Below are 129104 nucleotides of genomic sequence, written 5' to 3'. Positions count from 1 at the left end.
GAGAATTATCAAGCGACAGATCCCATCATTTATATTGGAAAGGTAGAGTACCTAAATATTCCCGAAATTGAATTTAATTTATCGAGATAATTGTAAGTCAACATTTTCGAGAGTCTCAAAAATTTTATCAACATTCTAAAGATTCCCGGAGCACCGAAACATAATATATTTAGGAACTTAGTGAACACGAAAACCAAGGGTAAGCCTCGAGTGGATTTTCAATAATTTGTATTAAAAACACCGTGATATTCGATGAGCTTTTAGTCAACAGAATACATCATACGAACTTCAGTTTAAAATATTCAAGCTGGTGTTAGTTTCCAGTAGAATGTGTTTTACCTTGAACCGGGTTGTGATCTCGTGTTAGTATTGTTGACTAACGGACCAAAGATCCGAGGTTCTAATCGCACTCTACTACAACTCGATTTCCGTTTTTCCAGCGCGAGTTATTTACGACATTTAAGAAATGGTCTGAACATTGAAATATTTGACTAAATTATAAGAACTCAAGTATTTATCTTTTATAATAAAAAAACAGCTCATTGGTTTGGGCAGCAACTTTTCTGAGGGTGTATGGTGGGATGCATGTTAGTGTAATTAGTGTCCCGATAAAGAAACGCATTCGTCTCAAAACCGGTAGATATAGAAAGTCGATTAGTGGCCATGTACAAATATTTACTAGCATTTATTGAAAAAATCAATCTCCGTTTTTGTGATAGGTAACTAAAATGAAATCTTAAAAGACCTATATCTAAATAGAGACGACGAAAATGACTTTTTATGTACTCTTTTGTTTCATATACATATATATATATATATATACGTTTAGTGTTATTCAAAATTGTTTTAATTTTTTTATTAATATGTGTTGCTTTCTTACTTTTTGTTCTTCTTTTTTTACAGGTTCAAAACATTTCTATGACTAAACTAATTTTTAAACTTCGTATCTTTTTTTTTGACTCCTTAATTTGTAAATAACTGTTTAGTGATAATTTGTTTACTTTGTTTTAAATACTATATTTTACTTATTCCACTTACATGTATGTATTTTATTGTATATTCAACTTATATGTAAAAGGCACTAAGTGCCGTTTATTTCAATAAAATAAATAAAAATATAAATATTTGAGAATTCCAGAATTTTTTAATACACTTATGCAATTTCTGAAACAATGTGGAAATATGGAAATCACAAATATTAGGCAGAATTTTATGAGTATTACGCCGGGTGTAAAATAATTAACAATAGCTTTTATTTATGTTTTTTTTTTGTATACACGAACCGGATTCAACCCCATTCAATATGTTATGACAGAGATGAAAAACATTTTATGCAGGGGAATGTGGAATTCTGGGCATTTACTTTAATTTAAATAACTTCTTTATTTCCTTCTATAAAATGTTCTTCATATCTGTTGCAATATATATAATGTAAAATGATCACGCAAATCAGCCGATGATAGGTCATGAGCCATGATTACATTCATATCGCATTTACTGTATAAAAACTGGCCTCCGATTACAATAGGAAGGTAAGAGATTTACCGACGTTTGTCGGCCTCGTGGTGTAATGGTCAGCGTGTTAGCCTGCCATGCAGGAGGTCTCGGGTTTGATTTTCGACATGGTTGACATGAAATATTTATTTAAAAGGGTGTTTTCACACTAGAATATTCCATAGTCCCTGTACTAGTATCTGAAGCGTAAGACTGATCATCTTACCTTCATGTAACAAAAATGATTAAGATACGCTGCGATTGGTGTATGAATGCAGTTCCTTATGCACCATTAGATGTGGAAATGGAATGATGATGCTGATTGTCGACATAGCAAGCTCATGTTTTCCACAAACAAACATGTTTGGATACAATTACATCAGTAACATGTTTGGAACTGTACAACCCTATCTTAGAAGGGTAAATTAAAATGTTTACAAGTATTGAATTTGTGATATTGAAAATTCGAGTTAACCTTTCCCTTACTGTCCCAAATCATGCGCGCGTTACGGTACTGTGTGGTCATTACACATGCGAAAAAGATCGGAAAATTGTTTATGAAAAGTCGGGAAGCTAAAAACGGGCGCCTGGAAGTAGTATTAGAAACATTACTGTTCGCGCGTGTGACGCATGAAATTGTCTCTCTCGCTCCCGAATGTACCCGACCTGTATTATCGAGAGTGAGACGTGAAGAGTGTGTGAGACAATTATATATTAAGATTACTCTTTTACTACGTACGCAATATGCGACATATTAGTAAATTTTCTATTGTATTCATGATTTATCTCCGATTTTTGATAAACATGCTTTTTTGCTCCTAACATTTATCTTCTTTTGCTCTTCATTTTGCTCTTAATCATTTTTTTTAAATAAAATTATATGTGATACGTAAATGTATAACGGAGGAATACCGAAAATATTAAATCATAATGTATAATATTATATTTATGGAGATATTACAGTTATTAGATGCAATGTGTACTAGCTACACACCACCGGGAAGCTTTAGCTCTATTCCATAGAGTAGAAGCGTTCCAATTTTTTGGTTTGGTTCTAGTTAAGTTTTTAGTTTAACAACAAATGTGTAATGAACGGTTTCATTTAGTGCTCGCAATTCTTAATCCAAGTACCGACGGCCCGTAGTACTATTGTAATATGTAGCTAAGTTCATGGCCAATAGTCATAAATCAAAGAATTGTTTTTCTCCGTATGGGCGACTTTATAAGTTTATTACTTGAAGGGGAAGGGATTGTTTTATAAACCGATCAACACCGGAAATTCGGAATTACACTGTTTTCATATTTATTTTTTTCTATTGGCGTACTATTAACTAAGCAAATATATATATATATATATATATATATATATATATATATATATTTGTGCGTTATTTACAAAGATATGATTTTTTAAAGTTACATTTATCAAAAACCACGCCAAATAACTGTAATCTATGTGTCACTTTTCAGTAGTGACGTCATGAAACGGTTGGCATTCTTGCTTTCACTGGCCGCGGTAAGTTGTATTTCTCCAGCCAATAACAAACCTGACAAGAATATATGGAATATTGCTTTGATTACTTTGTTTAGTTGATCGTAATTTGCTCATTTCTATGTTATGGTTGTTTTTATGAACGTTTCGATTTAGAAAAACCTATAAAGTTGACATAATCTCTGGTTGAAATGTCAAATTATACAAATTTTACTCTTTTTTTCCTATGGTCAAAACGTTCCTTACAAGGTGCGGGGGCTTTAAAGCGGAAACCGGAAATACTATAGTGACGTCATTATTTATGGTTTTAAAATGAATTCTATTTTTATCATTTTTTATTTGTTTTTGCGTGCGTTTTTGAGATATTTCATCCTACTCCAAAATTTTTAAATATTCACGTGTACACGGAAACATTTTTAAAATTTAATTCCGGGTTGGGCTGGAATCCCTCATTTTCCCGAGAGCGGAGACTACGCTTCGGAGATATGGAGTCAATATTAAAAATTATAAGTCTACACAGACTTAGGAATGACATTGACCCATTTACATTTTTAGTTTATTAAATAGCTGGATTAATGTACCATCATTGCTGGAACAACTGACATCCAATGTACCGGTTAGCCGGTTGCGAAATATTCATATGCTGTTCCTCGATCAGCCCGGTACAAACTGTGACTTGGATGCACAAATGTCCCAATTGTGTCGTATTGTAAACTCGAAACAGAATCTTGACTTTTTGGTGCGTTGGTGAGATTCAAATAATCACTAAAATAGACCAGGAGAAAGATTTTAAACGGAATATCACGGTTTTACTATGGTTTTTATATTTTTCAATTTATTAAAGATATGCTTTAAGTTTACTGTACATAAATTGAAAGTTTAATAAATATAGGATGTATATTTAAATATCAAATAAAATTTTAATGTGACATTTGCTGTTTTTAGACAATATTTGGATTTTTGTGGTTTTTAGTGCAAACTAAACAAAACCAATTTAAAATTTGTATGAAAATTGAAATTAAAATAGCGGATTTTCAACAAATTGTATAGAAATTAAACTCTCCATATTTAGATTCGTAAAATTACTCAGTAAACACTGCTAAAAATCCATACAAAATAATATCCGGAACACCATTGAACTGTCAAACAATGCGTGATAATCCGACATAGTGGTAGAAAAGCTAATTAAAGTTTATTTTTGGTTTATTTATACGAATTGACGTGGACAATTGCTGTTTTTTTTTAAAAAAAAACACTGTATTGTACTGTAAAATCGTGAATTTGAGGTAACTATGTTTTTTTACGATTGAATAGATGCATAGACAGAATAATAAAATCCAATAATATGGTTTTGGAAAGTTTTTGACATTTGAGGTGTTCAAATGTAATGACCTGTAATAAAATCCCTCTCATTCTAGGGTGCGGGTCTGGTCTCAATATTGTGACGAATGCGCCACGAAGTCAACAGAGGGGTCGTATTAATGTCGTTAGGCAGCAACTCTGAGAATAAAAATACTAGCATAGCCTTTGTCTTACAAAGAAGTTGTATACTTTCAGTAAAGAAGAAATTTCTAGAAAAAGTCCGCAACTCTGAAGTATTTTATACGAAATTTTCTTCAGAACATTCTTCGTGAACTGTTTTATTTTGATCATTTTTATTTTTATTTTCCCATGAAAAACAAAACACAATCAATATTTTTTACAAGCGTTGTCTACAATGTATCGATAATTATATTATATATATATATACATATATATTTAAAATACGCTTTTAACAAAATAAAATTCTCAGACTAACATACAACCTATCCTACCTGACCTCAACGACTGAACTGTACAAAAAAACACACCAGTTTTTTTAAAATTATTTTATTATTTAAATCTTAAAGTAGGGCACACATATCAAACATATTGTTATGTGTGTTCTAATAATAACATTGCAAATATATTTAATATTTAATTTATAAATTGTTTATCACATATGTCTTGACCATTATTTTAAATTTTGATATGTTTTTTTCTTCATAAATATTTTTTTCCATTTCGGTAATACTTTTTAATTGCTTTAAATAAAATTGAATTTTGTGACTTTGCCTTTTTCCTAAATGGAAGTCTAATTTTGTTATTTTCTCTAGTATTGTGATCGTGTTCATGCTGGTTCCGATCAATTTTTTTCCAAAATTCTGTTTTTTTATTAGGGTTTATAATTTTATGAACAAATATCATTGTATTGTAAAATATTCTTTGTTTATATGTTAATAATTTCATTTCTTTTACCATCGACTTTACCCTCGTGTATCTGTTTTTTTTCAAAATGATTCTAAAGGCTTTATTTTGTAATACAGTTAGTTTATCTATGTTTTCTTTCTTTGATAAAAATAAAATGCTACTACAGTAGTTAACGTGTGGTTCAATAATTGCTTTGTAAATAGTTTTGCAAGAGTCCTAAACTACTGACATAAACTACTTGACTAAAATTGAGACCTTAAAAATTGTGCACAAAATAATACTGGGAAACATACAAGACGATGACATAATATTAGTCAAAAATGCTGACATACACAAATATAACACCAGACAACAACAACACTATCATATTGAAAAAGCAAAGACAAACACAGGATAGTCAAAAATACTACATAATGGAGTTAAACACTACAACGACTTACCTTACTACTTGAAAACTTTTACTGGAGACAAATTTAAAATCAATCTGAAAAAGCACATGATGACTGAACTAACAAGACTAGACGAGACATAAAATGACTAGACAATAAAAAATTTCTAATGTAACCCAAACGGGTTTTTTAAAATGGTAAATAAATAAAAAAAACATTTTATGAGGTATAACTTTTAGAACAACATAATATCAAGAGCATGATTAAACCCTTATCTGCACACAATGGTGCATAGGGCACTGCTTTGGTATCTAAAATTCAGCATATATCGATCATCTGTCACAGGAAGGTAACGTGATCAGTTTTAGGCTTAAGGTGTCAGTTTAAGGAAAATAAATTAGTTCCGTGCGATACTACCTTTACAAACAAATATTTCAGGTCGACTTTCCCAGGAATCGAAACCGGGACTTCAAGTAAGTGGATGCGCTAGCAATTACTACGAGGGGGACTTTTCTCCACTAGATATTCTTTATCAGTATTTTAAATTAAATTATAGTTCACTCAGATAAAGATAAAAAAATATGAGTGTACAATATTACTACTAAATACATTTTTTTATATAAATTTAATACATACAAGTATATTTGCATTAACTTTTCCCATTACGTTAAAGAAAAAAACCAATTCTTGTGTACATAATAGGGAGTGACGTCTTACAGTAATTTGTTTATTTTATTTTTATTTAATAATATTTTTTAGTAAAACATATAAATAAAAAAAAGCAAATAAACAGATTTTTCAATCAGTGCTACACAAAAAATAATATAGGAAACTGTTAACCCATTCTGCCCTAATACCTTTTACAGTTTTGATTTTTATTAAGAGTAGTTATCGAGCCGAAAACATTTGTTCAGGATTCTGGTTCTATTTCACACATAGAATTGTATTCTACATCAGCCCTTAGATAGAAAAGTCACTTTTCTGCCTGGTGTTTGTGATTTCAACATCTGGTGAATGTCACAGGTGTGTGAAGTGATCCCCCCCGGCTCTTTAGCCAAAGAGACAATTATTAAAAAAAGGAAATCCAAATTAGTTTAGATTTAATAAAAAAACATATAAAATATTAAATTTAGGATAATCAAACAGAACAATCTCGACTGCTAAGCAACGGACTGAAAATGCACAATGACCTACCGCATAGACTGAAATTCAAGACTGAAATCAGACACATTTTGAAACCTTTCTGAATCACTTGAACGGATTTACAATGTTATTTTTTTATAATTCATGTAAATTTTAACAAGTTTTTCAATAAAAAAACATCTAGTTCATTATAGAAGTTCATATTTATCTTTTCTGGGTAAATCTAAATCTAAGACGGTGAATTTACTTACCGTATCTGGATATTGTGTTACGTTTAAATTTCTCGTGAATTCAGTAAGTAACAGAACTAAGACTTGTCATCGCCATTAAGTTAGTATTCATTAGTCGAACTTGAGCGTGATTTCCATTATTCTCCCATCTCCCCTCTGTCTCGGAACCACTGTTTAGTTAATTTACTCAGACACTTCCAGTCCCGAAGAAATTTAGTTTACTCTTCTAAATATTTGTTGTATCTGGGATTTCATTTAAGTGTGTTTCGGGACTCGGTTCGTTAAGGAGCTGTTGCGTCATCGCGTGAGAGGTGGGAATTAACGAAAAGCCGAGGAATTATCGTACCGAAATAAAATAGTAAATGATAAAGTAGTGATGTAAACAATCAGTGAAATTTATTTCATTTTTAAAAACCGAATTAATATCCGATTAGGTTATGGGTTTTTTAATAGACGTAGGGGATGATAAAATGTTTTAATGTTTTTTATTCATTGATTGATATATTTAACACGCCCCTTAATTTATTAAAAAATAATTTAAGACTCTTTCTATCTGGCCGCAATACACTCCCACTTGGTTTTAAATGATGCACTCGCTTACACAAACCTAAACACTTGCTCTCGTATAAATACACACAACCTAACCTGTACATTAACTCTCATATAAATACAAACAAACATACCCTATTACATATATATCAGGATGGTATTGTAATAATGCTGTATTTTGTACGGACTGGAGCCTGGCTAAAAGATATGCGAAGTGAAATGCTTTAAACACGTTTTGGAAACAAATTGGAACATGATTTGACCCACTTTCAAGATAGATTATGTTCGTACGTGTAAATTTACATACACAATATTATATTGTTTATAAAAGGTGTTTATTTATCTATGATACGTAAATTTATAACCTAACAATGCATAGGGTACTTCATAAATATACATAATTAAGTGTATCTCCATCTTCTGTTACATGAAGAAAGGTGATCAGTCTTATACTTGAGGTGCCAGTCCAGAAACAATTAAATTTTTTTGTCGAAAATCACTTTACACACAATTATTTCGCATCGAAATAGCCAAAAATCGAATCCGGGACCTCAAAATGGTAAGTGAACGTACTTACCACTACACTACGAGGCAAACTTATCTTCACTTGATTTGTTTTTGACGATTTTTACCTGAAAATAGTCGTCGAGTCGAAAACACGTCCCCTCACCTGTCTAGAATACTAATTCTATTTCACATTCGGACACGCAATCTTATGTAAAAAACAATTAAATAAATATTTTGACAACGTTTTGGTGTCGTGCCTATGTCATATTGTGAAAATACTAAATAGCAATACTAAAGATCTCAGTCAGTCGGTTCCGATAAACAGGTCGTAATTCAGCTAATGCATTTTTTAAAAATAATTATTTATTGCCCTTGCATGGGAATACATGACTTGATCAGTTTTACGTTACAGAAAGTATCTTTACAATAAATAATACACCGGATAAATATTTTAATATTAGAAACAAAAAATAAACTTAAAAGTACAAATGAAAACTCAATGTTTCCCAAAAAACAATTCCATGGTTTATTTGAATAAATAAAAATATTCAGGTTTGCTTTTGGTATCTAAATGTTTTTTTAAATTTAATTTGCTTCTGACTGGTTGAGAAATTTACATTTTTCTTTTTGGAGACACCTCGGAAAGGCTTCAACATGTTCGGACTGCTACCGCAACATTTAGCGCTGGTGGACTACCAAATTGCAGATTGTGGTCGTAAAATCAGATAGTCGCCGCAATTCGCATAGCTCATAAGTCGACAACTACTTCTAATATTGCGTATTTTTTTATATATAATCTTTTAAAGAAGCTAGGACCATCCAATAACTCATAAAAGCCCCTAGTTTTATCTTCTATCTGTGGACCTACAGTACAAAAATATGATAACTATTTTAGAAAAAACAAAACTTGCTGATAGAAAAATTCATTCTTGTACTCTATCTTAAAACTAAAAAAAACGGATTAGTTTTGTGTTGTGGAAATTGTGAATACGAGACCTCGATTTGGTTAGTTTTAGTAAGGCATAATCAGTCCGACGTGCAATTGTCTTTTTAACACAGTACTCGGGGAGGCACCTGCGAGGGAGCTACGGAAATACGTTATTTAAATTCCTATTTATCTGACCACTCTTCGACGAATATCTTCTAAATCTTTTGTGCTGTATTTTCTTGTATTTTTCATGAATGCGCTGTGAATGTACAACCGTATTTGATTGATCACAAATCGACAAGGTTTATACTACGTTAGGGTTAAAATGAATGCCTTTAAAATTAATTTTAAAAAATTCGTGCAATTTTTTTGAAAAATTAAAAGTAGTATTAAAAAAATTGATTCGGTAATAGTCGGGCGCTTTTACTGTATTTAATTTATGGTATTTTGTTTATGTACCATACAAAATCCCTATAGGTGCAAAAATTGAATTAACAAGTGTTTATCTTTGTTGCAGGAAACCCTCGTAATAAATGTGCTCTGCAGCCTGGCCACAGCCTCATGGACTGGATCCGCCTTGGGAACTCAGGGCGAGACTTGACGGGTACAGGAGGGCGGATGAGAGCTATCACTCAGAAGGAACTAGCCGCCCACAATCAGCAAGGTACTTTTTTTTTGAAGAACTACTGAACTTCCTTATTGGGTTTTGTAAATTTAAGGGCCTTACTCATATGCTTGGTATAAAGTTACGCCTAGAAATAGTGGTAGAATACGGATGGGAATATCATACTTATAACAGTGGTTTAATAAGTATGGTTTTCCCGTCCTTATTCTACTACTATACTTAAGCGTTAAGCCTCATAATGTTCTTCATGCATATTTAGTAGTAAGATTTTTTTTTGATGTGAACGTGTTTTAAGACTTTTTGTTATTGTGCATACAGCTAAGGTATTTTTTGGCGTCTTCGCCCATATTTAGGTATGATTATCTGTATTTACGAATTACATATAGAAATAATAGGTTGTTTACAATAAACATCAGTTTTTTTTCTTAGCGTACATGTTCAAAAAAATATTTTAATACATTACTACGGTATACAGGCATACATGCTAGTAGTTACGCCCACAGTTTTACGTCCACCTTGTGTACCTATTCCGCGCCCTTAATCAACAAATTAACACAATTTGACAAAACATTTTTTTTCTTTACATTTATTCAGTAATTCAAGTTTAAATAACAAAAAGTACTCTGACCATACTTCAATAGTACTAATATTAAATAAATTAAAGTTCTGCTAATTTATGGAAGTTGCAAACTCGCTAGTTTTTGCTAAAACTTTCATGGAATATGTTGGATATGCATGTTAATTAGGTTTTGCTAATTTCTATTTGCACAACTCTTGATTCTAGATTGTTCTACAGTTAGTTTGCGTGTTTGTGACATCCCTATGGGGTGACTCAGGATGCTAAAATAATTAAAACTTTTGAATAAAATTAAAACCTTTTATTCGTCAAACCTGCTCTCATCTATTAATACATACGTTCCAATAATTCTTTAAATATACATTTTTTAATTTATTTTTTATTATTGTTTACGGGTATGTATGTTTTTCATTACATTCATTATTTAGTTTTAAATTTAAATTACAAAGGCTTAAAAAAAACTTCACAGACGACGTTTTCCAAAGAAGATGTTTTTGTTTAGAAATGCCGTAACCACAAATTGGAACAATTATTTCGTTCTCTATGCTCTATAGTAAACTAGTTCGCGTGAGAATGTAATATTCAAACCAAGCATATATAGGGAAACGATATATTTCATACGTGAATATGAAAGTCGACTCCCTAAAGATAGAATGGTGGATGTTACACATTGGGTAAAGTGTTCACCTATCCCATAAAAATGAGCTCTGTAAATTTGCCTAGACTTCTTACTGCCATCATAAGAAAGAAGGACGTTTCTGAATAAAACAAAAAACGGAGAAAATAAATATTTTTTAACTCGAAAATTGAAAAGTTTGCTGTGTGAAAAATACTACGAAATTAAGTATATGATTATGCGACAGTATGTATTATGGTTTGCCCTAACGAAATATATACATTAATTGTTTCTGGCTAGAAACACCCTTTTTATTTAGTAATTAAGTAAATGTCTTTTTTTCTTAGTGTTAATATGCCAATAGATTCTACTCAACTAAATAAAATAGACGTTACTGGCCATTTACTGCTTTTCAAACCAGTAATGCCGACCCAATAATCAATTAACTTCAAAATTACCAGCAGATCTTAAATTTAATTGAATACGAGTAAGTACATTCATTTCAGATGTTTTTAAAAACGGAATAGAAGAAAAAATAAGTATTTTCATCAGTCTTTTATAATCATATAGGTCAGAACAGCCTTTTATATTTAGTAATCTTCAAGACTTTTTACAGTTAAGTCTCATTTATTAGTGAAAATAATAGGGTTGTGGTTATTTTATGAAGACAATTTAAGTACCAGTCGATGCGTATTTTTTTCCTGATTCCTTATGTATTTAACTCATTTTTTAAAAAAATATTAGAAGCGTAATTTTTTCTTATGACGGCAGTATACAATCAGCAACTTCATTTTTATTGAAAAAACATCTAATAAAAAAAACATTATTTCTGATGGTTACTTGTAAGATTTCTGTTTAATAAAAAATATGGCGTGTATTTTACATTCAGTCAAATATTCATTTAATTTAATTCTTGTATTGTTTCCAATAACGTAGCAGCTTATTATGTTAAAATTGATTTCTATCTTTTGTATACCTGTAGCTTTTGAACTTAAATCAATTGTTCAAAATATTTCTTTGAAGCAGAGAAAATTTTATTTTGTACCTCAGCAGGGATTCGCTTTTATGTATTATTTTATTGTTGTGAAAATTATATTTTTTGAAATTAATGTTTAATCAAAGTATAATTCATGAATTTTATTTAATACTAGTTAACTAAAACTGTACACAATATTTTAAGTTTGTCCAAAAGTTTGTTGACAAAATACTGAATTTCACCCCCTCGGGAAGTCATTATGATTAATGTAAGTTTAATTGTTTAAACTGTATAGTTTAAAATACGGACTTAAAATTGTGTAATATGTGCTACGTGAAATTTATAGTATTTTTGCGTTTTTTTGTGATTTGAATATTCAGTTTTAAAAAACTTTTTAATAAATTCAATAATTACCAATGTAACGTTATTATTCCAATATTATTCTGATGGTGAAATAATAAAGTTTAAACAATACACTTGCGGAGCTTAAAAACTACGTGCTAATGAAATTATTAATTCGTCAATATGTCGAAAAAATGAATTATTAATAACAATATTTTGAGTTTGTCCAAATTTTTTTAGACAGGTACTGGTTTCAACATCCTGAAAGGCTGTAAATATTAACATATTACAACAGAGATAAAGAACATTTTAGATAAGGTAATATAGAAGTCTAGGCATCTACAGGGCTTATGACCTGTCATTGGCTGGTTTAAGTGTGGTTATTACCTTCTCTAAAGTGTTCTTCATCTCTGTTGTAATATGCTAAAAATTTTAATAATATTTTCGTAATTTAATTTGAAAATCTTATTAATTTCCCTTTCAAAGAAGTTATCTGTATCTTGAAAAATAGGCATTAATTACATAGCTAATACTGATAAAGTAAATAATACTAAAGTGATAAACCAAAAACATGTGTTTTGCTTTTTCAATGATTATTATTATTGAAATTGATACAGCTTGTACTTGTGGACAAAAAAGGAATGTCACTTAAACTAAGCATTCAAAACACTAAATATAAATTTAGGATGCTTCCTAAATGACCTGTCGGATTACTATTAGGAGATGAATGTTAGGGTAGATATGGCAAAAACGGCTTTTTCCTCAACCTCAATCTGCTTATGCGATGGTACATCTTTTCAGTAGTATCTATGGCGCGTCGAATGCTGGACTCCAAGCTATCAAAAAGAAGATTGAAACATTCAAAGAATGCTTAGAATATCATTCGGAAACAAGGCTAGCAAAGAAAAAGCATTAAGGCGCAAGAAAAAACATAAAAAGCTGGTTTGTACAATCAAGAAACGAAAGTCAGGGTACTTTTTTAAAAAGTCTGAATATTTTATGCGAGGAGAGAAGTACAAAATACTATCTTCGAATCATATTACAAAGAACAATTCAAGGATAACGCAGTGTAGGAAGAAAGTCGTATTTCTTGACTTGGAAACTTAAGAAAATGATTCAATGTAGCTCCAAATCTTGATTCAGAACGGCTGGCTGCATATTGCCATGATAAAAGCCAACCTCCACTGCAGACTGCAGAATGGCACCTTAAAAAGAAAATTGTGTATCGATATTTCAATAAAGTTAAAGAAGCCCTATAGTTTCATTGTTTTCTAAAATTCCTTCTCAGAACATGTATCCGCCTCTGTTAAAATATTTGTCTTTTTAAGTTCCGGCGCGGCGTGGGTGAATTCCAATGTCTATTTAGCTACAAAAATATACACACACCTAATTAGAATATTATTAAATATTTTTGCTGCAAAGAAAAATGATTCATTGTATTTGATTAGAATGGATGATCAATCTTCTTTGATTTTCACGGCATTACAATATCCTAGACTGGAAGAGTTTTTTTGATAATGTTCTAAACACTTAAATCATGGCTATCACTAGCAGCCTGTGGAGTTATGTTTTATTTAAAAAATATTTTATTGTGCACAAAACTACCAAACAAATGTTCCATCATATAAAGTTTAGGACCTTTTGCATCTATAGGAGATTGTCAATTTTTTTAATTTTTTTTTTATTTATTTATTATAAAAAATAATAACGTATCCCTAGCTTTATGACACCAAGAGCCCCGTGTTGAGTTAGGATACGGTGAAAGTGGGAGCATGGATATTATTAAACAATAGGAAAAATAAAAAATATAAATTATTATCAATTATTAATTTGTATTTCAATAAATATCTGGACAACACGCTTAATAGTATATAATGCGATATGCAATAACTCACAGCAGTCTCCACCAATGGTATTCGTTTTGGAGAACTTAATATGTTCATTCATTGACTCAACTTAAGTGACAATTTCTTGAGCTTATGTATGGATTGGCGTCTAACTGTTAAGTTTATATTAAAGTGCGCCGGTGTCCTTTTCATTACTTTAGAAACGCTTTTCTTCGTAGTCGAGAATTCGTTACCAGGAAGTTTTCAAATGAAAATTCCGAAAATTGCTGTAATACGCAGTTAAAGGAAAAATTCCATTGGGTTGGCTTAGAAGAGTTTTATAAAACATATTGAACTAGGAGATTCTGCGTTTCACACACATACTTTTTTGATGATTTTGCTATTTGGAAACATTTATTAAAATTATTTTTAAAGTGTCTTAACAACTCTCATCTTGTAAATTTGTTTGAGTCTTAGTTTTGTTTTATTTTCTTATAAATATTTAGCTAGCAAAAAAAAGTTTTACTATTTTTTTTAAAATATGGCCTGGCTGCTGAAGGGATGGCGATCCATGTTCAACAAGCGCAAAATTTAAAAACCTGAATAATTTTCCCACTTGCCTTAATTCTAAAGAAAAACAGAAAAAAATAACTAAAGGAATATATATGATACGTATAATCTATATCTTCCTTTTACACGTGTTCGTAATAAATATAAAGCCTAAGATAACATAAGCGCTATAAATAGATTATTGTGTGCTATTCAATATTTTGATTCCCCTATCAATTTGAATTGAGGGTAGCAGGAAAATAATATGCTAATTTATTTATTCATTTTTTGGTTGTTATGGGTTAATAGGTGCCTATCAAACATGTTTTAACCACTTTTTCGCCTGAGAGATCTCATTTCGACAGCATTCAGCCTATTTTAGCCCTTGTTTGTCATTCTAAATTATCATTAATAAATCAATAACGTAATTAGCATTTACAAAGTTATTCTTTATTTAAGGAATTTTTAGTGCTTGACAGCAATATTTACTGAAGGCAGGAGGGCTCACACACGAACAGAGATATACACCCATCAGTCACTTATCATTATGAGCCTTGGAATTCCTATGGAGATCTGATGTCCTGAAAAATGGTTAGAACGTCTTTAAAAATACGAGTACTGCTACATGTAACAAAAAAGAACTTTGGAAATTTTGTTAGAGCTATAAGCTAAAGATGTAAGTTATTTATTTCCTTTGTGAAATTGGTCGCGGAGTCTGAGGTGCTGATGATGACTGTAAGATGACCAACGCGTGTTTATATTTGAATTGTTTTTTTTTTAGACAGTCAAAGCAAAATCATATTAATTTTTAATTTCATGTGTATGAAACGATAAAAAAATGAATCAATATATAAAATAAAAGAGTAATGTTTTTCTACTTTAAGTACCGCCTATGCCTCAATTTCTACCCTCATTTTGAGTTTTTTAAATGCTTTGTACCAACCTTTAACGTATTTATTACCTGCTGGTCAAGGACTCTCCTCCCCTATCGTATCTTCTGCACCTTTGGCGATTCTTGTTAGCTTTTGTAGTTTGAACAGTGACCCAATTGTTTCGCTCCATATATTAAGAGGTTTACCCCGTAAACAAACTAAAACTCTTCTACAATAGATCGTATATGTGTACCACAAATTCTATGTAAATATCGTGATGTATAGTCTATGGCTGTATCTTTTTTAGTTCTGTGTGTAAAATTGAACAGAACCCTGAACAAGCATTTTTTTAGAAAAATACTGTGAAAGAAAATCGAGATAAATCCACGCTTGAGGTCCCGGGTTCGATTCTTGGCAAAGTGGATGTGAAATACTGATTTTAATTGTGGTTTTACATTGCAATATTCAATTATTATTCGTATAATGAATCAGTAAGTGTTTTTAATTAATTCAAAATGCGATTTTTAGCATTAGTTCTAAGTGATCTAGAATATAATTCCGCGATTTAGTCTCTATTTTAGTCTCACCAGTATGAATAATTATGTACCTCAGAGGCAGACGGATGCAAATCCAAACGTCAAATGTTCAACAATAGCTTAAAGAATTTTCTTTCTCTAAGTGATTTCTTATAATTCAAAACATTAATTTGTATTTTCAGTGTCTTAATACTTTGGTTCTTTCATTATAAGACTTACATTTCTTCAAAATCAATGGACATGATCATAAACTGTATGCGAAAATCGAAATGTCATTTAATCAAATTCTGGATTTGCATCCGTCTGCCACTGAGGTACAGAATTTATACTGGTGAGACTTATAATTATTAGTAAAAGTTCAGCATAAATTCTAAAGACTAATAAATTTTAAACAAGCGATTTCCCTTGAACAAATTTATTATATTTCATTAATGTGTAAAGTTAATTAATTAATTTTTAAACATTTATAGTAGGACAATCAACTGGTTGGAAATTGTTGATTTAACGAATCTCATAACATTTAATGTTCCTAAAACTAGTACACGACTAATACAGACAGGGCTATTTTGTACCAACTAATCTTGTACTAATTATTATATTCACTGTCTATTCACACACCACATTAACTTGGCAAAGAATTTAGCTCTATTGGTATATTTTGCTATTCAATATCAAAATTTAAAGAAATAAATTGTGTGTTCGAGTTCCATTATTGTTTTGGTGGTTTTATTTATATAATTTACCGGATCAGGTGTCAAAGGAGTCGGAGTCATTTTCAAAATTTTTATTTGGTTTGAGTCATTGGTTTTCTCGAACGGGAATGGATTACTTAATTAATTATGGATAACTTATATAGCGCCATTTTCGTAATAAAATACCTCAAGAGCGCTTTACATGGTGATTCTATTGTTAAGTTAATTTAATTGAAGCTTTTAAATTTGTAATTTAATTAAAATAATTTATTTTGCTGTCACGTGCTACGGATTTATTCAAATGATTTAGAGAACAAGTGGGTTTTAAGTTTTTTCCGAAACATCACTTCACTTTCACAGCCTCGCACCTCTGCTGGGAGAGCATTCCATGCCATAGGGCCTGCGACCGCAAATGCGCGTTCACCAAATTTAGTGCGCTGTTTGCGTAGAGGTATAATAACTTTTCCTCTCGCCGTAGACGTAGCTGATCTAAACGTGAGACGCCTGGTCAGCTAGTTCATCTGGAATGCATAGTTCCCTTAGATATTCCGGAGCCGAGTTGTGCAGTGACTTATACATAAGCCAACAGAGTTTGTATTCGACCCTCTGTGGAAAACGTAGCCAGTGTAGTTCCCGAAGTAGTGGAGTGATATGACTGAACTTAGAGATTCCGAAAATAAGTCTGTGATAGAATGTGGAATAACTGGTGAACGACCAATTTGTATATATAAACGTAAAGTGTAATAAAAATGTAATAGGTAATATAATACATAGTATATTAATATGTATGATATGTAGCATGATATGTGTAAATGTATAAAATACAATATGAATATGTACTTATGTGCGAATATATATGTATGTGTATTTAAAAAAAAAGGATTAACCCGCTCAGCCTCTATTAAGAGGCTTGTCAGCAGGTGGGAAAGATGGGATATGAAAGGAGGTTATTAAAAATACACCTCAACACCAAGACCAATTGAAAAAAAAATATTTCTTGAATTTTTCTCTTGCTGGCGGGAATCGAATCTGCGACGCCAGTTTCACCGTCTAACCAACTGCACCACGGCGCCTGTCATATGTGTATGTATATGAATGTATATTAATGAATGCATTACAAGTGCCCCGACTCAACACGGATTTTCTAGCGAGTCAGTGCAATTTTACAGGCATGGGTCTTTCCTGATTGTGTCAATATAAACTGTGTCTCTGTCCCTAATACATGTTTGTACAATGTTAATAAGTTTGTTGCAATAAATTTAGATATGAATCACTCCCTTATGAGAAAATCCAGCCTGTCTGCAAACATTTAGACATACTAAAAACATTATTGAATTAACTAATTGGTAAAAAAAGAAGTGTAAAAGTAGGGAAAATTGTTTTTAGGCGTTGCCTAGTAGGTGAATTGGTTCAGCCGGATAAATCTCACCCACATGATAAAGGTTTCAGTCCTTTTACTTCACAAATGTTAACAGTGGAAGAGTCTAGTAAATGTGGATGTTTAAACATAGGCATACTAGTGAATGTTACACAGCGTGTAAAGTGGCCAATTAAACCAGACAATGACAGGTTATTAGCCCTGTAAATGCCTAGACTTCCATATTCCCTCATCAAAAATGTTTTTCCTCACTGTGGTCACAAATTAAGAACTGTTTAATAGAAGCCTAGAGGCATTTTAGCTTATCTTTTATAGAAGATTTATACGTCGTTTATTGGGGTCAAAATGGGGTATTTGGACCCAGCTTGGTGATGTCATGCATAGATTTTTTTGGGATTAATCTTAATTCCCGATCCGTTTTGATCTGTCAAGCTTGTATTATTTATATAATATTTTTCTTTACGTTATGTAAGTTACATTTGCTCTCCTTCGATAATCAGCCATTTCTTTTGTAATATTATAAAAAGTGATATTAATTCATAATAACAAAAGGGTCTTTTTGTTTTGTTTTTTTTTCTGTTTATTTTTTGTAACGTTGCATTATACGCATACTTGCTGAATTTACTACTAACTCCTCTATGTAAGTATTTTATTTTTTGTAAACTTTTTAAAATGTTTTTTTTGTAGCTAGAATTCCATTCGTCCATGCGCTTTGTAGCTTCAAGATGTTTGATAGTACTAGCTTTCGTACCATGTATATTAAATTTATTTTTACCTTAATCTTTAACTATAAACTGGGTCTAAATTTCTTACTGTCAATGCGCTCTGTAGCTGCAGGATATGTTGGGATACTTATTGAACGGCGCCCCTGAAGTGATTTTCCACAAAAATGACGCTTTAAAGATTATCGGAAAAAATAAATAGCTAAAGTTTATGTTTTACTTATTGTAGGTAGTTTATAAGTAATTTCGTAATAGTATTTCTCAAACTTTTCTTACTAATTACGTAAACAGACTTTCTGAAACTCGCATAAACTTGCGGATTATTTATCAAGCAAACTTCGCTCTCCGTTCCTCGAATTATACATACTTTTGTATCATTATTCTATTTTGAATTGGACGTTCAACAAATACCTATTATTTTCTAAAATATAAGTCGATTTATTTAAATTACTCATAACTTGATAATTAATACATTTGCTGTTTTTTTTTTTAAATTATTAAATTGCCTTTTTTTTAACAGTGCTAATGCCAAGGTAGAGAGCATTTTGTCACCATGATTTGGGAATATTTTCTTCTTTCTTTTTTTTCATCTTTTCATCATCGTTACATAATACTAGTTGTTATGCTGAGATGATGAGGTCCCACTGTTCCTCCATCTCTTGGGTGTTCTTCCAGGTGGACGTTGTCCAGATGGGATTTCGTTAGCCGCAGTGTACACAAGTCTGTCGCTGCTCATTTTGTCCATATGGTCCCTCCAGTATCTTCTTCTAGATCTGCTACATCGTACGATATCCTCTGTTGGACACGTATCTCTAATTATAGTAAATATAGTATAGCGTTTTTCCAGTAATGAACCTTAACACCGTCATTTCAGTAATGCTAAGTAGCCCTTTGGTACCAACCGTGTCAGCCCGCGCTTCTACAGCATACATCATGATGGGTCTCACTGATGTCTTGCATATTCTGACCTTCCTGTCGGTACGCATATCCTTATTTCTCCATATTATATTCCTTAGATACCCTGACCCAGTTAATGCTTTGTTGACCTGTTCTCGGACTTGAGTGTACAAATCAATATGATTTGAGATTTCTATTTCCAGATATCTGAAACTCATGACGTGTTCCAATGGCTTTTTGTCAATAGTCAACATACACCCTATATTTTTATTTTTATTTTATTTATTCCAGTAAAATGGCTATATAGAGCAGAGCCAATTCTACATGAACATAATTATAAATATAAACAAAAATATAACAATAAACATAAATATAACAATAAACAAAAATATAAACATAAAATACAATTTTATATTTGCAGCACTTATGGTGGTCTTAGCATATAGCGCCATCGCTCGAACAACGGTTAATAGATCCACACTGCAGTGGCTTGGAGAATTTCGTTATTAGAGTTTTTCAGGCGTTCCCATAGGCTCCAGGCTCTTTGGCGAAGTAGGGCAGCGAAGGTGTTTATTCGTCCAGCTGTAAACATTTCAGAGGCACTGCAGTACCTAGGCAATCCAAATAATTGTCTGTATGAATCGTTATACGTGACCCTTAATTTATTCCATGCTCTTTGCTTATAGTTGTTCCATAGTTCTGCTGTATACATGGACGTCAAATACGAAGTAAATATAAATTTCTTCACTTTGTTACTGCATTGAAAGAAGCGTCTCGCTAGCATAGAGGCCCTGACATTGATGGCTCTTCTCTGTCTCTCTATGTCCTGAGAGACAGAGCTATAAGTTGTCTATAAGTTGTCTGGATGTTGTCTGATAATATTTTATTTATAAATCATATTTGACTTCCTTCTGTGTCCAGGTGGATAAAGAAAACCGCTGTGTGTTTTAAATAGAACTAGACCACATGACGAATATTTTTGACTCAAAGGCTATTCTCAGGCAAAAATCCTGATGATGGAAATCGAGTGAAAAAAATCAGCCTCGTAGTGTAGTAGTAGGCGCATTCGCCAACCGCCCTTAATATTATTATACTAGATTCAATTCCTGGCAGAGTGAATATGAAATATTGGTTTTAAAAGCTGGCTACACTGAAATATATCTGTAAGAATAGGTTGTTGAGGGTTAGAGTTCTTACCCCACTTAGAGATTGACAGAAAAGAGACGAGGTTGCTGTTTAATGCGTATTTATAACATGGCAAATGAGATACAGCACTTGGTTGTGTAGCGCGAGCGTAGCGGCGATGATGGGTTAAAGAGACTGCACTTGAACTACATTCTGGAACTGTGCGACGTCGTCGAGCTGGACTGACTGACTGAACTGAACTTGTTGGATCGACTGACTGGCGTTGCCACGCCCTGAGGTCTCTTTATAGGCGACGTTCCTTTTTAGTTCATTTCTTCATGGTAGGTACGATGTGAATGTACTGCAGAACGATGATCCCGATTTCATGTCCTATACTGATAGAGTTGCATTTAATGTGATATTGGATTCTACAGAAAACGATGACATTGCTTTCTTCGGTCATCACACTATTTCAGGTGAAACGTCAAAACGCCAAAGCATGCGTGCGTCATCGATTATGGACTATGAACCCCACAGTACCCCCTTCCAGTGAGGTGATCTCACGAGATATGAAGTTTTCTCTTGATAAACTGGTAAAGATAGTTCCCTTTTTGTAGGACACTTGTATCTTGGTGCGAAGTACTGCTGATGTAAATTATTCAGGTAATGTGATGACAAAGCGATTGTTGAATTTGTTTCTGTAGTGAAGCCTAGGACTGGTCACATTACACAGTGCCATACATATATGAAACCAAAGATTAAAAATATATGACTTTAAATTAGGGAAAAATAGTAATAAAACTCATTGAGAGGTTTAAAATTGTACAGTGAGCTACCCAAAGAAATAAAAAAAAAGAAAGCCTTAAAATATTTTGAATCAATTCTAAAAATATCTACTTTGTTTGGGACAAAGGTTTCAACCCACAATTATGAAAAAAGTGGTTCCATTATTTTTACTTGCTTTTACCCAATTACGTGGGTCTTTTTACTTATTGAAACAAAATTGCTTGAACTGCAATCATCTATTGGCGCAACCCTATGGCCAGAATGTGTCTAAGACCCATTTGGATAAACAACTTTGGCCGAAAGTGTGCCTTTGGCCTGAACACGGTCGACATGTTCTCGATAAATTTTGATATTATATTTTATGCCAATTAAATGTTTATGGTTTTAAAGATCTTCTAAATCAACCTTAAAAGCACAGATAATAAAAAATAAAATTTAAACAAAAGCAAACAATACAAAACCTGAATTTTAAAATATATTGCCAATGAAATATTATATAAATCAAAATTGGTTTGGCTGTATGTAACAATCTTTTTTTTACCTGCTGGTTTGCCTTTTTTTTAATTACTAAAATAATAACCATAAACCAATCCCTGAATAGCCTGATTCAGTTAACTTATTGTAGGGAAAATTCACATTGAAGAGCATATTATTAATTTCATGCACTGTGCAGCACATTTCATTTTGTTTTAATCAAAACTATGCTCAGTTATTAGTTTTACGTCTACGTTTATTACTGTGGGAATTGGGAATAAAAGTCGGCATTGCGATCTAATCATTCCATGAAATAGACGAACATGGGTCACTGTAATCTCAGTTTATTATATTTTTCCATTAAAATGTTGTGTTCCAATCATGTTTAATAAAAAATAATAATTTATTTTAAAAACCGTATATCGTCGTCTTCATTTGAATACACCGCGAGTCATATTTTTAGTATTTGAAAATACGATTTTACATTGTTTACCGCACAAAATAGCATATATCTTTGTCATTTTAACGAAGAAATTGTTGACAGAAAAGAGACAAAACACATTTTTTGAATAACTCTTATTTCAAAAAAGATGTAAAGCTGATAGCTTTTTATTTCCAACCCTTCACACTTGTTTTAACCTACGTACTATAGCAGTGTTTAGTGTCTAGTTTTTTAGACATTAATAGTTCACTCTTTTATTTTTTCTTATTCATTTCATATGTACTTTATTTAGATGTTTTACAATATTTTTGTATATTATTATTATTATAATTTTTTTGGATTTTTTACAATTCCATGTTCACTTTGCCCAGCTAACAAGGGTACATACCCCGTTCCAAGCTAGGTAATTACATTTTAATATATTATAAAAGTTAACAAATTTATATAGAGCACAGACAAATAAAATAAAAACTTATTCGGATACACATTTTGATTTTCCACGATTCTGGCAAAAGGTTATGGACCTTTTTGCCCACGTAATAGTGTTGTCTCGATGCCAGAACAGTGTTGACCCCTTCACTTGGTATCAGATCCCTATTAGAGTATCTTGTATTATGGTTGTGGTTGATGCTTGGATAAATGTCTCTATTTATGTGTGTAACCACTACCGTTCTCAATATATACTGTTAAATAATATTCAGTACTCTGAATTCTTTGAAGAGCAAGTCACTTGGATAACGAAATGTTTTATGCAATCTTTACTCCAACACCAAGTCTTTTTTTTACACAGGTCTGTAATACGCATTCTTATTCGTATGGGTACCAAAATTTTATCTTTTGTTACTTTTTTATGTGTTTCAAATTTTAAAATGCTGTTGCTGTTGTTGATTATTTAAAATAGATACCTAAATCTAGTTTTTTTTTTCTTAAGTTTTGCTTACTTCTTTTATACAGATGCGAAGCATGTTAATAATTTGTTTATAATTTTCTTTTTTACCCGCTCACAACTGTCTATTAGTAAAGCCATACTTTTATTGTTTTTCTATTAACGTACCGTAAAAAAAAAAATAAAAAAATATTTTCAAAAATATTTTCAAAATAGTCTTAAATTAAAGTCCTGCTGAGTTGCATACATACAACTCGTCAGCAGGTTCTTATAAATTGCATAGATTATTTACACTTAACCTTCATTAACAATAATTTTACTTGAAAAACAATACATATTATTACATTATCAAAAATTAAAAACTATCACTAATACAAAAAACTTTTTTCTATTAACCATAATTTGAGCAAACGCCTCACTCCTGTATTTAACTCAGTATTTTTAATATTGTTTGGTAACATGTAAAATATTTTAGGTATACTGTACTGCAGTGTCCTTTTTTTTTTTTTTTTTAAAAAAGAAATATTTGCGTTCTTATGATTTACCCAAATATTTAATTTTGAGGGCCATTTTCAACGAGTTGTAAATAACTCACTATTAGAAAATGGAATCGAGTTGGGGTAGAGTGGAATTCGAACCACGGACCTTCGGTCCGTGAGTCCGAGACACTAGCCACAGGACCACAACCCGATTTAAATGTCATATTTATTGCAATATCTAGAAACAACTAGCCCTTCCATACTAGTAAACCTGGTGTTGTAATCATGTACCAACTTGTGTTTATACTCGGAGTGCGACGCATGCTGACAAATTAATGTGTACCAAATTAGAGCCCTGACAGATATTTTTATTTACAGATTTATACATCAATGATATTGAAATATTGTGTCTCTGGCGGTATACTTCTTTATGTAGTAGCAATTTGATCATATAATTTTGCAAAGTTTGAATAAAATTAATATTAGTTTCACTTGATAGCCCCCAGGAAGTTATAGCGTATCGTATAATTGATTCAGAAAGATATAAATAAATAATTCGTAAAGTATTAGCAGGGACATAATATTTTAATATATGCATTCTATTACTAATTGCTCTTAATCGCTCACACAGTTTTCTAATATGTACATCCCGTTTAAAATTACAATCTATAGTTAAACCTATATAAACACACTGCTAAATATTTTCAATATTTTCATATACTGGGTATATTGATAAATTTAAATGTTTTACAATATTTATGTAAATCAAGTCTTCTTTAAATTATATGTAAGAATAGTTATATGTAGGAATATGTATTTGAATGTACCAAATCCTTTATTTTATTTCATACTTTTTATATTTTATCCATGTACCATACTTGTTAAAGCCCTCCGGGCGATTATGTGAATTAAATAAATAAATAAATGACTTTTATCGACAAAATCAAGCAAGGAACTCTGCGTTGGTTTGGACATGCAGAGCGAATGGACAGCGAAAAAATGGCTAAAAATATATATGATGCGAACGATGATGGATGCAGAAAGGGAGGAAAACCGAGAAAGACATGACCGAATCCAACAAATACTTGAAGATGGACATGTCAAAAGTCGGAATAATTGGCGCGCGTGCATGAGAAGATCTATGAATGCATAGGAAGCTAGATCTGAATGCAAATATATAGTGATATGCTGTTCTATCCTCTCTGCTGGCCTTACGATGAAATGGCGTGATGGTTTGTTGTTGTTGTTGTCAAAGAATATATTTATTCCTTGGAATGCATCGTAAGTCAGTAGGTGGTCAGTAGTTTACACTTTTTTCGATAAAACACTTAAAAATCACGTAAACCTTAAAAACAAAAAAAATGTTCAAAAAAACCTCGAATGTTTCATTCGAAATTTCTGATTTATGATGTTTTTCCTGTCCCATGAAAAGTTATCATTTCATGATTAACGTTGTATTCAAATTAAAGCGACAATATATATTAGGAGTGTTGATTTTAAGACTATTATGATAAAATAATATGATTTATATATGTTTTAGACATTTCGCAGGAGACTCGATTAGGTTTATGTGATTTTTACCGTAAATTAGATTTTTTTATCAGTAACTTAGATTTTATGAAAGTAAGTTAGATTTTTCTACATGAAATTATATTTTTTGATAGTAAGTTAGATTTAATAAGAGTAAGTTATATTTTTTGACAGCAAGTTAGATTTTATGAAAGCAAGTTCGATTTATTTACTACAAGTTATATTCTTTGACAGTAAGTTAGATTTTATGGGAACAAGCTCGATTTTTTGAGAGTAAGCTAGATTCATTTTAAAATTAGGTGAGAGTTGATAAAAAAATGTTTATTTCGCGCACAGAACCGTATTTTTTAGCCGCCCGGACACATAAACATATCAATAAATATCACCTAAAAAGAACACGGTCATATGTCTGAATTTGGCCGTTTTGAGTTATGAATGCAGTTTCATTTCTGGGACTGAAAATGTTTTTAATGTTTTAAAATTCCAACATCGGATGTTTGTGGTCTCATACAAAATAACTGATTTGCTGTTATTATTCTTAGAACAATCGAATTGATTGAGCGAGATTGTGAAATTTAAATTAATTCAATCACCATATTGAGTGCTGGTCCACAAGCCGGGGGGAAAATCTCCCCTCGACCTATGCCAGCCCCCCATAGCCCCCATAATTGGCAATTTTGAATTATTGCATCCATTAACGTACCATCGCGTCGCAAGTAATAACTGTAATTTCATATCTTCTTCTGTTTCATTTCTTCTGAGCACGAAGGAACACTGGGGTTACTCGTATTAGCTATTCAACTCGATTCGAATAATTCTTTGAAATGGAAATTCTCTCCTGCAATTTTTGCTCTTCTCTTTTTTTCTCGATCTTTTTTCCTTTTTTCTCCACCCTGCTTCAGTTTGATTTACATACTTGTGGCGCCAAGAACTTTGTTAAGATTTCCTGTTTGGAGCCGATGTGAGTGATATATTCAACGCTCAGAGTAATAATTTTCTAGAGAAGCCCAAGGTGATTCTAAACTAAATATGTAACTTATTATTCATAGATGGCGCTTTTATTATTTTGTATAGAAAATGACACTTGGACGTTTATTTTCAATGGAAATTTTACAAAACTTGGTTTGTGGAAACTTTGATTGAACTTTGAAATTGATTGTAACAAATACCATAACAATATAATTTGGGTCCTTTTCACAAAATGGTGTACAAAACAAAAAATAAGATATTTTTTTATGTAATAAGTGTGTAAAGTGGCCACTTAAACCAGCCAATGACAGATCATAAGCCCCGTGGATGCCATGACTTCTTTATTCCCTTTTTTAAAGTGTTCTCCATCTCTGTTGTATTATGCTAACTTATTTACTATTTTTTCTACCATCCGGATTCTAAGCTACAAAAGCCTCTTTACCGAGGTATAATTTACTAATGAATCTTATCCTCTTTTATTTATAAATGAGTGTTTACTAAATATTAAATCTTGATATGTTTAGATTAAAATAATTTGTTAAAAACAAAGTGGTTTTATGTTTATTTTATTACAATATTTTTTTTGACTATTTGACCAATGTGTCATGTAACTGGATTCTTCCTCAACTTGCAAACTTCCTTCACAGTTTCCTATTTGTTATTTTAACGAGACAAGTTCTGAAGAGTTCTTTTCCACACCTGAAACTGACAAATGTATGGAAATATGAGAGCACTTGAAAGCTTTCGGTATCCTTGATAACGGAGATACGATATAATGACCGTCCTTTAAGTGAGCTTTAAGGAAAAGCAGGGCGGGCAACGGGAGCAGGCGAACAATATGGCAACATGAAATATAGAATGTGTGTACATTTCCTACAATAAGTGTGTTGTGATGTCGGTTATGATATTTTTTATAAGTGCAAATAATTGTCGCAAGAGGCAAAATTAGCAGTTCACAACGGAGTCCTGGTCCCGGCCCTGATGTATGGGAGCGAAGTATGGACTTGGAAAAACAGGGATGAAAGTAAGCTGAATGCTGTCGAAATGCGATCTCTCGGGTGAATGTGTAGTAAAACTATGTACGATAGATGCCCAAATGTTGAGATCCGTACCTTATGTAAGGCTGAGACAAGCATTATCGACAAAATCAAGAATGGAGCTCTGCGCTGGTTTAGACATGTAGAACGAATGGACAGCGAAAGAACGGCTAAGAATATTTACAATGCGAATGTTGATGGATGCAGAAATGGAGGTAGACCGAGAAAGACATGGCATGACCGAAGCCAACAAATACTTGAAGATGGATATGTCAAAAGTCGGAATAATCGGCGCGCGTGCATGAGAAGATGTATGAATACACATAGAAGAAGCGAGATCTGAGTGCAAAGATAGAGTGATGTGGCGTTTTATCCTCTCTGCCTACCCTTACTGGGAAACGGCATTATGGTTTGTTGTTGTTGTTGTTTTTTTACAATAGGCAATCCATCCAAAAAATATTATTTATTTATTTTTTAAGTCCCAACTTCCTGGCACTAGGGTCCTGCATTGAGTTGGGACAGATTAAGTAGATACTTGTACAAAAAATGAATGAAAAATAAATATAATGTGGTTATAATATTAACATCATCATCATTCCTCTTTCCTAGTGGTGCATAGAGCACTGAATTTTTATGTGTTTATTATTTTTAAAACCCGTTAGGGTTAGATAAACTGGCAGTACACAAAAGTGTTTTAGTTTCAACACTTATGTATGGAAGTAAAATATGGAACTAGCGGAGGAAGGATGATAGCAGTCGAAATGCGACCTTTTCAGCTTCACAAAGATCAACAGATGGAAGAATTGAAGGAATATAGATGTTCAAACGTAGACAGAATGGTGAATGTACAGGGGAATAAAGTTATTTTAAGAAATGCCAGAAAACATATAAAACTAGAAAAGTGCAAATATATTTCAAATCAAATCTGTACCTTAAAGGATAAACCACGGAAGTCACGCTGAACAAAATGTTCAGGTCGCCAATTACAATGGGAAATTAACGGAGTTATCTTCGACTATCTGTAAAGAAAAACCGATATTTTTGTACGAAAATGAGTATATTTGCATGAACGTTGGAAGTATCTTCGTCGGTAACCTATAGTTGAACTGCATAACTAACAGTATTGCCCATAAAATGTCCGTCTATATAAGAGTAACATCCTGCAGTACATTCACGCCATGGAGATATGAATAACAAAGGAACGTGGCCTATAAGTGTATTTTATTAATTTTTTTCATATTTATGTTCAATATATGTTAAAAGCAATTTATGCAGTTTATGTAAAATAAATAAATAAAGAAACCACAGGGCGTAGTAACGTCCAGTCGGCCCTACCAGTCAGCCCAACCAAGTCAGCTCAACGCGGTCACTCAGTTCCAGCATATAGTCTAAGCCAGTTCAACTTCTCATCGCCGTTACTCTCGTGCTCCACAGCAAAGTTCCGTATATTTATTCAACATGTAATAAATACACCTTGGAACCTCAACCAAATATGTCCTACATATGAAACAACCGCATCACCAATTGAAATCATTGACTAATCGTCTAGTAGTTTATAACTCAAATCTCCTCTCTCCCAGCTTTATTTTAATCCTCTAATCTAGTGATTTTATACTAGTCTTTTACTCTCTATAATGGATAACAATGAGTTCTGCGAAGAACTTTAACTAATGAATTTAAACACCATTGCTTCGTTACTTCCACGCCAGATTGTGTTGTTATTTGAAGTTTTTATCTTCAAAGAACAGTAATTAGGATGATGTTAGTTTGTCCATCCGAAATTCAACATATGTCAAAAATTACTGGGAACTTTTCATAGCAAAAAGTTACGAAGTTCCGCTACTCTCCCTGGTTTTATACGGGATTTGTGTGTATTTGTACAGCCACCCGACAACATTTCATTCAAATATATTATCAGGCAAAGGAAACCATCACATACAGCATACACTTTGTTAAACCATTTATATCGTCTTTGGTTCATATTTACCAAACCGTGACTAAATGTTATAACTTACTTAAATAGAAACATGCAATAAACAATATTTTGAGCACATCCAAATATGTGTAGATTTAATGGCTGGATTTTACCCTTTGGGGAACATAATAAGATTGCTAGATATGACAAAAAAATCATTTTTGATAAGGGTATATGAAAGTCTAGGCGTTCAGGCTTATTGACTTGTCACTGGTCCCGTTTAGACCTGTCATCTCGGGTGTTTATTAATATATACTCGAATATTTTTTATTCTCGTATCTCCTGAAATTCAAAAGCCTCGAGTATATTTTGTATTTATTGGAACCCCTAAGTACATCGCAATTTCTTATGGTATGCGTCGGTAATCAGCATTACACAGAAAATTTCGTTTTAAACTTTTATGGCTGGCTTCTGGCTGGTTTGTTTTGGAGCGAATTCCTGTCGTCCTTATAAATGATATGTAAGGCTTTTTTAAAAACAAATTGCTTGAAAATTTGATTTGATCGAATAAACATATGTTTATTGCAAGATAATATCACATTTAAAATATATTTTGTAAATTTATCATCAATAAACAATAAAATATAATAAAACTTTTTTTTAAATATTATTTATTGAATCGGCATTCACTTCGTAACATTTCATTATAAATAAATTATTATGAAAATAAAACTTTATTATTAGTATTACACAAGTGTTATTCTTTAACAAATATCCACGGGGATTAATTTAGGTCTGAAAGAATTAGGTAAACATTAACTTCTGAAAGAATCCAAAAATTATGAATGTTCAAACACAGACAGAATAGTAAACGTTACATATTAAATAATGATGTATTTTGATTTATCCAAGTATTAAATTTTGGGGCTATTTTCTTTTAGTCGTAAATATACGTGTTGGGCAAATGGGAAACGAGTTGTGGTAAGGTCTTATTCGAACCTCAGACCTCTGGATATGGAGTCTTCCCCTCGGGACCAGAATCCGTCTTAATGTATCACCATTATGAAAGGTGACCTTAACCAGCCTGCATCAACAAAGGTTTTATCTCTTTAACTTCACAAACATCAACAGATGGAAGAATCGAAGGAATGGTTTAAGTGGTAAAGTAGCCACTTAAACCAGCCAATGACAGGCTCTTAAGTTCTGCAATGCCTAAATAAATTATCCCTTCCCAAAAATGTTCTTAATCTCTGTTGTAATATATGTTGATGAAATAAAAATTCAGCCGAATGAAAATACTTTTTAAAGAAAACGTGTTGTTGTAAAGCCGAGCCCATTCGGCTGAAAACAGGCAGCCGACTTATGTACACAAAGTATGTAAGATAAGGTTGTCCACTCATGGGGATAATTTTCTATGTGATATAGTTTATACAATACGCTCTTCGTAAGGGAGCGGCATCAATTTTCCGCGCACTTCGACGCGACGCCGGCTTCAGCGTCGGCGTCGGGACGCTATGTATATCGCTCAGTTTACAGACAATGGGCGGGACACGAGACATTCACACAACGATGCCTTCCGTCGTCCTTTACAAAACGATCATTTGTACTGTCTACAGACTGACATGACGTGAAACTCACTGGGCGTATCATGCAATCCTTCCGCGTAACATATTTATGCATTATACCTGTGTAGGTGAAGAAAATACACCCGTGTCACTGCAGGCTCTCACTAGAGCCTAATAATGAGCTCATACTATAAGGCTTAAAGGAGAAGATTTAGCAATAGATATGAGAGTAGTCGCCTTCCACTCGGTATCCCGGCTCTTTAAAGTCTCGGGGGGCGAGAATTAATTACTGGGACCCGTCAGAATAGATCTACCCAGGTCGTAGCGACGCCGACGCTAGGAACATATTAAGCTATGCCCCCCAAGAATATAAAAGAATAGTGCACCATGATATTTTTTTATTAAAAAGTTAATTTTAAATATTTAAAACAATAAATTATTACAGATTTTTATTTATTTATTTATTTGGTAATAACATTGAACATACATTTTTTGGAGACAGAGACACATTTTAAAGCGATATAATCAGAAATGACCCATGCCTCTGAACTTGCCCTGACTCGCTAGAAAATATGCGTTGAGTCGGGGCACTTGTAATGATAATTTAATTCAGTTAGTTATCAGATATCAGTTATCAGTTAGTCATCGTCAGACTAGGTATGGTTTTGAGAAGTTTATGCTAGATTATATATTTATATGGCAAATGTATTGTCTATGCATTAAGGCTGTAATTTGATGAAAAGTACGAAAATCATACGATTTTGCCGTTTTAAAACGCCGTTTTTCTAAATCGCGCAATTAAAAAAACTCTATTGATAAGAACAAGTCGCTAGTTTCAAATATTTGGAAATTGATAAAAAAAAAAGCTAGATACCTAAAGTAATTTGTAAATATCTTATTCGTTGTCAGAAACAAAAATATTACTATTATTTAAACATTATTCAAAGTTATCAATTGTATCGTATCAATACATTTGCACATTTGTTTTAATTTAGGTGCTTGGTAAGTTGAGTTGAAATATTGAATTTTGTTATCAAAAATCATTGGTAGAATTTAATTGTAGTAGATATTTTATTTTACCAATTTAAATGCATATAAAAAGATGGTGAGAGCACGTGGATAAAAAACAAACCTCTTTATGTCCTGTAAATCTTTGACTAAATATTGTGTCTGTTTCAATTTTCAAATATCTCTTTATTTTTTTATATCATTGTTTTTTAAATTTTGTATTTTTTATTTGTTTAAATTTTTATTTTATTATTGGAATGTTTTCTAATTTATACTTATAATTCATCTTTTAATATTATTGTTGTTGATTTGAAATATTTATGAATCATTTAATGAACAAAAAACACCAACAATATTTTGAGTTTGTCCAAATTTTTGTAGACAAGGACTGGATTCAACTCCCTGGGGAGCAGTTAACATTTACATATTACAACAGAAATGAAGAACATTTTAGGGAAGGTAATATAGAAGTTTAGGCATCTACAGGGCTTATGACCTGCCATTGGCTCTCTGTAGTATCATCATTTCAATCATTTAAAATTATATTTACTCTTGTGGTGATGTCACATTAGGCTACATAGAATACAAGACTCGATGTATCTCTCTTATTTTTTTTAAATGATGAAATAGTATTTTTTGTAATCTTCAAATTGGCATTTTTTCACCGGATCTTGAAAGTAAAGTTTGTTGACTATGTTGTAATACGTTAATGTTAACTGCTCCCCAGGGAGTTGAATACAGTCCTTGTCTACAAAAATTTGGACAAACTCAAAATATTGTTGATAAATCCACCTGGTCCATGAAGAAGTATAGAAATTGAACAAAATAATAATTTTCAGGCGTTGCCTAGTGTGTAGGTGAAATAATTCAATTAGATGAATCTCACCCGCATAAATAAAGGTTTCAGCTCTTTAACTTCACAAACATTGACAGATGAAAGAATTGAAGAAATATAGATGTTCAAATATGGGCAGAATGGTGAATGTTACACAGTGTCTAAAGTGGCCACTTAAACCAGCCATTGACAGGTCATAAGCCCTGTAGATACCTAGACTTCTATATTACCTTCTCTTAAATGTTCTTCATCTCTGTGGTGTTCATACATATAATAAATATGTAAAATAAACCGTTTTTTTATCAGTGTGCTCGTTGCAGACCTAGGAAATATCATATTTTATAACTTAGAAATAGAAATTAATTGAACAAACTCAAGCGCAACCTTCACATTAAAATGAACGAAGATAAGCAAGCACAGGTTAATCATTTTCTATTTAAACACATTTTTAATATTTTTTTTTTTTGTAATAACATGTTTTGAACTAGCATTTTTCTTACTTGTATGATTGATTATAGGGAAATTTTGTTAAATATAATAATTTTAACTCTTATCGACTTTTTATTTAAGTCTTACAAATTATATGTTGTATAAAAAAACTGAAGTTTTCTCGACCTCTCTCGACCCCCCTACAGAGGCTCCGCGTCCCCCAGGGGTCGCGACCCACAGGTTGAAAAACAATGCTTTATACGATAGTAGGTCAACTGACAGTGGGCATTCATTTCCGGGTGAACTTAACGTTCTTTTCCCTCTCTTTCTTTCTTTCTTATTTTTTTGCACCACAACAGGCCAGGAGGCCCAATTACAGTGGTGAATTACATCACAAAACACCCAGGCTTGAGAAAAATCACATTTTTTAATTTTTGTGCTCTCACCGGGAATCGAACCCGGAACCTTCCGTGTGTGAGTCAAGCGTCTTGACCACTGCACCACGGAGGCCGCCAGAAGTGAAGTCCCCAAAAATTCATAATTTGTTTAGTTAAATAATAATCAGTCTTAAAGATATCCCGAAAATGATAAAACCTGTTAGTTGCGGATTATATATATATCACTCGTCATTTATTTCTATAAAAAATTCTTTACTGTATTCATAAATTGGTACTCTAGTCTGCTTAAGCTTATCTTTGCCCTAAAACGAAATAAAAAGTATCCTTGTAATCACAGAGAAATTTCTCTTTTTTATTTTCACGGTTGTTAAGCGATCCTAATTGCGCTTGGGAAAAGTCTAAATTTCCTTATTCTGCTCCTACTTGACTTATATTAACATAAAAGGATGATCGGTAGTAAAAATGAAGATTTTTTGAGTTACCCGAAACAAGAGAATTGTCAGAAATATTCCACTGGGAAATAAATTTGTTAATTTGATCAATATTCTTGGAGCGTTCGTTTGGTATTCCATTGAGAATTTTTCTATACGTGTCTAAAGAACTTTTCGGATTCATCAATCATTTTTTTTTCTTTTAAAAAACTGCCAAAATATTATCTTTTTTTTAAATTTTTTGGAGCATAACTACTTTGATTACTCTCGGTATATAAAAATCAATCAGCTGATAGTATTTATTTTATTAACCCTTCTCTTACTGTGCCAAAAATATCCTCGCGTCTCGGTGATGCGTAGTCGATACACATGCAACAAATGAGAGATTTTAAATCGGATAAATTAAATATTCATGGAAAATTGTTTAAATTATATTTAGTTGAAGTCAAAAGCGATATTTTTTTTTTATCTAATTACAAAACAGATGAAAAATAAAATTCCGTGGCCCGTGACAGAATTTGCATATCTTGCTATGAATGTATAAGCTAATGTTTCCGTCCTAAAACTTCTACTGGGGTTTTAAAAAAATATTTTTTAGCATGCGTTCGGAATTATTAAAATGCGTCAGGAGATACAAATCCTTTTTCTCGAGAGCTTTCGCAAACGTATTTCCCATTCTTTGGCTTTGAATTTTCTTTCATCTGCATATTTTATAACTGAAAATCGTGTTACATCGCAGATTTTCATTTTCCTTTCTATAACACATAAGGCGAAGTCGACATTAATATTCTCCCGACAAAAGTTGCGTGAGGCACTTTTAAGCAAGAAAAGAATACTTCTTTAGCGAATAAATAATTGTAAATATAGAAAAAGATCAACATGAATATTATCAAAAACCTAGAATAATAATGAAAATATTAATTTATTAACAAAATTAAAATTTCTATATCTACAATATTTTTCAATGGATAGATTTCTCTGGATTATGTGTAGTCTGCCTAACTAAATACAACCTGTTTTAAGGCGGACATTTTTTTGTGTGGATCTAAATAAACAAAAACATAATATTGTTAATTGAATCGGCATTCACTTCGTAACACTTCATCATAAATTATTATGAAAATAAAACTTTGTTATTAGTGTTGCACACCTTTTATTTGTGCTAAATTTTAAGAAATAAATTCTACTTAACGTCCTTTCGCTCATTGAACATGTTTTCATATCGGTATTTTAGACAATTATCCATTTATATGCTTACACCTTAGATAAGTGGAAAAAAAACCCCTTATGTTTCACTGATTTATTTGTTTATTTTTTGTTTAAATTCTATGACATTGTAAACAATATTCTGTGTTTACTATATTAGTATTATATCACCCGTCGATGGGAGGAGTGCTCTCCCAAAACTGTAGTAGTGTTCTTGTAAATTGTGTAACACAAATAACGAAGTTTTATTTTCATAATAATTTAAACAAAAACATAACTGACTACCTACTAGTGAATTTAGTATGTAATTTTACAGTATTAAATATTCTCTTTAAATGTTTTGATTTTTATCTGCTTAAACTATTTTTTAATTCATTAAATTGGATCCGGGCCATTAATGTATCCATATTATTAGTTATTTAAAGGATTTTGCGAAAATACAAAATACATTCTTTTGAATATCGAATATATTTAAAAGAAACGCCTATAATACGTTTTTTACATTTTACTAAATTTCAGAAAAACTAAGTAGATTTTCTTATTATTTTAATGTGCTGTATTAAACCATTATTCCCTCACGGAAAACATATTTCAATAAATTTTCTTCTGGATAAAATACAATGAAAAATCGTTTTATATGTTTTCAAAATAACACATTCCAACAATCAAATTGTTTTTATTTAAACATTCATTTAACGATGCATAACTGTAAAATAACTCATATGGTGATATACTCGTATGTCTGAGTCAACTAATTGCTCGTCCCATCTCAACACATGATTTTTAGACCCATGAAGTTGGGGCTTATGTCTCAAATAATGTACAATGAACTTATGTATGTAAATAAATAAATAACCACATTATTCGTTATTTTATTTATTTATTATCATATATTTATCATCATATAAATAAAATTATACATTTATGCAAAGTCGCTTTGACTATCTAACTAGGGTTATTTACTCCGTTCTAAGCCAGCCCGAAAAAAATATATATTGGAATGCTCTTTTACTTATTTGAAGTATAATATATAATAGTTATAGTAAATCTTTGTTTTGATTTTTGCTGAATAAAAAAATTAAGGTACAGTTAAACATTTATTTTTTTAAATCGCGAATTATTTTATACAAGAAAACCTACCCAGCGTTATTCATTTTTTAATAACCCGCTAAGCCTCTATTGTAGGGACTTGTCAGCAGGTAGGAAAGAAAGGATGGAAGGAAGTTATAAATAATACACCACAACACCTAGACCAATTGAGCAAAAATCTTTGCTGGATTTTTCCTTGCAACTGGCGAGAATCGAACCCGCGACGCCAGTTTCACAGTTGGCCGTCGAACCAACTGCGCCACAACGCCTGTGTTATATCCAGTGTACATTGAAAATGTAAGAGATCTTAAAGCCAAACTAAAGAAATATGTGAAATATATTCCATCCTTCCAATGTGTATTCGTTGATTCTTGTAATAAAATATATTATTTTTTCTTTAATTTCAGGTAATTCAAAATATGCGTAGTTTAAACCGTTTTATAAAATTTATTCGAAACTTAAATTTTATAAAAATTAAAATTTAAAACTTAAAATTTATTAAACCATTTTAGAAAATTTATTCGAAAAAAAATGTAATACCGTTACCATCGCATTGTTTTGCTTATTTAAAAAATTATAATAAAAAACCGTGTAAAGCCCGTATTGTCATTGTTGGGAAGAAGGAATATTCATTTGGGTATTTACTTTTTTCAACTCATTGGTGGTCGCATACATAATTCTGAAATTCTGAATGAATTCGATCTATTTGTTCCTGATAATTATCTTCGACAAAGGCAAGACAGGTTGTTCTATCTACCACGATGCAGAACCAACCTGCCAATGGTTATGCCGGTAGGAAGAGCAATCGTGTTATTTAATCGTATCGCCTCGGATGTCAATATATTTCATGACAGTGGGATTACTCTTAGAAGGGCAATTTCCAAATTGTAATATGTATGTCAATTTTACATGACAATTTACATTTTTTTTCTCTTTTCTATTTAATAAATCTGAAATATATATTTTGTAATGTGTTGAGAATGTATCTAATGTAACTTAAAATAAATAAATTGTTTCAAAAATATTTGTGATTATTCAATAGCATTGAACCGGGTGTAAATACACTCCGATTTAAATTAAGATAATTTAAATGGGATAGACAGACGTTTCAATTCTCTCGGGAAATTGAAACACAGATGTCACACATTATTTACATACAAGAGAAAATAGGGTATACTGCGCTGTACACATTACACATGCCATACATAGTATGATGCAGTGTTTTTCAACTTGCGGGTCGCGACTTCCAGGGGATTCGTGGGCTTGCTTGGAAGGTCGCGGTTGCATGCAAGGTAAAAGCAAAAATCATCGGCTCTGGGTTCTACATTACCGGAAAAATATAATTATTGCAGTGACATCAACCGTTTATTCTTAACAAATTTGTCGAATCGTGGTTCCATTTTTGAGTTGTAAGAACGTTAGTTCACAAACGTAGGGTGTGGCGAATTGCACTAATAATTAAAAGCTTTCCTTGCCAGCTCTGGACATTTTCATTTACTCTTCATCCAAAAGATGCCCATCTTATGCTTATCAAATTCCATTTTAAGTATGCCGTCTAAATAAACTTTATAGATATTTGTGCTTACGGTCCGCTGCGCCCGCTCGCGCTCCTTTCTTGTACTTGATTTCTCGGTTATTATTTTTTAAAGGAATAACCAGCCAAGCCTCTATTTTAGAGTCTTGTCATAGGTGGGAAAGAGGGGCCATGGAAGGAAGTTATGAAAAATACACCACAACGCCTGACCAGTTTAGAAACAAAATCTTTCTCGGATTTCTTTCTTGCAACTGACGTTATCGAACCCGTGACGCCAGTTTCACAGTTGACCGTCTAACCAACTGTCAAATATGCTTTATTGTACAGTACAGGGTAAAGTGTAGCCGACTGAGTAGGTTTGAAGGGTCACTGCTCGAACTGTAGAACTCGAACGTGTCGAGTTGGGCAAATGCTAGTATTTCTACTATCATCGTGTTTTTAGTCATTACCGAGATATGGATATGGAGCATTGAGGTTTTGTCGTGCGCGCGTTATACGAAAATGATCAACGATTGCCACGCGAATGGCTTTTTTCAACACTTCGGCATTCCGCGCGCCATTTCCGCCTCTTTTGCTAACACGATCAAATTTTGGGTTCAACAATAATTGGAAGAAACTGAAAGTAGCCTTAGAGAAGGTGGACATTTGGCACCCAGAATAGTTAAAACCTCTGAAAATGTGCCGTTGGTTAGAGCAGCATTTGAGCGGTGACCAAAACGATCAGCTCGAAAGCAAGCGTTTGCATACGGATTTCACACCGCTCTTTGAGGAGAACTTTTTATGAAAATTTGTCTTTTCATTCATATAAACTAATTCTTGTGAGTGTTATTGACTACGCATACCACTAGAATCGCTGTCGGGAAATTCTTCAGTAAATTCCTCCAAGAGCAACTTTTTTCTGTAGCGACGATGCCCATTTTCATCTCTCTGAAGCTGTCAATTATTGTCTATAATGAACAAAATTTTCTGAAAATAACCTACAGCAACTCCAAAAAAATTGCGGTCATACCCTTCGAAATGTGTCGAAAAGTTCAGAAATCGCCTTTATCAATATATTGCTGATGACGGCCGCCTAAGTTGTACCGTTCTTTAAGTAAAGAATAACAGTTCTTTAAATAAACAATATCCGACTGAACAGTTTTGAGGGGCTATAAATATAGCCCCTCAAAACTGTTTAGTCGGCTCCGTTCTACACTGTATAGTTAGATTAAGGTTCCGGGGAATCGCCAGATTTTTTTACTCGTAAAGAGGTCGCGTACTCAAAAAGGTTGAAAAACACTGTCTAAATGCATCGTTTCTCAAAGGCCCATTTCAGACCTTCGTACATTTCCACACGGCACGATCAAATTACATAGGGTGGATTGATTAATATTGTTTGTTACGATTTACTTTGGACGAGTGTTTTCGACATCGCTGCTCTCAGGTAAAAATCCTGAATAGGGAAATCGAATGGAAATAAGTCCGCCTCTTTTTGTAGTGGTTGGCGTATTCGCCTACCATTCTTGAGGTCCTATTTTCGATTCCTAGCAGGCTCGACGTAAAATACTGAATTCAAAGGTTTTTTGAATTGCATCATTTCATTGTTCCTGGACTGGCATCTGAAGCGTAAGACTGATCGCCTTACTTTCATGTAACAGATGATCAAAATACGCTGCATTTGGGTTACTAACGCATTATCCTACGCAGCACTGGATGTGAAAAGGGAAATGACAATAATCATTATTTTTATTTATTTTACGACGGGAAAACTCATTAACCAGTTCACCACGAGGCCGACTAATTTTCTCTTGATTTTTTTTGCTGGATGTTTACCTGAGAGAAACCACTAATAAATAAAAATGATGAATGACACGCAGGTGTCATAAAAAAATTGAATTAGGATGTGTTGATCTTAGAGTAGTTATTGAAGTAACAGTATAATATATCTAGGCTTTACTGACATAGTGCATTGAGTCAACAGTCTTTATTTATTTAAAATACTTTTAAATAAAGGTTTAAGTTATGGATTTCAAATTTTAAGACATGCCTAGAATAAAGATTTTTCTTTAAAAGCTTTTAAAAAATTAAAATAAAAGAAAATTGTGGGAGAAATAATGCGTTAAAAGAATGAAAAAAGCTTTAAATACGATTATATCGAAACTCGTTTTAATGACTTAATGCATTCTGTCAGTAAAGCTTAGATGTATACTTTAACAGAGATAGCGATCCTTTTTAAGAAAAGGAAATGAATGTATAAGAATTTATAAAGTTAATGATATATCTTTCGCTGGTTTAATCAAACTTTTGTTTTTAATTCTAGGCAATGCATGGATTGCAATTCGGGGGAGAGTTTACAACATTACCGAGTACATGGATTACCACCCAGGAGGTTAGTTTCATTCTTAATGTAAATATATATTTATTTTAATTACTCATTGAGAGATATTTTTTATTACAGCGCGATTAAATCAGTATACAGTGGTGCCTCGCATAACGAACGCCTCGCACAGCGAACGCTGCACACAACGAACTTCCTTTTTGTTCATATCACGATTCATACAACGAACTTCGCTTCACACAACGAACTTCGCTTCACACAACGAAGTCGCCCACTTCACACGATCACTGCCGATTTATTGCATCCTTCCGCGCAGGCAGTCGTTAGTCACTGAGCAGTACGCTTAACTTACGCACGTGTCGCAGCAATCGTTGAAGAGGATGTAGAGGAGCTTATTGAGGAACACAAAGAAGAGCTGACAACTGAAGAGCTCCAAACACTTCTGGCCCAACAACAGGACAATGCTCAAAGGGAAGCGTCATCTGATAACGAGGAGCAACAATCAAACAATCAACCAATTCCAACTGCTGACATCAAGAACATCCTGGTCAAATGGAAAGCAGTTCAGGAGTTTACCAATGCCCACTATCCGGATTCCGCTGAAGCAAACAGGATCAACGACCTGTACTCCGATACTCTTGTCCGTTATTTGCGGCAGATGTTGAAGAAAAGAGAGAAACAAACGACTTTGGACAGGTTTTTCACTGCACCATCGGCCAAAAAGCGGAAAATGGATGAAGATGTGCAAGATTCGATTATTTCTTAAAATTAAAAAATGTGTGTTTTTTTCATTATGTTTTTAGATGTATCTAAATAAAAATAATAACAAAAAATTTATCTTTTTTTTATGTCATCTTACCATATTTTATGCTACAGAACGAATTTTTTTTTTTAACATGTATTGTTATGGGAAAACGCGTTTCACTTAACGAACTTTTCGCATAACGAACTTGCTCCTGGAACGAATTAAGTTCGTTGTGTGAGGCACCACTGTATTTTGGACTGTTTCAATCGGTTGGGTCACATGGAATAATTGGATGGGGTGTTTGTTTACAGTTAATTTTTAGACCATTGGCTATTCTCCAAAAAATAATGCTAAAACTTTCACCTACCTACCCCTCAGATCTGTATTCGAGTGGACTACTTTGTTAACTGACAGACAGCTTTATGTCGGGGCGGTTCTAACTAACTTTTCAATAAAGAACCGAACCCAACAAAATATTAAAATGTGTAACAAACATTAAGTTCCTTAGGGTACCTCAAAGTTGAACTACCCTTTTTAGAGATTCACCTCCAAGTTTTTAAACATATTGAACCCTAATTTAAAGACGTCTGTCGGTTGAAATGCATATAAAAAGATGGTAAAGCCGGTGGATACAATGTAGACCATTTAATTTCCTGTGAATTGTTTCTTTGACCTAACATGTTCTCTGATTTAGTTTGAATTATGCATCGTTATTTTTTTAAATATTGAATTGACAGTATTATTACATTTCAAATATTTTTTAATATTTTTTCGCTGTCAATTCGCTCTACGCATCAAAACAAATGCAAACTCATTTCTTGATTTTGACGATAATGCTTATCTCAGCTTTACATAATGCACGAATCTCGACATTTGTGCATTTATAGTACATGTACATAGTTTTATCACATTCACCTGAGAGATCACATTTCGACAGTTCTGCCTACTTTCATTCTCATTTTTGTAATTTCATACTTCGCTCCCAATCACGTACGATCACTTATTATAATCTAAATACTGAAACACAGCCTGTTCATTTGTCAAGACGTTGTTACGTCTTGAAATTAAAATATTATAAATATTTTGTATTTTGGTTCTATCATAAATATTTGTAAATATTTAATAATATATTATTAATATGTAGCTTCATGGTTAGATTTAAAATTATGAATAAATTTTAGTATGTAACTATGTACTTACTGACTTTATATATTATATTTGAGGCATACCTCGTCAGGACATGCACTCCACTCTTATCCAAATAATACCCTACAATACTGTAAACCATTGTACAATTAATGCTCAAATTTTCTCAGAAAAAAAAAATGGTTAAACTTTGTTTTTAATGTTTCAGGACCAGATGAGTTGATGAGGGGAGCTGGCAAAGATGCTACCAAATTATTTGATCAAGTTCACGCCTGGGTCAACTACGAATCACTTCTGTCAAAGTGTTTGATCGGCCCATTAAAGAATTCAGAGATATCCGAAGATGAATTTAAGAAAATCCTTTTCGGTGAAACCAAGTCTAGTCCTAAAGTACAAGATAAGCAAATGTTAGGAAAATCTATGGAAAGTTTGAAAAGCATGAGTGAAAATCAGTCACAAAGCAAAGAATCAAATACATTTAACCTTACCAATGAATCTGACATAGCAAACAAAAGCTCTAGTGAGAGCAGTCTGAATGTAAACGAATCTAAATCTAGTGACAGAACTTTCAGCAGTAGTTCGACAGTCAAGGTAGCCGATATCAACGTCGTCATAAGTGAAGATACTTCGAACGAGTCAGAGGAGTTCTCAATATCTAAATTTAAATATCCCACACTTACTTTAACTAAAGTTGACTCAAAGAAATCTGGAACATCAGATACGGAAGACAAAAATGAATCCCCGAAAAAAACTTTACCCAAGTTCGACTGGATACAAAAAACTGACTCAATAACGTTAATATTTTATACCAAGCCATTATGTAATGCACAGAGCAGTATTTCACTTACTAGAGATCAAACGCATAGTTTATTAATAAAAATAAGCTACGAATTTTGTACGTACCAATTTAACATAGTGTTAGAGAACTTTGTAAATTGGCCTTGTGCTGTTGCGGTTAATCACGAAACTGGAAAGTTTGAAATTCACTTACAAAAAGAAAAACCAAAGATTTGGAATTCATACGGTGTTACGACAAGTTCAGAAATATTGGAGCAGTCTGTGATCATAAACGAAAACTCATTACAGTATTCTATTTTGGACAAAATAAGTATTGCTCACAATACAAGTCTAATATTAGTAAAATGCCTGCAAGAAGAATATATTACTTTTCCTATAGGATATCACTCGAGAATTTTCTATGAAATCGAAGGTAGTTTATTTTTCACTTTACTATTTCCATTTTTTGTTTGCAATTCAAACTTGTTAAAGTCTTCTAAAAAACAGTTAATTAATACAATAATGACGAATGTGAAATATGTATACTCGCACCTACAAATCAAACAAGAAGCCAACTTGTTTAGAAGTCTGTTATGTGTCAATAATTCACTCAAGAAGCCAATTTGTCCTTATCTTGGGTACCATTTGCACGAATTTTCAAGTGTTTGTTATTGCATCGAAGCTTCCTACAAATTAGAAACTGGGGAGTATTTTGAACGATTATCAATTTCAAAATGTCTCCCATGCTAAATATAATTTTTATTTATAGGAATCAGTAAAACGTGTGTAATGTTTTAGCTTTAACTGTAAACATAATTGCTACGGTTTGTTTTAGAATTGAACTTTTGCTACCTCTCTTAGCTAATTGCAATCCAGCAAGCTTGTTTGCCTATACCATACATTCGAACAAAAACATTTCCATATCTTTTTTATCCAATGTCATGGATTTCTCTTTCAATATGTTATGCATGTTATTAATGCAAAAAACGTATGAACTTCCTGATAATAAAAAGATAAATATTAAACTATGTTCAACTATTTTCGCGTTCAGCCCTCGTACCGGCTGGGTGTGAATTGTCGTTCATCTCTCCAATCGTAGCTTAAAATTCGAAAATAAGTTATTATTTGTTAAAAAAAACATTGTGTTAGTGTTTATAAGTGGTCGATATGTAGACAACAAGTGAAAAAAGACAAAGAAAAAACTATTCATTTTAAAGCATTATTTTGCACTTGATTCTTACCAAAATATGTTAAAAGTAGTGAATAACGGAAACTTTCAAACAGTGCGCTTGTTACTTTAAAATCATAAAAAAAGTATATGAATCCATTAAAACCGTTTAAGAATGTATTAACTTATGATGTGAATGTACCAAGATTTAACTATCTGGAAAACAACCTTCCACGATAAATTACAACAATGCTACTAAAAGTGAACTTATTGATAAATACATAATATATTTCAAATCTTCTTTCTAATATGCGTATAAAATGATATGTCAATCCTAAAACCACTCGCATACACATGTTTGTCTAAAAATAATGTAAAAAATAAATAAAATTGAGAGGAATTTTGCGTACCCATTATAAAACTAAATAATACATGCTAAAATGGATACAAAGTTATTGGAACAATAGGCCTCTTCCCTCCCTTGGCAACTGCGTACACATGGGCCATCTTTCAAGAATTTAGCTAACAGCTCGTGTTTGCCACATGTGCGACTGTGACTATCCAAAATCTACGAAAGCTACCCTTGGCATATTTTTATCTGTTTTGTTATCTATAGTGTTAAAACGGTGCTTTATCTGTTAAGTTTTTTTATTGTCAATTTTTTATCATGAACACTTTACAAATTTATTATTATGCTCAATGTTTATTTCTGTAAATTTATTGATAATTTTAAGTTGCTAGAATTTAACTTGTCCATGCACTTAGAAGCTGCAAGACGATTAGTAATCTAGCTTCAATCGGTAAATGTTATCAACTATCAAATATCTTAATTTAGTAAATGGGGTCTAGAATTCCAACCGTTCATGCGCTTAATAGCTGCAAGACTTATTGTAATCTAACTTCTGTTTTTATAAATTTGCTTTTTAAAATATCACTAAAACTCTAAACTTCATTGTCAAATAAAATAAATAAAAAATGAAAATAGAGGCTAGATTTCTTACTGTCCATGCGCTCTGTAGCTGCAAGACGTGCTGGGATATTGATTTATTGTACAGCGCCCTTGAGGTGATTTTCACAAAAATGGCGCTATATAAATTATCCAAATATATATTCAAGTTATTATTTACTTGATGCAATTCTAAATTACAATACTCTTTTCTTTTTCAGACTTATTATCAAGATCCTACACCATTGTTCCACCTTGTATGGTGCCGGAGTTCAAACCAGCAAAATGGACTCCTGATTCCATATGTCTGATGGTAAAACAATATGATCAAGGTGCAGCAAGCACTTGGCTAATCTCACAATCGGTTGGAGATGCAATCACTATTTCAAGACCTCTTGGATATTTTCCATTGACTATGGTATTTATTCATACGGTTAAAGATATTTTGTATTCTAACTTAGCCAACCGAATTTTTTCATATCCTTAGGGCACTGCATTGTTAGAATTAAGTCTTATTTTTTTCAACAATGTTTTGATAATGTCCAAATGTTTTAGACAGGCTGGATTTCCTCCCTAGGGAATTATTTAGACTAATCTATATGAGATTATTGAACCGCCTTAGAATAACGCGCTTTAATTTTTGTTCTTCGAAGTAATTTGTAATTCGGGGAACGACCAGGAAACCCTCAGTTTTTACTCTCGAATATTTCATAGTCCCAGGACTGGTACCTGAAGCATAAGACTGATCATCTTACTTTCATGTAACAAAAATTATCAAGATACGCTGCGGTCAGTGTATCAGTGTGGTGCCGCTTACATCATTGGGTGCGGAAAGGGTAATAAATTAAACTGATGATGAACATGAAACAAGCGAGGGGCTAATATATTTTTTAATATGTAACAGTATTTTTTTCAATTACCATAAATAACAAGAGATCCCAATAATCTCAAAAAGAAAAGTGTAATCACCGGTTTAAAAACAAACTGCCTCAGGGATAATCATCGTATTATTTTAATGCTGATAATTATAAAAACGTAAACAAATTCATTGTAAAAATATATCCATTCTTCCAGGTACAAGATGCTTCACAATTTTGTCTGATAGCAGCTGGGACTGGCCTCACTCCAATGTTAAGTGTCATACAGTTTGCTCTGCAGAGGCGTAATCCAAGATGGTAACTTTATAACATAAATTGATATATTCAATAAATACTGTAAGATGTCTTTAAAAATTCAATTGATTCAACCTCAGTGAATATTAAAAATAATAATGAAACACATATTATGTGTCCTATAATTTTTTAACTTTGATTTTTTGTAAAAACTGTAGCAATCATCAATTGACTGCATCGCCTGAATAATGCTTTTATCAAAAAATCAGTTTACATGTTTTTGTAACGTCATTCGGGCTATGTATTAAATTATTTTTACTTAAGGAAAGGCGTATTAAGGTTTAGTTGGTGTTTTTTTAAGCTTTGATAGATAATACATGAATAATAGTAAATACTGAGATTTTCATGTAGCTTTGTGTTTCCTTTCAATTCTTTAGGGCAAAGAATTGTTAATTATAGTATCCCAAATAAATTTATTTAGATTTTGACCATCAAATGGATTTACCATTTATACTCATTTAAATAATGTTATTCAATTAAGATTAATTGGATAGGTAGATACTAGGTATATTGGTCAAAACAAAAATTGTAACCATTAAAAAAATTATGTAATAATCCTAAAATTTTATTATCTTTTTTTAGCAAAAGGATTGATTTACTCTTCTTCAACCGATCTGAGAAGGATATTCTTTGGCATGATCAACTCTCAGCATTGTCAAGTAAAGATAACCGGTGAGTTTTGAGTTTTTTTCTGATACGAGTTAATCCATTTCTTCATGAAAGAACTTCAGCTCTACGGGAAACTGGATACAAAAAATGCTTTCTTACGCGCGGTAAAAATTAGAAAATTCAATTATACTGCAAAGTTTCTTGAAAATGTATGAAAAAAAATACTCAAAAATATTTAAATAAAGACTAACTACTTTGAACAACGTCATTAGTTCATATGAATCAACCAATGATAAGAGATTTATGGAAGATTTCCGGTTTACTTACCATTAACGGACCAATGGTAGAACTGACCAAGAAGAAGTTGAAGAGAACTTAAGGCGACACACGCGAATTAATTTTAGAAATACAAAACTTTAAAAATCATTGCGCTGATAGTACGATACATAAAAAATTTGGCTTATTTTAATAGTCTATTAACAAATGGTAAAAAAAAATAAAAACTACCGACTTTTCTCATTGCATTCTTGAAAAGTTATAAAGGGCGAAGCTTAGTAAATTTGTTTTATCTATAAGTACGAGTAAATTGTTTGCTTGTTATTCAAAACACTCACTAAAGTATGCAATATTATTATTTTGAAAAAAAATCTTTCTTTGTCTTACTTCATTGGTGATGTTTTTGAAAATATTTTTTTTCTTTTACAGATTCAATCTTACTAACACCTTATCAGACCCATCCCCATCATGGGAAGGACAAAGGGGTCATATCAACCAAGCCGTCCTTATTAATCATTTCACCAAAGTGTACCACGAGGAACTAGAAATCACTTCTTCTGAGCCGTCTCCAAAGAAGAACAGCTTAGACAAGCTGTTGAAAACTCTCAACAAAGAACTGTATCTGTGTATTTGTGGCCCAACAGCATTTACCACATTAACGAAGACATTGCTTTCTGGACTCGGCTGCAAAGATGAACAAGTTTACTGTTTTGTAGGTTAAATATCGAAAAATTTACATAATGCTAAGGGTAAATGCCAAAATTGCAAATCTGGAAAAACATTGTTTTCAGATATTGAGGTTCAAACGATGATTAAATCAATGAAATATGGTACTAAAGCATTCATTTAAAAAGTAAGGCTTATATGCCTTCTCATTCTAAAAAAAAAACGTTTTTGGGGAGGGGCTTACAAACCATTATGTAGGCCTAACTTGTAGAACTCGTATTTTTAAAAATATTTTTTGAATTTTAATGGCATGTCACCTTAAAGTTGTTTTGCCAGTAGAACTCGTATGTCCCAAACTTACTTTTGTTTAGGGAAAAATAAAAACAGTTTTTACTCCAGTAGCGAATTGTAATGAAGTTTTTATCAATATAAAAAAAAAAATTGGACTGTACGAATGTACAAGTTTTACAAGCATATGGATTATTTGAGGTCCTAATAGAAAAAGGCAAAATATAATTTTTGACTCTTTCTGAAATTGTTCTGGCTTCAATACTTTATTTTTTCACCATATTTGTTAGATTGTAACTTTGGATTAAAAATTTTAAACTGTTGTTTTATTTATTCATTTTATTCTTACACTATATGAAATACTTTTCTTACGAAATTGATTTAAGAGTCCTCTTCATTAGGGAAACCTGTTCTAAGAAGGACTATACAGTGTTAAATTTTTTTATGTAAATACATATTTCACGTGTCACTCGATTTTTTTATTTATTTCTTCTATACCTACTAATTTTCTTCAGCCAGATTTTTATTTCTGTTTTGAAATATTGTTTGTTATCAGTTAAATTAATTTTATGGGGAGTATACTAAACAAATATATTTCAATAGTCACTAAACCAGCTTCATATCGTTGAGTAATTACTACAACTAGATAGCTTTAAAATCAGCATTTTTTAGTTAACCACTAAAAAGACATTTGTATCTTCCTCCATGATTGTTACAAATAGACAAGTCGAGATGCATCCAAATAATATTTTAATGAGTTATTACCCTACAATATAGGTATATCTTGAACTATATATATATTAAACCGTATATATTGAACCAGGTTGTGGTCCTTTTGTAGTATTGTAGACTCACGGGTCAAAGGTCCGAGGTTCAAATCCCCCTCTACCACAACACGATTTCCATTTTTCCGGCACTAGTTATTTACGACTTTTAGGAAATGGTCTGAAAATTCAAATATTTGAGTTTTCGATATTTTTACTTAAAAAAATCTGGTCTTATTATTTAATTTTGTATTGATTTTGGTGGCATATACTGTTTGGTATATTTAACTCAAAAGTCTTCAAAATGCAGATTCACAACTTTGGTATTGGCTCAATGACATACATATAATATATACTGTCTCAAATTTTTCATTTTCTTCACAAATAATGATCACAAAAAACGTTTTATTATCACAACTTTTTTATATTTTTTCACATATGTTATTTACTATTGAACAGGATGTAATAATGTATACTTAGGTTTAAAATCTATTTTTTATTAGAACTTTAAATACATTCCATTATTTGAATGCTGCAAAGATAATGGGCTAAAGCATTATTCAAAAAGGTGTTAATTATAATAGTTCAGTGTTATTTTTGTCTATAGTGTCGATGATACTTTCGATTCAATATTATTAACATAAAAACATACATAAAATCTAGGACAGATTTCAGTCAACAAACTTAAAATCTATCTTTACTTAAATGTACATACTTTCTTTTTCACATTTTTGATTGAAATAGGCATTGGAAATTCAATCCATCATTGAAATCCAGATTTTCATATAATACTATAGTCAAAACAAAAATCTAAAACGTTGCAAATTATTGATTGTTTTCACTATGTATTTGTTTAAATCTCCAGTGGTAATTCCCACCTACTATATCCCTGTCACTTAAAGAAGCCATTTGTCTTAATAATCTTCTTAACCGTTTTAGTGCTAAGCAATTTCGGCAAAAATAAATGAAAATTGCTATACACATATTGATTAATTTAGAGGAAAAAATAATGGTGTCAAATAAAACACTCTAACTTAGACAAATATCAATCAATTTTATTAATTATTTTTGCATTATAAAGATAAAATGTTTATTGTTTATTAATGTTTATTAAACATAAAGTGCGAGGTTAGCGTACGTGCACTCCCGCGGAGCACCGAAAACACACTGAAACTCGCAGCGCTTTTGCGCTGCGCCGCAATTTTCGATACAAACGATCGCAGCGCTTTTGCGCCGCGTGGCATTCTAACGGTTAAAATGCATTTAGAATTGTTCTGAATAGTTTATTTTTACATGTTGATAATGTATCACAATTTTGTACATTTATAGTATTCATTTTTCTTTTTCTGTGTTCTCTATCAATGTAATACATAAAATCTAATAATTCTGTTATATATGTGTACTACATAATTTGTCATAGTCTTTTCAATCAGTTAGTTTTTTGCCAACTCAACATTCCAATCTGTAGCCTGATAAATCCCTTAATTTAGTACCTAGTAAGATTCTCGTGCATTATTGCTTATTTAAAAATGATGTTTCAATTTATTGTGGTGCTAAAGTGCTAACCCTTCCCATCAATTTGTTTTGTTTTTGAACCATTAGGATGGTGTTGGCAATTTAGACTAATAATTATATAGTTAATCTTGTAATTCTGTACCGAATATTTTAAGTTTATTTATAATTAGAGCCTTGCCTCATTACAAAATCTTTCGACAAATTAAGTTTATGGCATTTTTTAGATTGCTCTTAAGTTATTGTAGTTGCTAAAGAGTTTCAGCAGTAAAATCATTTATTTCATCATTAATTAAGAAGTTATTTTTTAAAAGGTAAAAAAAATAGATATATCAATGTCAAATTTAAATGGAAATGCAATAGTAATGTTAAAAGCACATTTAAAAGATTAATGGACACTTACCGGTATACAGAAGATATAACACACACTGTATTTTGTTTAATAGAAACAAATTTAATAGTAATTCTGTAAGACTTTCTTTTCCGACGTCACGCATCATGTCCCAGAGTAAAATAATTATTTGTACCACACCTCTATAACGGCGCCAATAGATGTTGTGTCCATGAATGTGTTAAAAGTGTCCATTGTTCAGTTCACTTTTAATGGGTTTCTGCACCTGTTTGTATAATATGGAAGTTTAACACGTTACCTGAGTATTTTTTAATGGTTTCTTTAGTATAAAAAGAATACGAAAAATTTATTATATTGTATGAGTTATAAAGAATAAAAAGCTGTGCACATTTTAAATACACAAACTTGTGTCTTCATTATTTACTAAATAGATGCTAATTATAAACGCCCGTTTGAAAAAATCCACAGATTTTGTGGAATAATCAGGAGGTAGATTGACATCACGAGTAAAATGAAAACAGGGATTTTAAAATCAGAATACTGTTGTTAGATTTAGGCTTGTTGATGCAGGGAGCTACTACACCAGTTGAAGATGACAGAAGAAAACAACATAATGCTTCAATATATATTTATTACTTGTTGAAAAAAACTACAGAATTTGCTTATTAAGTGCGAGATTAACGGTGATAACTGAATTGAACTGATTTAATCTACTTTGTGTCTGAGCTGAACTCTACTGATGGTACCTAAGGGTGCCACTGCGTTTATTTGTTTGGTTGTCCATAGTATTCTCTTTATTTCTTAGTGGGGAATCTAGGTCATCTTCTATTTCCCTTACTGTCAGCGATTTGACATCCATGCTAGGTAATCAGTATTTTAGGTGTTTTTGATTATTTTGTTGATTACGTACAGGAAATGCAGGATTCGATTTCTACACTGTCCTTAACCCGATAATAGGTCAAGTGAGAGGCGGTGAGAGGTCGGGTGAGTCCTTCAATGTCAAAGTAACACAACATTAAAAAAAAACACTTAAGCTTCCTTATTTAAAAAAATATTATTTTGACTTCAATGGGTCAATAAAAATCTGGTACTTGAAGTGAAAATGTTTAAGTCCTAATCTCCGTCCAGCTGGTAATAATAGTAAATCAATATATTCAAAAATTATTTCATCAGTTTGATGCCTTTAGGGCCGGTTTTATAAACATCTTCAAATAAATGGTGAATTGGTACTTTTGAAATATATATTTTTAGTTGACAATAGAGCATTTAACATGGTACCACAATGCTCTAACCAATAAAGGTACTTCTGATTTAAGAAATTTCATAGATCATGTGAAATAATAAACTTTGTTGTCAATGTTAATTAATTTTATCAATATAATGTCGATCCAATCAATAAAACAGTTTGTGTACATTTGTATACTCAAATATAACAAAAAGATTCTTAATGAAATAAGATAGAAAATTACATTCACATCGTTTTTATAAAAATGTGATATCGTTTAAATGTAAAATTTAGCAGTCTGAAAATGTTAATTAAAGAAAAGTGCTAATTGGTCAAATAAATGTGGAAGTGTACCAAGTATTTATAATTCATAACTTATATTAAAATATGGGTTATTGGATAATTAAATATGTAACATTTCAAAAATATTGCCGATATTTTAAGTATGTCCGAATCTTTGTAGACAGGTACTGGGTTTATTCGTCTAGGGAATTTATCAAGACAGATATGTCATTAGAGATGGTGAACCTATTTGAGAAGGTAATGAAGTACAGGCATTTGCAGAGCTTATAACCTGTCATCAATTCGATAAAGTAATCACTGTACACACTACGCATTATTCAATTCTTCTGTATGCTAGATTTTGTAAAGTATATGAGCTGAAACCTATATTGTGGGTGTGATTCTATTAAAATATCTCCTGTACCTACTAGAAAATTCCAGAAAATACTTTCCAATTTTGTTCATTTCTTGGATCAGGTGGTTTAATCAAAATAATCTATTTATAACTCATTTAATTATTCCTTTTCCGCACCTAATGGGGCATAGGGCACTGCATTGGTACACCAACCACAGCATGTCTTGATAAAAAAAATGTTACACGAAGGTATAATAATTACTCCAATGCTTCAGGTATCAGTCCAGGGATTATGAAATATTCTAGTGTAAAAATACAGTTTTATAATATGTATTTAATATTTCATGTCAACCATGCCGGGAATCGAATTTAAGTCTTCTGCATGGTACACAAATGCACTGTCCATTTGATGATGAGGAAGACAATTACCCGACATACATATTTATAAATAGAAAGATTTGGACTTACTCAAATATCTATTAATTAAAAATATTAATTTGTGAGTTTTAGTAACCTTTTCATATAAATAATATGTTTTTTGTACTTAAAACAAACATAACACAATGTATTGAATTGGAACCTTTTTAATTGGAAATTCAGGTTATTTGAGAATACTTAATATTATAATATGAAAATAATACCATTCCACCAATTAATACCTAGTGCTACTAAACTTATTCCCAGCAACATTTTTATCTGTTTTTTTTTTCCTAAACTACATTTTTTTCATTTATAAACATTACTATTTTGGCTTGCTTGGATTTTAAATGTAAGAGAAATTATATTTCTGTCTTTATAATAAATTATCCAATATTGTATTGTAAATATATGCATTAATAAAATAATTAATTTGAAATAATAAATTTTAAAAAAGTGTACTGGATAAATGTGTTTTTATTTATTTCAACTGATCCAAAAAACACATTTCTTGACATACATATTTGCAACTAAAAGTGGCCACCAATTTTAAAAAGTGTTATTAAATTGTTTATATTTATAGATATCTGCATAATGTTGTAATATCAACAAAGTTTTATAATTTATTTGGAAAAAGGTAGGTACATGGTATTATACCCTTTATTTTTTGTTTCTAAAGCATTTCTTCAATTTTACAGAGTACCTAACCAATTTGACATTTCATCAATAATTACTAAAAACCCCTAAAATGTTCCAGCTTGGTTGTTCTATTCTGTCATTTTAGGATAAATCCGCAGCATATGGCCCAGCCAACTGCATCCTCTCCGTTTGATGACAGTCCCCACTAGTTTGCTGATTTTCTCAAAACTCAATATTTTGGTATTTTTGGTCCACGTAAGGTGCCAGGATTCGCATCCGTAGTGGAGAATAGGTGTTATGCAAGTGTTATATAAGCGGCATTCGACAAATAACATACCTATCATAATATATATGTAAATTTAATTCATTAACTGATTACAGTCCTACATCAGTGGGCTTATTGCTAAAATGCAATATCTTCCGAACAATCAATTAACAATGTAAGGAATATGGTCAAGATTCATACTCTGTAATTATTAGACAGCTAAAATTAATGGAGTAGCATACACTACAATAACATATGTATTTTATTTATCTATTTCAATCATCGAGAACAAATAATAAGTACTTTGGCAGACTTATTGCTAAAAGCAATATCTTCAAGCCAACCAAAAAATGAACTAGTCAAAAGAAGAGTTGTTTAAAAATTTATACTCAAAACAAAATATATATCAAAAGATATATGAAAAAACCTAAATAATTAAAATAAAAACTCTTTTCTAATGGGTTTTGCACATATAAACTTAAAATAAAAGTATGTTATTTTATACATATTAAAGGATGAGGAATGCGGAATCAGGTAATGAGTTTGGAAAAAGCGGAAAAGAGGAACCAAGGAAAAAAAACATATTAAAATATATGAAATGAAGGGAGGTTAGGGTTTTAGGGATAGGTATATAAAAATGTTTCAGGTGTTTCTTGAAAGTGGTCAAGAAGGTGCATTTTTTATATGAAGAGGTAGCTCATTCCAAAGTCTAGCACTTAGAACAGAAAATGAATTGCTGAAAAATGATGTGCTTTGTCAAGGAATGGAAAGTGTTCTCCCCTAAGAAGAACGAAGCAAAAGACAATACATTTTGAAGCTCAAGGGTTCTGAAGAATATTATAAAGAAGTGAAAGAGATTGAAGAAGCGATGTACATGCAAAAATAGGGTTTTTCTCCGAAATTATAGATATGTTTCTCTCATCAAGTATCCCCAGCACTATGAAAGTAGAATGGTTTATTTTAAAAGCTTACTAAAAACACGTTGTAGTACTTAACTACTTGCAGAAAATTATTATTTGATACTTATATGCTTATTTATGGCTTCCATATGGAGGATGTTGTAGAAAAAATAATATTAAAGTATCGATGGAAACCCTCTGTGTCCAGGCGGATGAAGAATACTGTTATGTGTGTAAAATAGAACCAGAACCCTGGACAAATGGTTTTGACTCGATAGCCGCTCTCAGGTAAACACTCTGAATAAGAAAATCGAATGAAGATAAGTCTGCTTCATTGTGCAGTGGTTGGCACGTTCGTTCACCATTCTTGAAGTCAGATTTGATTTCTAGCAGAGTAAACATGAAACATTGATTTTAAAGGTTATTCAGTCTGCAATATTTCATTGTTCTTTAACAAGTCCTAGTCTTTTGACTGGTAACAGAAACGTAAGACTTATCACTCTACCTTCTTGTAACAGATGATGGAGATACACTACAATCGGTTTACAAATGCAGTGCTCTATACACCACTGGGTGCTGAAAGTGTAATGATGACGATGGGAACCTAGTGCTCTCATCAATCTTTATTTTTTAAGCTCCTAATAGTATTATTAAGGTAAAGGCCAAAAATATATTACAGGTAAATTAGTAGTAGGGGGGTTTAAATTTTCTTAATCTCCCCTTTATCTACGTCTTTGCTCCAATCAATTATAATGATGCTAATCATTTTGTTAATACCCAAAAAAATATATACTAAGAATTTTATATTCAGCTGTCCATAATTATTGAATTTACTAAGTCACGGCACTAAATACTGTCAGTTATTTAGTTCAAACTATGGAAATACTAATTCTGCATTTTATAACACTTACCTGCTTTCAACTGCTTCCAGAGAAACTGCAGTTTGATTCAGAAATTCAATAGAACAAGATTTGATATGCAATGATGTTGGTTTATTGAATACTAATGTTTGTTTAATCAAGTATTTTTGTTCTAAATTAAAACCATTTTAATTATATTATTAATTTCATTAGACATCTTTTAATTTTCTGTATCTTTTTATACTTCTGAGCAAGTCTTCCAGGGGATCAAGTTTCTCTCACTTATCATAATAATAATAAAATAATGTGAAATGATGTAATTTTGACATTTGTTCCAATAGCATATCACTAATACATTAAATGTGTAATGAATAATGTAGTCAAACTTATTCCTAACCAGATTACAAAGGTGATATCAGACCCTGGTGGGTACAGGATAATGAAACCCCTTTATAATATAATGAAGTCTATGTTCAAATTTGTTTTGCATATTTTTTCTTTGTTCTTGCCATTGGGCATTCAAAGTGTGATTGAGTTATAATATTTGTCAATATAACAACAACTACCCCCCCACTCATAAAACAGGAGAGCAAAACACCTTTGTATTTATATAATCTCTCCAGTTGGGTTGCCTAGCAACCCGGCATTCCCGGGTACGAGACGTCAGTAGTTTTCAGTTTTCAGTTGTCAGTTGTCAGTTGTCGGTTGTCATTTTTTCAGCTGCCAGTGTTTTCTCAGTGTCGCGTTCGGCGGCTATTTCATAATAAGTCTTTATTTGTTTAAGAGTTTGTCGTGACGGTTTAAACGGGATTTCTGAAACTTAAGAAAGAACCTAAAATACGTCGACGCGAAGCCTTAAATAAATAAATAGATGTGAAAAGAAAATTCAAAAATTCGATTGGAATTAGTGATTGGCGACAAGTTATCAAACAATCAATTGATCGGAATAATCGAATAGTTCATAACCGGTTATCGAAGAAAAGGCGGTAAAGTATGTAGGTATTTAAACCACTGAAGTAGAATTAAATAGTAATGATGCTTTATAAAACGATTATTTGAATTCGAATTCGAGTTCCGAAAAATGAGCGTTGTCGCGTGAACTTGCCGAGCAAACACGTAGTAGAGTAAAAAAAAGACTGTCTCTGCCAGTTTACCGTAAATTCAAAGCTGTGCGTCGCGCCTTTTTACGCAGCTTCACGTTTACTGACTACAAGTTAGGTTCCGGAACTTAGATTGAATGGAGCACAAGACGGGTGCTTAGTGTTGCATCTAGTGCATACATATATGTCAATGTTTTAAACTCACTTTTTTAATCGTCAGATGAAGATTTTGAGCGAAAGCTAATTTTAAGTACATAGGTACCTACTTACAGAGCACGGGACAAAAAGTGTTTACAAGCAAAATACCCAAAGGTTAGTGTTATTTTTTATTTTATATATTTAAAAACGTGCAGAATATGATTTTCCCCGGACATGTGGGTTAGTGTTTTTATAAATACTAATTGTTTTGGTCTGGGGTGTAGACAAACGATAATAATGAATTATTATTATCAACACATTTTTTATAACAAATAAAACACCAAATAACGATGAGATTTTAATGCGTAGAATGTTTTTCGGAAATGTAATTGATTTTTCATGAAAAAGAAATTCACCCTACAGTACAAAAAACTAAATAAAATAGTATTAGAGATGTTTTTTAGAGAACCATACATTGTGTATAAAACATTTTAAACACTATGCGCATGTGTACAGTTGATGTAATTTATCGATATATGTGAGAACATTTGCTTCTACCTACATTTTCCGATGTCTGTCAATACATTGTTCAAGTAAAATAAAATTATTTGTCCGGAAATTGAAATATTTTGATGAAAACAATTCTTGCCTTTGTCGATTACTTATTAGCTACTATTATTATCTTATTAAACGCGCTGACCATTACACGTCGGCCTCGTGGTCTAATGGTGAGCGCGTTTGCCTACCATGCAAGAGGTCTCGGGTTCGATTCCCGACATGGTTGACATGGAATATTATTTAAAAGGGTGTTTTTACATAGAATATTTCATAGTCCCTAGACTGGTACCTGAAGCGTAAGACTGATAACGATACCTTCATGTAACAGAAATGATCAAGATACGTTGCGATTAGTATACCAATGCAGTGTCCTATGCACCACTAGAAGCGGAAAGGGAATGTTGATGATGATGATTATCTTACCGATAGTATTTCATACAAAAATATCTTTTTTCGTATGGAAAATTGTAATTTACTGTAGGTATCGAAAATTTCAAATTGATATTTTTTACTTTCCTCACAAAGAACATTATTTACAAAGGCATTTAATCTCTATTATAGAACGACATTTCCATACGCGTTTATATGAAACAAAATACTTAGATTTTCAGCTGAATATTATTTTTTAAGATTACTCTGATATAAAAAAGTATTCGTAAAGAAATATTTTCAATTTGTCTAATGTGTTGTCGGCTACTTTTTTTCCCTTTATTAGGTCGTCGGCTACTTGAAACAAATATTAATAAACAGAGTATCTACGCATTGTACTACTTTAGCCATATTAGATGGTGCATGAAATGGTACCTACCTTAAGTTGTATGTTGTGTTGATTGAATAGTCTCAAAAAAAATAAAAAATTGACAGAAAATTATTCCAATTTTATAATATTTATGATTTTATTTTCTTTTTAACAAAACATTGAGTGGGAAAATTATTTTAGTTGTATATGGTATCCCCGTATACAGCTGTCTTTTGACGTCTTTTGTCTTGGCGTGGAATTTTCGGTGCGTCAAATGTGTGCAAAAAAGTGTTAAATCTGTTAAATGTTTAATCGATGTACCACACGTGTTGTTGCGATGATATAAATATATAATGGACGAATTTTCAAGTAATTCATCGCAACAAAATGATACAGATATCAAACAGGAGATCGTCGACCTAAAACATGAGTTTGATTCGAGTAGCCAAGATAGTATCACAAGCCGAAATAGTGGAAGTAATTACCCTAGGTGGGCTCCAAATCTAACTGATGGCATGCGAAAGAGTGCCTTTCTGCCTTACAAACCAGTTCAGTGCACAGTATTAACAAATTTACAACGTGGTGAGTAACTACGATGTTTTCCCTTTGTTCTGAAAATATGTCCCTAGCTAGTGCTGTCAACCATCTTTGATTTTTGTCAACATTGTTGCGACCTTTACCGGATAGACTAAATGTTTTCTCGTTTTCTGTATTATGCCACCACCCAAACGTTATCCAGTAAAACGCGATTTAAATTAAGTAGACTGCTTGTAATAATGTGGATGTTCATGTAGTGAAAATAAGAAAAGTTATAGTTCATTTTCTATTTCTTTCTATTACGTTTTTTTTTAAACAAAGAAAAGTATGTGTATTTAGTTATTTTATCAATTCTAATGAAGTTTTTATGTATCTTTTTGCTCAGATGTTCTCCTTGGTACAGTTTATTAGTTTTGAAATGGGTTTTTGAAGATATTTTCGAGTACATGTAGTAAAATCACACAAAAAAGTTCACATAAAAAAAATATTTTAATGAAATTTGTGTTTCAATATAAATGATTAAATTTAAAAAATAATTTACTTGCACTTTAATATCAAAACAACCCGCTCCATAATCAAGTAATTAAGATTGAAATTACAGCAAAAGAGAGGGAAAACATTTTTGAGAAGGGAATATGAAAGTCTATGCATTTACAGGGCTTTTGACCTGTCATTGGCTGGTTTGAGTGACCACTTTACACATTGTGTAACATTCCTCATTCTGCCTACTATTAAACAACCACATTTCCTCAACTCTTTAATTTGTTGACCAAAGTGAACAAACTTCAACAAGTTTTTAAAAAAACTTTTGTGAACAAACTTTTACTTCAACAACAGATGGAAAAGTTCAGGAAATGTGGATTTTTAAACATAGGCAGAATGGTGAATGTTACATAGTGTGTAAAGTGGTCACTCAAACTAGTCAATAACTGGTCGCAAGCCCTGTAAATGCCTAGACTTTCATATTCCCTTCTCAAAAATGTTTTCCCTCTCTGTTACAATAAATTTTAATCTGAATAACTTCATAGGGAGTGAAATCCAGTGTTGTCTACAAATATTATTAGAACAAGTACTTTAGTATTTGATTAAAAAAATCTTAATTATTTTGAAATCAAAACTACAAAAATAGTATTGTGTATTCAATTTCAACATATAACATTGCGATCAACTCAGTCAGATTAAAAAATACAGTTTGTTGGGTGGAATCAGTTTTGGCAAACTTCAAATGCAAACTAAGGAATTCGGTACAAAAATATACATAATTTCTTCCGATTCTCTCCCTGGTATCATACCTACAAATTGTCTAAAATAATCGTCTCCAATATTATCAGACTGAGGATGGGCCACTGTATTGTGAATAAACATTTGTTTAAAATCAAGATTGTGGACAGTGGACAGTCCTCGGCGTGAGTGCGGGCTCGACGAGGAATGCGTAGACCACGCGTTGTTTGGATGCCCCATTCGGGTTGCATATCCTTTGTACACCAATCTAAACCTTCCCCTTTCCTTAAATTAGTCTTAATTTTATTGAAAAAAAAATTAATATTCAGATAGTTATATTTCAATCATGATATAAATGTAAATAGAGAAGGGGCGTCTGACATTAGTAAGTTCATTATTCCGCAACCGAGCAGCTACTACTGAAAGTGAAAAAGGACACAAATTTCTTAGAGCGGTGAATGGGTATTAGAAGGGTTCTCTAATAGTAATAATACTAGAACGGGTAGATAGCAGTGGCGAACGGTGACTTTTTTTTATAGGTAAGCTTGAATTTTTTTCATAATTTGTACCTGTATGTACATACATACATATAAGTAATCTCGCAAATGAGTGGAGGCGTATGAAAAAAAAAGTATATACAGGTACACGGATTCTTTTTCTATGATTTTTTGTAAAAACAACTTCATCTCTCCAGCTCCATTTTCACCTGCTGGCAACAGAAGACGCAATACCTACTTATTTTTAATCAAAATAATTTTAACCAATAACCCAACAAACAAACAACAATAAATAACTTTGCGTAATATGTAGGTATATTCTCCATTATTTTTAGACAGTACATGTATGCAAAAGTTAAAAAAAATAAAATATGTTAAAAAATAAGGATAATAAAATAAGTATGTTCATAATTCCTTTTTGTTTGGCACTGATTAAAAACACCGTATATATGTTTGTAATTTACATTTTATACTGCAAATATTTAGGTACTAATATAAAAGAAAGTAAACATTTTATTGTAAGACGTCACTCCCATTATGTACACAATTTTTTTTTTCTTTTACCATGTATATTTTTTTTTCAGAAAATTAAAAAAAAAAACAATACGCATTCCTCGTCGAGCCCGCACTCACACCGAGGACTGTCCACTGTCCACAATCTTGATTTTAAACAAATGTTTAAATTAGATTTAAATTAATTTGCCAAAATACATAATTTTAACTTTACCATAATTCATTACATAACATAACAATAACATTCATTAAAAATATTCGCAATAATATTGCAACAAAAATGTCACGTGACCGTCGTGACCGCCGCGCCGAGCCATCAGCTTCGTTTCCTTCTAAACTGAGAATGAATAATGCAAGAAATTGACAACACCGAGCGAGGCGCCACTAGCTAAAACGCGCGGACTAAAAAACTGGCGTCATATGTCAACAGAATACTATCAAACGAAAATGGTCTTTAGGAAATAACGCTCGAAATGCTACTCTCCAAATAGAGAAGCTTGAAATAATATCTGTAATCTGCAAGTGAACTTGGAACAAGTGCAAGGAAAATATACGCACTGGGTTTTTGAATGTTAAAATACAGTATACATTTTGTATTGAAAAATAAGCTGCAATAATCGGAACCGGGCAATGCGCTGGGTAAATTTAGCAGCTTATATTTATTTTTTGAGGAAGATATAAACAGTGACGTTAATTTATAATAAATATAGATTATTTTATTTATTCTCCTATAGTTAAAACTACTATAAAACATTATTATTGGTAGTGAAATATAATGGTAAGCTGCGAATAATCGATTATATGGACGGTTCGCCCCTGGTAGATAGCCCATTTTGTGAGAGGTTGAAAGAGCTCTTTCAGATAAATACAAGTGAGATTATTAAAAATATTGTGAAGTGGTGATAATATGTGAATGTTTCTTTAATAGCTAATACTGAGCTATTGTAGTTGCGTGCGGTATTTGGTCATGTTGTCGAATTTGTGAAAAATGGCCATGAAAATCTAAGTAATTTAACACCTATCAATCTTGATATTCCCTAAGAAGTAAAATTCAGCACTAACTTGTCTACAAAGATAAGGATATATTAAAAATGTAGTTTTCAGGGTAATTTATTTTAAGTTGAATGGTACCTAAAGAATATAGTACCATAGGGTCGATAAATTTCACATTAGCATTCAAGATGTCACAATATGTTTCCAATCGTATTGCCTTTTGTACCATCATGTAAGAAAATAAAAGAGAGCCACCCCTATCTGTAAAACTTCTTCATTCTTAGTCCCCGGTGTATTTGCATGTTTAATGTACCCTTTCCACATTTGTTTTCCCACATTGATATTTTACTAAGTCCATAATTGAGGCTGTCAGTGCAGAAGTGACGTAACCCACAAACATGTGGAACTGAGATAATCACATTCAAAGTTAAGTTATGTACATAGCCTTGTATACAAACTGGTAGTGGTGTGAGCAGTGCCATTTATTAATGGATGGGAAAAAGTGGGTCCAATCACTTCGAGTGTATAAAATGCATGGTTATGGACCCTTTCGAATGTTTATGTCAATTTATACCTATTTGTGGGTTATGTTACTCCTGCGCTGACTGCCTGAATTGATATCTTAATTCAAATAAATATTAATAAAATATAAAGTTTATATTTGAAGCAAAAATAGTTCATGGGGGTAATTGCTACAACTATAGTCCTTAAAATATAGCTTGATTAAAATGACATTTGTCAGAAAAAGTGACGACATAAGTTTGTAGTAACGTCTAAGGAGTTATTTATATTGACACGAAAAATCATTAGTATCTGGCGTGTTAATTTATTTTTTTAATACAGTGCTTGCCACAAAAATTAACATTAATATATAAAATCAGCTTTAAAACCAAAAAAAACTAAAATAAACCTAATTATTAACGACGTTCTTACAAGGTTACATCATTTTGCAAAAACGTTAGAGATGGGATAAATTGATCAATGTAAATTGATTGAATAAAAAAATATTTCGTTTGATGTTGTTCATGAAAAAAGTATAAATGTCTTATTTTTTGGTGAATAATTGTGTTAAACACACTATAATAGGCTTGTTTTTGCGTTTTTTATATCAATTTTCGGAAACAGAGTTTCATGATTGTATGAAATAACTGATAAAATCGATTTGATCCGTGGTCAGTAATTTCCCATCACTAATGAAATTAGTTTGACAGCTGTCATTCTAATCAAGCTATATTTTAAGGACTATAGGTAACTTCGAAATCAGCACTTTTGAGTTACCTGCCAAAAACATACTTTTCTATCTTCCTCCATGAATGCTAGAAATAGGCAATTTGAATGCACGACTTGTTTATTTGTAGCATTCACAGAGGAGGATATAAAAATGTATTTTAAGTGGGTAACTCACAAATGTTGATTTTGAAGTTACCTAGTTACCCCACGAGTTGATAGTATTGATGACTTTTAAAAAATATATTTTCCTTTTTTTTTTTAGAAATCTAAGCTTTCTAGTAAACTCTTACTCTGTCACAGCAATAATAAGTACTGTTTTTGTTTTATTTTATAAAAAAAAGACTTATTTGTTAAGCCGTGATAACCTGAGAACTTTAAGCATTCATTTTATATAGGGAAATCAAGAGTCAATAACTTTTAACCAGAAAGCACAATAATGATGGTACTAGTAAATACTACTATTATCATTAATCGGAGTTCTGAAGTCGGAGTCAGAAATAGTATTGGAGTATTGTCTAAAATTAATTATAAAATATCAACATGAATTTCTACATTTTTTATTCACAGCCAAGCTGCCGAATTTTTATTAGTAAATTTAATGGCCAATTCAGGTCAAATTCTATCGGGTTATTTAATTATGACTCTCATTCGTGCTGTTGCGGATATCTTAAACCATATTCTGAATACATCTTGTGGTTTTTCTTTTACTCTCTACCTTTGAATACCAAGTGGAGTCTTTCACTACTATCCTTGGCTCTTTTATAGGTCCCATAGGACATACAAATCTAGAGGCTTCCAAAAATAATTTCAAGGCTTTTAAAACATTTTGTAACCATGTCAGGGAATAGATTATGCATAGTCAATTCAATTTAGTCATTGAAGAATTCACTTCCCCCCTTTTCTCAATCCAATAATTACTATTATGTATTTCTGGATTATCTTTTTTCTGGATTTTTATTCCGATGCTATCAGAAACCAGAGAGCTCCGTTGGGCAACCTCGTTCTACAAGTAGCTCACTTTTCTCGTATGTGGGCACCACCATAGAAACTTAGGTCCTCACAGTGTTTTGTATGTGGTAGGCAAGCTGTTACTACTGTGTGAAAACAATGTTTTTTATCGTGTTGATAAAACAAAATGCATATTTCAACACTATCCAAGTGCTCATATTAGTTGTATTTTCAATGTTTGTAAATTCAAGTATGATAATAAAATGCAATAAGCAAATACTATCAATAAATATGAATAATCGACATAAAAATGTCTCAACTAATTTAAAAAAAGTGAAGTTTGGTCAGACCTCATAGCCATTGATTTTATTAGCACATTCCTGTAAAGGTTTCTTTGTATATCAGTTTTAATTTCAGTCCATGTAATGGTGTTTATTTATCAAAAAATGAGATAAAAATGTATTTAAGATTCAACCAACCATATTATGTGTATATTTTTATTTGATAAATTGATGTTGATGATCCTTTATGATGCTTTTCAGGGAATACTCAAGCCAAGACTCCCGAGCTTCAGTTGCCGGATACTAGTTTCCATAACAGAGCTGGTCGTGGAGAGGTTACTAAAGACGAAATCATGTTGGAGAAGGACGTAGACAGTTTGGACGAAAACGGATTAACCGGATTGCACTGGGCGGCTTCTTACGGCCAAGTTGCTGCCACAACTAACCTCATTAGGTGAAATTTTTGTTTTTATCAGAATATTTATTTAGATTATCAAATTTTTAAATGAATAAATCGTGAGCACACAATGAAAAGTGGCAAAGTGGCAATTTTGAGAATTTTTTTCAATAAGTTTTAGTGCTAGATTGTATCTCCTACTGAAAAATAAACTAAGTCTACTTATATCTCAAAGTGTTGAACAAAATTGATAATTGTATATTGATCAAGTCAGTCTGTCAATATCAGCTACAGGATTCTATTGACTATATTCTTTGCTATTGACAAAATCAAAACATTTCCATACTAACACAATACATTGCCAATGCTTTGTACTGTACAAAGCAAAATAATATTATAATCTAACGAGTACTAAATAATAAAACTACGAGTTTGTGCCTATGTGAAAACTTCAATCTTGATTTGTCAACAATTAAGAATTCTGACTTGGCCAGTTTTCGTTGTATGCTCATGAAATATGGGGCGGCATGCACGGTTTGCCTTATTACTCGAAAGCTGCCGTTATGGCGGCATGAAAATAAAGTCTTATTTTTCAATATTTTTTATACATTAGGTTTTTCAGTTTTCAATATTCACTAAGCGAGGATCATTTAAGCACAATAAAACAATGATAAGTTACAAAATTTGTTTGAGAAAAGAGTAATAAGTCATTCAAATCTGACATATCGTTACATTAATGGAGAACTATCTAGGTGCAAATTATTACTATAAAGTGTAGCCTAAGTTATGAAAAATTATAAAATATTTAATTATTTACAAAAGTTTTAGTACTTGGGTGGTTTTGCACGTCAACATGTAATGTATCTGTGATTAAATAACTCCTGTGCCTGTGTAAAGCTGAAAGATATATTAGTTCTGCAGATAAGGATATTTTTAATGATCACACTTGAGAAAGTGAGATTTCAACAAACAATGAAATCTTTTGTTCAGGCTTCGGAGTTGCTGAGAAATATCATGATTTAATGCATACTGCACTGACATGTTGCAGCCACATTATAATAATGTTTTCGAGGTTTGTTTCTCTTACATTATGTTTTTTGGTCGGCATTCACTATTTTGTATTCCTTCTGTGATTCTATGGAATGATATGTCATTTTAATTCAAAATATTTTTTTTGCTTACAAAAAATGACCAATATATGACGAGATAGTCACAGTGATGATGTAGGTTGTGGTAAAGTGAATTTACTTTTAAAATTCACGAAGAAAATGCTAATAATATTTATAAATATTGACAATGATTGTGAATTAAATTATGACATCGATGATAATGGGAGTAATGATAGCGAATTCCAGGTGGAAGAAAAAATATACTATGATATCGCGAAACCTGTGAAAGTAGACCCCCACATCACATTGGGGATTTTTATATAAAATACTATGCCACAAAAAACTTTTAATAATAAATTTTCATATCCATTTTATTTCTAGCATACCTATTTAACAAAATAAAAAATGTGTATCTGTATATTTATTTTTTAAATTTAATTGTATTTCAATATAAATGTTTTTTGTCTTAAAAAAACTCCTCGACTTGGCTGTGTGCACAAAACAAAAACCTTTGGAGCGCAAAATTTTATTCAATAATTTGCTTTAAATCTTAACAGTTCTTTCTGTTCAATTCTTCTTGCTTCTTTTATCAAATCATTCCAGAAGTATAGAAACTATTTTGCATTTTCTTGAATTTTAAATGCATGAGGTTCCAAGTTCGTTTTTTTGATTAGGTTGAAATGAATTTTTTAAAAAGGAGTATCTTTTTTAATGCATAACTTCATAGTCCCTGAATCAGCATCTGAGTAAATGGTATTTCCAACGCGGGTGATTGCCTTCTTAACCTTCATTCTCTAACAGACTGTCGTGATTAGACGTGACGCTACACAGAAATATGCCATCAGATGTTATGAGAAAATGCTTTAATTACATTGCAAACGTGAACAACAGAACAAATATATTGTTTCTGAATAAGTTTATAATTAATTATAAAGTACATAAATATTAACACTTATACCCGTATGTAGAGACAAACCTTAAGGTGAGGAAAGTACATTCCATTGTCTTCACCTTCGGGTTATTCTCTGCATTTGAAATTAGAATGTACTTTCCTCACCTTAAGTTTTGTCTCTGCATACGGGTATCACTGTCAGTGTCATAAATGCAGCTTATAATGCAATAATGTGTTTATTACACTTGTACGAGTCACAGTTTGGACTGTATCCCACAATCTTGAAGCAAGGGGTAGGCTTTGGCCGTGTCTCGCTGCCGTCGTCGCTCTCGGGGTCGTAAATTCCGAAAGTTATGATGTCTTGAATCCCTCTCAAGTCCGGTGTCACTGCGTAGGTCGGTAGAAGATACTGGTCCGTAGTCCTGGAGTGAAGCGATGGTCAAGTCCAAGAGGGTAGATTCCAGTAGTAGAGCGAGTGGTCGGGCGGTGTGACGAAATAAAACGATGTTACTAAAGAGAAGGCTCGAGGCGAACTGATTTATTATTTTTAAATGTACACATTATATTGGCCGTGTTACGGGCTCCCGCTACCTGCGTCCGAATCGGCGCTAGGCTGCTCCGGGAATGGGGGTGGAAATACCGCCTCCACCATTCCCGACCGGCCCCCCTCCCCCTAAGTGCATATGGGGAAGTGCTGGCACTTGGCTTGGTCACTTCGCCGGGAGCCGCCGCACGCGCCATATCAATTACAATGTCTTTTTCAGGGCAAACATTAGTCTCGTCAAACATAAATGCCTTTTTTAAGGCAGACTTTAGTCTCGTCAATTACAAATGCCTTTTTTAAGGCAGCCTTAGTCTCGTCGAATACAAATGCCCGTTTTACGGCAATAATTAGTCAAGGGATAGAAATAATGCTCTTCTTTGGGCAACAATAAGGCAAACGTTAAGCTCCAGGCCCTTTTTAGGGCCTGTAACATAATTCCTATTCTAAAGTACCCCGGTATCGCTAAAGTCAGACCCGAAAGTGGAATATTCATCCTTTATTGTAGGTCTAACATTTAGCCGACAGATACCGAGGACCCTAACTATATTATTGTAAATTGATTATATTTTTAACCGTCCGTTACAACACTCAAATATGTTATTTTCTATCAAGTGGTTGGCTATTTGATTTTATTTTTAATTTTAAAACAAGATCATAAATTACGCTGTACTTGATTAATAAATTTTAATTCAATTATATTAGCAAAAAAAAAACAATAATAATGGTATATGGTAAATGTGGTTTGAAATTAAATAAGTTACCTAGTTGTAGTAGTTTCCCCGCGATTCATTATTTGAGTACTTCAGTATCAAAAGCCACCATTTAGCATTTTTTTTGTAGATTTGGATACAAATGTGTTTTCCAAGACCATTTCTATAATTGCAAACTTAAAAAAAACTGTATCTAAATCTGTATTGATTCTTTGTCAAAAATCAGCATTAATTTCAAAAAGTAGTACTTAGTATTGATATGTAAAACAGATTTTTCAAGTTTACAAAAAAAATAATTTCGGAGTGGTTTTGCCTTTTGATTTTATAGTACTCATTTTTGAAGTTAATAAATATTTAGCAATAAATAGTTTTCTATTTTGTTATCAATTCAATAGTATTTGATTATTGGTATTAGATTGAGCAAATATTTTCATTGTTTTTCAGATGTGGGGCATCGGTGAATTACATGGGACTGGAAGGGGAGACAGCATTGCTGTTGGCAGCCGCTGGTGGACATCACGATGTGATCAAAATTCTCCTCAAGGAAGGAGCAGACGTCAACCACCAGGATAATGTAAATATTTATTAATTTCTGCATATTTAAACAACCTTCAATTATGTTGATTTTTATAGCACAACAAATTAATCCTTTCTCCTCGTCCCTTGTCCTAACTAGCTGCATAACAAACACAGCACAATTTCTCTTTCATTTTGTATATTTTCAACAATTTAGTAGCTGGAAATTATGTAAATAAATATTGTGGTGCCATTCAAATAGCACTCATCCTCTTCTCTTTACCATGTGGCAGAGTGAAACTTCATTTTTAATAACAAAATTGGGAAACAGTTTTAAGTGAGAAAATTCTGTCATCACATAATTTTTTTTATATTTTTGTTTTATTTGTTTATTTTTCCATTTTTTAACCATCTATCTGTGTTAACCTCGCTAAAGGTTGGTATTCTAAAGTGCCATATTATTATAAAATGTTAAGGATTGCTAATCTTAAGATTCTGAAATAATTTTGGAATACCAAATTTTTCATATTTTATTATTATTAATTTTGGATGTTACTTTTTATACAAACGTTGTTGTCTTGACACAATTGAATAAACTGTACAATTAAGAACTTTAGCTCTACGGGAAACTGGATACAAAAAATGTTTTCTCACGCGTGGCAACAATGAGTGTTAAATTGTAGGGCAAAGATTCTTGAAAATGCACAAAAAAAAATTTCACTAAAAATGAACCACGACCGACGTCACTAGTTCATATGAATCAACCAATGATCTGTGAAAGAAGAAGCGGAAGAGAACTTGAGACGTCAAACGCGGAGTGTTTTCAGAAATACAAAGCTTTAAAAAATCATAGCGCTGTTAATACGATAAATAAAAATAATTTTTTTTTTTTTTGGTTTACTTAGTAGTCTATAAATATTTTTTTTAAAAACCACTGAACTTCCTCATTGGAGTTCTATCGACACATTTAGTGCATGATATCAACTTAATTTTTTTACAGGGTATCCTAAACGGTGTTATGTTAATATATTACTTACGATTTTAACCAACCAAAATTACCGCTGGGGTAGTAAAACAACTTTCATTATTTAGAATACAATCATAAATAATTTCTAACCAACGGTCCCTCGAACAAATTGCAGGAAAAACAATTTTTGTAAAAATAAAAAAATAGATAATGCGAAATTGCAGCATCACCAACGATAAAGAGAATTCAAAGCAAACCACTGAATTGGACCTTGAATTGGAAAATATCACCTTTTTTAAAAAAATATAAATTAATATCTCTCATTCTATGAAATACTCTAGGTAAACAAAAAATTTTTTTGTACTTATTAAATATTTTTCAGCGTAATAAATATTTTTCAATTCATAATAGGGAAATATCACATACTACGAATACCGACAAAAATATATGAAATGAATTTAGAATAATTAATTGTATTTTTAAAATCAATATGAATATTGTGGAGAAATGTTTTCATACGTATGTAAAAAAGAAATGCGGTAGTAGAAAAACACGACATGTTTGGCCTTAGTTGTTGTGATGTCAAGATTCGTGAAATTGTTCTACACAAATTTCAATGGCAGGAACAAATAAACACGAATTGTGACGTACTAAGGGAGTGGCCAATGGAATGACCGTTTTTGCGGGAGTTCAAAATTACAAATTTAAAAGTATTTATTATGCCACTACTAATTAGCAATTTTTTTTTTTACTGGACAGTATTTAATAGATTTATTACTTTAAAAATGTAAAAAAAAGGTGATATTTCCCTATTATGAATCCCCACGAAAACGCTTCATTGCATTGGCCAAGCTTCTTATACGTCACGATTCGCATAAAAGTTTGACGTTTTGTCTTTCCAGTACGTACTTTGTATGAAGAGACCGTCGTTTATAATTATTACATTCACTTACAATTACATTCACATTCACGTTTATTTTATAAGTAATTTTACAATTATTTTTTATGCATTATGTCTGAAAGCAAAGGTTATGAATACTTTATGGTACCCAGATCCACAACGAATATATAATTCACAATCTTTCGTAAAAACCACGCGACATACAAATAGTAAGCAAAAATGACAAACATTGTAGATGAAACTGAATCTTGACGTCACAATCAATCATTTCGCGGTTTTGTGAAGGCATATTTTCTAAAAATTTTATTTTAAAAATAATTAATGAAAGCATTCTTCAATATCCATATTGATTTAGAAAATACAATTTATTTTTCTAAATCCATTTCACATATTTTTATCGGTGTTCGTAGTATGTGATATTTCTTTATAACGTATTTTTGAAATTTTCAAATGAAGACTGTTTATTGCACAATTCCACAGTGAAATCTTACAGTACTACTTGTTGATAGAGGACACTGATCTTAAAACATTGGCAACATATTGATATGTATTACTTATTTAGGTAGGGAACACTGCCCTGATGTATGCTGCCGGCGGTGATTTTCCTTATGCGTGCTACGAGCTGCTAGTAAAGGGAGCAGATTTAACACTCACTAATGAATGTGATCAGGACGCTTACGGGATCGCCATCTCCAATGGAAGTAAACTGGGTAAGTCCACAACTAATCACATTATTGTACCCATTTGTACCACAACTACTGTATCGGTTACATTGTAACAGCTTCACATTATGTATTATAATTTTCATCACTATACAATCGCATCATTTTCGAACAATTTAATAGTCATAATTTCAAAATTCCTCTCAAACATAACCGTAATACACGCTTCACGTATAATGATGGTTTAGTAGTACCAAAAATATGTAATATGTATGGTAATAGAACTCTTAATTGTTTGGTATCTAGCAATTTATTGCAAAAAGAACTTAAATTTAACACATAATGTAACAAGAGCAAAATAAAAGAGTGGCTACTCAGTCAAAAGTTTATATATGAATAGTTATTAAACTAGTTTATATGTGAATATTTAAATTTTTATATACAGTCGAACTTAGGTTATAATGATCACGGAAACTTGTTTACTAACAAGTGCAAGTATCTCAATTTGTGAAAAATTAGCTATTATTACTAGTGATACGTGGTGTGAACAATTTGGAAGTGTGTAAAAAGTTTACTCTATCTTCACCCATTGTGTCTGCATTGTGAAAAACTAAAATAATTTTTATTTATCTGTATTTAAAGAACATCGCAGATATGAAAAAAATTTATGACAAAAAGGGATTGACAGAAAAATGTGTGTAAATAGATTCCAACTGTGTATTTTTCTTTGGATTACAACTTACAACTTTCAGTGTCATGTGTTATACTTTATGTCTTCATGTGATGGATATGTTTGTAGGCATTTATTATACTTTTGCTTCACAGTTTTTTAAAGTTATTTGTATGAATTACATACATATTTAAGGGTTAATAATGTTCAATGGTGATGGTATCTTTTTTTTAAAAAACCTTTTTCTGGTATAACAAGTAATGCTTATAACAAGTGAATTCAGTCTCCTTCAATTCCATCTTCCCCGTAATAACCAAGTTTGACTGTATTCTCTTTCTTGTGTTTGAAAAATACAGTTTATTTGTATCTATATAACTGATCTTTCTGCCTGTTTGTTGTTGATGTTAAATTCGTTGTTTTTATAAATTTTGGTAATACTATAAAAGTTAGTATTAATATAAATTTCCACCAACAAGCTACAGAAATTGGTTTGGTGGGATTTTAGTTACTAGTAGAAATAAATGAAAAAATAATTAAACTTAATAAAATAAATCATATATCATCGCCATTGACACTAAAGCCACTAACCTTAAAAATGCAAATTTTTAGTTAAATATGCCATTCAAAGCGTAAAATTATGTTCTTTAAGGGGCAAAAGTCAGTAACTTAGTTAGAAAAAAGTTATTTGTTTTTAACTATGTGATTATATATTAAAACACTTCAACGTTTCAAAAAATATTTCGCCGCAATAATAAAATAATTATTCCTAATATTTCCTTCCTTTCACTAACTCTTATAGCTTGCGTTGTCTTGTCTTAGGTTCGATTTCTTGCAGGGTGGATGTACAATGTTGGTTTTTAATGTAGCTCTTCCCTGCAATATGTTATTATTAGAGCACACATAAGAATATGTTTGTGTGCCCTATTCCAAGATTAAAAATAAAATAAAAATAAATATTTCATTGTTCCTGAACTGGCAACCAAAGCGCAAGACTGATCACTTTGCTTTCAATGCAACAAAAGTGATCCAAATACGCTGCAATAGGAGTACCGATGCATTGGCTTACACACCACTGGGTGCGTACAAGGGAATGATGATGATGATAAAATCTCGTATCAAAATGATTTACATATGTAGTTAAGTTATCTTTTTATTTATTCTTATGACTGATTTTTGAATATGTTAATTTTTATTTCCAGCCCAAATTGTCATTGAAAACTACCTGGTTTCGAGTCTCCTGAAGATGTAAAGGTGAAATTGCATATTTGAAATGTGAAAATACATAGGTGTTATGAGTGTTACTACCATATATACATATATGTCTTATTTTCACGACCGTGTTCCTTATGCATAAATGTTGTGCACAAATATAATATTACGATAATTGTTATAAATGTTTAATACGTGTTATTATTATTATGGATTCATTATCATTATGTGATTGTTACATATTCAATAATTGTTTTCATTGTTTTTAAACTTATTTGCTAAACATACTGATATATTAAATGAAAACATTTCAATATTGATGTATTTGCGCTTAGCAAAATGTAAAGAACTGTAGATTACTGCAAGTAAGTCACACTTTGCAACATTCCACTTACTTTATGGAGATTCTTTACATTGAGCAGCTTTTACCGACCTGTACTGTACATATTATATGTATTACTGACTAATAAATATGATATTTTTCATGACAGCTTTCGTAACCCCTAATATTTTTTGTTGTAACTTAGGTTAGTGGTTGTTTTTATGTACGTACTTGCTTCAAATATGTTAAGTACTTTGAATTAAATACATTTATGTGCCAAATAAAATATAAATATCTCAATTGAATGATGAACCTTTGTTTACCCTTTAACTGTATAGAATATTGAAGAAAACATTTTAAAGTTTCATGCTATATTGCCAACGTAATAGGGAGGTGAAATATTTAACATATTATGTTATTGTTGTAGAGTTTGTACAATATTGTTTTCTTTGGGAAGTGAAATGTAATGTGAACGAATTTAAATACTGTGGTACGGTAGGCAAACTTTGTTAAATTTGTGTAGTTTATAGGTTGAAAAATATGTATGTGGGTCCACTTTACCTTATATATTAAATTATGTATTTCGCTTCTTATTGGGTCGGTTGTTATATCTGTAAGCTGCTATGGATATCATAGAAACCCTTCAGGAAGAATGATCTAACTTTTTAAGTTCTTAGTCAAACTTAAAGTAAAGTATATTCGACCGGTGCTATTTATTTTGAGCTGGATACATTTGTATAATTTACTGTTCTCATACACGCTTTAATATATTATTGTATCCGCATATACTTTTCTTAGTTATCGAGATTATTATGCTTAAGGAAATAGTGAAGTAGAGTCGGAGTAATAGGAACGGACGAACAATGTTAATTTTGCTCCGCAAATTTGTTACCGAGGTAAAGTGTCAGGTGTCAGGGTCAGTTAACAGCTCCTAGAGCTAACTTTAGATGCCCAGAGAATTAAGGTGCCTGATTATTTATTATAAAACAAGACAATATGGAGCATGGAAAGTTTGTACTTCTTATTTACATTTAACTGTTTTCATATTGTTTATTAATAAGAATGCTGACATTATTTTATATTGCCATTTTGTCTTAAATAATATTAAATATATTTAAGAATATTTTTTAGTGTTAACATTGTACCTAATGTTTTGGTGTTAGTGTCATGTTTTGTTCATCAGGAAATGTATTCTTTACAACGCCGTGTGTGTTTTAAAATTCACTATAATATTTAGTATGCAGATTTCAGAAGGCAAAATAAAACTATTTGTAGTAACAATGAAATGATAATTTCTTACATTTACCCTTTCTCAGCCATATAACACAGTCATACATATGTACATAAATTATGCCCTGTAAAACACAATATCTGTTTGTAGCCTAAAACATTTCAAAATTTTTAGGCACAGGTGAATAATATTTGATTTCAATGAACTTGTAAGGCATACTATCTTTACATGATATGCATTTTTAGAAGAATCACATAAAATATTTCTCTCACCTCTCCAAGACATTGTGTTCAAATCGCACATTTTCCTCAAATTAAAAAAAGTTAAAACTATGAGCATCAGTTTTGGTGATTTCAAAAATATAAATAATAAGGCAAGGTGTATAACTTTTATTAAGTGATTTTAAACATACTTAATCTTCATTATTTTTTTTTTTAAGATTGTATTTTGTTTCCACGGTCAGGCGTATCATCCTTTTTTGAAGAAAATAAATAAGTCAGTTATTTTGGAAGAGAAAGGGTTTCTAAAATAAATTCTTGAGCCTATAAGCACTACTATATGATTGTACATATCATGTACAATCATGAAACGTATCAATATTTCAGCGGATTTTAATATCTGCTAATTGGTAAAAGATTTTGATATTTGGTTCCACAGTTTATTGGATGATTAGTGTGCTTAATTTAGTTTGTGATTTTTTTCACAAAATGTGTTTTTGTGTTTTTTTTCACTTTAGAAAAGTGATGTTTATTTTCCTCTATTTTACTGCTGTAAGTGAAGAATAACTTAAGAAGATGGTAAATATTTTTAAAAAATGTTACTTCATTTAAAAAATGCTTGTTAGCTGATTTTTTTCTTCAGGTAAATCAACCTTTTCTTCAATCCAGGAATAATTTTATTACTATGCACTTGCACCAAAATAATGGCAATACTTAAGGATTGTACTATGATATTCTCTTGCAAATTTTAATTTAAAATTGATAGAAAATATTATATAATACAGTAAAACCTCGTTTTTACGATCCTCAATTTTACCTTTTACTGCTTTTTACACCATAATGTTTAGATCTTTCTTATTTTACCTTTTACTGCTTTTTACACCATAATGTTTAGATCTTTCTTACAGTCGCATATAAATATTACCCCCAATTGACGTTTTTTACATTTTTCATCACTCCTATTTTACGTTAAAAAAATCAATACTAATGAGTTTGATGTGTCCAAAAAGCCAAAATTATGTCAGCATAGAAACAATTCCGCGCATGTTTCCAAAATGAAGAATAAAAGCAGGTAAACAGCTAATATAGTGTAATTTTTTGTCTTAAACTAAATTAAAAGCAGATGCAATGTAATTGACATTTTTGTTTAAGTGTCTACCTAAGGTTACTTTTCATTTGAACAGAAACACCATATTGACATGTTATTAAATTGTGACTCATGTTAAAAAAACAATAAATTACGATGCAGAAAGTTTAAAAATGTAGCAATAGAAATATTAAATGTTATAAAGAAAGTGAAAAAGTATGATACAGTTTTTCTGCGATCTAAACAAGATTTAAATGAAAGTTGAAATTTGAAATTCCAGAGATTTAAAGTGATGCCATAATAAAAAAAGTGATACCCTATAAAAATAATAAATAATAAAATTTACATAAATTTAGTGGAAAAATGATTATATTTATTTTATGAAAATTAGTTTTTTTATTTTCGTGTTAAATTTTAATATCTATATTTAAACTTATTTATACTTGCTGTTTTTTAAATAAATTTTAAAAGTTCCAAAATATTGTTTGAGATAGTACAAAATATCAAAATGTTTTTAATGAAATCATCAAAATAATTTCAAAAATAGGTAAAAATAATTAATGTCTCGAGTAATGTCAGTTTTTACAATTATTTTTCTGGCAGTATATTTACGCTAGAATGTTTATTTTATTTTTATGTAATTATTTCATTTTGTTCCCATACATTTTTCATTTCCTCAGTTTTCCACTTTTTTTTTGTTGCTCCCTCGAAAAACGTAAACATGGGGTTTTACTGTAAATACTTCTAGCTTGCAGTAAAAACCATGTAACGGACTTTCATCTTCTGTTTTATATGTTTTAGTTCATAGTCATACTACAAACATTTTGTTTATTGTTTCTTAAAACAAGTGACTAGAAAAAATTACAGATCCAATGACAGTAAATATCTCTCCGTGCCTGAGGTGTCACTATTGCGAAATTACTTTTGTCAAAAATACTAAAAAGGATTTTATGTTTTCCTTCTTGATTCCAATATAGGCATTTAAACTTGCAGAAATTAAAATTCATTGTAACTATAAATGATTAAAGTTGATGTTATCAATAAAAAATGTCAAACTAATGAAAAAATAAATAAGAAAAAATTCAGGAAAATAAATATTAATACATAAACCAATTGACACAAACAGCAATCACAATAATATAACATTTGTCATGACAATACGCTTCTCATCAATAGATTTGTTTCAAATGGAATGTTTCTAGATTTTTTACCTTCACTTATGTATTGCTGTTATTTATTTATTAATATGGCATTTACTTTATAGGATTCCATTAATGTAGTTGATAAAGAAAATATGATTTATGGATCCCGGGTGATTTTTCCAATCTGCTTTTGTATTTTAAATTTTTGAAAAGTCCAATTTGCTTATATAATCATAACTTATTTGTAACCAACCTACTTTACACATGTGCACAATTTTTCTTATTGTACATTCCGAGTTTCGTCATATTACGAGAATAGTCATTTTCTTAATTTTTGAATGTAACTTGAAAATAAAGTTAGCATTACTAGAAGGTATAATTATTTTAGTTGATTGCTCGAGTCAAAAGTAATATCATGTATGTTTAATGCCAAAGTAGGCTAATGTCGGTGACGGACGGTTTGTCACTACTAAAATGTATTATTCATTTACAGGGTCTAATAAATAAGAATTTGAAATAGAAAGAAATAAGGAACATAAATTTTATTACGAGTCTCCATTAATTCATCTTTCAGTTTCAGCATTGCTAAATTCTGTAAGGAGATTTTACGTATTTAAGTACATCTTATGAATAACTTCCTTTTGTAAAAAATGAATTAAAGAAACAGTTTGACTAACTATATTGATTTATTATAGATCAGGAATATATGAAACATTTTTCTATCGGATACATCCTAATTGAAATATTTTGCTAACCACAATTTACTTTTAAGTATTATAAATTTTTTAACTCATTTAAATACAGTTTTCACGGTTGCTATATATGGATGGTTTATCAATGAAACAACAGAGTGACAAGGAACGTTGTTTTGTGCAAAATCAATGAATGTTTGATGCATTTAATATATATAACTTAATAAAATATTACGTATTCTGTGTGGCATGTTATTTAATGTATTTTAAAAGGGTATTGGAATCTTAAAGAAGAATGTGCAAACATGAGGCTTGTGTGGGAAAAGATCTCCAATATCCTATTGAGTGTTTCCCCGTTATCACGTATCAAGAAAATGATTTCTCACCTCTGATGTCATCCTTTATGTGTCATAGATGTCACGTTACTAATTGTACTTGAGTGTAGCGTTAAACCATAAATGTATGTTCCAATGTTTCCCAATAAAATAATATATGTAAAAAGTACTATTATTTCTTCCTTCTTCTTTTCCGATTCTTAGTTTGGCTCCAATTGCGTTTATACAAATAATATCCCCTCTTGTGCAAAGCAATCTTTAGGCAATCATAAGTAATTAATTCATTGAGGTAAACACTGGATTCAATTTCTGAAAACTCACTCTTAAGCGGCACTGGAAGGGTTGACATGTTTTCAATGGTGGGTTTTTAGGTACACAGAAGTATTTTACTGCCCCTGAACGGGGGCTCCTGAAGCGCAAGAAGTAGCTATAACTTTAGCATGTTTCTGGACAATGCAAACACCAGTCTCATCGCAGTTTTTTACTTTGTAAAATTATACGTTTGTATCAAGCTTTCAAGACTTTCAAAGAACCGCTCTACTTGAAACCTACAGCCCTCATAAACTTGTTGATTTAGCGGTCCGCAATGACAATTCGCTGTGTCTTTTCATGAAATAATAATCATAGTACTTCCCCGCTGATATTTTCTCCTTATTGAATTGGTGATCACCTATCCTTCCCGGAACAGAAGAACAAAATGAGCCAGATTTAATTTAACAATGCAGTGACCTATGCACTATCGGATGGTGATAAGTGTTTGATGATATCATAGTCAGTGAACTGGCAGCTTACGTCTGTCGTCTTACGGAAAAAGCGTAATACTAATTATCTTGCCTTCATGTAGGTAACTCGAGGGTTTTGTTTTGACGACATCTGTCAAATATTTTTTTTATTATTCAGTTACTTATGCCAAATCATTATGGCAAGTTACACATGATCAAATGATAAAATTTCATTATCAAAATGAGTGTTCGTTTGATGTCATATTTCACACTTAATTGCACATATGGGCCTTTTAAATAAAAAAGAATTTTGTTAATACCTCACACACAATTTGTTTTATTTCATTTCAACATCTACCCGCCCTTATTGAAAAACCCTTAATATCTTAACCAATAATTGCTAGTATGCTGCGATTAGAGTACCAATGCAGTTTCCTATGCACCATTAGGTGTGGATAAGGGAGAAATGACGATGATTAGTTACTCCGTGCTGTATAATAATATAAATATACATTATTACAATTTGAAGATCATGAGAAATATACATTTAAAAAGTAGTGGACTAGTATAAATAGTTTTTTCAAAAAGGCATTAATCACAAACATATTTATTTATTTATTTAATTTTTTTTTATTATTTTACATATTTATTACAGCAATATACAAGTAATTATTTATACAACAAATTAATTCAGTAGTAAAAGTAAGCATACATATTTTTTACTTTTGCTGTTGGTTCATCTAAACTGCCTAACTAGGGATAGCTTCCCCGTTCTAAGGCAGTAAATTATGTATTTTATAATGATATTTAAAAGTATTTACAGTTTTATCATAATGTGTGCTTTTTCAGTCTTAAAGGTAAACAATGAATATCCAGAGAAAACATAAATAACACCAAAATCTCTATATCCTAAGTCCCAAGTCATTACTAGTAAAACAAGCAACCAGTTTACGTCCTTCTACATCGGACAACAAATTCTCTGACTCCCTCCGACCAATATGGATTAAGAATGCAGTCAACACCTTCCTCAGCCTGGCAATCCCACCACATTTCCACGAAACTGGGATAAGGTTATATACCCTCGGGCCTATATAATATTGCTGCCTTTGAGCCAAAAAAGTATTGACTCCTCTCTGTAGAATCAGATCCTTATTGGAGTGTCTAGTATTATGAACATGACAAACCCTTGCGTATTTTTCCCTGTTGAGATGTGTGACCGCTACTGACCTCAATATATACTGTTGACGAATATCCAGCACTTGAAATTCTTTGAAGAGCGAATCACTCGGGTATCGGTATGGTTTTTTTAATATAACTCTTAACACTGATTTTTGAGCTATAGCTGCTGAAGCCATAGTCGTTTTAGTGCAGCTTCCCCAGTCAATCAGACCATACGTCAGTATTGAATTTACCAATCCATAATACAATTGTTTTAGTTCTTTAATCCTTAGTATATTTCTTAAAGGTATGAAAAAATGAATCAAACGTTTTATTTTATTAGAAATTTCTCCAGTTTATAGGTTCCATCTCATAAATTTATCTATTTTTAAACCCAAATATTTTACACTAGTGACATTTTCCAATAGTGTACATTTACAATTTACATTATTTATGCAATGATGTAATTTTATATTGATTTGATAGTTCCAAAATATTGGCACAAGCCTCATGAACCTGTATCCAATCCTATTCGTTATAGCTATCCTAGGCACAGACGGCAAATTACCTCTTCCTGAACAATACTAGGGAAACTTTGGTTTTCATTTATCTTTTTCTTGCCATTCTTGCTGACTTTTTTTCCGAAAGCAAACTTTTGCCTTTTTTGCTAACGTCTTTACCTGACAGCAAACTTTTTCCTCGGTTAACTGAGGCACTGTTTTTTTCTGCTCTCTTCTCTTCAAGGATCTTTTTGTATGGTGAACTTGTTAAAATTTCACTTTTTTCAGCTTTACGACGTCGTGTAGTGACTCTTCTTTTCAAAGCATTAGGAACCGGTGACATTTCTGAAACGATTGATTTGAAGATGTCAACTGATTGAGATGAGAAGAAGAAGCAATTTGAGATTCGGACGCAAAAGAAGCATTTTGTGATCCAACGTGTTGAGCAGCTGAAGATGATTCTAGCTGTTGGGTGGACAAGTTTTCTAGTCCTGCCTCTCCAGAAGTTGAAGCTATCTGTTCTGACTGTCGAGAAGATAGAAGCATTGGTTCTGAGTTTGATTGAGTTTTTGTAATGTTGGAACTATATTGTTGGTAATATCCGAAGCAATAAACTCTAAATCACTGAAGCCATTCTGATTCAAAGGGCGAATTCCTGTACCGCGAAAGCCATTAATGCCAATATCCATGTGAGAAACTCTGTTAAATGCAGCTGAAAAAACCCTGCAATCTCATATTCACTGATTCTTATGCTAGGGTTCGATCTCATCCATAAGTCACATGTATCAATTTAAGCTGATTTAAAAGGCTTCATGAACATGCGATCAAGTAGCTGAAGCTTATGCGTTGTATGAGGGGGTGCTGATCATGTAAATGTGATTTTTTTCTAGCAAACTCGATGACATCCAAGTCTTTGTGACTAGCGTGCCCATCTAGAATTAGCAGAACTGGGTTCTGTTCTTTTGGACTCGCATATTTTGTGAAGTGATGCATCCACCTCAAAAATATGTCAGCATTCATCCAGCCATTTGGTGGGCTTCGGCTACACTTGCATGGAGCGTCTATCATGAATCTGATATTTATTCTTGACCGTGGGAACACGAAAAGTGGTGGCACGAACTGACCCTCAGCGCTCATTGCAAAAAGTACAGTCACATTTTTTCCAAGCTCTGTGGAAGTAAGTTTTCTGACTTTTTTTTGGTTTTAAGTAGCTATAACTTTAGCATGTTTCTGGACAATGCAAACACCAGTCTCATCGCAGTTTTTTACTTTGTAAAATTATACGTTTGTATCAAGCTTTCAAGACTTTCAAAGAACCGCTCTACTTGAAACCTACAGCCCTCATAAACTTGTTGATTTAGCGGTCCGCAATGACAATTCGCTGTGTCTTTTCATGAAATAATAATCATAGTACTTCCCCGCTGATATTTTCTCCTTATTGAATTGGTGATGTGATTTTAATTTTTCGGTAAGTTGGAAAGCGAGTTTAAGAAATTCCGGCCTGTTTAAGAGCGTTAAGCTCGGGTTTCCTAGGACAGCAGTGCCCGTATTTTAACGGCCGTAGTGAACATTAATGCGGTTGACAGCCGTCGTAACGGTGGCTAGAGAGTGGTTCCCTATAAAAATGGTGTTGATAACACCGTTAAAAAATAAAACCACTCTCTAGTCACCACTACGACGGCTGTCCACCGCATCACCGTTCACTACGGCCGTTAAGATACGGGCACCGCTGTCCTAGGAAACCCTAGCTTTAGACTTTTTATCGAATCTTTGATGTGTTCTGCCAACACTTGCTCGTGTTTAGGTGAAAATGTATTGTGGGGTCCTCTTTCTTGTTTTTTATAGCACTAATTCTATCATTTAATGTCGTTCTTGGTACCTTATACCTGTGTACGGCCTGACGAGCACTCATCTCCTTACTTAATACCTTTTCTATGGCTTTTTACATATTGGCAGGATCCCAGGTGCCCTTCTTATTCTTCTTTTCACCTTCATCATCCGGCATTATTTGTGCAGGTATACATACAAATAAATTAAACCACTAAAATATTATTTATTTGAGTTTATGGACTCAAGTATAGTGGCCGGCCACCGGTACTGGAAGACAATTTGCTGCCGGTTCTGTAGGAAACGGAAAAACAATGTTCGATCAATGATAAAATATAACGCATAAAGTGTGATTTAAACATGTTTTATGATATCTTGTTAAGTAATCAATACATACCACAATTCAAATTTGTCGAAATACCTAGGTATTTCGACTAGTCGAATAATATCCTCTGATAACCCACCGAAATTTAACTGAGGTACCGTGCATTCACCGTGCGCAACGCAAATCTCCACAATGACGTGACTGACAGCAAGCTGGTTCTGAGTTCTGATTGCGACAAATTGATGCGGTTGATGAGAGCGATCTACACAAACGTCGCGAACTGTCTAGCGCCATCTTTTGTAGAATTTGCCGGCCGGTAATGCCGGACTTTCCCCTAATCAATTTTAAACTTCAAATTCGAATTTGGCGTTCATGTGAGCTTTGTTTTGAATAATAGTTTCGGCATTTACAGGACTTATGACCTATCGTTGGCTTGTTTAAGTGGTTAACACTCTAATATTCACCATGCCGCAAAGTGAGCACTTAAACCAGCCAATGACAGGTCATAAACCCTGTAAACTAAGGCGTAAGCCTAGACTTCCATATTCCATTCTAAAATCTCTGTTTTAATATATTAATCATAATAGCTTCCTAAAGGGTTGAATCCAGTAATTGTCTACACAAATTTAGACAAACTCAAAATACGGTTGAAAGTAATGATTAATGGTTAAAACCAATACTGCTCATGATGAACTAATTGATTTTCTAGACTGGTAAATTTGTTTTTTAAGTAAGAATAGTCTTATTTAAGAGTTTTGTAAAGTGATGCAGTTAAATAAATGACATCGTGTCTACGCAGAAGTGCCGTATACATACTTTGCTGATGAAAATTCTGATAATCTGCGAGATAGACCAAAAAGTAAGAAAGAGAGAAAATATTGCAAAAATTCCTACAAAAACAGACCTACTCGGACATACAAAAAAATGTAGTCAATAAAATATTTATAAATAGGTTCGTATTTGATAAATACTTTTCAAAATTTTATTTCCGAAACGTACGTGTGGGTCCTGATTTGCAACTTCAGTTGCATATAAACAAATAAATATCATGATGAGATTTTCAGGATAAAAATGCTAATTTCGTTCGACTATTCGATCGGGAATACTGCATCGAATTCGGTTGCTGAAATGCGTGATTAAAGTGTGATTTTTGATCAGAAATATTGTCTTTTATCAGTCACATTAACGATATTAGCAGTAGGTCACTGAAGATTCTCGGGTTTATTTTGCGTATCACTAAGGACTTTGAAAATGTGAACACTTTCAAGATTTATGGACCCCTTATTATGATTTATATGAACTATTGACGTCGTTCAAAGTAGTTCGTTTTTATTATAATTTTTTTCGTACATTTTCAAGAAACTTTGCCGTACAATTTAATGCTCTAATTTTTACCGCGCGCAAGAAAACTTTTTTGTATCCAATTTCCCGTAGGGTTGAAGTTCATCACATTTGGGCCCAGGGGAACTAACCGAAATTGGCGCCCTGATTATCTTCCAATTTTCCTTTAAACTTTGTTCACAGTTGTCTTTTCACCGAATTTGTAACTTTAATGATTTATTTACTCATTAAAGTGTATTTTTATTACATTTGATTACCGTAATTTCTTATTTACTTTCATAATTTTTTTGACCTTGAAGAAATAACGTCGCTTTGCACGTTTAAAATTACTTGACCGAAGAGGATTGAAACCGTTTCAATCGTCCCGCTGTGTCAACCGTCCCCCAGTATTTCTTAAAGTGTAATTTAAGACAGAATAAAAGCAATGTAAATGAATAAAAACATTTAAGTAAATAAAAAAAAAGCTGAAAAAATATCAAAACATTATTTTTATCAAACATTTTACCTGCAAACTCAAGTGCCAAAGATGGTGCCCAAAAACTGGTACACAATAGAGTTTGACATAGTTTGTATGAAAATGACAGCTGTTATCCTGCTAGTTTTCAAGCACTTTGGTTTGATTAACAATATTTTGACTTTGCCTTATGTTTGTAGACAAAATACAGAATTTCACCTCCTAGGAATTATTAAGATTAACATATTGCAAACAGAGATAGAGGCATTTTAGAGAAGAAAATATGGAAGTCTAGGCATTTACATGGCTTATAACTTGTCGCTGGCAAGCTTAACTGACCACTTTACATGCTTTTTGACACTCGCTATTTTGCCCGTTTTATCCACATTTCTTTAATTCTTCCACTCTTAATTTTTGTTTGATTTGAGTTAGCGAATATCGAAAATTTGCTAAAAAAATGTAAAATTTGCAACGCTTTTGTTCTACGCAAAAGAGCGAAATGGCATATCTACAGCTGTAGCGCGTAATAACGTAGTATTTTCTACTGTTATTATCTATTATTATTATATTACTGATTCTGTATTGTATGCAAATTATACTACTGTTTTTTTTGTTCTTTTATCACTTTCTTTTTCTCTCATTAAAGGATAATGTTCAAATACAGTGTATAAATTGGACACATATTTTCTTCTCTTAAATGTTCTCCATCTCTGTTGTAATTTGTTTACCTCTATGTGTTGTGATATTGCCGGCCTCGTGGTGTAATGGTCAGCGCGTTTGCCTTGCATCTAAGAGGTCTCGGGTTCGATTCCTGACATGGTTAATCTGGAATATTTATTTTAATGGGTGTTTTTACACTGCAATATTTCATAGTCCCTGGACTGGTACCTAAAGCGTAAGACTGATCATCTTTCCTTCATGTAACAAAAATGATAAAGATACGCTGTGATTGGTGTACCAATACAGTGCTATATGCACCATTAGGTGCAAAAGGGAAAATGAAATGAATGAATGTTGTATTGTTAGGTTTATATAATATTTTTTAATTAAATTTGTTTTATATTCTCAAATTTTAAGTTATCATTTATTTATTTTCTTGCATACGTTGCTTTGTGCGAAATACCGTATTAAATATGTGTATTTAAAAGGTAGGGGAGACCGAGGAGAGTTGTTACAGAGGAGAGTTGAAACAATTCGAGAAATCTATGATCGATGGCGATCTAGCAACATCGCGCATTTATTGTTTTTTCGATTTGCCATTTGATGGAGTTGGCAACAGCAGTCTACAGGGAGTGGTTGTGTGTATACGAACTCTGAACGGAAAAAAATAGCAAAAGTAAGTTTTTGGCCAGTATTTTGATAGCCTGTTATTCGATACGTATTACGTGAACGATGACGTGATATTATTTCCAATATGCACTGACTATTCAAATTTCGAAGCGTGAGATTGTTTTTTTATATCTCGCCTCTAGTTTAGGGGCTAAAAGTCATTATTCCGAACAAGGCCTGATTTTTTGGGCCTAGGAGAGTTGAAACAGCTTGTTGCAACTCTTCTCTTTTATTTATTTTATTACTTAAATGTTTTGTGGCGAGAATTCGGGCACCGAATTGTTAATTGTTCTTGTTTCAGAATGCCCAATCAATAGGTACGAAAGACCATTGCTATAATTTATGATTACTGTATGATAAAGTTTAACCAATATATTTTTATTGATGAACATACCAACGGTTGCTTACAGCAGTTTAATTTGTTTCACGCGTACTATTCTAGATAAATTTTCTTATTTTTAAAAATACGAGTATTGTTTAAATCAAAAAAATATTTCATAATCCTCAAATACCAAACTGTTACAACTTACCTTGACCTCTGTTTTAACTTACCTCGGTACTAGGAGAGTTATAACGTAGGAATATTTTGAACTGCAAATTGTAATAAGTAAATTAAATTGATTAAATACTGGCTGGTTAATAATTATTAAAATAATTTCTTAACATTATGGCGTAGGATTATTTTATTTTATTTTTCTCATAAAAACAAAACACATTTTTTTATTTTTTCAAAAAAAGAAATATTTGCGTTCTTATGATTTACCCAAATATTTAATTTTGACGGCCATTTTCAACGAGTTGTAAATTACTCACTATTAGAAAATGGGAATCAAATTGGGGTAGAGCGGGATTCTAACTACGGACCTTTGGTCCGTGAGTCCGAGATACTAGCCACAGGACCACAACCCGATTTATAGAATTTATACAATGGTTTTAATATGTTGGTAGAAATATACATATACAAAATGTGTCTTAATTACATTATCAGGATAACTTTTATTATAACATTATCATATTTATGCTAAGTACTTGTTTTAGTGTATCAGTGTTATTATTGTACATGTTAGGGTGGGTGAGAGTGTGTGTATATGTGTATGGGTGTGTGAGTATTGTATGTATGTGACGATATGTAGTGAATATAAGTGGACTTGTTCATAATTTTTTAATTTTTTTTTAATGAAAACCTTAATGAAAAACCTATCAATCACCTTATCGATCTATGTAAAATTGTTAAAAATGCTCGGGCCTAAAATCCAAATTTAAAAATTGGTAAAAACAATTTAAAAGAGATAAACAAATAAAAAAATACGTACGTGTAATTATCTATCATTATTATATATTATACAAAAAAAAATTTTTTTCGAGGAGGGAGTTTTTCCAGTTTGAGCCGATTTTCTCATTGACCCCGATTATTTTTCCCTGTTATTTGTTGTTTAGATTATATGGTATGTACAATTGTCTACGTTAAAATATAAAGTTCACTGAGGTATGTCTATTTTAGACTGAGATATACTAGGTAATGTAAAAACTGTTTCAACCCTCCTCGGCTCCCGTACTTGCAACGTAAACTCAAAATGATAAAAATATATATATTACACAGGCATTGCTCAAACAAACACCAAAATAAAAACACGTACGACTTTTGTTTGAAAAAAAGCTGTTTTGTGGTCCTAAGAGTGTTTAATATCCTATTTTACATTGGATGACGTCACTAGTTCATGTGAATCAACCAATGATAAGAGAGTTGTGGAAGATTTTCGGACTAATCGGCAGAACTGATTTGATTTGATATCTGGTGTACTAATGAGGAGTCCTATTCGCCATCGGATGTGGATAAGGAGTATGCTGATATTATTGAGGTTTAGATTTCAATGAAGTAAACAAAGTTGTGCCCCTGTCTGGCGATAGAAAAATAAGGGTTGATGCAGGCAGGAAAGGCAATTTTAAAGGAAATTACATGTAAACTGATGGGGCGAATATTCAGATAGCATCTGCCGCTGCGAGTAAAATGCCAATATACATATAAGAGTAACTGCTTACATCTGGATGCAATTTTTATTCCAATATACCAACGCGCAAGGGCTGAATTCCGATTCGTGATCACGTTTGTATGTTTACTTATGTACACAAACCAACAGTCGCAAACCTGAAAAATATTCAATTTGTTGCAACAGAGAGGAAACATTTTTGAGAAGGGAATATGGAAGTCTAGACATTTACAAGACCTGTCATTGGCTGGTTTAAGTGGCCACTTTAAAGAAAAAGTGTATATAAATTCGCAAATTGTTTTCAGGCGTTGCTTAGTAGGTGAATTGGTTCAGTCGGACGAATCTCACCCACATGATAAAGGTTTCAGCTCTTTTACTTCACAAAAGTCAACAGATGGAAGAGTTGAAGAAATGTGGATGTTTTACCCTCCCGTGCCCAAAAGGGGTACCTAGGGTCCCCCGGGTAGCATATTTGTTCAATACCTGTTTCGTTAATCGCCATATTGATTTATTTTTTGCACAATATATATAATGATAGATGATTACACATTTATCATTTTTTTTTTTTTTTATCACTTTTAAATTTTTTAAATTTGGATCATAGGCCCGAGCGTTCTTAACAATTTTACATCGATCGATAAGGTGGTTGATAGGTTTTCTCATTAAGGTTTGAAAAAAAAAAAGATAATTTTTGATAATCATTATTTAATCATATTAATTTTAATAATAAGTCCACTTATATTCACTACACATCGTCACATACATACAATACTCACATACCCATACACATATACACACACCCTAACATGAACAATAATAACACCGATACACTAAAACAAGTACTTAGCATAAATATGATAATATTATCCTCATTATGTAATTGAGACACATTTTATATATTTCTACCAAAATATTAAAATCGGTGTAGAAATTCTACAATGGGTTTTGTTTTTATGAGAAAAATAAAATAAAATAATCCTACGTCGGAATGTTAAGAAAGTATTTTAATAATAATTAACCAGCCAGTCTTTAATCAATTAGATTTACTTATTACAATTTGCAGTTCAAAATATTCCTCAGTATCAGATTTTAATTAATTAAGGACAAATATTTAATTTGAAATACCGTGAATTAATGCAAAGAAATTCGCGAATAAAGTAAGAAACTACTCGCGTCTTGTCGACTCGTAGTTTGTCATAGAGGCAAGTAGTTGAACGTGAGAATGTGAGATTTCATTTTCCGTAATGAGATTACACTTAGTTCGGAGCCTGGAACAAAGGATGTTCCTTGTCTACCGTGACATATGATGCATTCAGAGTAAGGCGCCATTACTAAAGCGAAGATTAGACACACTTATATATTAAACGAAACTTCCCAATTCAGTTTAATTTTGCAATAAACTCATGTCTAAGTGAAGAAAATAATCGGGGTCGCGAATCGGTCGCGTCGTTTGGTCGCATTTCTTACGGGCGCGGGGGTGGTCTTCGGATCTTCTCGTCGCTTTACACAGGTCCTCCTTTATTCAAGGCCCTTCTTTACATTAGGTTGATGCAAAGTTTTTTTTTTATGATTCTAGGTAAAAAAAAAATTCTTCATAAATGATGAATAGTATCATCTTTTAAATGATTCCATTGTATAAAGGATGCTTTCCCTCTACTTTCTATTCAGTTTTGGTCCAGAGTACAGTGAAGAGCCCTTGTGTTTTTTTTTTAAATGTCGGTCGATAAAGTGCATTTACGTCATTGTTTACTTTATGAATTCGGCCTTCGAAGTTGTTAATGGGGCTTGTCCAGGTATAGCCCAATGTCTTTTTCTTGTCACGTTGTTGTACACGACGAAAAACAATGTTTATATATTTGATGTACATGTCGTTTAAACCCTTCTGTTTAAATTTTGATATTTTTTTTCCTTCGTAAATGTTTTATTCCCAAATGGGAATCAGAATAGTTTTTTACTGCCTTCGGAGGTCTAGGAGTCTGATTTTTACCCTTTCTCCAGTATTGTGATCATGTTCATGTTGCTATTGATAATTTTTTTAAAAACTCTGTTTTCTCAAAATCAAAAATATTATACACAAACTTTATCGTATTGAAAAATATTATTTGCTCATTTTTTTTTTAAAATTTATTTTTATTTATTAAGGAAAAACAACAGTTGTTATATAAGAATAAAAAATAGTATATACATCCAGTTAAAGTTTTTCACAAATATAATGAGAGAACATGTTACACAGTAAAGAGAAAAATAATATATTATATAAGACGTGAGAAAAAAAAGAGCTCGTAAGAAGGTTAAGGGATGAGGAAATAGAGTGGGGGAGTGGAGGAGAGGGATTTTCATAATAAAGTTGACCAATCCAACATTTTATATGTTAATACTTTTAATTATTTTAACATCAAATTTACACTTCTGAATCGGTTCTTTTTGCAAAATTCTTGCAGCTTTGTTTTCGTTCGCTCGTTTTGTTCGTATCAAAAATTAGAAGTTCTGTGAAACTTTATCAGTAATCGTCGAGGTAAACAAAACACAAGACTAATGGAGTAAATGGTGAAGACGTTTATGATAGAAAATTTTCATAAATATTCCCATTATGTTTTGCTGGATGCTTACATTTCCCAAGAGGTTGAAATAAATATAATAAACGTGATTTAGTAAAGGAACTTCGACATTTTACGCTTCGAGAAACGACAGCGGAGAGCTTTGTATATTGAAATGAACTTAATTTTCTTTTACGTAGGTACCCAGTAATCATTATTAAATGCCTTTGATGAAAATATTTATGTTTATTGTTTTGTTATTCTTTAGTATTTCCTGTTTCGTATTATTTTGTTTGTATCGTCGATTACTTACGCGCAGTAATGTATTAATTTGTGATAAAAAACACTTATTTTGAAAGAAAATAGTGATTCAAATACTCATCATTATCAAATCTTAACCCGCACTGCATTGGAAAGTCTATGCAGTGTATCTCGAAGACAAGGTGATCAGTCTTACGCTTTAGGTGCCAATCCAGGGGCAGTGAACGATTGCATCTTAAAACCACTTTATTAACAAATATTTTATGTTGATGTTATGTAATTGAACCCAGGAACACGACAACTACTGTCCTACGAGGCGGACTTTTCTCCACTCGATTTTCTTTATCAAAATGTTAACTTGAGAGTAGACATCGAGTTTAAAACATTCGTAGTTGGTTCTATTTAATCAAATGAATTGCATTCTTCGTTAGACCCAGATATATTCAAATGAATTCATTATATTACTGGCAGCCTATATATAAGGTGTTATGGTTAAAACGCTTGACTCAAGCACGTTTGGTTCCGGGTTTGATTCCCTCCTGGGCCTCCTGGCTTGATGTGGTGCAAAAAAAAGCACATTATTTTTTAGTGATAAATAATCAAATAACAAATATTTCTAATATTCCACTCGCTCTTTTTTTCGTTTAAAAATTTTTTTCTTTGCAAAAATATACATAAATATTAATAAAAGGGATTATAAGTAGGTAATTAGTAAAAGTAAAAATATTAACTTAATCATTCAAATGCTACGTGAAAAGGTTAAAGTAGTCAGCTACAGTGATTTGAATATATATGAAAGTATTCATTTGTTTTTTTTTTAAATTTATAAATCAGATAAAACAATTTTACAGAGTAAAATACATATGAATTATATTTCCAGGAGTTGCTACAACTCGATTCGGGACTGAAATAATTTTAAAATAAAAAAAGCACGTACCCAGAACGACAAAGAAGCAAAGCAAATTTTGCACCTTTATAACAAAATATATCAGAACAATATATAAATCAAAAAACTTTTCTAACGCAAAGATTTTATTTTATTAGAACCCTTTTAAGAATTGAGGAAGTGGTAAATCTTGAACTAAGGGAAAAAGGTCGTTAACATCACATGCTACGCAGACGATGCAACAATAGTGGCAGTGGCAATTCCTGATGATTAGAACATATCTACTCGTATCTCAGTTAGTAAAACAAAAGTTCAAATATTTTTTAATATTTAGGTTTTAAAATCTTACATTGAAGTCAATAAACAGAATTATTAACCTCAAAAAGTTTCGTTAAATATTCAACGGGATTATAATATAAAGTGAATTAAACTTTTCGCCGATAAATTTATTCAAATATCTAACTTTTGACTTCATAATTATTTCCAAAACATTATTATTTATTGCTCATTATTCAACGGTAGGGATTAAGTTTCAGTGTCGTTATAATCTGAAATATGCTCGTCAAAGAAATAACGCCCCTACAATTTCCAAGTCTCTGAAATTGATCCTCTAGCCACAGGGTAAAACCTTTCATTATCTACTGTCCGTGTTCTCGAGTTAAATTTATGACTACATAAATATCTGTTTATGTACCTCGCCTCTTTATTTCTTCGAGCAAGTGCGAGTATTATTTTCGCCTGAAGAATAAAATAGTTTATTTGGATTTGTAGCTGATAATTTGAAACTTAAAACATCACACGTTCATACAAAACTTTCTGTATGACCGTTTGGCCGTGACATCACACGGTAATACAAAATGCTTGTTTTTTGGATTTTGAGTGACTAAGGGAAACAACAAACGACTAACTACACATGTTATACATGCACGGCGGCGATCGACGGTAACAATATCCAGTTAGTCTGTGAATGATCTATGAGTACTAATGAATAAACGATATGAACAATATGAGCATCTATGCTGGCGAGCTCATACGTATGAATTAAGTAGTAAAATATCGACGGTCTTTACGAATACTATCGCGTCTGCATTTTGCGAGGTTTATAGGAGAGCAAAAACAAAGCTTGATGTTTTTTAAGAAGCTATCATATATAATACAATTGCCAAACATTTGTTTATTTTATTTAAAAATTGTATTTCAATAGACACGTACTCGTATTTCAATAGACATTATTTAAACATTTAAATTTAATATACGAATTCGGCTATTCTGCAGTATCCAATAGCTTCTCAAAAAATATCAAGCTTTGTGTTTGCTCTCCTGTAAACCTCGCAAAATAAAAAATCGATATTACCTATATGTCGGAACCGTCGATATTTAATAGTCTACGCTCACTTAGAAGAATACAAAAATGATTGCCCGTTAGTACCAAATGCTCTTTCGTACAAGCATCATTACTACCTATTTATAGATTACGCTGATATTTCCATGACTGATTTAACCCTTCAATGCTCATTTTTTCTAATTCTAACTAAAAAAATACTTTTATGTTTGGTTTTTATGTTTTTATACTGGGAAAAAAAAATTTTTTTTTCAGTTTTAATTTCATATTTAAGTTTATGTGGACAATATGGTACATCGGGCATTAGATTGTTAAAAAATACAAAAATACAAGAAAGAACGATTTTTATGAACATATTTTAATATAACAATTAATGAATCCGTGTAAATAGAGTTCACCTTTTGCGATTTAAATACATTTGTGATAGCGGACAATTAAATTATTTTCTCCAAAACTGACAGTGTGAGCAAGCGAATTATGCAGCCAACAATCTATTAAGATGTACTCTAACCAGATAAAATCAATATGTAATAACACTGACCAACCGATGTTGAGTCTTCTTCCTTGTCGGTGATCAGCTCACGCTATCAGGGAAACTGGTGGTCAGGAAGACTGCAGGCACATAATTGGCTGGGATCTGGTGGCGGCGCGGCGGATGATAATGAATGGCGATAGATGATAAAATGTTTCCGGCGTTGTGCGAGTTTAAACGTTAAGTTATATTTACTTTCACGGCGAAATAGGGAAAAATACTTTTCAACAATTCGATAAGCGTGTGAATATAACTCGTTGAAAAAGCAAAGAGAGAGCGGGGGACACGCAGTGTAGCCAAACCAACAAATGTCCCATCAGGCATGGCAACCTCACAAAACCAAAATTAGCTAGTATCTACTTACACATAATTATTCTGGCTAAAACACATCGGAACAAGTTATCGGCTCGACCAATAATAAAAGTTACGGGAGCAATTATAACTTCAAATCTTGTTTTAAAAAAGAAAGCTTCTTTTGAACTTATAGCTTACTTACATCTTTGACAAAATACGTGCAACTGACTTTTTGTTTAAAATTTTATTGAAAAATTTTACCCCGGTGGCGATTTTAAAAATAAATTATTATCTTGTATGGATACAATATAATAAACTAGTCGTCGACTGATAAACATGTTTGAAATCACTTTATACACCGATTATCGCTATGTAGAAGATCGTCTACATTGGGCATGTAGGGTTAAAATGTGAACTTCTTGATAAACTCGAACGACTTCAGAATACATGCATTAGGTATACATGGGTGGTGTTCTGCTGAAATGCGTTTAGCCACACCAAACTCGAACAGAGATAATTGATGACTAACCTCAGGTGAATTTTTCAATAACATCATTAATTATTTAGCTCGGTTGTTAAGTTCAATACATCAAAAGTACTGAGAATAAAAAGAGGTAAAAATATTTTTACATTTATTGATTTTGAATTAAAAAATTTACCAAAAAAGTGGAATGACACGTTTTTACAGAACTTAAAAACAATAAACCTTTGTAATAACAATAAGGTAAAAATACTTTGAGCAATGTTACTTCGAAAAAACGATTAATGTAAATGGGTTTTATTTTATTGTAAAATTTCGAGTAAAAAAATAAATAAAATCGAAATAAAAGCTTCATGTTCCAAATTAGATGTTAAAAATACCTCAAAATTCACTTCCAATGTGAATCCTTAAATAACAAAAAAGTTAGTTGCCGTTTGTAATAAACATAACTTGTCGGGAATTTTGGCAAATAAAGTGTTTTTTGCGGGGTTAACACATTTTTTTGTTATATTTATAAATAAATAAATAAATTTCTATCCTCTCTGCCTACCCCTCTGGGGAAATGGCGTGATGGTTAGTTAGTTTGTAACAAAAAATGTGTTATCTATATAAAATCCTATTTATATTTCTATTAAAAATAAATATTTTTTAAAAATTCACATAAATCTTTATATTTTTTTCTGTACATTGTTATCCACAACATATTGATCTTAATTCGCAACAGAAAGTTAAGCTTAAATCAGTGTTACATTGTTTTTAGTCTAGTTTCATGGTTTTTGGTAAACATCTCGAGGTATTACAGAGAATTTGTATGTTTACTCATCGAACCATTTTTTCAAAGTAAGAATATCACTTTTGGATCATAATTCTGACACTGACTTTTTTTTTAGCTGGACACATTTTTTTATAACACCATCCATATTTGGTCTGAGGAAATATAACCACGTATCTAACTATCGGAGGCAACTGAAATAGCTCAAAATTAGACAGCCCGCTGCAGCGGAGAGACTGTCACACCGTCTTTATTCTGTTCACTGTACGTCATACTTCGTAGTCCTAACTCTTCAACCAGAGGCAGTTCCTTAGTGCGTGCATAAGTGCAGTGTACTGACAAGTAAAAATATGAGTCAATAAGTCAAAATTCACATGTTATACAAAGAAATAGGGAATAATTGCTACATTGTACTTGTACAACCTTTTATTTAATACTTGCGCCTAAAGACCAAGCAAGATCAATTCTTGCGGAAGATTTTCTCATATAGTCTACGCATGCGAAATCTCTGAATTTGTATGAAAAATACCATATCTGCTAAAACCGTGATTTGAGCAAAATGGACTTTGGCAAATCGTGCGTTAGAGTGGGGAAACAATAAACATACTCCAGGCATTGCCAACGTATGCGCAAATTTGATACGTAATGACATAGTATTAGTACGGATTTAGTTGATTTAGTTATGTAAAACGTACGTGTTACTTTAGTGGATATAAAGCGTTATGCAGACAAAAACAATGGCAAATTTAGCGTTCCTTGTTCCGATGCGCGGGCTGTCATATTATTATCGCCCGTTTGCCATGTCACACTTATATTATTATAATATTATTAAACTTAATAAACATACAAGTTAACAAAATTTTAAAAATGCACTGCCAAGATCAGGAGCAGCCAGTGGCTTAACACATATGCGTAAAGAATTCAATGCTTATCAGCTCACGGTTTACCTTTTCGTTCTTATTTTTAAACCATATTTATTTTCATTTCATAAATACTGTTGAAATAAATCATATTTTATGAATCACAAGAAATGTTAGTTCGAAAGCCACGTGTTAAAGATTATTATTTGTTTGAACTGTATTGTGTTAAGATGAATCTCTCTCGACTCCTGTGACGGTGATTCCAAAGGGATGTTCTAGAAGGAATTGTTTTTGTATCTCATTACTCAAGCTGCCTTCAGCGGCCGGAACAGGAAATGGTCTGATAAAAGGTGGAAGTTATTATTTGCGCACGCACGTGGCGTAAATATGATAGTACAAAAAACATCTCCCTTTCCGCTGAATTATGGCATACAACAAAGCATCCTGCAGCTTTGTCTTGTCGCCACGAAATAAATTAAAATAATTTGTTTGAATTTTCTATTACCACCTGAACTATGCTATAAATACGAATTAGCGCGGTGGCGAGTTGTGGCATGGTCTTATTTTTCACCGTTATGGAGTTGTTTATACTACGCTACTGCTCACAATAGGTTATTTCAGTAATCCTGTGAGTATTATTTAATGTAAATAAGTTCGCCTTGTGGCATAGTTGTTTGCACGTTTGCTTTCATGCATGGTAAATTGTTTGGAAATAATACTTTCGAGCACCGTTGTTTCAAAACTCGACATAAGCTAGAAACCTAATTTTTTGGGAGAGAGTTTTTTGTGATTCGCGTCAAATCGCGTGAACAATCTTTGTTTTTAAAAAAATATGTATTACAACTAAGCCTGAAGGTAAACTAATTTTCTTTAATATTCCATTAAAACCCAATATAAATGATTGAAATTTGGGATCAATATACACCAGCGGTTTTCAATCTTGGAGGCGCGGACTATTGCCGGGGGAGGCGTCAAAAATGTTTAATAAAAAAAAAAAATTCATACCATAACATCAACAAATTGTAACGGTTTCGATGTGAAGTTTTATTTATTTATTATACGACGTAACGTTACAGTTAGAATTCAGTGAATAAACTTTTTTTTTAAACATTTTTGAACATATATCTGATTCCTATTTTAAACATTCTCGGGAGCGGAAACATTTAAAAATGGCGCGTTCGCAAACGCTCTGTTTCTGTAATGCGCGAAACAACCGCTCGTTGCATCCGAACAATTACCTCAAATGTCACTCGTAGACACCTGTCAAGTGAAGCGTGTCGGCTACGTGCGATATTGTTTTTGAGGTATTTTTTTTTCTGAAAATAATCGTTAGCACAAGAGATTACAAGAGAAAAGTCAACAATAATGAAGGTACCGATGCTAACACAAGTGGAAATAAAAGCAAAAAAGGACAAAGAGGTAAAAAAAACAATATTTTTCATCGTATTTATTATTAAGATTCACAAGTGTTATTATAGATGGCTTTGAAAAACCAATGTGTTTGACTTGTTCAAATTTATGTTATGTTAATTGTAATTTACAGTTTTTATTTGTTGTGATATTTTTTATTATTATTTAAAACGTGTCTATATTATTATAACTATTAAAACAGTAAACGATAGGGAGACGCGGAAAACCGTTTTCTTTTTCAGGGAGGCGTAGTAGCATAAAGATTGGAAACCGCTGATATACCTACACGATAAAATATAATGTTTTAAGAAAACGACTATACATCGATATTTTTTTTAGTCAGTTTGTAGCGTGTTTTGTTGGATAAAATATAATTATAACACAAATGTAAGGTAAAAAAAAGCAATCTATTAATTTCCCTAAAATTTTATTGTGCACGCGAAAATTTTGATTGACACAACAAAGTAGATAAGTAAAGGGTCATTTAATAAGAACTTTAAACATAAAATATAATGAACTTTAAACATAAAATATAAAACAAATGTTATTTTACATAAAACTGATATTTTTAAAACTGATGTTAAATAATATTTGATGTTTTAAAGATAATGTCGGTCAAATGTCTACGATAGAGTTGTTTAATCCGAGATCCAATTTTCATTAGTTCTCTCATGAGATGAGCAAAGCAGGGTAAAACATTTTACTACCCTGGCAACATTAATGAAATGTTCATTTTGTTTCTTCGACAATCTGACAGATTAAAAAATAATTTAATTTTTATGTAATGCATTTTTTACATACACATTAATTTGCTAATTACACATGAAATGTGATTGCATCTTGTTTCTTTAAGATCCTAGTAGTATTTCTACACTTTGAAAGGACAAAACACGGCATAGTTGAATTCAAATTAGGAGTTGCGTACTGAGCGACGTCTACAAAGAAAATAATGGGTCAAAACGTAAATCTACTTATTTATGAGTAGTTTAGTCGCCTTCTGTTTGATGTGCGTATGCGGTTTCTGGACTATTCTTAATACCCTTTACGGGGAAACTCGTGATGGTTTGTTGTTTGTTGTTGTTGTACCAATATTGGCAACATTTAACACCTGCAACACCAGGGTACATATTCTGATGGGAAGTAAAAATTTAAATCTAATTTTATTTACAAATTAAAATTAAGTTTCCCATAGAAAAAAAGAATATGTTTACATTTTTCTTTCTAAACATGATCAATTACCGGTTACCGACGAAGATATTTTGAATTTTCATACATATATACACACTTTCATTCATAAATATCGAAATTAGTTTATACCGTCTAAGTGTATACCGATGAAGATAGCCGTTCATAATCGCGGCCCAGGTGCCAGGTCTGCCAACGCAGCAAAGTAACACGTCACTTACAACTGAAAACCGAAATTCAGACTTTCTTCGCCTGGCACTGATTTCGGTTGTCATCAACACAATATTGTTAACGACTTTCAACATCTAGCGTAAATTAAATTCTCACATCACGGTTAGATTCAGCACGTATTATTGGCGGTTATTTTATTGACTTTTTCTTTTGTTAAATCACGAGTTAATAATAAAACTCCAGAAGAGTATGTGAGTGAAATCATTCATTTGATTCACGCAACCTCTTTAAAAAAACTTTCTGTAAGTCAAAATTCCATTTACGTATTTTTTACACGAAAACTGTTTTACTACACTACCAAAGCCCTGATTACAATGCAACGGGAAGTTAACAGAGTTATCTTCAACTATCTATTAAACAAAATATAATTTTCTCCACGAACATACGTACGAGTATATTCGTCATTGAAATATTTTCGCCAGTAACCTATAATTGAAAATGTTTAAAAAAATATATATTCAAATTAAAATTTTCATTCAGAAAATTACCTTTTACCTTATGGACAATTTAATATAACTTCCTATTTTCAGAGCCTAGATGCGCTCAATTGATAGCTGTTATTTAAATTTATAAATCAATTACAATATTTGAGTTTGTCCAAATGTTCGTAGACAAAAGACTGGATTTCACCCCCTTTGGGAGTCATTAAGATTAACAAATTACAACAGGGATGGAGAATTTAAAATTTAAAACGGTCATCAAAATTTGCTCTTTTATAATGTTTTCGTAAGTTGGCAGATATTTCTAATTGAATGTTCTCTGTATTGTTTTTTTTCACTTTTTAAATAAGCCCGTCATTAACTTGAATTTATTTGCTTTTTAAATTACAGAGACCCCTCGGGTCCAAAGAAAGGGGCAAAATCCATAACCGTTTTTATGTTTTTAAACGAGTCGATAACGACACACGACACACGTGTATAAACAAGCCAACAAGAAACACTTAATGAATAAAAATACGTATAAGACAACCTCCTTGATGAATATCCGAGTTTTTGTTGCCTAATATCTTCAAAGGTTGCTAAAACTCTTGCTGTGGTTGAAGACGTGGTATTATGAATAAGGTGTCAGACTTTGGAATGAGCTACATCTTCAAGTAAAAAATGTACCTTCTCTGGCCACCGTCAAGAAACGCCCGAAACATTACTGTACATAATATATCCTCAGAACTTTGAGCTCCTTGAATTTTTTTTTATTCATATTTTTATTTCTCCTCTTTCCTCATTCCACTTCCTATCTTCTTTCAAACTCATTATCTGATCCCACATTCTTCATCTTTTAATGTGTGTAACTTTATTTTTATTTATTTATTTATTTGACGGACTTATGCAGTCCATTCTAACAATGGTAAATACAATTTCTTCCAATAAATACAAGTACTAATAAAATAGAATACATTTAAATAAAATTAAAGCTAGGTCAAAAAAAATATAAATTACTACCTCAAGACAAGATCCGGTCTATCTTAGTGAATTTTTAAATCTATAAAGACTTACACCAAAAAAGCCCAAATCTTTTCTCGAATTTACAATACGACAAAATCGGGACATTGGCGCATGCAAGCTATAGTTTGTGCTGTGTTGTTTTATTGTTTCATTAAGTTAATATATGCGAGCGTTATCTCCCTATTAGAAAAACAGCTGTTATTTTTAAATAAATTAGGTTTTTTTTCATCTATGTATGTATCTTTTGATATACAGATATTATGTTTTTTTAGTAAACAAATTTTTGACCGGTCTGTTTTTTGGGTACTCGGAAGATATTGCTTTTTGCAATAAGTCCACCGAAGTATTTTTTCTTTGTACTTGAAGATTTAAATAAATAAACAAGGGATACAAATGGTCATAAGAATCTTTTTTGACATCTCGCTATTATTTTTCGCTTTTGCTAGGTCAAAATGTCAACAACAATATCGCTTTCTCAAAGAAATGACTATTTGCCAGTTTGATCAAAGAGATCGCATCAATCTCTCGAGGACGGACTTTTTCAATCTAACTTTTTTGAAAGTCTCTTAAGTGCGGAGCAGGGTAAAATTGACCATCAAGTGGACTTCAGTATTGATATTATGTGTGCCAATTTATATTAATAAAAAAAGAGAGAATATAAATAATATATAATAGAAATAGTTTTGACAAATGTAAACTTCTCTAGAAAGAAATTTTTGAAATGTCTACACATTTAGAAAACAATACAGTTAAAGTTGTTAACTTAGTTGTACTTGTAATATTTCATATGTTTGAATACAAAGGCAAGGATATAATTTTGTTAAGTTTTGTTTGTAAAAGTCCTTTTAACATAAAAAATTATAAAACAATACAGAGCGAATATTTTACAGTCGTCAATTCCATAGTTTGTAATTATATAATTGTCATGCTGATTAGTGCTCTTTGAAATCATACTTATTCCCTTTTCGCATCTAACGGTGCATAGGGCACTGCATTGGTATACCAATCGCAGCGTATCTTGATCATTTTTTTGTAACGTGAAGGTTCTGTACAAAATGAATTTACAATAGCGGACACTGGACGGAGAGCTGTGGCAAGCGGCACGAAATGTCAAGACGAAATGTGAAATATCTTGTCCGAACTGACGTTGCAGGGAATTACGCGTTGTGGATCAAAGCGGAGTTTGGCTCTGCCAACCACACGGCTTTCGGTATTGCATAGTTAAAAAAATATATAGATTCAAAAACACTGATAAAATATTAGAATTTTGGCGATAAGAGTGATTGCTTTTGTAGATAATTACCAGTTTTTTTATATTTTTATACATATTTTTTAACAAATAATGTTTTTCTGTTAGATATATATTTTTTCAAAATATATTTAAAATTAAAATTAATAATTGTGCATTTAATCAGCCACATAGTCTGACCATGTCAGATTTTACGCTGTGCTCAGTATTTTTTAATTTTTGGATTTAATAATACACTTCATTAAATTAAATTAGTATTCTTTTCTTTTGTAAATAAACAATGTTTTAAATGAGTACGGATTTTAATTGATATTGCTACTATACACACTCATTAAACTACTTTTAAAATTAGGTCAAAATTGACGCATACGTAATGGTGACGTAATATTTTTGAGCAATAGTAGTTAAGGGTTAAATCAAACAATTACCTGTTTGATTGCTGGTGTGATTTAAATCTAGAAGTGATTTCCTAAATCTCTTCTAGACTTCGCGATATTTATTTCTTGGCCAAAATGCAACATGATTTATTGGCTGGCCGCTGCTTGTGGTGTCAGTACTAGTCGCCCTAACCGAGGGTGATTTAGGGCGGGAAGCCAAGGGCGGGCAGTTTGCAGGAAGGATGGGAGGGAAGGCAGACCCGATTTATGCTGCGCCAGAACACAGCTTGTGTCATCAAATCTAAACACAGAAATTCGGAAAATTTAGAGGGTCAAATGTTTAGTGTTCAAAACTAAATTTAAAGGAGGTTGAAATATGAAATAATTACCAACGGAATTTTAAGTTTTCGTGTCCTCATATAACGTGTAATTTTATTCTTAGATTAAGAATTTTTTTGAATCACGAACTTAGTGTATTATTGTAGTCAGTATGAAAAATTAAAATCACTTTTTTTACACCACAATAGGCTAGAAGGCTTAATTACAGTAGTGAATTGCAGCATAGAACATACAGGATTGTGAAAAATCACATTTATTTTTTCGTGTTCTCTGTGGGCATCGAACCTGAAGGCTTTCGTGCGTGAGTCAAGTAAAGCATCTTAACCATTACGCCATGGAGGCCGCATTAAAATAAAAATAGTTAGTCTCGCAAAAACACGTTTCCTTCTTCAGGGTTACTTATCGAAAAAAAAGTGGTACGTAATTTTGCTGGATGCTGGATTACAATACTCTCGAATCTCGCAGTCATATTTTTCTTGGCAAAGCTGATTTGTGGAAGTGTATACTATAATCTGAGTATACCGACACAGATCAATTTGCATGTATCCAACGTCTAATATCCAAGATCTCCTGCACTGTTTTACGAACCCATAAGTCGTACGAATGCATGTCAGAATTCACCCATTAATAGCGCGATTTGCTTGCTGAATACAGCTTCTGTAGATAAATTGGACCAATTGTTTGGCAGCTATCTGCTTTCTACTCATTAATTTACCATTCCCAATTTAATCCTCCCTTTTTTTTACAGTTTGCATCATGTGATGGGTCAAACAACCCGTAAAGTCATACAGACTACAATTTAAAAATAAATAAATAAATAATTCATAAAAGAAACACTGAACAAATTAGAGTGTCGATAAGGGTTGGAGAGGGAGTAATTGTGTATAAGGAGGAGTTAGACTTTATGGGAAATATTGAGAAAACAGAGACATCAGTTCAATTTAATCAAATTATGGATAAAAAAAACGGATTTAAATACCTTCTTTTTTAATGAATAGAATATACTTAACTTTAAAATTCTCAATTGAAGTGACAAAAAAATTGTGTTCTAATATCACCACTCATTTTTTAACTTATTGATATCTATTGTATTCTTGCAGTAGTCTTTATTTCAATTAAAAATAAAATGTATACCCACACACAGGCCATGCCTTTGTGGGATTTTTTTGTGTTAATGTAATAGTTTTCTTGTGTATTTGTAACTAATGTATACCTATTGTAATGCAAAAAAGAAATTTAAAAAATACAAATAATATAAAAGTTTTTTTTGACAGCTTTTTAATTTCTAAAATGTCCAAATGCATGTTTTACAACATGTATAATATTGTTTGTTAATTATATTTCCAACATGTTTGAGACCACTTATTTTACAATATTATAGAGCTTCTCCCAAACGTTAATACAAAAATGAATTAATATGTAAACCTTAGAAAAAACTGACTTTTCAAAGAAATATAAAATATTGCCAGTTAATTTTATTTTTAACATGCTTGATACTACTGTGTTATTACTCATTTTGTAATATAACAGAACTTCTCCCAAACGTTAATACAAAAATAAATGTATATGTGAACGTAGGGAATAACAGACTTTCAAACTTAACATAAAATATTGACGGATAATTATATTTCCAACATTTTGTAATATTATAGAACTTCTTGGGAAAAGTTAATAAAAAATAAATGCACATGTGAACTTTTAAAAAAAGGGACTTTCAATACAGTAACCTCACACTAACTTATGAATTTTCTTATATTATTACAATTGAAATATTTTGTTTGTTCATCTTTTGGTACGTTGAAGTATGCAACGGCATAAGCTCTCGTAGGTATTCCATAATAGAGACATAATGTGCGTCTAGAGATAACTTCATCCCTATTCTGCTGACATACTTTCTCACGGTAATATCCCAGAAGTACAGAGCACTATTGTCCATAGACTAGAATGAAATATAAAGGTACCATTTTACAACAATGTTTTAAGTATGTTCGAATTTTTGTAGGCAGGCTGGACTTCACAAAAGTTGACATATGGAAGACTTGATGAAATGTGGATGAAACAAATGCAGAAAAATTAATGTTACACTGTGTGTAAAGGTCTCTAGACAGCTGAATCCAACCCTTGACCGCAAAAGTTTGGACAAACTCAAAAAAATTTAATATTATTTTTACTTACAGTAACATTGATACCAACTAGAAAATGGGTATAATTTTTTTTTTCGAAATTTCAAAGCCAATTCGGAGACAAACTATGACGTTCAATTTGAGTATTTTTTTACATTTAATATGGGCTTCTTTTGGTACCATATTTTTGCTATTAGAAAAGCACAAATAAAAAAAAACTGAATTTAGTCCAGCCCGATACACATCACATACCAGCATCTAAACACACTAACAACAACAAAACATAAATAATTTCGTCTGTATTCTCTATGCAATTGGTACAGTATTAGGTTCATGTTTTTTGTATAAAATTTTTATATATTTTATCAACATGTGCACAACATGACATAACTATAAATAAAGCAATAATACATTATACTGGTAATTAGATTAAAGGTAGGTAGTAATATTTAAGTTATGTACCTATGTATTGATTTCGAATCAGGTAAATAAATGATTCGGATATATTTAATAACCCTTATTTTCAATTCATATATGAGTAAAATACTGATATTTTCAAGACAGAAACACGAAATATCAGCGGAGATATTGGATAAGCAATGAGCTAGAAATGACGTTTAATACGTTTTGAAGTCAGATTTGTCGCAGTATCTTAATCCACCTTATTTCCGACTGAGAGATCAGAATAGCGTAATGTTTTTTGCAAATATCATCAGTTAACTTGGGATATAATATATTTGACGGGTTTGTCTTGTATCATTTACGAGAACGTGGTTGCTCTTTCTCGGTTAGGAGAAATATCTTCTCTCTTACTCTCATCATCACTTTACCATCCAAGAGATCTTACCATCCATGCAAATAATAAATTATTTTAAATTTTAAATTTCAATTTTATTTATTCAAATATATGTTCATTCATTATCATCATTCCCCTTTCGCACCTAATGGTGCAAAGGGCAATGCATCAGTACACCAATTTCAGCGTATATTGTTTTTTTTTTGGAACATAAAGGTATGATGATCAGTCTTACGCTACAGGTACCAGACCAGGGATTTTGAAATATTCTAGAGTAAAAACACCCTTTTTAATAAATATTTTATCTCAATCATGTTGAGAATCGAACCTCAGACCTCTAGCATGGCAAACGCGCTGGCAATCACACCACGAGGCCGACAATATGTACATTACATAATATAAAATCTAAATTCATGCGTATGTATGCATATAAATAATTTTAAACTAGATATAGAAATAACACGGTTACCTTTATTATATCTTGAGAATAATATGCTAAAATAGCAAAAAAACCTTGTGTCGAAAAACTCTTAAGGTGAGGTGAAAAATATCGATGTTCAAAGTAATATTGTTTGACATAGAAATGACGATTGAAACAGGCATTACCATTGAAGTTGATCCTTTATATTGGAGTGTGGAACACTGATTATCTGGAATATACAAGCAAATGACCGGCATAATTTCAGGGTTTTCAAAAATACCGCACAACAATCGAAAGAAATGCGCAGTTAGATACTTTTTATTTCTGGTCTTTTAACTGTTGTTACCAAATACTACCTGCAGATACTCGGTGGGATAATGCCATGGGTAATATAGGCACTCCTTCATGTAGAGAAATCAAGGTAATTTCTTCTGAACCCTCTTCACCATAAAAGAGTACTTCAACTCACACGGTCCCTAAATCATCGATCCAGTCTCGAGTCTTCTTCGCACCAACGAGTTGTAAAGATTTTTCAGTGCCCGTGTACTACCGAAAACCGTGGCAGAACGCAGGACGAATCTTAACATATTTAATGAACTACTACACACTGTTTCGATCTGATCATGAAACGTCGAAGTCCGCATAAGATTCAGGTCATTCATTTTGTAAAACAAAAAAGTTTTTAGGGCCCCGGTGAAAGACATAATTGATTTTAAAATATTGAACAAAAATGTGTTTCGTCTTCCCATTCAGATACGTTTGTAATATTCGCCTGAAAGGTACGAAAATCACCTAAAGATGTATGGTATAATAATCTTCATACGCTGTAATTGGAATGCTTATGCAATGCCCTTTGCACCACTGCACTGGATGCGGATAGGGAAGTGATGATAAATACGAGGGTGTAAAAAAAACATTTTTCATATGTCGTTTCTACCCCGCTTCTTGTACAGATCGTATTTTTACGAAATGTAATTAAATATTCTATCGAATCAACGGAAGCGCTTTTCGAAAAGTAATACCACTTAAACTTGTTTCGCGTGAGTGAAAAAGGAGATAATTTCTCCTAGAACTGGAAAATTCGCGCGCTTATTTCACGACCATATTTTCATCGTAGATCACAATACGTACAAATTTCAATCACTAACGTAGATGACTTTATTTCCTGGAATACATTTTTGCAAAAAGAAAACATTTCCTTCCCAGTGGACTAATGAAAACCCGGACAATCCCGTTGATTTATAATGAGGTTGAAATGGAAAAAAAACAACAAATAAAGATGAAAGCTAAATATAATTGAATGAGGGAGTTCAATATTTATTTTTTAAAAATTTTATTGTGCTTTTTATCACCATCATCATTCCTTGGTATATTTTGTGCATATTATGCTATTTTTTTTTATGTATTCATTTCATAAAAAAAATATTGTGTTACTACATAGCTTTAGTAATTATTTTTGTGTACTTAATTGTTTTGTAGTGAATATTTTTCATGTAAAGATGATTATATTAAATTTATCACGCAAGGAGTTTTTTTGTGCAGATTGCGTGTATTCAAATGATATATTCACTTACATATAACATTGAGTTTATTACTTATTTTAAAACTTACTTGATTATATCAGATGTTCGAATAATATGATGAATATAGACAATATTGGATGAATTTGGTTGTTGCGACAAAATTATTTGAATATCCTCAAATGTCGAGTGTCGGTTGTGGCGTTGTATTTACCATCGAGTATCAGCGCTGAACGAAGAAAGTCTAACTTGCAGAGGGGCAATTACAATTGAAAGTTAACAGAAATATTTTTGACGGTCTTTAAAATAAAATCGATATTTAAGTACAAAAATGTGTATATTTGTATTTCATTTTTATTTTCTATTTTATTTTCTTTTATTCAGAAATCATACAGTACGGTTACATAGTTTTATATTTTACACGCTTAGACTTAACTCTAATGGACCAGTGAAGTTTCCATATTATATAATAATTATTATGTATGGTTATCAATGAAAGTACAAAAAAGAGAAGGAAAAAAAACATTAATGGAAGTGGTTTAAAAATTAAAATTAAAGTAAAAAAAGTTATTCAAAAGTTTGTAGTTAGTATTTACAAGTAGAAAAAATTTTAAAAACGAAGAAATTTTTTTGTAAAACTAATTAAAAGGTAAGAATTTAAATGAACAGTGAAAAACATGCTCAGATATAAAAAAATAAAAAAACATCTTCAAAAAGGAAAAACATAATATTCAAAGAAACGATGAGAAGAATCTTTAAGTAAAATAATATAAGACCATAAATTAAAGTAAATTAAAACATCTTTAAAATTAATTACACATATAAGTAAGAGCAACAATATGTAGATTTTATATACATATACAATATAAGTTATTAAAAGTAGTTTTAAAGTATAAAAACATAAATGCAGCAGAGAAAAAAGAAAGAATAACAGGCATAGCAAGTAATCTTTAAAATTTGAAAAAGCAGTAAAAGGATAAGATTTTAAACCAAAAGTCGAATGAAAATTTAAAGTTTCTTTGTCGGTAACCAGTCGGTAACGATAATTAAACAGGTTTAATTACTTATTTTTACTTTATGGATAAAATTTTAAATAAACGTTATCTTCCCATTACAATGGTTACTAATCCGTATTACACAATACGGGCCCAGGATTTAGATTCTATTTCAGAAACTGATCAGTATTCTTCACCCGCATGGACACGGATAATCCGATAAACTGTTTATACAGGATGAAAATATAAATATATACATTGTCTTCATACATTGTCTAGCTAGTTTATCAAATTTTTATTACATTGACATCAATAAAACAAGCAAATTGGAGAAAAGTAACAAAAAATATATCATACCCATATCTACCCAGGATCGGCTTACTGTCTGTTTTCCCAGATGTCATATTTCTCGGGGATTGTAAAAACTTCGAACCACCGTTGTAACAAAAATTTATTGTATTACGATGTCGTGGATCCACAAGTTTGTCAGTATTCGATTTGAAGTCGTAAAAAGCCACGCAATAGGGGGTCCGAATTTAAACATTACAGAAAAGTATAATTACGTTACAACTCGTTGGTTACATTTTCAGAGTTTGAAATCTACTTTGAAAAGTTCTTGGTAGTTGATTGAAATAAGTTTTTAGGCATACTTTTAATGCAGCTTCCAGGCGAATGAAGAATACAGTTCTGCGTGAGAAATAGAACCGGAATCCTAGACGAGTGTTTTCGACTTGATGGCTGGTCTCAGGATAATGATAGTGGAGGTGGGTTGCGCACGGATCGACGAGTGGATCAAGCCAAATAGGTAAAATGTGTGTACTGTTTATGAAATTTGTTCTATTGGTCTATATAAGATGTTTTTCATGATTATTTTAGTTTTTTTATTGTTTATTATGTTAATGATAATTAGGTTAATCAGATTAATTACGTTTTTTTTATTGTTATTATTATGTTAACTTTGTTAAATAGCTAATCTGAGGCATGTTTCACATTTTGTAAAATGTTTCCCTCGGCACAGAACACCCCAGTGAGGGAATATTATTCTGTATAAAAAAAGAATACACACAATGTAAAAGTATAAATAAATAAATAAAAGTCCTAAATAAAGAAATCAAGTGGAGATATGTCTGCCTTGTAGTGAAGTGGTTGACTACCATTCTTGAGATCCTGGGTTTGATTCCTGGCAGGGTGAAAGTAAAATAATGAAATATTTTATTGTTTCTGGAATGGCACTTGCATCGTTAGACTAATCATCTTACCTTCACTTAACATATAATCAAACAACGCTGCATTTTGTTTACCCTATGCAGCACTGGGCGTGGAAAGGGGGATGATTTTGATTCAATAGATTATTTCGAGATAAAGTTACTACGGGCCTATGAATCGGTACATGATGTGTCAAAGATTGACTATTTTATTTCATTGTTATATCGTCGTTGTGCTGGCAATATCTGTTAAGTAACATTTGTATATCTCAAAAGGCTGTGCTATAAAATTTCTTTACTCACGGAGATGTAACTTCCTCTTAGCTCAAGCAAAAGACAGAATATTCTGAATTTCATGCATTTGAAATAAAAAACATAGAGACGTACTGTGAAAAAATTCCTATTCCATAATCCATAAAAATTATTATATAATTTAGGCCTATTATGGCAAAATAAATTAAAAATCATAAAATTAGTGTGCACTCCCGTTTATTGCTAATTACCGACTGATTGAACGAGTTTCATCTTTCGATTTAGTCTCTTTCACACAAATACCGGCCACAGAACAGCGTCTCTGTCTTCCTTGTTATAAGTTCAATTCTCGTGTTCTTTCTTGTACAGTAAAACAATTTTTTTATGGGATTGGCATCACTTTCATTTTTATTTTTCTTCGCATAGTAAGGATAAATACTTTTTTGTATTAAAATCCAGCATGAAAAAATGTCCATTTAACTATTACAAACAGTAAAAATTTGTCTTTTAAATTAATAAGAGAGGTATTTTAAATCTTGTACCCAATGTAGATTCGTGTTACATCACAGCCACACAAGAGTCAAAACTGCTAAGGAGATTAATAAAACTATTTGCCTTTTGAAAACTGATATTTTTTTCTTGATAGCAAAAAGGAAAAATACATAATTTTGTTTTGAAAAAAAATCAAAATAAAAAACTGTTTAATCTCAGTGAGAAACTAAAAATACTTTACAGATATTGCCGGCGCAACAACAATGTTTCGTCGTTCCTTTTTCATATTATTTAGAGCGTTAAAATGGCCAATATCACTGACACCACAACGCAAGTATTGAGTAAATAATATATGATTGATTTGTTTATATTTTTAAAGAATACAAATAAGAAAACTAAAATGATACGTGACGGGAATTTTCAACATTTTTGTGATAAAAAAAAGATTAGTCGTATAAAAATTGATAATGTCATACAATTCACATTTATTTATTTGTATATTAGAAAAATCACGTAAGTAAAATAACAGACAAATATTCTACTTAAACACTAAGAATGAATCAAACAAGCAGAGAAATGCGGTATAGCGGAATACTTGAAAGGATCTATTGGTTCCTATATAGCAGTGCGAGCGGTGAGTTTTTAAATTGGTAAGTTATGAAAATTCTGATAAAATGTCCATAGCGGTAGTAAAAAACAAGTCTATTTTTTATTTAATAAATAATTCCGAACAAATGGCTCCAGCGGCTAATAGTTTCAGTAAAAATATTTTCTAATGAAGCACAAACATTTGATTTAAAAAAACATAATTGCAAAAAAAAAATTGGAACCCCCATGGACACGAACCCCGCCTACGTCATTAGAAAGCGACGACCCATCCACGCAGCTATTTCGCGTTTTGGGCTAAGCGTCGAAAAAATAATTAATAAACTAAATAATTCATTAGCGCACCGGTGCATCTTCGGCTAAGGCAGACTATTATAACTTGTCTTGAAATAAAACACTATTTCTTAATAAATTATAATAATTAAATAATTTAAAAGTATTCCTTACCGAGTACGATAGTTCACCAAACAAAACATAAATTACGTTTTAAGAATCATTGTTTCATCGACTTTTATATCACATTATTATTCACAAAACGACATAAGTTATACATATTATAATTCTTCATATATATTTATTCTTAACACTATACACTAGTAACGTTTTTATCATAACTCTAACTAAATTTTAAAAGTTTAAATGGATACTGAAGAATAACCTACAATTTTCAACTGTCATCGTATGCACAAAAACGAATTACAATTAAAAAACAATTAGCGAATTTTTGTTTTTTAAAACCCACTAAAGGATTTATACTATATTATGGATTAAAATATCAATTCATTTCGATTAAAATATCAAAATATTTATTTATTTTAAAGCAAATTTACTTTCAAATCACCGAAACATAAGTATGCTAAATTACCTACTTTTTGTTGTAACGACATACAAAATATATTCGTTATCCCTTCCTTACACATAACGAGTATAACGTATATTGTCACCTCCCTTGGACTGTCGTAAGTCAAATTGATGTATTTTAAAGAATACTAGCCCTTATGAAAAAGTATTGAAAGACTAAATTGCATTAATGAAAGCTGCAAGATTTTAGTGTAATCGCAAGTGTAATTTTTCGAACGAGATTCTAAAGTTTTAGGTTAAAGACGTATTTGAATTAGTGATTTTAAAGGGAGCAGAGTAATTTCGTGTAATCCAGTAGTAATAATTTTGGCCAATAGAGGCGCAACTGGTCGCCGTATGGAATAAAGGAATATGATATAAATTTTTTTTTTTTTTTTTTAAAAGAAATATTTGCGTTCTTATGATTTACCCAAATATTTAATTTTGAGGGCCATTTTCAACGAGTTGTAAATAACTCACTATTAGAAAATGGGAATCAAGTTGGGGTAAAGTGGGATTCGAACCACAGACCTTTGGTCCGTGAGTCCGAGACACTAGCCACAGGACCACAACCCGATTCAAAAATTAATAACCAAAGAAAAGTAATTTGTTTTTTTGGTGATGTGTTTTTCCTAATAATACTACAGTATTATAAAACATTACTTACGATGTCAAAAAAATATGGTAAGCTGCATGTAATCGATTATAAGGAGCATTCGCCCCTGCTATATAGGCAATGCCTGTTCTAAGGAACCAATATGATGCGGCAGAAAAAAATAATAATAAGGAACGTATTTGCGTATTTGTATGTTTATAATATAATACATTAGTAGTCGTGGTGTAGTGGTCAAGAAGCTTGACTCACACACGGAAGGTTTCGGGCTCGATTCCCAGTGAGAACACAAAAATTAAATGTGATTTTTCTCAAGCCTGGGTGTTCTGTGATGTAATTCACCACTGTAATTGGGCCTCCTGGCCTGTTGTGGTGCAAAAAATAAATTAAATAGATAATATAATAAGTATGTCCATAATGTATAAGTATCGCAGTAAAGTAAGTAAACGTGAATGTTTCTCTGTCAGCTGAAATAATGCACCATTATTTTTTTTAATGAGAAAGTTCAATGGCTATTGAATTGTTTTATTTGTTTAAATTCTATTACAGTAAGCTGAAAACATTTATGTTCAATTTTCATATATCGTATTATCAGCGCTACGATTTTTTGAAATGTTGTATTTCTGAAATAACTCCGCGTGTGACGTCAGATGTTCTTGTATGGTTATTCTCGATCAGTTCTTTCCATTAGTCCATTCAAGGCCAGCAAACCGGAAGTCTTCCAAAACCCTCATATGATAGGTTGTTTCATGTGAACCAGTGGCGTCATTCAAAGTAGTTCATTTGTATTAAAATATTTTTTATTATTTTTTCAGTACATTTTCAGGAAATTTTGCCGTAGAATTTAATGCTTTGATTTTTACCGCTCGCAAGAAAACATTTATTGTACCCAATTTCCCGTAGGGCTAAAGTTCCTCATTGTAGGGACATGTATTTTTAATCGTAAATGGTAAGTAGTGCACTTACAATGCACAAAGTGTTGCCGATGAATTCCAAAACTTTTACATTTTCTTTACAAAAATCATCGACCTATATTGTGATTTTAAAAACAATGATTTATTGATATTTTATATTATTTCATTTTCATAAAGAAATTTTCTGTCATTTTTTACTTTTTTCAGACACGTTTTAAAAAACTGTCAATAGCAAGTACAGTTTGCAGGTTTTAATATCTTATTATACTGTGTTTTAACCAAAATGTGAAAAAGTAAGTATCAGTGAAAACTAATTAAATTTTAATAACAGCAATTTAAATAAATCTACTTTTGTAATCTAAAGCAGAATTTTGAACAAAAATCTACTAAAAACAAGCGAGAGTAAAATGAAATTTTCTTTCTATTGTTAACTTTGAACAAAAGAAATCGCTATTGTCCGTTGATGTTGATTAAAACAGGGAGCCACGAATATGAGCCACGTCTTTAAAATAATATAAAAAATACTTTCTTTTTTCAGCACTTTAAAACTGTTTTAAATTTAATACAAGATTATGATATTTTATTGAGTTTTTGAAAAATATGTAGCATTCGAGTTTTTTTTACAGAAATTTTGTTTTACAGCTTTTACACGTCTACAATTAATTTGTAGAAAAAATATTTTCAAGCACTTTGCTGTCAAATGTAATTCGATCTATTTTGTATAATTATGCAATTGAAAAATAATATGCATGTGTGTTGTATCGGCGAATATCTACGAATTATAGATTTAATTAAAAAAAAAATCTTTATTGAATTATCTAATAATGGTGCAGCCATAACAGAGTCAGTTGCAGCACCGTGAAATGTGCGGACATGATGCGCAAGTGAGGAAAGGTACCCACCCTCGTCGGTTTGTAACTGTGGTGGTGAAAAGCAAACCATTAAGAATATCGTCGAGAATTGCCCAGCAAGATGCTACCCTAGGGATCCAATATACTTCCTGAAACGATCCAATATCTGACGTCTGGATCTGGACCTGTAACTTTTTTTTTTCTTATTTTTATGTTTTTGTCTCCTTAAAACTGTTAACTACTATATGTTAAATAAATAATAATACCCAATAAAATATTAAAAAAAAATAATACCTCATTCGTGGTAAGCAAATACACTAAATACTTAACCATGATTTTAGTTATTCTCATTATATTTGTTGCATTATTATTGTAACATTTGCATGTAATTATAATATCTGGATATAGTAAAACGTAAGAATATAGTAAAATCAGAAGCTCAAACAAAAAAAACGGACAAACGCATACCACGAAACGGACGGTACAAGCATGGTATTTTTTTAACACCATAACAATGGACATCTTTCAACTATTTTGCACTCTGAAAACTTCTCGACGACGCCATTTAATTTAACGTAAACTTTAGTACAATCGAATAAAGTTTAGTCCATGACCGCCATTTATTAAAAAGAAAGATTGGATATTCTCTATTTGTTTCAACTCTACTTTAATATGTTCACTAGCTGCATGTGATGTCATAAACCTTAAAATATTTTTTAAAAATTACAATGATCTCCCACGATGGAATTTTTCTAATAAACTTGAATAATGCAGATGAAAGTTAAATATAATATTACATAATTGAAAAACATTTTTGAAATTATTTTGTACAGTGTATATGTATATGTACAATGTACAAGTTTTATCATTTATTTATGTGTTACTTTGAACATGCGTTATTATCAATCAAGTCATTAAGTATCTAGGCGAAAAATATGTGGAATTATACGCTATTTTATTTATTATTTATTTTATGTTTATTTATAAATCAATGAAAAAAAAAAATTTACTATTTGCGAGTGTTCGTAATTTAAAATGTTAAAAATTGTATCAGATTTTTTTATGGAATTTTCGCTTTCGGTTATTTCTTTACACTCGAGACATTTTCTTCAAATTTAAAGAGTCACTTTGGTGAAGAGTTTTCCCGTAAATTATAATGTTTCGCCGCTGGCGTCACATTTGTCTCCGAACTTTATCTGTTCATGTGTTCATAGAGAATCACACACTCCATAAAGCTTACTTATATATGTGAAAAATAACGCGTATATATAACACATGAAAGAAGTTGATTATGAAAATCTTTTATAAAAATGAATCTGTAAGAATGAAAATAAGATAAGAACTTTTTGTATTTTAAAAAAATAAATTTACTTTGAAAAGTACCGCTGACATAATAATTGTCAATTTAGTTAGTTAAATTCTTATTTTAGAATTTAATAATTCAATAAAAATACAATCTATCTCTTTGATGCTTTAATTGAACTTTTATAAAATAATGTAAAGAGTCCAACAGCAAACCACTATAAAGCATTTTAAATGGATTTTTTAAAACATTTTCTGTAATTATCATTTTTAAATTCATGAAAAACACTTTGAAAATTAGGGTGAGTTTCTATGTTTTATTATCTTTTATTTTTAAAAAGTTTAATAAGTTCTTTTATTACATCGAAAATAAAATAAATTCAACAATGCTTAATGATAATGTCAAATCTTAATTGAAATTTTTTTTAGTTTTTTAATTGCTTTCGCTGACAAAATTTCAAGCATGAATTTTCATTTGATTTTTATTTTATTATATTGCCACGTATTGGAAAATCCTTACTTTATCATTGTATTATGAGACTCAATTTTTTGGTAATGATATTTTATTTATAAATCAATCAACCAAATCCTTTTCAACCCTCGCTATCTTACCTCTGTACTTATCCAATATACCACCTTAATTCACCCTCAGAATCGTGCTCGCATTCCTATGAAGTGACAATGAAATTTATTTTTTCATTAATACTATTAAAAAGGCGATGGTGAAAGTACAAAAGATACTCGTATATGACGTTTCGAAATGCCAAAAAGTACTAATGTATCAAAATTTACTAACCAAGATAAAATATATGCTTGAATCAGACAAACCCGAGGAGTAGCTGTTTAAATTGAAAAATTTGAAGCAAAACCTAGTCCAAAATTTAACAATTTTAGATCCTCCGTTTCCTAGTCCCGGCTTATTCCAGACAACTTTTATCATTTTCATGTCCTGTGTCCCAATGTGTCCTTAATCTGTGGGAGCAAAAAACATGTTTTGTGTACGAAACAAAGCTGCTGGACGTTTTAATGTTAACTGTCATCCCCTGACAACGGTTGTTTCGATCGTTGTTAGGAAGAAAAGGTAATATTCGAGGGTTGTAGTATCTCGCTTCAAATATTTCAAGATTCCACCCAGCTAAAAGGGTTTGACCCTTGCTCCAGTGGATTAAGATAAGTATCAAGGAGTTAAAACCCCTTTAAAGAAAATCGCCTGTTCTTTATCTGCTAGGCATACTCCATGAAGAGACATTTAGGTAAAATATCCGTTTTGGGGAATTACGAAAAGGAGGCGCAATGGGTCCCTAAGAATTTATAGTTTTGACTCATTGCTTTAATGGCCCCGAAATCACATACGCAATGACCACTACCAATTTTCCAAATTAGCGTTAATTTATTTATTATTACCTATATATGCAAATTTAGGAAATAAGTTTTTGATCAGACCATAATGTTTCAAAAATTGCGTAGTTAGATTAAATATGAGGGTATTGGAATAATTAGAAATCCCCATTGAAGAAGTTACAGAAATATTTGCGAAACACTCTGAAAAAAGAATTGTGAGATTACTAATTATACTTCACTAACTCAATAGAGAATGCCAAGTTTGCGGTGTCAAGTAGTGTAATTAAAATCTGCATTTGCAAGATTTAGAGACGGTTTTTAATTACGTTATTATTTAGGTAGGTAGGTTTTACGTAAAGTTTATTTTGCCATCAATAACTAATTTTCTGTTTTTGGTGGAGATTTCTAAATTTGCTTTTAATACCCTCATATATTTAAATGTTTTGAACCTGAGCCGCGTTATAAGGAAAAGTTAAGGACGTCATACTTTTACCATGACGGTATAGTTGAAAAGTAATTCTACCGAGCGATAACGAAAATGCGCTACCGACCCCCCATCTTCAAGTTTTAGCTAGGTACATTAATATGTAATAAAGGGAAGCGTACGCCACGGTACACATATCTACGCACTTAAGTGACAGACCTTCATTATGACGTCATAATTGAAGATTAATTCTCCCGGGAGTTTACGAAGATACACTGCCGACCCCCTCTCCACCCTCTTTTAAGTTTTTAGGTAAGTACATCTGTACGTACTCACGGGTCTAATACCTCACGGTACACAGATCTACTCATTAAGAGTGACAAAAATTTCGTTCCGCCGAGCAGTTTTTGCTTTAATTACATTTTTTTTATTATTCTGAGGTGGCCAGTTTTTTTCTTGAATGTCTATTTGAAATATGAAAGAAAAATTAGTCAATTTTGAAGTAGTATTGAATTCTGATATAGCTGTCAGTTTTTAGAGCAGCGATAATGTAGCCAAATTCTACACCATTCATATATAAGAGCATCTAGCCGTAAAAATATTGCCTTTTAACTAATGAGTTGATATAATGCTATTTTAATGAGTTAAAGTATTTTATTTTATTTTTAGTGTCCCATCCTTCGTGAGTGTGGTTTTGTAAATAATTATTTCTGAAAAACAAAGGGTAAAAATGGGTAAATTTGTGGATTAAAGTATCACTCGTGTTTTATTTATATAACAAATTACAATGAACTTCCATCAAGACACTTACAGACTTAAATGTTTTGAATATGTTTACATTTTTTTTTCTATTTTCAATTACAGGCTACCGACGAAGATCTTTCGAATTTTCATCCACATATGTATATATTTATTTATATATATTTTTTAAAGCCAATCAACAGGCTTATGAAAACCCTAAATGATTGGCATTATTGACTTTATATTATATTATTATTAACACTTAATCTAAACAATCTTAGTCTATTAAAATTTACAAAGGTATAATTATGGCATAATCTAGGCAAACATGGCAAGTGTGTCATCGCGAATCAGGAGTGATAACACCGCTTGCTTTTTGAATGCTTGCCTTTGCTGTAAGAACATATCGACAGTACCGTTTAATGAGATTTTATTCACTGTTCTGACAATCCTTGGCAGAGGGGAAAAGAATCCGATGCTGGTTTTATAATTTCCCACAGCAAAGACAGCATCAGTACGCAAATTACGGTGAGGTACATTAAGAGTTATCTGAGCGAGAATATCATTGGAATCTGTACAGTTAGATATTAATTAATATGACATACACATTTTCGTACGCAAATATCGATTTTACTTCATACCGTCTCGATATGTACCGATGAAGATAGAGTTTATAATCCCGGCCGGAGTTTAAAATCCCGTCTATTTTTACTAAAGATACTACTACTACTAGATAGATAAGATACTACTAGTTTTAAACATATAACAAAGCGTTATTATTTAATTTGATTACTGCCACAATGATGTTTAATGTTTAATTGGTTAAAAATAAATTTAAATTTATTTCAACAGAAAGAGAAAACATTTTTGAGAAGGGGATATGGAAGTCTAGGCATTTACAGGGCTTTTGACCTGTCATTGGCTGGTTTAAGTAGCCACTTTTCACACTGTGTAACATTCACTATTCTGCCCATGTTTGAACATTTCCTCAACTCTTCCATCTGTTGACTTTTGTGAAGTAAAAGAGCTGAAACCTTAATCACGTGGGTGAGATTCATCCGGCTGAACCAAATCACCTACTAGGCATTGCTTGAAAACAATTTTCCAAAATGTATACTTCTTCTTTTACCAGGTAGTTAATTTAACAATATTTGATTATGTCCATATGCTTGCAGACTGGCTGGATTTCCTCCCTTTTAAAAATGTTTTCCCTCTCTGTTGAAATAAATTTCAATATGAATAACTCCCTAGGGAGGAAATCCAGCCAGTCTGCAAGCATTTGGACATACTATAACATTGTTGAAAAAATAAATTATTTAGTAAAAATATTTGTTTTCACAGAAAAGTTCTAAATTACGCTGACGGTATTATTATGATATTATTACGATACATTTTCCCAGTCAATGTAACAGAAGTTCAAGCCCTTCTACATCATAAGGCCGTAGTTCATGCACTTTTTTCCTTCCTCCTCTTCCCTACCCCTTCTTTCTACCCTCCCAAAGGTTTAGGGTTCACTGAAGCCTAATGATTCTCCAAGGGCCTCATTTTTCATGTAATATGGAGACTGGACGTATTTTCGCTCGTTTATGACACTCTGATATAATGATTAATCGAGCGGTTTCTGCGGGTGACTGTATTTGCAGACCCATCTAGCCATAATAAGCAGTAGGCTCTAGGCCTTAACTACGGGTCATGAATATTTTATAGGCCGATTTAAAGCCGTTGGCAATATTTTCCAATCAAAATTTAATGCCTGCTTATATATTATCGATAAGGTTTATTTTAATGAAGCTATAATTTAAATTTGTTACGACAGAGAGGGAAAACATTTTTGAGAAGAGAATATTTTTTTATTATTTTATTTTATTTGGGATTTTTACAGCTATTACATAAAAAATAAGTAGAAATATATTAACAATACTAAAGCCAATTAAAAAAATCCACTGTAAATCTAATGACACATAATATATAAGAAAAGAGTTTACGTAATTGTATGTGTGTGACGTTTGTATTCCTTTGTATGTGAATGTCTGTTATTTAGGATTGTTGGTTTATGGATTGTTTCGTGTATGTTTAAATATAAACCAATAAAAGTAAGATGTTAAATGTCAAAACAACAAAAACAGTGTCCTGAACAGCTAATTTTCCCTTGTGGTAATAATAATTTGACTAGCTACTAGAGTTAAAATACTTAATTGTGTACTCACACCTATTAAATCCACTGTAAATCTAATGACACATAATATATAAGAAAAGAGTTTACGTAGTTGTATGTGTGTGACGTTTGTATTTATGTGTGTGTAAATGTGTGTATGTGTGAATGAATAAAGGAGAGGGTACATATAGAAGTCTAGGCATTCACAGGGCTTATGACCTGTCATTGGCTAATTTAAATGGCCACTTAACTCAATGTGTAACATTAAACATTCTGCCTATGTTTGAACATCCACATTTCTCAACTCTTTCATCATCGATTAAGTACCTAATAAAAGAAGAAGTATAAAAAATGTAAAATTGTTTTTAGGCGTTGCCTAGTAGGTGAAATGGTTCAGTCGGATGAATCTCACCCGCATGATAAATGTTTCAGCTCTTTCACTTTACAAAAGTCAACAGATGGAAGAGTTGAGGAAATGCGGATGTTCCAATATAACTTAAATGGTGAATGTGACTTAGTGCGTAAAGTGGACACTTAAACCAGTCAATGACTGGTCATAAGCCCTGTAAATGCCTTGACTTCCATATTCTCTTCTTAAAACTGTTTTCCCATTTTTTTCAACAAATTTAAATATAAATAACTCCCTTGGAAAGAAATCCAGCCAGTCTGCAAGCATTTGGACATACTCAAAACATTGTTGAAGCTATAATTTATTTCATTGATATAAATATACATTGTATGGTTATAATGTATTCCTCACTGGGAAATCCCGTTCCGAGGAATACATTTTACGAGTTTTTTGACAAAGTAGGTACATTAAAAAAAATAAAAAATTCGTGTATACCTATGTAGGTACAATATAAATCAGTATAAAATGTATTTTCTCAATTTACATGCTTTTAGATTAAGAACTATTGAACGCAATAAAGTTCAGTAAACCAAATACAGGTAACCCCTGTTAATCACAGCCCCGGCGAGTGTGGATTTGTTCTAACGCAATATTTTTCGCAATATAGTTACGTAAGAAAAGAAACTAAAAATAATCGAAATGATAGAAAATGGTAGTAAAATTGCAGTTAAAGGTAGGGATTTTAAATTTCCTGAGTCTACAGTACGATCAATTGAAAAAAAAGCGAGGAACAATTGTTTTTTAAGCAAGCAATTGCTGGTTTGATCAGTTTAAGTAACGATCAAACTTGCATTGCCTTAAAATGGTTGGCGAATCGGCTAGTGCAGATATGGAATCAGCTGAAAAATATCCAATATAGTTCCGTGAAAAGTACCCCCCTCGTTGATCGCGAAATTTCGCTTATCGCGGCCATGTCTAAAACGTATCCCCCGCTATCAACTACATGTATGTATACCATATACATTTAACAGGCTCCTTGACAAATAATATTTTTTTTTATTTTTAAAATCTCGTTAATACTATTAAATTCAGTATATTCAATAAACATATTTATAAAACTTAAAAGTTTTATGTCAAAAACATAAATAGTTCTTAATTTGATAAATATGTTATAAAATTAACTGATTCAATTTCACTACATATGCTTAACAAGTTCTTTGACAATGAAAAGCTTTTTTAAACTTAATAAATATACCATACACTTCATTAAATACAAAACTGATACATTTTTTATATTTTTCTACAAAAAACGGATTTTTTAAATATTTTAATTTGATAAATATACTAAAAAAATAATGAAATAAAACATATGCAGATACGTTTCTGTATATTATTTACATGTTCATTGATAAAAAACACTTTTTTTAAATTTCATAAGTATCCTATAAATAAAAATTATTTGGTGCTATTATGATGCTGTTTTATTTTGTTTTGAAGTTAAAAATGCAGAAATTATCGCAATAAGATATTTATACGTTAATAACACCGACTTCCACTTTCGTTACATAAATGCTTTTTAAAGTTGAAATGAAAATCTGAAGTCCATTTTGTTTAAATGCAAAAAACATCAGTAGTCCTAAATATACTATTTTGCAGGCTATTCTGAATTTTTGTCACGCAGCGACGCTGAATGCTGTTTGACCTCAACAAAAAATTAAATTACGGCGCCTGTCCATTATTTCAAATGTTATATTTTTACCCTGTAAATGCATTGTGATGGAAATTTCCATCATACCAAATATTTATGTTTAATTATTTAAAACCATGAATAGCAAAGTTTTTTTTTAAAGTCTGGTAATAATTTAGAGAGTTCATCTATGAATTTAAGAGAGAAGAAAAATAAATCCTCTCTATGCCCATGATTTATGTCAGTTGAAATTTTGATCCTGCGTGCTCGTAATTTCTGGAGTTTTGTAAAGTTTTATATTCAAATTTCTCAGTTATTTATCTTTACAAAGACGACAAAAATTAAAATATGGAGCAAAGACGAAATTATTCACACTCAATATTAAAAATGACAAATTCAGTCAAGTAATTTTCAATTAAAGTATGATGTAAATTATCATCAGATATACTTTTTGTTTTTCAAATTGTATATTTTTTATGACATTGGATTTTAAAAAATAATTTTGTACCGTATTTAAAAAAAAATGCAATACAAATAGGAATCAAGCGTTTTTATAAATGACACATTTTTGATTCGATATATCATTGGAATTCACCAGTTAAGTTGTACATACTTTCTTCATAATGTATTTCATTAATTCATTTTAACGCCCATACGAGAAATATGCCTTTCTGGTCATTTTATTAATAACATTTGCTTACTTTAATGTTTCCATTTATGTATTTAAACGTAGCAGCTTTTACTACAGTTTTTTTTACAGAAATAAACAACCTAGATAAAATAGTAACGTTACTATATTGGGAAAGAAAGTAGTGTAGAAAATGGAAATAAACAAAAAAAATTAAGATAGCTTACGCCTACGATATTTGATTTTATTTTATTTTTCTCCTAAAAAAAACACTCTGTGGAATTTATACAATGGTTTCAATAAATATATATATTTATAAAATGTGTCTCAATTACATTAGGAGGATAAATTTTATTATAACATAACAATATTTATGTTAAGTGCTTGTGTACTTGTATGAGTGTATCAGTGTTAATATTGTTCATGTTAGTGAGGGTGACTAAATATAAATATTATGTGAGAGGGTGTGTTATATGTGTATGGGTGTGTGAGTATTGTATGTATGTGGGATAAAAAAAAGATTAGATTACCAATACGGAGAAAAACAGAATCTAAAAAATCATTGCACAATGGATTGAAGCTGTACAATGAGATACCTGGAGAAACAAAGAAGATAGATAAGATCGAATAATTTAAAATTAATTTGAAAAAATATGTTATAGATAAATTTTGATAAAAAAAAAATGTAATGTTATTAAAAGTTTATATTAGTTCTAAAGATGTTATAAACTAACTTAATAAAGCACAAATCAATAAATAAATAAATGTGTATTGATTATGAGTGGACTTATTGAACAATGATTATAAAAAAATCTTTTTTTTTTCAAACCAAAATGAGAAAACCTATCAACCGCCTTATTGATCTGTGTAAAATTGTTAAAAACGCTCCGGTCTAAAATCCAAATTTCAAAAAATGTAAAAAAATTAGAAAAAGAGTTAAAAAACAAAAAATAGTAATAAGAAACAATACATATATGTAAGTACTTATATATACACATACAAATATGATTACATCTATGTATGTATAATATGTAAACATTTAGGATGATATATGAATAAATCGTCGGGATTGTAGAATAACGACGGATGTGCGTAAACGCGATTATGACTTTCTTTTATATTTGATCTTGAAAAGGTTATATTCAGGCTTGAGAAAAATGATGTATTACTAACCCAGGTATCAAATGACATATTTTTGTACTCATCAAGTTGTGACATAAAGTGTAAAAAACTTATTACTTAAAACAGACCTACAAAACGCATTGATAAATATATATATATATTTATACTCGTGCACTAGATGAGGTACTAAGCACCCGTCTTGTGTTCCGTTCAACTGAGGCTTCGGAACTTATATTTTAATTTGTAGTGTTTTACGCGCAGAGCAGTGGCGGTTACGCATCTTTGAATCTACAATAAACCGGCATAGAGAGTATTACCCGTATGCAGAGACAAAACTTAAGGTGAGGAAAGTACATTCTAATCTTAAATGCGGAGAACAACCCGAAGGTGAAAACAATAGAATGTACTTTCCTCACCTTAAGTTTTCTCTCTGCATACGGGTATATGTCTCAGAGTAATAATGCGCCAAGCTATAGAAGAGCCCAAATGTAGGAAAACCATTCTTTGACTATTGTTGATTAAGTTAACTACAGTTCGCAGTAAAACAATAGGCCGTACTCAGGTCGAGAATTGCCAAATTGATATTAATTTGCATTGTAAATACTTTTATTTATGTACCTGTGTATTTATTATTGCAGGGTTATTCCAAATAATTTTCTATAATTCGCCTATATTTATTTTATAAAACTGAAAATACATGTGTGTGTTTATTTGTTTATTTGTTTATTCATTTTATTCACAAAATACTTATGTTGCATTTTTTGAGACATAAATCCCAAGTCCATGGAATCAAAGTCCTGTGTTGAGTTTGTTTGTTTGTCCACATCTCCGAAACGGCGAGTCGTAGCGGCCTGAAATTTGAACACGTCATTTAAGATGCGATTTCAAGGTTAATATTGTTTCGAGTAAAATTTGAATCGACCTCTACTCGATAAAGACTCAAACTTTATATGGATGCCTTGTGCGGCCCTGACAAATTGCCCGTAATTAACTGTCATTATCATCAGAAAACACACTTTAATTCACAAATTTATCCCCTAAATTGAGAAAAATCCGTATCTGAAGTAAATATGTTGATTTAAAAAAAGTTTTTAAGCAACATAATACACGTGTCAGGACAATAAATGCCACAAATTAACTTTTGACGCTCCTACTGCTGCATCCAAACATACTGCAATTCACCATAGTCGATTTTTACTTATTATAACGTAAATATCCAAGTTATTTACAAACAAAGCCAAGCACAGCAACAAAAGTATCCGATATAACAGTTGTGCGTATGTTGTCAAACAAAATAAATGGTCTCCAATTTGTTCCTAACCAACATCGATTGCGTTCTATGAAACATGGTGATAGGGCTTCTCTTTTGGTTACCGCATTATTACTCTGAGGTGTAAGTATTATTTACTCCTACGCATTTAGCACGGCAATGCTGATGAGGTATGACGCGACAGCGCTCAATTTTAGAACATATTTTGAACCTTTCATTTAATTATACCTCAGTTACAAAACAATAACTTTTTTTAGTTCGATTTATGAAAACGGATCTTTATTGCAGCAGAGAAAAAAACTTAGTGAAAATATAAAAACTGAATAAATTCCTACCGAGTGCGAGGTAGTCTTAATAGTATAAACGGCAAACAAAAGTGATATTTTCTAATTAATTTATAATTTCAATATTGTTTTCAAAAGGCGTTTTCTTGTCAGCTGAAATTCATTGTTTAAACTCTCAAAATGTTCTTCTGTTAACCAAAATGGGGTCAGATGTATTATTATATTTCGGAAAATTCTCATTAAATCTGATGGCTGTCCGATTTGACGGTTCCCGGAATATCACTCCATCCGACGAATAATCCAAACGTCAATTAATTATTTAGGAACTGTTCCTAATTCTAACTCCTGTAAATCCTTTAGGATTGCCATCTTCTAGCGATGATTTATTTGATGATTTATGATGTTAATTTAAACTCAAATTCAAAATTTGACAACAACCTTTAATGTGAGTACCTCAACAAAATGTATGTTAATTATTGTCTATTTTTATTTTTATGCGTTTCTACATCTGATGATGCAAGAGGTACGGCAATAGTGAACCAAATGTACCAATGTACAACAAAAAAAATATTTTTCGTTTTTTAAAATGAAATCATCAACATCATTCCCCTTTCTGCACCCAGTTGTGCATAGGGTACGGCATTGGTAAATAAAAATTGGCGTATTTCTATCATCTGTTGAATGTAGGTAAGATTATCAGTCATACGCTTTAGCCGACAGTCAAGTAACAATGAAATATTGCAGCTTAACCCTTTGATCCCGGAACATAGCTAAAGCGGAGTTTAAAAAAAATATATTTTTGAACTATGTTATTTATAGCTTGAAAACGATTTTTTTAGAACTTTATGTAAAAAAAATAGTGGGATATCAAAATGTTTTTTTAAATGTTTTTTAATTTGAAATTTTTAAAATAATCGCATCACCCGTGTAATATCAAAAATACAAAATTATTTAAAATCAAAGAATTCACTTGCAATCACAATGATAATAATTTGGGTTAGAAAATGTGTGGTAACTTTACATAAACAAACGGATGACCTCTACGCGAAATTGATAAAAATTGAGGAATAATTTTATGTAACTAATTTCTTTAACATGGCCAAAACTACTAAAAAATGTCTTATTATGTACCGACAATATAGTTACATCAAATGCATTCTCGTATAAGAGATTGCATGCAGAATAACCTTCAAAATCAATGTCTTACGTCCACCTTGTTAGAAATCGAACCCAGGACCTGAAAAAAAATATAGGCAAATATCCCAACCGCTTTATTACTAAACGGACTTATCCTCGATTTGATTTTTCAGGATTTTTACCTAAGAGTAGCTTGAGTCGAAAACACTCGTCCAAGGTGATGGTTCTGGTACCATTTAACACACATAGCTGCATTAATGAATGTGAATCCGTCTGGACATAGCCAAATCATACTTCCATAATCATCTGCTTCTTGCAAATCAATGCATTCATTTGTGAAGATTTCTGTTCGTAATTATTTTCATTTCTGAAGTGCATTGAAACCAGTTTTATAAAATAGGAACGTTGTTGCATAGCTGCACTAACATTCAACCAGTTTTAACGAGAATCCTGTTTTTTCAAGGATGCTTTCAAAAATATGTTCTGCATTCAACAAAATATAAAAATAATAAAAGTAAACCCTGGTTTGAGATTTATGTTAGTATGTAACAAGTATATGTTCAGATAACACTGATTTTCTCAAATTGAACGGTTTGGGAAGGTGGGAAAAAATTGCCTTATGGCAATATACCAGGCGCGAGCGTTGAGTTTTTAGAATGGTAAGCTGCAAAAAACTCTGATAAAATGTCTATAGCGGTAGTATGGCACATAAAAAAGGTCTATTTTATATTTGATAAATAATCTATAACAAATGGCACTACTGGCTAATAGTTTTAGTTAAAATATTTTCTAATTTAACGCAAATATTTGACTAACAAAAAAAGCATTAAAAAAACATGCTTACAAAAATAGTAAAACTCGTGTGGACTCGAAACCTAACCCTAGTCACTAGTAAGCAAAGTTCCATCCACCCGGCTATTTCATGTATTTGCTCGAAAAATTTATTTATAAAATTGTATTATTCATTATCTTACCGATAATTTTCACTTAATTGCGACTATCGTTACTTTTATTGGAGCAAAACACTATTTCCTAGTAAATAATGATAAAATCTAAATTATTTAAATATATTCTTCACTAAGAACGATAATTCACTAATAATTGCCTTTATAAAATATTTTTTTATCGATTTTTATATCACTTAATATTCACGAACCGATGTAAGTTATACATTTTACTTTTCTCTTTGTATAATTTACTCTTGACACTATTCAAATTTAATTTACTAGTAACGTTTTTATCATAACTCAAACATTTTTTCAAAAGTTTAAATGGATTCCTATAATTTAACTGTCATCTTCCGTTAAAAAACATTAATTAGTTAATAGATATTTTATTTTTGTCAAGCGAATCCTTGTTTTTTAAAACTCTCTAAAGTATTCATACTGAAACTAAAGATTAAAATGACAATTCGTAATACTATCAATTTAACAACAAATTAACTTTCAAACCACCAAACAGGACTTAAGTATTATCTTTATCTAACTTCCATGTTATATACACATTTTCGTTATCTCCTTTCCACATTATAACGGGTGCGTATAATGCTATCTCACTTGCACTGTCTTAAGTCAAGCAGTTTTATTTTAAATAATAATAGTCCTAATGAAGAAGTATTGAAAGACTAAATTACGTTTAGGAAAACTACAAAATTTTACTGTAATCGTAAGTTCAATTTTTTAAGGTAAATCTGAAATTTGTAGTTTAGAGACGTAATTAAATTCATGTTGTATCTTTGGCGGCGCAAGCTCGTGTACTCCGGTAGTAATAAGTTTAGCCGATAGAGGTGAAACTTGCTCGCTGTATGGAATATAGTGTAAATTTATTGACCCAAGAATTGCAATGTATTATTATTATTACTATTTTTGTGATATGTTTGTTCCCAATAATAATGTCTCATTAAACATTATTTTCGATGTCAAAAAAATACGGTAAGCTGCAAAAAATCGGTTATTGGGAGAACTCACCGTATATGTAAATAAAATGTTTAAATAAATAAATAAATAAGTATACGGTCCAATTTATTGTTTTAACATATTTATTTATTTTATATTTTGTGCAGTGTACTAGGCAGGTTTATTGCTACATCGCAATTTATTCGAACCAAGCAAAAAATAAGTTTTTATTTTTAGTTTGTACATTTAAATTATTTTTAAAATTTGTTTATTTATTCGCCTCCAAAACAGTTTACAAAAAAAAGATATCCATACATGCATAATGAAAACGAGTCAATAGTAGATATATATATATTTATAACTGCTACTAATTACTAATTCTATTCATATATTTAATGTGTCAACTTATTACTACAGGAAAGAAGAACATATATGAGTAGGGAATATGGAAGTCTAGGCATTAACACTATTAACAGTGCTTATGACCTGTCATTGGATGGTTTAGACACCGTGTAATATTCACCATTCTGCTCATGTTTGAACACTGACATTTCTCCAAAATTTTCAGGCGTTGCCTAGTACGTAGGTAAAATATTTCATTTTGGTGAATCTCGCTTACATCAATTAAGGTTTCAGCTCTAACTTCAAAAAACATTGGAAGCCCCCCCCTGCTTACTCGGATCTGTTTTAAAGGTTTTGTGGCCTCTTTCTAGATCCGCACATGGTGAAAACATTTTTTTAGCTTTCATTAACGTTAAATTAATATTTTTTTTGTAAATTATTTTTATACAAAAGATGTTTGTGCATTTTTTTGGAATTTACATTTATTGCTTTTGATATATTGCCGTCAGAGCAACCTAAGTATGTACAGAAAAGTGATCTTTGAGTACTTTTTGCATTTTTTTAAAAAGCATTTTAGCAATTATCCGAATTTCTGCATATCCAGATATTATTTGGCACTCATTAACCCGGATAATTGGTGTTGAGAATTGGACGAGGTGTAAAAAATACCTCGTCCTAGGAGGAGGAAAATTTAGTAAGTTGACTGAGAAGGAAGGTTGCGCAACTTCACTAACCTGCTGATGATGAAGCGTGACGTTTGCCTGGTGTCACTTGTTGTCACCTGGCTGGTGAAGCTGGCGGTCAGGAGACGCTGGCACAGCTTGCATGGAGCTGGCGGTCGTAATGGACGCTGGCACAGCTCGTTTGATGAAAGATTTGCTAAAGCACTTCGCTTGGTTGATGTTCGATTAGTACTGCAATTTTAATGTTGTTACCGGCACTCACACGTAAAATTATTGTTGCGCTAGGAAATGGGAAGGACGGGTAGGTAGATATGGGTTTGATTGAGAGTAAGTCCGAACAATTGGAATTTTACTGTTTTTTATTTTCATTTATATTTGTATTATTATTTTGTAATGATTACGTCAGTGAGTGACCTGCCAAACACAAGCGTTTGACTCTTATTAGGCAAGTCCAACCTGAATTGGACTTTTTTATGTATGTTTTTTTTTTGTTGAATCAATGTTTTAAATACACGATTATCTGTTACC

General features: G+C 31.6%; 2 protein-coding genes and 1 long non-coding RNA gene across 4 annotated transcripts; 2 read left to right on the top strand and 1 right to left on the bottom strand.

Annotated features, from left to right (window-relative positions):
• The first annotated feature begins 9483 nt into the window (after positions 1 to 9483).
• Positions 9484 to 48286, top strand: LOC148283179 (cytochrome b5 reductase 4). The gene is made up of 7 exons (XM_088223917.1): positions 9484 to 9625; positions 40007 to 40075; positions 42124 to 43125; positions 45028 to 45224; positions 45881 to 45981; positions 46561 to 46650; positions 47293 to 48286. The coding sequence occupies exons 1-7, from the start codon at positions 9523 to 9525 to the stop codon at positions 47582 to 47584; spliced, it is 1854 nt and encodes a 617-aa protein (XP_088080043.1). The 5' UTR covers positions 9484 to 9522; the 3' UTR covers positions 47585 to 48286.
• An 8381-nt stretch (positions 48287 to 56667) lies between these two features.
• On the top strand, positions 56668 to 73327 carry LOC148283178 (uncharacterized). Of its 2 annotated transcripts, none has more exons than XM_088223915.1 (5): positions 56668 to 56799; positions 64404 to 64596; positions 68239 to 68368; positions 70741 to 70888; positions 72710 to 73327. In XM_088223915.1, exons 2-5 carry the CDS (start codon positions 64496 to 64498, stop codon positions 72757 to 72759), a joined length of 429 nt encoding a protein of 142 aa, XP_088080041.1. In that variant the 5' UTR covers positions 56668 to 56799; positions 64404 to 64495; the 3' UTR covers positions 72760 to 73327. The 2 variants fall into 2 exon arrangements, with proteins under 2 accessions (XP_088080041.1, XP_088080040.1); XM_088223914.1 differs by lacking the exon at positions 56668 to 56799 and adding an exon at positions 58122 to 58504.
• Positions 73328 to 74603: 1276 nt separating this feature from the next.
• LOC148283177 (uncharacterized) lies at positions 74604 to 76658 on the bottom strand. The gene is made up of 2 exons (XR_015821915.1): positions 75355 to 76658; positions 74604 to 75307 (listed from the first exon to the last, which is right to left on the bottom strand). It is a non-coding gene; the product is annotated as an uncharacterized LOC148283177 (long non-coding RNA).
• Between the last annotated feature and the right edge of the window lie 52446 nt (positions 76659 to 129104).

The sequence above is a fragment of the Micrasema longulum genome, unplaced genomic scaffold, assembly GCF_059751315.1.
Source record: "Micrasema longulum isolate JH-2025_06_02 unplaced genomic scaffold, ASM5975131v1 h1tg000255l, whole genome shotgun sequence".
NCBI lineage: Eukaryota > Metazoa > Arthropoda > Insecta > Trichoptera > Brachycentridae > Micrasema > Micrasema longulum.
This window is presented reverse-complemented; position numbering and strand designations above follow the sequence as displayed.

Excerpts from the sequence above, each read along its gene's own strand:
- LOC148283179 (XM_088223917.1), top strand. The coding sequence starts at position 9,523 with ATGGACTGGATCCGCCTTGGGAACTCAGGGCGAGACTTGACGGGTACA. Across the intron at positions 40,076-42,123 it reads CATGGATTACCACCCAGGAG|GACCAGATGAGTTGATGAGG; the intron begins GTTAGTTTCATT and ends TTAATGTTTCAG. Across the intron at positions 43,126-45,027 it reads AATTTTCTATGAAATCGAAG|ACTTATTATCAAGATCCTAC; the intron begins GTAGTTTATTTT and ends TTTCTTTTTCAG.
- LOC148283178 (XM_088223914.1), top strand. The coding sequence starts at position 58,276 with ATGGACGAATTTTCAAGTAATTCATCGCAACAAAATGATACAGATATC. Across the intron at positions 58,505-64,403 it reads ATTAACAAATTTACAACGTG|GGAATACTCAAGCCAAGACT; the intron begins GTGAGTAACTAC and ends GATGCTTTTCAG. Across the intron at positions 68,369-70,740 it reads ACGTCAACCACCAGGATAAT|GTAGGGAACACTGCCCTGAT; the intron begins GTAAATATTTAT and ends TTACTTATTTAG.